This window comes from Dama dama, chromosome 10, assembly GCF_033118175.1.
Source record: "Dama dama isolate Ldn47 chromosome 10, ASM3311817v1, whole genome shotgun sequence".
Lineage (NCBI taxonomy): Eukaryota > Metazoa > Chordata > Mammalia > Artiodactyla > Cervidae > Dama > Dama dama.
This window is the reverse complement of record NC_083690.1, coordinates 28,360,378-28,479,460: the sequence shown is the minus strand read 5'-3', so window position 1 is coordinate 28,479,460 and position 119,083 is coordinate 28,360,378. Positions and strand designations below refer to the sequence as shown.

Below are 119,083 nucleotides of genomic sequence, written 5' to 3'. Positions count from 1 at the left end.
GGGTGGAGATCCTGCTGAGCCCAGGGCAGAGTGCTGGTCACAGCACAGCCACCATCAGCCCCACCACTGGGGGCGGTGCTGAGTGTGAGGGATGGAAGCTCTTTTCTTCCCTCCTGGTATTTGTCACGCAGGAAATATTACAAAGGTTTTTTTAAAAAAGGTAACAGTGGAGCCTTAAAAGTACTGACCTTAAAAGAGAGATATTTGAGCTCAGCCCGGTGTCTGTGATGACCTAGAGGGGTGGAAGGGAAGCTCAAGAGGGAAGGATGTACGTATACTGATGTACCCAAACATAGCTGATTCACGTTGTTATACAACAGAAACTAACACAACATTATAAAGCAATTACACTCCAATTTTTTAAAATGGGTATTTGATAATGACATGAATTAAAAGAACTAAAAACAAACCAAAAAGAACTGAAAACAGATTTTATTAATCTCAAATAAAGATCAGCATTTTCCCTTAAATGAATTAAGAAATAACTCATCAGAACTTATACGAACCATTTCTTTCTTTTTTCTGAAATGCTGATTTATTTGGCTGTGCCAGGTCTTTGTTTTGGCACTCAGGATCTTCTAGTTGGGGCCTTTGAACTGTTTATCATGACATGTGGGATCTAGTTCCCTGATCAGGCAGGGACTGAACCCAGGTCCCCTGCATTGAGAGTGAGGAGTCTTAGCCACTGGCCTACCAGGGAAGCCCCTGAACTATTTCTGAACTATTTCACAAATGGTTTGGGAGGATCCGAAAGGCCAGGTTCATGTTTATTCTGAGCAACGGCCTTAAAAGGGACATTTCAGAACATGCTTTGAAAAAGTCTGAGATTTTATACTCTTGCTGGTTTGAAAATTTGAGATTTTATACACTCCCTGATGGGAAACTGGGGGAAGACAAAGACGCACAGGTTTAGGAAGAGACAGGCCTCGAGTGGATACTGTCGGATAATTTAAGTAGCAGAGGCCAGAAGGGTTTAACATCAGAAGAGATTTGAAAAATTTATAATTTAACCAAATAATCAACTTTGGTCAAATAATCAGATCATTATTTAGCCAAATAATCAAATCAGATGAAACAACCTCCTTCCAAATCAGTTTCTGGAGGAGAGCTTATGACATAGGTTTGGCAACATTTAAATGAGACCACAGACAAGAGGGCGGTTGTTTCACCATTGTGAGCTCTTACTGGCAGCTCTCCTCAACGCTGTTTCGCAGCTTTAGTGCCGCAAAGTGGGCAGGACCAAGCAGGCCGGGCTGTGGAGAGCTCTGCAAACCGCCTCAGGCTTGGCCACCACCCTGTGTGTGTAGGAGCTGGAGCAAGCCGGGCAGACGGGTGGAGGACAGGGCTTCCGTCCAAGCCCCCGCCCTCCATTTCTAACCTCCAGGCCTGAGAGCCTGCCCTCCACTGGGGAGTGGCCTGAACAGGAGGTGCTTGCTGAACGTGGCTCAGGGGTATCTGATCTGCCGAGGAATCGTGAGACCCACAGAGAACCTCTTACACCAATCACACGGCCCCTCCTCCCGCCCCCAGGCTGCCCAGAAGCAGCAGGCACAGTCCTGTCTTCGTTGTGTCGGGGGTGAGTCTGACGCATCCTAACAACTGTGCTAACCTCTTCCATGATTTTCTCATTCCGGACTCACTGGAAACAGCCACAGAAAAGCTCTTCCAGGAATTATGTACACAGTGGCACCAGGACAGGGCTCAGAAGGCAGTGACAGTGTTATATGGTTTCCTATCCTTGTGACATCTATCAGTTTTCATTCTGATCATGAGCATTTACTTATGTAAACGGACCAACATTGAGAGTTGGGTTCAAACCAGTCAATCCTGAAGGAAATCAACCCCGAATATTCATTGGAAGGACTGATGCTGAGGTGGAAGCTCCAATACTTTGGCCATCTGATGTGAAGAGCCGACTCTTTAGAAAAGACCTTGAGGCTGGGAAAGATTGGAGGCAAGAGGAGAACAAGGCAAAAGAGGATGAGACGGTTGGATGGTATCACTGACTCAATGGACATGAATTTCAGCAGAGTCCGGGACATAGTGGAGGACAGGGAAGCCTGGTTTGCTGCAGTCCTTGTGATTGCAGAGTTAGACATGACTGAGCAACTGAACAACTCTCTCAGTGGAGACAAGTGTTTCTTCACGACATCTAGGGAGGCCCTCTTGGCTGCCACTCCCAGAGCAGGGCACAGCGCTCTAGACCTGGGGCAGGAGTAGAGCAGGAGATGCCAGAGATGAAGTGGTCGGCCTCAGTCGTGATGGCATAGCGTGGTGGCTCTTGCTTCTGTGACCCTCAGAGTCCTTATGATCAGGTTCAGCAAATTTGGAGAGTCATCTAGTCACAAGTCACACTGCTTTTTTTTTCTTTAAGATTTTTTTTTTTTGACGTGGACTATTTTGAAAGTCTTTATTGAATTTGTTACCATAGTGCTTCTGTTTTATGTTTTGGGTGTTTTGGCCTCAAGGCATGTGGAATCTTAACTCCTCGACCAGGGATCAAACCTGTACCCTCTGCACTGGAATGCAGAGTCTTAACCACTGGCCCACCAGGGAAGTCCCAGTCACACTGCTTATTTTCACATTTTCCAAGATGTGTTCAACTGTTTCCTCCTGTGATTCTCACAACCCTGAGGTCAGCAGTATAGAGGTCGCTGTCCTATTTCGGACAGATAGGAAACAAGCTCACAAGTTAGTGACTACTATGAGCTCTCATTCAGAGCTGGAACCCAGGCCAGCGATTTGCACAGCATCCTTTATCTTATGCATGACTAGAGCATTAACTATTTACTGGGGCCGAGACAGTCCACCCTTAGCTGTGATCACAGGTGTTAACATAATACACAGATGAAACTTTACCTCTTAGGATTGAGGACCGTTTTGCAAAAAAGTCAAGCGGTTTCTTTTTAAAAAAAAATTGTTTGTGGTTGAACTGGGTCTTCGTTGCTGTGTGAGGGCTTTCTCTAGTTGGCGGTGAGTGGGGACTGCTCTTCATTGCCGTGCGTGGGCTTCTCATTGTGGTGGCTTCTCGTTGCAGTGTGCTGCCTTAGGGCAGACTGGCTTCAGTAGTTGCCGTGTGCAGGCTCAGTAGTTGTGGCACATGGGCTTAGTTGCTCTGCAGCATGTGGAATCTTCCTGGACCGGGGATCAAACCTGTGTCCCCTGCTTTGGCAGTTGGATTCTTAACCACTGTACCACCAGGGAAGTGGTTTCATTTTTAATGGTTACTGAACTCTGGAAAAAGGACTAGTTTTAGTACTAGTTTGACCACAGTTTCCAACTCAGAACATACATAGATGTGTGTATATATATACATATGTATGTATATATATGTATATTTTTGGCCGTGCCATGAAGCATGTAGGGGATCTTAGCTCCCTGACCAGGGATTAGAGCCACACCTCCTGCATTGGAAGCATGGAGTCTTAACCACTAGACCACTAGGGAAGTTCCTATAGATGTTTATTGTCTCCCTTTTATCAATACATTGTTTTTATGGAGCTTGTCTAAGCAGATCATATTTCTAAGGATTTATAGAACATGAAAAATAGGAATAAAGTCACTGCCCTTCTCTCTGAGAGCTCTGTGTATTTTCCAGTTAGAACTGAGTCTCTTTTCTTTCCTTTTCCCTTCCTTCCCTTTCTCCCTGTTTCTTCTATTGACTCATCAAGCATCTTATTGAACATCTACTATGTCTCAGCCAGAAACTGAAAGTATCAATTTAATAAGAAATGTGAAAGTTTAATGTAGAATTGAAGAAAAAGAATCTTTCACAGGCAGTTGTGAGGATAAGGGAAAAGAGGCAAATTCTATCAAGTCCCGAGTTGGGAGGAGAGCAAAGTGAGGTTCCAAGAGGGCTTGTAAAAAATAATAGGGATGATGTCACATGAACTATAATTAAAAATAAATTGGCTTGTATAAATAATAATCACCAGGCTTATACCCAGTGAGTGGAAGATGAGTTTGGAAGTTTTGAATATTGCCAGGGAAAATTAATAGTTGGACAAATAAATAAGATTTGTTCTACTCCAGGGGTTTAATAAAAGAATTTGACAAATTGGGTAGGAATTGCTAAAATGAAGTGTTAATTTGATAAATTGGCTTATTTATAGACCACTCCTGTCAAAGGTCACCAAGTGACCACCATGTTACTAAACTAATGATCTGTTTTCAGCCTTCATCCAACCCAACCTTGCACTAGTGTTTGACACCGGTAATCTCATCCTTGATGGACCTTCTTCACTTGTCTTTCATGAAATCCCATTGCCTTGAGTTTCTTCCTGTTTCCTTGGAGGTTTCTCACTCCCCCTTCCTGGTTTGTCTTCGCCTTGGTCCTCCTCTCTGTCTACACTCACTCCTCGTTGATTTAAAAATATATGTATATTTTTGGCTGCACTGTGTCTTCATTGCTACACACGCAGGCTTTCTTTAGTTGCGAGCAGGGGCCACTCTCCAGCTGCAGTCCTCAGGCTTCTCATTGCAGTGGTTCTTATTGTGGAGCACAGGCTCTAGGCACACAGGCTTCAGTAACTATATTGCACAGACTCAGTTGCTCCACAGCATGTGGAAGCTTCCCCGACCAGGAACTGAACCCATGCCCCCTGCCTTGGGAGGCTGATTCTCAACAACTGGACCACCAGGGAAGGCTTCTCCATTGACTTTCAGTTCTATATGCCGACAGTTCTAACTCCAGGCCGGATGTGCCCTGCATTTGAGACTCATATACCCAACTGCCTACCTGACACCTCCACCTGGGTATCTGCATAGACATCTCAGACTCAAACGAAGCAAAATTCCCATTCTTCACAACTCAGATCTTTTCCGCCTTCAGCCTTCCCCATCCTTTCAGTTGCCAAGGCCAAATTAAGTCATTAAAATTTTTTTCCCTCTCATCCACATTCCAAAATCAGTTGTTCACCAAATCATCTTGGCTGTGCTGTCAGAGTATACTTAGAATCTGACCATTCTCCCTACTTCCACTGCTACTCCTAGTCTGGGCCACCACTTACAATGTTAAGTCAGACCATATGCCCTTCCTCTGCTCAGAACCTTCCAGTGGACCCTGTCTCAGAGTAAAAGTCCTTCCAATGGCCTCCAACCCCCTATGGATCCAGCTTCGTGACCTCTTCTTCCACCAGCCACAGTGGTCTCCACTGCACACCAGGCAGGAGCCTGCCTTAAGGCCTATGCTGTAGCCATCCCCTCAGCAAGAAGGGATTTCTCCCCAAACACTGGCTAACTTCCTCACCTCCTTCAAGTTTAAGCTTAAATCTCAGCTTTTCAGTGAGGCCAACTCCGATCAAACAGTTTTAATATTACGTACTGCCCCTCCCAGCCCAGCCCCAGATTCGTGATCCCCGTTACCCATTCTACCTTCTTCCGCTATGGCATTTATCAACTTCTGCCATAGCATGTAGCTTACAAAGTTTTGTATTTAATTGCCAGTCTCCTTTCACTGGACTGCAAGCTTCACAAGGACAGGGATCATGATTTATATTATTCCAAGTGCCTGGTGTTGGGCACATAATAGCAGCTCAATGTTTGTTGAATTGAATGAAGGGCAAAACCCAGTTTTTACTGCCTCAAGTTGTGAAACCTAATGACTTAATTAGAACAGAAATCGCTCCAGACTCTAGAGGAGGGTGTACTCTGACAGAATCCATTTTAGACTTGCTTTATTGCTGTGCTTTTTTGAACAGAAAGGTTGTTTAAGAAAGCAAAACAAAAAGAGAGTAGCAAACTATTTCTAAAAGATCCTTTTTTCATAGTCTATTGATATTTAGCACCTAGACATCCAGGTTCTCACTAAGAATGGCCCATGGACGAGCAGTCAGGTAGATGAGGCAGTTTAGGGAGGCTCTCAAGCCCAGTTAGTTTTATGTATCAACTTGTCTGGCCTAAGGGATGCCCAGACAAGTGGTAAAACTTTATTTCTAGGTGTGTCTGTCAGGGTTTTCTTGGAAGGGATTAGCAGGAGATCCCACTGCCCTCCCCAGTGTGGGTGGATATCACCCCATCCATTGGGGGCCCAAATGGAACAAAAAGGTGAAAGGAGGGTGAATTCACTCTCTTTATAAGCTGGATTCTCACCTTCTGCTCTGATACTAGAGCTTCTGGTTCTTGGGCCTTTGACCTCGGACTGGGACTTACATCATCTGCTCCCCCTGATTCTCAGGCCTTTGGACTTGGACAGAATCCTACCACTGGGGCTCTTGGTTTGCCAGCTGGCACACGGCAAACTATTGAACTTCTTGATTTCCATAATGGCACAAGCCAATTCCTATAATAAGTCTCCTCTTAAATATATCTTTCAAAACAATTTTTATTGAAGTACAGTTGATTTAGAATGTTAATTTCTGCTGTATAGCAAAGTGACTCAGTTACACACACACACACACACACACACATTCTTTTTCATATTCTTTTCCATTATGGTTTTTCATAGGACATTGAATATAGTTCCCTGTGCTATACAGTAAGACCTTGATATTTGTCCATCCTATACATAATAGTTTGCGTCTACTAATCCCAAACTCCCCATCCTTCTCTCCCCCAAATACATCTATATTTAGATAGCCTATTGGTTCTCTTTCTCTGGAGAACTCTAATACACCAGTGAATGACAGGAGATTCTTAACTTCTACAGGGTTTGTTTCATTTACAAGTCCACATAATTTTGTAAGTGAAAATTCCCTCTGTCCAGAGCAACTTTTTTTTTTTCAGTTCTGAATAGCTAGATTACCTTTACTAGTAATAGTCATTCTGCCAGTTTTCATTAAGTAGTTTAGAAAGTAGCTCCTGATCAATGATTCTTTCATTCACATCCTGCAAACATGCTCTGAGCATCTAATCAGTAGAGCAGCTGCTGCTGAACTGCAGGTTTGCCATGGCAGAGTTCACGACACCCGCTCTCCCCATCTGTTTCCTGTGCCAGCAAGAAGAGCCAGTTACAGAAATTCAGAGCTGAAGGGACCTTAGACGCTACTGAATTCAACCTCCACATTTTATAGGCTAAGGACCCAACACCAAAGAGGGCAGGGACCCCATCAACGAGCAGAGCCTGATCTTCCATTGGCGGCCCCGACTCCCAAACACCAGACCACTATGTGCTGGTATATAGACACCCACTCCCCATAACACCTACCATGTGGCCATAAGAACCAGCTGATGAGCTTATTTTATTCTGTAGACTCACACATGCCCGCTGAACTGGGACAAGCCATCTTTCAAGAGTGATGGGCTCACTCTCAGCATCAGTTCATTAAAAAAGATCACATACATATAATATGTGAAAATTAAGAGGATTTTTATTAACTTTTATATGTTCTTGGAGAAAACCATTCACATGTAAAAGCTTGACATTTGATATGAGATTTATTCACACTTTAACATAAATTCTTTGATCTGGGGGTCAGACATAATTTTTCATTTCAACAGGACTTTCACATGATTACAGTCACAAAATTGGCACTATTAAAAAACGAAATCAGAGCTAGACAAAGTATGCAGTTTAATGTCAATTTAAATCTCAACATGCACACCCCCCTCCCCCCATTCATGATCTTGGAAGAATCTGCTGTGAGCTTACTAAAATGCAGGTCACAGATGACTGTTTACAAAATAAAACCTCTTTTCCTAGTGCTACTCGTTTTGTTGTAGAAAAATATTACAAATAAAAATTAGTGCTATCCAAGGTGTTCATTTCAAAGTCACATATGATACACAGGTTCAAGCCATCTTTTCCTCGTGTATAAAGACATCACAATACATAAAGTGGAGACTGAATTACTGATCAACCACTTCCCCCTCAGTAATGACACATTTTACTATGCTGACATTAAAAATGAGAGTTAAGTAAAACATTTCCAGGTATTGAGTACACTTATAATTTGTTCCTAGTCTGAAACTCAGAAAAAAATGCTACAGAAACATGATGAAATTTATATTTCTTCCTGATACAAGAAATCTGTCTAAAAAATCTGTAATTATAAAACAGATTTGCTCTTTATAAAGAAATGGCTAACTTTTTTTTTCCCATGGTTAGATTCTTACTTGGAGATGACTCCAATTTTCAATTGGGCTCTCTTTTCCTGGGGGGGTGGGGGGAGGTGGCTTGGTGTTAATATTATACGGTACATTCGACAAACCTAGGGCTATTTCAGAGGACTACAGCGCACTTGTACAATCAGCCAAACTGTAACAGTTTCCTGTCTTGTGATTATGTAAATTTTAAAGAAAAGAGGTCTCTTACAAGCTATATACAGCAGTTTACATTTCAGTGTTTCTCTCTCACTGTAACACAGTTCAAGTTGATTGATGACAAGCACACCTCACATAAACTTCTGTAGGCACATCTCCATTCTGTCGCTTCACTGGAGGGGCGAGGTCTTCTGTGGGATCATGATTCTGGATTCCATTTCCTGAATAAGTGGGACTGAAAACAAGGGCCATAATCACTGGGGCTCACTGTTTTCTAAACAGATGGCAATAAATACACACTAACAAGTAGGCTGCGAGGATATTCATTCAGAAGACATGCTGCCTGAAATCAGAGTACTGGAATACTTAGGACTGGTCTCGGGCAGAAATAGACAAGCTAATGACAGATCAGCTGACATCCTATAATGTGTCATTAAAATATTCTGTCAGGAGATGTATTTCATGTGTTGGAAATCAGGACAGTCTATATTGTGAGTAAAATGGTGCTTTCTTAAAAGGTTCTTTGAATTGAATTAAAATGTATATAGAATCAAATAATCTGTATCCTGTATATAGCAACAATACACTGTACCTGTAACACCGTCAGTGCTGAGGAAACATGTCTTTGGGACCTGATGAAAGTGTAAGAATAAGCAGCAAAGCCACATACAGTTAGAGGATTTATGATATATGAACTAACAGACAAGATAATAGTTATTTTCCAGAACAAATTACTCTTTGGTCTTCCTGGTAGGGTACAGGCTTAAGTGTACCTGACGTGCATCATGAGTGTACTTATTACCTGCATTGGTAATAATGTCACTGGGTGGCATTCGGTCTGGCTGTTTTATTCTAAAAATCAAGCAACTAAGATTTCATAGTGTATGTATTATATATACACATATGAGTATACACAGATGTATAGGCTTACATGTATGTACACAGGCATACACACGTACATATGGAAAGTTTAAATATCAAAGTAATTTTCAAAATTACTTTTTAATTGCTGTATTAAATTGTAATGCTTTAGAGAATAAACAATTTTGATGAGAAAGCTTAGGAAAAATTTATTGGTATGATAAATTTTCAGAGAATACAGAAATGTACCAAAAAAAATGTAATGACGTAAAATCTACAACACAAAATTTACAACACAAAGATCTGAAAACTGTACTAGACAACATGTATACTTGAAAGAATGAATATTCTCTATTGAAAAAGTCATGTAACTATCAAAGAAAAATATGACTATTTCTCTATTCCCTCAACCTTACAATTCACCATCTGACAGCAACACATTATTTTTTTTTCAAATACACCATGAGCTTCAGGGTGAAAGAACATTAAAACAATGAGATGAGAAGAATGAAATGCTTTATGCCTATTAAGATATTACCTGTATAATATACTAGTTCTTCCCAGCCATGTTTATGCCATGCTGCATTCCGTATATCTTCCCTGGTCTGAAGATCCTTGTAAGCTTAAAAACAGCCACACAGAAGAATTAACCAAACATAATGCCCTACATTCCACTCGTACAGTGGGGGAATGACTCCACGACCCGCCATGAACACCAAAACCTGCAGGTGCTCAAGTCCCACTACTGGCCCTGTGTATCCATGGCTCTGCACCCTCGGATTCAACCAGCTGTGGGTTGCATAGGACTGTGTGTATCAACTGAAAAAGATCCATGCGGTCGAACCCTGTGTTGTTCAAGGGTCAACTGGATGTCCAGTAAGTGCTGATTCAGCTGCTCATCTTGTTTTCTCAAACAGCCTACATATCTTCCTCAACCTATGATGGGGTTACGTCCCAATAAACCCATCATAAGCTGAAAATATTGTAAATCGAAAATGCATTCAATACATCTAATCCACTAGAACATCCCAGCTGAGTCTCCCTTACCTTGTGTGTGTTATGTGTTACTCATTCAATCATGTCTGACTCTTTGTGACCCCATGGACTGTAGCCTGCCAGGCTTCTTTGTCCATGGGATTCTCCAGGCAAGAAGACTGGAGTGATTGCCATTCCCTTTTCCAGAGGATGTTCCTGACCCAAGGATCAAACCCTGGTCTCTTGTATTGCCAGCAGATTCTTTCCGTTTGAACTACAGGGAAGTCCTTCCCTACCTTAAAATGTGCTCAGAACACTCATGTTACCCTACAGCTGGGCAAAATCATCTGATGCCAAGTCTATTTCATATCAAGTGTTTAGTATCTCATGTAACTGAATACTGCACAAGAAGTGAAAACCACAGTAGTTGTGAGTGTACCGGCTCTTTACCCTTGTGACTGCGCTGCTGACTGCTGCCACCGCCCAGCATCATGAGAGAGTACCAAAAGCCTGGGGCAAAAGCACAATTCACACTTCAAGGTTTCTACTGAGCATGGATCACTTTGGCACTGTCATAAAGTTGAACAATTTAAGTTGAACCATCGTAAGTCAGGGACCATCTATATTCCATGAACTTAGTACTAAGCTGGGCTAACTGTGAGCTGGTTATTCTGAGTAGAACTGTCAGGCCATGTGGGAGAGGCAAAACAATCTGCTCTCAAGGCTTACAGTCTAGTAGATTCAAGATGTGCCTTTACCAACCACGTGAACTTCCTCATTAATTTGTTAAATCCATAACCAGAAACTGTCAGGCCACAGATAAGCAACAGGAGGTTCAATTTTACTCAGTATTTATAAGGCCCTGCAATGACCTGGGAGACTGTGTTCACGACAGTGGAGAACAAGGCGACTCCACAGGGCGAACACAGCTGACCAGGGAAAGCTCCCTGGAAGGGACAATGTGACCAAGTGGGGCTTCCAGGTTGAAACCGACATTTCATTGCCCACATGCAGGAACCGGAGAGAAAAGCCCTCCAGTGGAGGGAAGGGCTGAGGGTCAGGGTCCTGGGGGTACAATCCAGATACCTCACTGGGTGCTTTGGTTTCTGCTTCCTAATCAGGCAAGATCCTTCCAACCACTGAGCCGGGAGGGCTCCTCACTCAGTTCTAGTCCTGTTTTGGGTCTTCCTTCTCCCTGTGAGAAGACCTAACCTTGCAGGCCGAGTAATTTGACCAAAAGTTCCCCACTAGTAAGGGAGTGTAAATTGATTACATAACATTTTGAAGACACTGAAGAATAGAAGGAAAAGGAAATCCTCTACCTCTCATGACCTGGGTAAAAATGGCTAAGATCCAGGTGACAAGCAGCAGTCTTCTTCTAGGGGTCAGGTGCACCCCGCGTGCACTGTGTGGGGACTCCCCCTTGCAGTGAACACAGGTGGGAGGGGCCTGTGTTCTTTAAAAATTTTTCTTAATTAAAACAAATTTGGGCGGATAAAATATACATAAGAAAATTTACTATTTTCTTTAAAAAAAAAAAAAAATTTTTTTGCCACAGCATGCGGCATGCAAGATATTAGTTCCCTGATCAGGGATCAAACACATTCCCTTTGCAGTGGAAGTGCAGAGTCTTAATCACTGGACCACCAGGGAAGTCCCTATTGTAACTATTTTTAAATGTATAATTCAGAGGCAATAAGTACATTACATTGTGTCACTACCATTATCATCCAGGTCCAAAACTTTTTTATCAGCCCCAATTAAAACTTTATCCATTATAAACCATCTCTTCCCATTTCCCCTCTCCCCTCAACCCCTGGTACCTCCATTCTACGTTCAGTCTCTACGAATTTGCACAAACCACATTTTGTTCATCTGTTAATGGACTTTTGGGTTTGGGGAAGCTTTTAAAGATGGGAGGCACTGAGACTGTTCACATACTGAGGGAAGGAGCCCACAGATGGGGTGATGGAGCAGCTGTGGCCGCAGCAAGGCCTCGAGGGAGGAGGGGTGCTGGTGGTGGGGGTGGAAGGCCGGCATCACGTGCGAGGGTAACAGGAAGGGGAGCTCTGCCAGGGGAAGACCTGCTTTGAAGCCAGACCGGCTGACGTCTGAGGCTGGCCCAGCTCCTGCACAGCTGCGGCTGGGGTGATTTCTTTACCACGTCTGAGTCATGGTATCTCATTTCTGGTGTGTGGCTGTCAGGGCTAAAGGGAATGGTGCATAAATAACCAACACATGGAGGTGCCTGGTAAGTGTTGGTTCTCTTTCTCTAAAACAGATGGATAAGTGAGGTTAAGTTGTGGCCACCTGAGAATGCATCTCTGCACATCTCAATACTTTTTCCTATGAGGTAGGAAGTGGGCAGTGGACTTTTGGGACACTGGCTGGAGACACAAAGGAAGGTGGAGATGGGCGCTGCCTGAGAGTAGACACGAGTCTGACCTTGGCCTGGGCCAGAGTACGGGGTCCAGACCCTCCGGTCCCCGTGCTCACTCGTAGGCCGCTCTCACAGGCCCCTCCAGGCTGGGGAAGGGGAGGGGTCTGTCTCTTCAGTTTAAATCCTCTGGACAGATCATACACTAAAAAATCACAATAAAAACGACCTCATCCCTACCTCAAGCCTGTAAAGGTTAAGTTATACTTAACTGGTCTGCTTGGCAGACGTCACCTTGTCCCTGAGCCTCCAGCTGCCCCAGCAGACGCACGCCCCTGCAGCATTCGGCGGGACCAGAGAAGGCAAACCCACACCTCAGCAAATTAATACAGTTTAGGGTTTGGAAATGAGTCAGGCTTTTCATCTTTTTAACGTTAATAACCATTTACAAGTGTTCCCTGGTAGCTCAGATGGTAAAGGATCCGCCTCCAATGCCAGAGACCTGGGTTTGATCCCTGGGTCGGGAAGGTCCCCTGGAGAAGGGAATGGCTACCCACTCCAGTATTTCTTGCCCAGAGAATTCCATGGATGGAGGAGCCTGGTGGACTCCAGTCCACGGGGTCGCAAAGAGCCAGACATGACTGAGTGACACATAACTACTCACAAATGCGCCCAGAATGAGCCAAGCTGCCGCTGTGACCTGCTTCCTGCTCAGCAAGAGAGACGGACACACACAGCCACGACCATGACCACGCATGTGGTAGCAGGCTCTGGGAGCTCGGGGACAGCGACATTCAGTGGGGGATGAGGAACGTCCGAGTCAGGCCCAGAAAGGCACCAAAGAAGGTGTCAAACCAAAGGGCGTGTGGACGGGAAAGGTGTGAGAAGACGCCTCAGAGGACGACAGATCCAGACCCGAGGCAGTCAGTGGGCCCTCTTGGAGGACATCTTTCTGTGTGGAGTGTGGGACTGTCCCTGAGAGAGCTGGGGCATGTTCCGAAAGGGAGGCTCGGACACCCTGTGAAAGGCCAGCAGCACCTCTCTCAGCCCTGCCCTCACTCTCACCAGCTCACGAGCAGCTGCGCGTCTGGGGACCCTTCACTGTGGACCTCTTGTGCTGGGGGGCCTAACACCTACCTTCCATCTGCGGCATCTGGGTCAGCTGCAGTGTTCCAGGTTCCTGACCTGAGGTATGATTTACAGGCTAGGACAACTGATTCAGTAATGAATACTGAAATCCCAGGAATGTAAAAATGAAAGGGAAAAAAACATACCCCAAAGATGGTGCACCATATAGAGCTGCCCAATCTGGGAGAAGAACCCTCCAACTGCTTCATTACCATCCTGTCTGAAGCGAATGGCACGAGCCCTACGAGAAAAAACACAACGTTCAGATACCGCATTAGGTATGTTAAAAAAGTGAGTTTCCTCCATTCTCAGTGCAAGTTGTTCAGAACAAAGAATACTTTAAAAATTATTGAATGTATTCAAAAGTTATTTTAATGTACATCAGATGTCAATCTACCTTTCTGTAGCAATATTAGTCATTTTTGTAAAACATGTAGAGTAATTCGTAACTATTAAAATAAAAACAGCATGAGCTACGTGGTTGCAGTCCTGATTTTTTAAAAAATGGAGATGTCTTTATTTTATTTTGCGTGGCATGTTGGATCTTGGTTCCCTGACCAGGGATCAAACCTGCACCCCGTGCCTTGGGAGCTCAGAGTCTTTAATCATGGACCACCAGGGAAATCCCTGATGCTAACTTCTTTAACCTTACATTAGGTGTTACATGATCATAATCATCACCCAAAATTACAAACCTGATTAGTAAATTATTAAAATTAGGCAAATTACTATAGTGTGCATTTTAACCCAAAGAGGGGAAAGCCCTCCATATTCATCCATAGTGATAAATGTTTAGGATTGTTCACTTCATTCAGAATTTGTCTCATCCACTTTCTCAGTAGGCAAAGAAAACATACTTGCCTTAGCCTGGAAATAATCAGAAGCATGTACTGAAGAGAAGATCACCATCTTAAATAGTTACCTATGTGCCAAAATATAAATTGCATGCTGAACTGGGCTTTGTAAATAATTTTTTAAAATAACTGAAGAATAAACTAAGTACTTCTCTGTAGATTCCACACTGGACATGTCTCAGTAACATGGAAAAATAGAAATGAGTGATTCTATCCTGTGGGCAACTAAATTACTACATCTCAGGGGACCACCCACCAACTCCTTAATAAAATGATGTCTATAATCAAAGTGTTAGGTAGTTAGAACAGGAAAAAGAAATCCAAAATGGCGGTGGCTGAAGGACAAAGAAAGGAAAAGCCCATGAAAATGGAACAAAAGAAAATCCGAAGACTGGAGTGAGAACGTCAGGTCAAACAAACAGCCCTCTTGGCTAGCCCAATTTGCATAGGACAGGCTCAGGGGGGAAGAGACAAAATGTATAAAAGGAGGATGCCAAGACAGACTGGGACCTCTCCTTTGGGGTGGGCAGATACCTATTCTAATGAACACCCCCCAAATTAAGTTTCTGGGGATAAGTTTTCTCAGGATAGCTCTGAAGAGCCAACACAGCTTGTCAGGAATTATACTCCAAATAGATAGGAGACAGATCGCCTGATCCCTGAGCAAGGAGGGACTTGAGCCATTATGAATGAGGCGTGTTGTTTCTGGGTAAATACCTCCAGCTAAGTTGAAGAAAGTTTCACAGTTCTCAAGAAAAATATTCAGATCCTATAGGATCTCAAAGAACGAGCTGGAGAGTTCTCAGGGTGGCTACAATCTCCCTCTGGGGGATCCTTCTCCTGGCGAGGGGGAATTTGGTTGGCTAATGCCCCTACTAATCCGTTATCACCACATTGATGCTGCTTTTGATTGCTCCATGTATTATCAATTGTCTAACCCATTTTGTCTCTGCCCAGGTCAACAAGCTACAACATGCAGTGCCAGTTCAACAAAGATATATAAAACTACACCCAACCAGAGAAAATATCACTCACCCTTAGATGGACACCGCTATAAGGACTCTGAGGCTTAGATTACCAAGAGGGGGAGACCCAATGCCCCTCACCATCCCAGCTCAGCAGGAAGTAGCCAGAGAAACCTCGATGCCCCTATTCCCAAAGAATTGGGCCTCCTATCTCTTGAGGGGGGAATGTTAGGTAGTTAGAATAGGGAAAAGGAGTACAAAACAGTGGTGGCTAAAAGACAAAGAAAGGAAAAGCCCACAAAAACAGAACAAAAGAAAACCTGCAGACTTCTGGTGAAAGAAAACTTCAGGTGAAACAAACACACCCCCTTCTTAGCTAGCTCAATTTGCAAAGGGCAGGCTCAGCAGGGAGGAGACAAAAGGAGGTAAAAAATAGGAGGAAGCCAAGAGGAAGCCAAAGGAGGAAGGCCTCTCCTTTGGGGGTGGCCTGCCCTCACACCTTGAGGGTGTACTATCCTTTGTTTGCCAAATAAAACTGAGTTGTAACCAAGCTGTAACACTGGCCCACCGTTTCAAATCTTTTTTTTTTTTTCCGTTTCATATCTTTGCTGCGGCGAGACAGAACCGAGGAAATTACACACTCCCCCAACAATAGCATATAATCAAGTATGTATTTCTTAGTTTTCAAATGAAAGGGAAGGCTATCTTGTATTAGTTAGCCTTGATGATCTAAGAAGAAAAGAGTTATTAGAAAGAAAGGTTCCAGAACTGTTTTTGGAGGTAAAAAGATCTTAGAAATTATCAAGCCCAAAGCAATAAATTTCATAACTGAAGAAAAGAGAACATATATAAACTGAAAATAAAAAGTCATAGCTCTCCTGTTCCAAAGTGGCTGTGCCATTTTACATTCTCACCAGCAATGTATAAAGGCATCAATTCATTGACAACCTCATCAACACTTGTCATTCTTTTTAATTACAGCCATCCTGCGGGGTATGAACCGCTATCAATGTGGTTTACTTCGCATTTCCACAGTGACTAAGGACATCGAGCAGCTTTTCACATGTTTATCAGGCATTCATAGAGCTCCTTTGAGGAAATGTCTATTTAAATGCTTTGCCTATTAACTTTTTTTTCAAATTTATTTTACAATTTTATTTTTTATTGTGGTAGAAGGCACCTGACATTAAATTTACGTCAACTATTTCCTACTGTACAGGCCAGTGGGGCCAAGTCTATTCACACATTGTTGTGCAACACCTCTCTCCAACATTTCACCTGTAAAACTAAAACCACCCACTAGGCACCAACTCCCTTCAGCCAACCCAGGCCCTGGCAGCCACCATTCTGTTTTCTGTTTCTTTGGTTTTGACTACTTTAGAAACTTTGTATTAGTACGTGTCATTTTGTAATGGGCTCAATTTGCTTAGCACAATGTTCTCAAGGGTAACTGCATGTGGCAGGATTTCCTTCTTTGTAAAGGCTGCATAAAATTCCACTATATGTGCATGCCACATTTGTATCCATTCATCTGTTGATGGAAATTTACCTTCCTTCCACCTCTTACCTCTGTGAATGCTGTGATGAACAGTGCTGTGCAAATCTCTCTCAGAGATGCTGCTTTGAATTCTTTTGAAGTAGGATTGTTGCATCAGATGTAATGCTATTTTTAATGTTTTTAAGAAGTGCTGTATGAAAAAACATTTTCCATAATGGCTGCCCCATTTTATATTCCTACCTACATTATGCAAGGGTCCCAACTTCTCTGTATCTTTGCCAACACTTGATATTTTCTGTTCTTTTGATAATGGCCCTTCTAAAGGGTATGAGATGGTTGGCATATATTTGTGGTTTTGAATTGCATTTCTCTTGTGATCAGTGATGCTGACCATCTTTTCATCTCCTTTTTGGCTATTTGTATATCTTGGGAGAACTGCTTTTACAAGTCTTTTGCCCATTTTTAAATTGGGTCATCTTCTCATTATTGAGTTGTACGATTTCCTTACATATTTGGGATATAAGTCCTTTATCAGATATGTGATTTGCAAAATTTTCTCTCAATCTGTGACCTCTCTTTTAATTTTTAAAACTGTATCCTTTGAATCACACAAAAGTTTTTAATTTTGGTGAATTATAATTTATCAGATTTTTTCTTTTGTAGATTGTGATTTTGGTGTTTATCTAAGAACTCTTTGCCTAACTCTACGTTACAAAGATTTTCCCTTATGTTTTCTCCTGAAAATGTTATATTTTAGCTCTTACACCTAGGTCTACAATTCATTTTCAGTTAATTTTTGTATATAATATGAGGTAGGGATCTAAATTCATCTTTCTGCAAGGATATCCAACATTTCAGAACCCTTTGATGAAAGACTATCTGTCCCCATTGAATTGCCTTCGTACATTTGTCAAAAACCAATTGTTCACATAGGTGAAAATTTGTTTCTTATCTTTCAACTCTATTCCATTGACCTAAATGCTGTCTGTAGGTCAGTACCACACTGTCTTGATTACTCTAGCTTTGTAGTCAGGTTTGAAGTTGAGCAGTGAGTCCCCCAATTTTGTTCCTCTTTTTCAAGGCTGTTTTAGCTATTTTGGGGTCCTTTGCATTTTTAGAGTCTGCTGAGATTTTGACTGGGATTCTGTTGAATCTGTAGATCTACAAGATAGAAAAACTGGTATTTTGCTAATTAAACAATGAAGAAAAAATGGAAGCAGTTATATCATTGTGGTGTCCTGTTTATGTGACAAAAGCAACATTTCAGAAAAGATAATATCCAAGAAGAATATGAAATAACCTCATGTACCACTGGGGTTTTGTTTTTATAAAAAGTCCTTATCTCTTGGGAGATATATACTCACTCAAATACCCAGAGATGTAATGTTATGTTGTTTGGGATTTACTTTCAAATACTCTGGGTGGGGCATTTAGACTTGAGCAAGACTGGCCATGTGTTGATAATTACTGAAGTTAAGCAATGGGGGGAAGGAAGGGGGACTGGTGGTATTATTCTCTCTAGTTTTGTACTTGTTTGAAAAATCTCATAATACAAATATGTCAAACAAAACAACAGTCTAATATAAAATTGTGGCATGGACCCCAGATTTTATTTCTAGAATTAACACTATGGTGTAAAAGACTCTAAGACTTACAAATCTAAGACTTACAAACTCATCATTTGGTAATATACTCACCAGTAATTGCCCCATTCAATCATAGTTCCTGGCTGAAAAGAGATTTGGATTTGGTTTGTTAGTTCTATGAAGAAATATGGAAACAGCAGCATGAAAAATATCAGATAACAAGACTAACTAAGAAATTAACTTTTAATAATGTGAGATCTAACAAGTAAAAAAATGTAACAAAGCAACATTATGCACTCTGTTCATACCTATCCTACGGTGGGAGTAATAATTCTATGGCTTCATCTAAGGAGACAACCTATACATAAGGTTAAGAGTTAAGGTCATCCAGTTATAGCTATGAAAATCACAGTTAGGCCAATCATGATTAAATTGTTGGTACCTATCACACTTTATTGAGAAATTTTAGTTTTTTATTTATTAATTTTTTTGCTGTGAAGCATGTGGGATCTTGCTTCCCCGACCAGGCACTGAACCCATGCCCTGTGTAGTGGAAACACAGAGTCCTAACCAGGGAAGTCCCTACTGTGAAATTTTAAAATAATTCAATTTAATTAAACCTAACAAAGACATTCCTTGATTTTCTCCCCCCCAGTATAATACTGAATGTTAGACCACTGAGATCTACTGACATGTTTTCACTTTAACTATGCTGTTATCTGGACATTTTTTTTCAGTCATGTCCTAGCAGGGAAACATCTAGAAAGTTGTAGAAATGTTATTCCCCTTTTCTCTTACAGTGCTGTATAATGTATTCGTAATCACACGCTTATTAGTTGCTCTAGTTCAATGACAATAGATGCTATATAATGTACCTGGTGCTGCATTTTAGGTATTTTCTCTTATGTCTAAGGCTATAAAAAACAAATGTGCTTAGCAGAAGAGAAAGAATGAGAAAGAAGATTAAAAAAAAAAAGAAACAAGGGACTTCCCTGGTGGTCCAGTGGTTAAGACTCTGCTTCCAATGAAGAGGGGCATGGGTTTGATCCCTGGTCAGGGAACTAAGATCCCACATACTGCACAGCAAAAAAAAAAAAAAAGACCAAACAAACCAAAAAAGGAAATGAGGAGAAGAACTGGACAGGGGAGAAAATGAGCCAAGCACACATCACAGAACACATGCCCAGCGACTGCTCTCAACATTGGGGTGTGCGTCCTGCTGCACAAAAGAACGAGGGGACATGGTGAACTCCTACTCCAGGACTTACTCGGAGCTGGTAGGATCTGAGTTCATATATGTTCGGTCCTGACCGTGGGATGGGTTCATTCCAGAAACTGAACTCCAACAGCAGCTGATTCTTTCTCGAGAGAAGCATGTTGCTTCTTGCCTTACGGAATTCTGAAAATTCCTTTGAGTGAACAAAGGTGCTCATGAGATTTGCTAATATTTATATACAATATAAACCTACCTGAGTAACATGTATGTTCCTCCTCTAGTAGAATACTATTATAAACAGGGTCCCTTGGCTTGAGACAGTCCCAGTTCACATCTTGTTGAGTCAGCATAATGGCTCTTAGCATTCCCTTTCACTTTCAAAAGTGTCCAGGTTTAGACAAACTTCACAGTCATCTTGATTATTTAAATGACAATGGAAACAAATTTAATTTCCTATGTTTTTAGGTCATCCTGACAGTGTTTGACAGCATTTTAAGGCAGATGACATGGATACCTCAAAACATCAGATAAACTAAAAGCCATTTATATAGGGACAGGGAATCGACACACATTTTCTTCTCTAATAATGTTAAGCTGGTAGAATTTTTCCATGAACACTTTTCTATTAGTGAAGGGAGGGAAGAACAGCAAAGTCAGCCCAAGGTGAAGAATATGGGTTGGCAGTTCCTAAAGCAGGTATGTGTTAGGTAACTCAGGCTGACTGTGATGACTAGGTTAACTTACTGGCTTCAAAGGACCAGCTTATCAGTTCCAAAGTACAACTGACTTTTACAATAAGAACTGTTATTCTAATAGTATTACAACTGATGACTCTGTTCAAATACAACTGCAAGAAACCAAATAATAAAATCTTTGCTACCGAAAACTAACAGTTTGCTTACAAAAACTGATGCTAGGAAAGAGTCATTTAATTCTGTACTAACATCTACTATATCAATAGTCTGAATAAGCAAACATTTTTCAAAATCATTACCTGATTTTCTTTGAGTTTACTCATCACCTCTGTGAGGGCTGGATAGCCTCCTTCATACCTCCAAAGGTGAACTGAAATATATTTTAAAAGATAACATTTAGACTTGTATGATACTCTGATCTTGAAAATATTCCAGATATGCTTAGTGTTAATACAGTACAAAACTGTAATGTGTGTTGGCCTGAGTTATACCGTAAAGTTTCCATCATAGATTGAAATGTGAAAAATGATCAAAAAGGAGTTTTTGCGGTGATTTACTGAGAAACTACTTCAACCATGACACTAGATCAAGACTTGGAAAGCTTTGATTATAAAAACAAGCACTAAGTTGAAAGTCATTTAAGTGATGACTTAAAGGCTTAAGGAGCAAGTGTTTATCCCAAAGACGGCTGCTTCCTACCAGCTTGATCCTGCTCTCCGTACCACGTGTTCCAGGTCCCCACCAAGGTACAAGGGTAATGCTTGTCTTCATGAATCTTTGGCAACACCTCTTGACTTCAAGAGAAGAAAGAGCAACACTAATTAAACAAGCAACAAAATTACATCAGGTGGATAACACACGGTCAATAATAGGAAAAGGTCATCTACTCTGTCTTCTGACAACTGACCTCAGGATATGTTTATGATGCAACAAACTACAGAATTACGTTTTTAGCTGAATTCTGTTATAAAACTCTAATGGCCCAGTTATCAAATGCTTAGGTGACTGATAACCCAGCTATCTAGAACAGTGGTAAGTAACTCAAGTAGATTGATAAAAATGATAAAGAAGAGCCAAAGGTCCCCGAATCCCACAACTATGAGACTATTATTCACCATTTCAGGAGAAAAAAGCACTTAGGAATGGTGATATGTATAAAAGCTAAGTTCTGGTGGTTCCAAAGACAGGACGGATGAGAGTAATGGGAAAAGAACGTGCGAGAAAGAGACAAAAGTAATGTTGAGGATGGGGGAGATGACAGAAGCGGCCTGAGAGGCAGAGGAAGCAGGGGCAGAGATGGGCGGGCTTTAAGGAAGAAGATGAAGCTGAAACACAACAGAGTCTGGAAGCACCTCCACCCCACCGATCCCAAAGGGCATCCATGGTGCAGGAGAATCCAAACAAAAGACACAACATGAAGTACAAATTGGTTTCTACCCAATTCAACCAGCTAAGGGGATGTGAAAGGATGTGAAAGGTATCGCAGAATCCCACACTGGAAACAGCGCCCAGGCTGTTGCTGTCCATCACACGTGGTCATGGCAGGGTGTTACGCGAGCAGAGGTGGCAGGGCCTCACCCCACAGAAACCCTCCCACAGGACAGACTTTAATGGGCAGGGAAAGACAAAGGGAAGAGGCATAGCTGAATCATACCAAGAGGAAAGCTAAAACCTGCATGCCTTATTGAGTAGAAAAATTAAGACGAAAAAGTACAATACAGATCCAACAATGGGTGCAAAAAGATACCAAGGGTCAGAAATGGAACCTGTTCAGATTATTTGCTGACATCAGGTGATGTTAAGCTAGTGATCATCACTCGATGTTGGGGCCCTAAGATGGGGTGGATGTGACTAGTTAATGGAGAGAAGCTCTGGTCTTATGTCTAACTAACTGAAAACTCAAATGTCTTTCTGACCAAGTACAATGACCAAACCATGTATTATTTTTTGAAGGGTAGCATTTACTTTTAAAATTAAGACCAGATATTAAATCTATTTGATATGTGACCCATGAATGTTCAGAAGTAACATGGGATTGATGGAAATTGGGAAAGATGGATTATGTTAGGGAAACGGAAGTGGGTTTTCTTTTTGCCATAAGACATAAGCAGGAAGTAAAGAACCCAGCACTGAAGCAAGTGTGGCTGACGGAAGCCTGCACAGATGACCGACGTGAATCGAGGCTGTTAGGTAGGTAACCCTAGCACCCAGAACTGGATGGGCTGGGCAGAACCTCATTACTGGAGCCCCTAAAAACCAGGCAGGTGTTAAGTCTTTATGTACTGGAAACAGGTTGCTGCTGAAAGTTCCAGAGAAAAGGAAAACAGGATGAAGGAGAAAACAGAACTCAAGCAGACCAATTTGACAAACTTTTGGGTAATGGATTGCAGTGGGCTGGGGGGAGGGGAGGTTTGAGGTACTGGTGCAGCTTCAAGCCCAGGAAGGCAGTCAGAAAGGGCTACTTGGAAATGGGCCTCAACCGGCCTGGAGAGGGAAACAAGCAAAGAGAAGCAAAATGCATGTCAAATGAAGATGCCCAGCCCTTAGTGATGGACTGGTCACAGAAAACTAAGGCAAGAGTCAAATAAAACCACAGTTGAGTGTCACACATGGGGAAGCAGGAGGAGCAGAGTGATTCTACATTTTGAGTTTGAAGTGAGAACAAGACTTTCAAATAGAAACATGAGTAGATGGGCAGGAATCTGAGACAGGAGATGAACTGATAAAAAAAATAGAACAGGAAAGATAATCCGGGGAAATATAAGCATACAGAAAATTTTCATCTTATGAAAAGAGGTTTAGAGAAAAACCATCTGCTTTGTTTTAGGTTATTTTTTAAATAAAGAGAACAGTGCCGAGGTGAGCAAGAAACTACCCTAATGTTACCTTTTGAGACCCACCTCCAAAAACAAAACAACAAAAGATTTTTTTGCTTCTGAAAGTTAGGCTGATTCTGGTAACAAAATCATTTTCTTTCTCATGAAAGCAGTAGATATGAATGGTTTTTAAAAAGCACTTTTAAATCATGTTTGCAGACAACTGATCATTGAACTGCTATTTCTATTAACTTAAGAGCTGGTACACTTAATTCTCTTTGGCCTTAAAGTTTACAAATTCTATAAGAGTATATGGATTTCACATCACTCTAAGAATCTGCTGAATGGATTTGAACCCAGGCAGATGGAAGACTGAAAGAAATGGCAGCTCTACTGAAATCATACAGGGCTCTTACATTGCAGGGGTACTTAGGCGTAAAACTGGAAATAGGGGCAGTCCCAGGGATGTGCAATCTAACTCTTAATGTTCAGAGCTGTCCAGAGATGGAGCATATGAATGTATTTAAGAACAGTGTCAGGAAGGGCTCCAGAAAGGACTCAAGCACTGGATGAGTAGCTGGACTGGACAGACTAGCAAGGTTCCTTCCAACCTGAAAGTCTAGTAACATTCCAAAGTCTGACAGTCTATGCAGACTTCGGTGAACCAGTGCTTAAAATCAGAATGCCCTTGGTAACCCCACACAGAGCTCAACTTAAGAGCCTCTCAATGTTCGGCTTTAAGAAGAGGCATGAAAGATCTCGTTCTGCTATCAAGGGTTAGTGCAACCAACAAATATTAAAATCATTACTTTTCCCCAAGTAAAGGATAGTTTGGTATACACACCAAATTTTGTTGTATGCTTCTAGGCATTCCGGTTTAACATTGTGAACTGAAACAAAAGAAAATTCAACGATAAACTTATGAACCAAGGGAAAAACGTTAACTATGAAGATAGCAAACCTAGGACTCACACTGTAATTTGTACAGACTGCTGGTTTCCTTTTTGGCTAGGAGATTAGAGTGAGCATCTTTCCTTGGGTCAACTTTCCGGACAAACAAGGATTTTAACCAGCTGTCCTCTCGAGGTCTGTTATTGGAAGATGTCAATTTCCTACGGAATCACAAATGCAAAAATCTGAGTTTAATCAGAGGTACAAAGATGTCAGGGTCTTTGGGTGGCAGTGCGTGGCACACTGTTTTCATAAACTCATCAATCTGTCAGCAAACACGCCCTGGGCACACATTTGAAGCCCTGTTCTAGAACTTGAGATATCATGTGTCCACTTTCCGCGCCAACAGCGTGCACTCTGAACGCAGGAGCAAAGTGTGAGAAAAGGAACTTCAGCAATCCTCGGAGAATCCTCACGTGCATCTCCATGAGTCCCGCTGTGTTCTTCCCTCCTCCGAGGAAAATTTTCAACATAGGAAAAACATACATGGAAACGGAGAACAGTCAAATTCACAGAGAAAGAAAGTAGACCAGTAGGCTCCAGGGGCAGAGGAGAGAATGGGGAGGTATTAATGGGTGAGGAAGATGACAAGGTTCTGCAGGTAGGTAACAGTGATGATTATACAACAATGCGAATATACTTAATGCCACTGAACTGTACTCTTAAAAATGGCAAATGTTTTATGTAATTTACCACAATAAAAATGGTGAAAAGGAATATATGGAGAAAGTGACATGAATTCCTTCCTTAAAAAAATTATTTTACCCCTAGAGTCAATTTTAACTTACAAAAACCTAAGAATATAAACCTCATTAACATATAAATGACTTGCTAATTTTCATCTTATAACTGAACTTCTACTGTACACACTGTTGGAGTGATGATTAATCTGACTGAACTAACAAGCAACATTTTACCAGTGAAATTTGGGCTGAGTGTTTAACTCCCATATGCTTGCAAGTGGGATCACAAATTTGTGTGACTTCCCTAGAGGGCAGTGTGACATTTATCTACAGCAAAATGCAAACTGTGTAGGCCTTTTGGCCTAAGGGCTGCACTTGCAGTTATGTCCGAAGGGCAGCTATATTTAGACAAGTGCACACAGTTGAATGCAGGAGAACATTCCTTACTGCCTTCCAGTTTGTTCCTGGTAAAGGCAATCTGGACTCCATTAATGGGGACTGGTCAGATCAAACAAGGCAGATCCAAAATCAGGATAGAATGCAGTCATTAAAAAGAATGAGGCACACACCCACACACACTGACATGTTGGTATCTGAGTTCCGTGGAGAAAGCAGGCCCAGAACAGTGCCATAAATACACACACAAAGTGAAATGCTAATAGTGAGGACATCCAGGCTATGTGACTGGGCTTGGGGTGTGAGGAGTGAGTTTTCCTTTTCACTGTCTAACCTTCTGCACTCTGTGAATTTTCCACATACATATATTATTTTTATACTTAACATTAGCTAAAATATCTAAAAGTGCATGTTTACAAACTCCTTTATGGGTAAGCTAGATAGGTATATATAACCTGAGAAAAGATTTTAAAAATTAAAGCCTGGTAGGGACTTCCCTTGTGGTCCAGTGGCTAAGACTCTGCTGCACCTCAAATGCAGGGGCTGCAGGTTCAGTCCCTGGTCGGGGAACTAAGACCCCACATGTTGCATGGCGTGGCAAAAAAAAAAAAAAAAAATGAATGAATGAATTACAATTCACATATCACATAGAATTCTACTCTTCCATTGAGTGGAAGAGCCAGACACGTAAGTTCAAAACCAGACAAAATTAACCCAAGATGTTAGAAGTCAGGGTAGTGTTACCCTTGATGGAGCTCACTGAAAGGGACACAAGAAGGGCGTTGAGGGCTTGTAATGTCCTGTATCTTGACGTGGGTGCTAGTTACACAGTTGTGTTTATATTGAGGGAAATTCATCAAGCTATAAATCTAGAATTTGTGTACTTTCTTGACTGTATGCTATACTTCAGTAACAATTTTTAAGTTAAAAGGGCAAGTATTTTAAATAAAATAACACATATAGGATCTTAGTTCCCTCACCAGGAATTGAACCCACACCCCCTGTGCTGGAAGAGAAAGTCTCAACCACTGAGCCAGGGAAGTACCTCTCTTGTATATTTTTAAGTACACATTTAACCCCTAGTAAACACACTTAAAACATGTAGGACAGTACCTGATTAATGGTCAGAGATTTAAAAATTATTTTTAAAACTACTTTAAAAAACTAAAAAAAGTTATATATAAAAACTATTAGATCTTTGAAAGTTGCTCAGTTGTGTGACTCCTTGCAACCCATGGACTACAGTCCATGGAGTTCTCCAGGCCAGAATACTGGAGTGGGCAGCCTTTCCCTTCTCCAGAGGATCTTCCCAACCCAGGGATCGAACCCAGGTCTCCCGCATTGTGGGTGGATTCTTTACCAGCTGAACCACAAGGGAAGCCCAAGAATATTGGAGTGGGTAGCCTATCCCTTCTCCAGCAGATCTTCCTGACCTAGGAATTGAACCCGGGTCTCCCGCACTGCGGATTCTTTACCAATTGAGCTATCAGGGAAGCCCTTAAGTATTAGCCCTTTAGCAAAAATCAAAATCATATGGTATTTATCTCTGTTTTCAATTCATTCTTTAATTACATAAACTAATTCTGAAGATGGCAGTTCTCCAATGAATCATGGTAAAATTCATTTCAATAACAATAAAAACATTTTGTCAGTTTGTTTGAAGTATTTTCCTTTTTTTTTTTTGGCCCTACCCCATGGCTTGTGGGATCTTAATTCCCCAACCAGGGACTGAATCCAGGTCCTCTGCAGTGAAAGCACTGAGTCCTAACCACTGTTCTATCAGGGAAGTCCCGTGTTTAAAGTATTTTAAACACACCACATTTTAGGATACTGGGTTAAATAATATCACGAAGCAAAATGGCAGGCATATAAAATTAGTGATATGCAAAGTAGAAAGTTTTAAGATTTGTGAGCAGGACTTTGTATAGTTCCTTGAGTTTTAGTTTTAGATTTCAAATTTACTAAACAGAAACTGTGTTTAAAAATATGTTTTGGTTAAATAAATTTTAAGACTTTAGGAATAACAATTATGAAAAACTAGGAAAGAGATACAATGGAAGTTTCTGAAAACATCGGTACTAAGGAACTTCATTAAGAAGTAACTCACCAAGGTAAGCACTACTCACAGTTCTTAATGAATCCTTCCAGAAGTACATAGACAAGCATAAGCCACATGCACACATATCGCTATTTAACTCCTAGTGTATTTAATGCTTTGTAAAATAAGAGCATAATAAAGAATTATTGACAGGCTAAATCTGGAGGGGAAAAAAATTCTGAAGTAATTCTTCCCTTCCTCTTTAGAATTTAAGGGGATTACAAGTTAATAAGCACATACTTCCTGTCAAGCTCTGGACAATTTGTCTATGTCTTCTCATTTAATCCCCAGAACAATCTAGCAAGGTAGGTTACTATTGCATTTGAAGGACTGGACCCCAGAAGTTACTATTACTCAACCTGAGCTAAGAAGCAACAAGATAAAAAAATATGAACCCAGATCTAACTATAAAGTTCAAAATATTTTCACTGATAAGGGACACCTCACCCACATGGATCTCCCCAAGTAAGCATTTGTTCCAGATTTTTAACACCAAAGGGATTTACTTTAGGATGGGTAAGATGAAGTAAGGGTTATGACAACACTTTGTAAACTAAGATTAACGTAAGAAACAGTCAACATCACGGGACACACATAAGAACCCACATGCTGTTTACTTGTCAAAGTTGGGTAGCAATTGTCTTGACAAATGAAAGGCAGTGTGACTCAGCGTTAGTGCCAAATGACTCTTGACCTCTGAAATCTTTCGAGTGGCAGGTGACTGAAGCTGCCCCGGGTGCCCAGTCCACCTCACTGAACCATGGCAATGGGCTGAAGGAGCCATGCCAACAGCCATTGGCACTGCAAGGCCTGGGCTGGGCTGGCTCTTTACTGAGAGCAACAAACAGTGATCAGCTGTTTTTACACCATCATATACGTGTTGGGTGGTACTTTACGTGGGGTAGGGGGCAGCATATCCAACAAAACATCTTCTTTTATTAATTTACTATTACTATTTCTTTTGACTAAGCTACAGGGCTTGTGGGATTTTTTTTTAGACCCTGGACCAGAGATTGGAACCTGGGCCCTTGGCAGTGAGAGATCAGAGTCCTAACCACTGGATTTCCAGGGAATTCCCCCAAACACTAGATTTTAAACCGAATAAGCATTGAGGGCCTGGCTCAGTGGATACAGAGATGAACAGATGCTGAGTCTGCCCAGTCTCAGGGGAAAAGCCTATCAGTAAACAGACAGAGCGGTCATGGACACCGTGGACTCACAGGCACTGCGGGAACTCGAGGGAGTGACCTGTCTTGGCCTTGGCCGGCAAGGAGCCGGAGGGACTTCGGGTCAGAGACTCCGGCTCCGTCTTGGAGGACAGGCAAGACAGGTGCATGAAGCTGCTGATAATTCCAGTCATAGGAACAACGTGTCCAGGGGTATGGAGTCGTGAAGCCATGTGGCGTATTTCTGGAACAGCAAAGTGTTCAGGAAGGCAAGAGAACACGGTGGGAGGACACCGAGGGGGACAATGGGAGGGCAAGGTGGGGCGGTGACGGGGAGGGCTGGGCTCCCACGCACCAGCCTGGCAGCTGGACTCTATCCTATACGTGGGGCAATGCCAGCAAGTTTTCAGAAAAGATCTAGGAGTAAAAAGCAGCCTGGCAGTGGTGAGGCGGGTGGGCGGCAGGAAGAAAGGCATGGAGCATGGCTCCTGGCAGGGTATGCGCCCAGCAGGACCGGGCATTCAATACTCGCTGGACAGACCGAAGGATGATCCTGGGTTCAGATGATGACAAGGGATGAAGCGCAATGAATACATTCAACAGATACTCCTGGGAATTCCCTGGCAGTCCGGTGGTTTGGACTCTGTTCACTGCTAAGGGCCTGGGTTCAATCCCTGTTCAGGAACTAAGATCCCACAAGCTGCATGGCATGGCAAAAAATTTAAAAAAACAAAAACAAAAACCCAACCAAACAAAAACCCAACAAAACAAAAGAAAAAACTCCTGAGGAGAAGAGGAGGAGACTCGGGTCCTGATTAGGTGTGGAAGACAGTTTTGGGTTCAGTTGGAGCAAATCACAGAAGGGAAATACATTTAACGTGGAGACCATGGGATGAGGCAGCAGTGGTGCAAAGGGCTTTGGTCACCTCATCACCAGGCGTTTACTGATGGCGCACTGCACGTGCCAGGCTGAGGAACAAACCCGGCCCCGACTTCACAGAGCTTGCTGTGCCATGGAAGCAGGCAGACAGAAGTAATCACGGTGCAAAGCAGCAGGAAGGAGCCCCTCCGTGGAGATGGAGGTGGTGGGTGTAGCAGCGGTGGCGGAAGGTCGGCCTCACGGAGACGTGGACCAACTCTCTGGGGAGACACTTGTTGAGGTCCGGACTTGGAAGACGGGGAGCAGTCTGTCAGGTTGCTGCCGGTGGGAGGAAGGACATTCTCGGAAGCAGAACTCTACCTGCTGCCAAAGCCAGGAGTGTGTGAATATGGCAGGGGTGAGGGGGAGAGGGGAGGCCGAAGGACCGGATCCAGAGAAGAGTTCTGCCTTAAAGGGGGAGCTATCGGAATCCCTCCCCACCACCCAACGCCCCCCCCGCCCCCCGGAATCCCAGTGAATCTGTCTTCACTGTGGCTGCTAGAGAGAGCTGTCCCCAACATTTCATTCTGAAAAACTTCAAACACAGAAATGAAAGAACAGTACAATAAAGACCTCTATGCCCTTCATCTAGATGGAAAAATGACGACTATTTTATCCTTCTGAGTCTTTATGTGTATTTTGTTTATTTTTACCAAACCATATGAAACCAGAGTGCAGACATTATACTACTCCATCCTTCAATACTTCGGCACACAGCTCCTAAGATCAAGGACAAACTGAATCTCTAATAATATCACATCTAAGGAAAACAGTAATCCTATAATATCTAATACCTACTTCATATTAAAATATCCCCAATGGTTCCTAAAATGTTGTTTACAACTTTTCTTGGTGGAGGTGGGATGGAAGGGAAGAGGAATGAGGACCCGGGCAAGGTTGACATCATAGAGATCTTTCTAGCAAGAGACGGTCCTGCCCAGAGTTCTCCAGCTGCCCCCTCACCAATGGCTTCACGTCCACACTCTTCACAGGAACCTAGCCAAGAGCTGCGCAGAGTTGAGCTAGGGGCATGTTCCTGCAGAGGCAGAGTCAAGACATGCCGGAGGCAGAATTAACAGGTCTGGCACCTGACTAGATGGGCGGGAGCAGCGGGGGAAGGGCATGGGGAAGATCTTCTGGTTTCTGGCCTGGGGCACTCCGTGGAAGATGTTCCCTTAGTGGGGAAAGTGAGCCCAGAAGGAGCAAGCAGGATTAGCAGGAGGAAGATGAGTTAAGTTTCTGCGCCTGGTCATTTCCAGGGCCTGGGGGAAAGTTCAGTAAGCAGCTGAGCAGGGGACCTGGCACTGAGCAGCGCTAAGATGTGTGTGGCAAACAGGCCTCCCAGGAACATTTCCGCCGTCCCCCTGAAACCACTCTTGCAAGGTCATCCACAACACCCCTGCTGGTAAGCGGTTTTCTTCTGTCATCCTAACCTTTTACCAGCATCTGGCACAGCTGACCCACTCTCTCTTTGCAATACCTCCTGCCCGGGCACTGACCCATAACAATGACCTCACAGCTGCCCCCTCTGGCCCTCTTGCTGCCTCTCCTTCCAGCGTCCGGCCTGTAAATGACCAGATGTCCCAGGGTCTGTTTCTCAGCTCTTTTCTATCCACACTCCTCAAGCAATTGCACCCATTCCTATAGTTTAAAAGAGCATTTTATTATGAAAAATGTCAATCAAAGAGTACACTGAAACCCATGGATCTATTAACGTTTTGGATTCCTATATGCTCACGACTCTCAAATATGGTTCAGACATCTCGCGGAGGAGTCAGACAGCTCCAGAAGGCCAACTGCCTACTGGGCCTTTTTGTCTGAATAGCTCACAGCCATCTCTAGCGTCACCAGGTTCAGAACTGCCCTGGACCCCCCCTCCCCTCCCTGTATCTGGGTCCTTCCTTCTCTGAATGACCAGCAGTCTCCCAGATGGCAAGTACCTGTGTGCCTTATTCACTGATGTCTCCCTGGCATGCAGTGGGCACGCTCACCATGGGAACAGCTGGCTCTCGGTGAACGGCACCAGGATCTGCCCAGTTGACCATCATCCTGATGTGGTCCCCTTTTCAAAGTCTGACTGATCTTTTAAAAATATAGATCAGATGACGTCATACTCGAGTGTATACCTTTAAATGTTTCCCATGGCTCTCAGGATAAAAATCCAAGCTCTCAAAATGGCTTGTAAGGCCTGGAATTATCCATCCCTGAGCCTGGCCACCTGTTCCCTGTCTTCACTGCTGCTCCTAAATTTTTCTGGGGTTTCCCAGCATGCTCTACTATTCCCATTTGGGGCCTTCAAGGCCACTGATCCTTCAGGTCTCAGTCTAATGTCACCTTCTTAAAGAGGCCTTCCATGACTTTGGCTGGGAGGTTCCCTGAGTTTCCCCCAGGGCACCTACCTCATTCTGTACATCTACAAGGGTTTTCACCACGGCTTCCTGGGGAAAGCAACCTGCGCTATTATGCTCAAGTCAACAGAGCCTCAATGACATTGTATACATTCAGTATTTGATAGAATCAATGAATTCACTGGGTCTGGACTGAGTCCTTTCCAGTGGAGGAAAAAGTCCTGACGCTGGGAAAGACTAAAGGCAAAAAGAGAAGGGGCAGCAAAAGATGAGATGATTATATAGCATCACTGGCTCAATGGACGTGAATCTGAGCAAACCCCAGGAGACAGTGAAGGACTGGTGCGTGGTGTGCTGCGTCCATGGGCTTGCAAAGAGCTGGATGGGACTGAATGACAATACTGAGTCCTGAAGATCAGAACACCAACAGTTAAGGCAGACTAGAGCCCAGGAAAGAGTCAGAAGGTACTGGGGACCCTGGATAAAGACACAGACTGCAGTGTCAAGGGCACTGGTCCCACCAGGAAGTGGGGGTACCAGGTCCACTTCTCCAGTTTACGAGCTTAAAGGGATCTTGGGCACTTTAGGTGAACACTGTCAGTGTCAGCTGTCTTTTTAGTCAAGAATAAAATATCAATTTCACGGGCTTTTATCACTTGTGTGAAAAAAGCAACAGGAGATACTAAATAACAGAATAAAGATAAAAGGAGGCCGACTTGGTGGTCAACTTGGAAACAATATCAAACTGTGAAACATAACTTGAGCATGAGCCCCAGGAAGGGTACTGGGCCTGAAGCCTGACAAACTTGGGGTCAAATGCCTTTTCCAGCCACGTGTCTCAAGTTCTCTGAGGTTCCTTCTCCTCTCTAAAATGCAAATCCTATTACTTCTTAAGATTGTTACAGGATTACGTTAAGTAAACCATATCAGAATCAAGCTGGCCCGCATTAACAACAGGTAGCTAGCTCCTTCCCTCTTTCATTTTTAAGTGTCAATTGTATTTTCTACGGGCTCATTGTTTAATCAAAAAACAAAAACATAAACGTTCAAAGTACCTAACAGAAAGACACCGAGTCAGCAAATTGACGTGCAACTTCGTAAGGGCTTTGCTTTTTCAATTTGGGAAGATGGGGAATGGCGATGTCAGGGATGGATTCAGAAAACGGAACACTGAATCTAATGAGGTTAGAAAAAAAAGTTTAAACATGAACCCCACGCCGACTCAGTGCTGATAACTGTCCATACTTTTCGGTCCGCTACCTACTTTTAAATACCCGTCTTCACTACCACTCCCTTGACCTGCACTGAGGGCTCACCCCGGACGATGCGTTATTTTATTTTCTTCCTCCCAACAACCCAGGACGTGAGGGTGTCTCTACTGCCATGTGCGATGCTGACACTGAGGCTTCGCGCGGGCGAGCAGCAGTCTCGGGCGGTCCGGCCGGAGCCCCGCGGGCCAAGTTCAAGGCCTGCAGCCTCAGCCACGCGCCCGCCGCTCGGCCACCGCTCCGGGTCGCGCCGGGTCAAGGTCCCCCAGGCCGGGCCGGCTCGGCGCGCGGACGTGGCTTCGGCGCCGAGCGTCGTTCTCGCTATGACCTTGAGCCCGGCCGGCCGGACAGGCGCTCGGACCCCGCCGAGGCTCCGGCTCGCCCCGCTGCGCCGACCGCGGCCCCGGTCCCGCCGCCCCGCAGCCCGGGCGGCCCGGCCCCGTGGGGAACGCGGCCGGGGCGGAGACCCGCGCCGGGGACCCCGCGCCCTCCGCCCCGCAGCGGCCCCTCCCCGGCCGCTCCCGGAAAGGGCGGCGCTGCTCACCGGAGCCCGGGCAGGAGGCTGCCGGGGCTGGCCTGCCGCAGGAAGCCGCTGGCTGAGGCCGCTCCGCTGGCGCGCAGCACTCGCGCCGCCATCTTGCTCCGGCGCCTCGGCTCCCACCGCCCGGGCCGCCGCTGACGCCGCCGCCGCCTCCGCCGCCACGGCCGCCGCGACCCCTCCCCCGGCCGGGCCCGCCGAGGCGGGGGCGGGGCAGGGCGGGGCGGGGCGCGCGACCGCTGCCGTGCGGGGGCGCGGCCGCCAGGGGGCGCTGTGCGGCCACAGTGGGTCCCAGCGCCGAGGTCCCGCGACTGCGAGAAAGGAGCGGGAAACCGGAGGAACAGATTTTGACTTTAAGCGCCAGCGAAAGGAGTTTGGTGCGCAGCACAGGTTGTGCCAAAGGAACAAGGGCCAGGCTTGTACGTACGTGGAGAGATCCACAAGGAGAGAGTAACACGATTCCTGGAGGAATCCAGGGCCTGGGGGGCGAAGCTGGGAGGCAGGCTTCTCCCCGGATAACTTGTTTTGGACTTCGCACCATGTAAATATATTGACTTTCAAAAATAAAATACGCTTTATTTTTATTTATTTATTCTATTTAAATTATTTATTTTACTTTACAACATTGTATTGGTTTTGCCATGCATTGACTTGAATCCGCCATGGGTGTACATGTGTTCCCCATCCTGAACGCCCCTCCCAACTCACTCCCCATCCCATCCCTCTGGGTCATCCCAGTGCATCAGCCCCGAGCATCCTGTATCATGCATTGAACCTGGACAGGCGATTCGTTTCACATATAATTTACATGTTTCAATGCCCTTAGCCAGGACATGGAAGCAACCTAGATGCCCATCAGGAGACGAATGGATAAGAAAGCTGTGGTACATATACACAATGGAATATTACCTAGCCATTAAAAAGAATACATTTGAATCAGTTCTAATGAGGAGGATGAAACTGGAGCCTATTATACAGAGTGAAGTAAGCCAGAAAGAAAAACACCAATAGAGTATACTAACGCATATATATGGAATTTAGAAAGATGGTAATGATAACCCTGTATGCGAGCTAGCAGGAGGGACACAGATGTATAGAACAGTCTTTCGGACTCTGTGGGAGAGGGCGAGGGCTGGATGATATGGGAGAATGGCATTGAAACATGTAAAATACACTTTAATAGAAACATCCTGGGTGGAAGCATAATGAGGTTCTCTCATGGTCTCAGAACTCCGATGTTCCTGTTGATCTCAGCACCGGTGGCCCCATCCTCGCCTGCAAGCAGTCCCAGTCAAGTGAGGCAGGGTGTGAAATGATGGAGTGTCAAGTGTTGAGATGGAGAGAAGGGAACTGGGACGGGAAAGCATGTAACCTGCTCTGGTGCCTGGGGAGGGGAACATAGACCCTGGTGTGCTGGCAGGATAGCTCAGTCCCAAGGGAAGGAGGTGACCTGTGCAAGGAGGTAGGACAACTCCGCCTGGCCAAGGACACAACTTAAAGGCACGGGCCAGTATGGCACTGTATGAGGAAAATGTATCCTGCGGAAAGATAAGAGCCACAGCTATACTCATGAAACTGCAACCAAGACAAGGTGGGCGGAGAGCGAGCTAGATGGTAGTTCTCTGGGAGCTCCCCAGCCGCCAGGGGGAGCATTTTGAGGCCAGCTGGAGTCTCAGAAGAGGAAAGTGCCCTCAGGACTGGGTGGGGCTGGGAGTTCTCTGCTACCTTCTGTCTCTGCTACCTAACTGCCCCAGTCAGAGCTCCTCCTCTGCCTTCACCTCCCAAGCCCAGTTATTGCTCCCATCACTCCTAGGCAATGTTCTAATATGTTAAGGCAAGGAGCTGCCAGGGACAGAAATGGGTCCTGTGGACAGAGAAGTGACGGCAGGATCTGCCCCACACCAGGGAGAGGCGAAGGTGGGAAGGAGGCCCAGGCACTCAGGGACAGGAGGCTGGAGGCTGAGTTCCGGATTTGGCTGACACTTCATGAGCCTGTAGAGGATGCAGAGACCCAACAGGGAGGCTGGGGTGAGCTCGCCCCAGGGTGGAAAGGACACGTCCCCAGTCAGCACTGTGGGAGGCAGGGCCTCTTCAAGCCAGTGGTGTCCGTGTGACTTTCTCTCACCTTCCCCTGATTTCTCAGTGCTATTTCTGGAGACAAAGTCTTTCAAATCTATTTTCCTGACATGTAAACTTGGTAGGCACGTCCTTACAGACCTGGATTTTGTGTTTAGTGTTAGGTCCCTCATTCTGCACCTTTTTTCCCACCATCATTTTGCTTTGAAGTTTCATTAATCTGATGCTTTCTCCTGAGGGGAGAGAGGTACTCTTATTTCACAGGTGTGTGGCTTAGGTTAAAATATCATCGGTCAACAGAGGGCATCTTCCTGGAGCAGGATTTTATATCGAGATTGTCAGGAAAAATATCTATGTTAAGATAAAAATGACATATGTCAGTACATGTAAACATTTGAAATATTTGAGCTTTTCGAGATAACTTGGACAGGTGTCCTGTTCCCTCCACGGTAACTGGTACCACAGAGCCCCACTTAGATAAAACACTGAGGTGCCTCCTTTCGGTTCACCCTCCCTGGTGCCAAGCCCTGGGAGCCTGGCACATCATCTACCCAATCTCTAATAACTTCCCTGACCAACTTAGTTCAGGTCTTAGGACCAGGTCACTGCCTCCCTTTCATCTTTCTCATTCCAGTCTCTTCCTGACACTGATGCTGTTTTTCTTATTGACTCTTATTTACTCTTTAAAACTGTTTCATGGGACTTCCCTGTGGTCCAGTAGCTAGGACTCTGCGCTAGCAATGCAGGGGGCCCGGGTTCGACCCCTAGTCAGGGAACTAGATTCCCACATACCCCAACTGAGAGTTCACAAGATGCAACTAAGGATCCCTAATGCTGCAATGAAGATGGAAGATCCTGAGAGCTGCAACTAAGACCTGGCACAGTCAAATAAATACATATTTTTTAAAAAGTTACATAACCTAGACTTCCCTGGTAGTCCAGGAGTTGAGTTTCCACTTCCACTTCAGGGGGCGTGGGTTTGATTCCTGGTCAAGGAACCAAGACCCCACATGCCTGCAAGCTGTGCAGCATGACCACTTAGAGTATGAAAGTGAAAACGTGAGTTGCTCAGTCATGTCTGACTCTTTGCAACCCCATGGACTGGAGCACACCAGGCTCCTCTGCCCATGGATTTCTTCAGGCAAGAATACTAGAGTGGGTTGCTATTCCCTTCTTCAGGGAATCTCCCCAACTTAGGGATTGAAGTCAGGTCGCCTGCATTCCGGGCAGATTCTTTACTGTCTGAGCCACGTATAACTCATGCCTACTTCTCCACCTGAAGTGCTCACCACTTCCAGAACCCCATGGTTACACTCTTCTCTCATCCTTTGAGGACTGTATACTCCCTTCCCCCTGCCTGGAATGTTCTTTCCCCATGCCTCACACACTAACCTGGAGACTCTTCCTTTAAGACTCAATTCTAGCATTCTGTCACTTTTTCTGGAAAGTCACCTAACTTCTCCCATACCCATGTGCTTCTGAGTTTGCCATGAAGGCACCTGTGCATACCTGTCCAGATTATAAGCCTGGGGCAGGGTGGGAGAGGGAAGGGGGTGGGAGGAGGGCAGAGCCTGAGGTTATTACTGGTACCCAGTGCTTGCACAATACACTTATTAGCTGAAGTTGAAATATAATCCAAGTCCCTCCTGGGAGCCAGAACACTGAAATGTGTAACTCAGTGTTACATCAGGTCAAAATCTAAATTATCAGGGTTTATCAATGAACAGCAGTAAAACTCTGAAACTCTCCCACTTCAATGCATGTGTGAAGGACTTCCCTGGCAGTCCAGTGGTTAAGACTCCACGTTCCTGGGAATTTGGGGGAGAATGGATACATGTATATGTATGGCTGAGTTCCTTTACTGTTCAACTGAAACTGTCACATGGTTCATCAGCTATACATCAATACAAAAGTTTAAAAAAAAAAAAACAACTCCAGGCTCCCAGGAATTAGGGGGAGAATGGATACGTGTATCTGTATGGCTGAGTCCTTCTGCTGCTCACCTGAAACTGTCACAACATTGTTAATTTGTATAGCTGTATACACCAATACAAAAGGAAACCTCTAAAAAAAAAACAAAACTCTGAGCTCCCAGTGCAGCAGGCATGGGTTCAATCACTGGTCGGGGAAATAAGATCCCAGTGCTGAAAGAAGCAGCTGAGGGGAAGAAAAAAGATGCATGGATGAGAAATTCCACTACTTCATCAATGTATTGGATTTTAAGAACTCAGTCCTATTTAACCGAGCCTAGGATCCAGGATAAAAGAGAAATGATAGAATTTTAGTTTTGCTTTCTACATGCCAACATTCTAATTAATACAGACTTTAATCAGATCAAGTCTGACCCAAGCATATTAACTGTTTCTGTCTGTGGTTAAATCAGAGAAAAACTTGAATTAATTTTGAATATATATGATCAAAACTAAATATTCAGGAAATCAGTCCAGAATGTTCATTGGAAGGACTGATGCTGAAGCTGAAACTCCAATACTTTGGCCATCTGTTGCAAAGAACTGACTCACTGGAAAAGACCCTGATGCTGAGAAAGATTGAAGGTGGGAGTAGAAGGGGATGACAGGGTAAGATGGTTGGATGGCATCACTGACTCAATGGACATGAGTCTGAGTAGGCTCCGGGAGTTGGTGATGGACAGGGAGGCCTGGCGTGCTGCGGTCCATGGGGTTGCAAAGAGTAGGACATGAATGAGCAACTGAACTGAACTGAAAGATTCACTTAACGTGGTCTTATCTGTTTATGATCTCAAAAGGTTTTCTTCTCCCAAAATAAAAGTTTTAAGATAAATTCAAGATTCCTCTGAATGAGAAAAATATATATACCTTCTAAAACAGTGAGCTTACAAAACAACGTAGTGGATTGCTAGGCATACTCTGTGTAACAGAAAAGTACGTCCACCAAGAAGGAAATCTGAAACATGACCATAAACCTTTATGAAAAATTATAACAAAGACTTTACTTCATTTATTTTTAGTGATTTCATAAATACCAGACGAGAAACTGGACGGTTTGTGAGGAAACTGAGAAAAACTCTTCCATAGAGTAAACTTAGAAATTCCCTTTTGGCTCTGTTTTCCGATCCTCCTTCACTGTGTTGTGGAGAGATTGAGTTCTCCCAGGTTTTTGGCTAGGGGGGTGGTCTCCAGATCAACTGGGCTCTCCAGGTAGGTGGTTCCTGCACAGCGCTTTCCGGTCACTGGATCTACGACTTGTCCAACTTTGAAAACGATCTCAGCCAGTTCATGCTTCACGTGCTTTGTTCTCGGGACAGGGAGCGCTTTGAGAAGCACAATATCCCCAACGGTGCACTGCTGGAGAGCATCATGGGCAAAGTAGGTTTTTCGCTTATTAAAATACTGTTAAGAGAAGGAGGAAACACATCAGTAGTTCCCATTCATGACCTGGCAAGGTAATAGACAGTCTGAAAAAGGAATGTCCAGAAAACAAGCTGGGACTTGGGGAAAAGAAACAGGAAACTTATGGAATCCACCTTCCAAATCCACCCTGATGCTGGGAAAGATTGAAGGCAAAAGGAGAAGAGGGCAGCAGAGGAAGAGGTGGTTAGACGGCATCACTGACTCAATGGACATGAATTTGAGCAAATTCCGCAAGAGAGTGGAGGACAGGGAAGACAGGTGGGCTGCAGTCCATGGGATCGCAAAGAGTTGGACATGACTTAGAGTCTGAACAAAATATATTTATGGAGGCTTCCAAAGCAAAAATTAGCTGCTTAGTTTCTGGAAAACAACAATGACTTTTCCAGAGCTGATCTTGTCTCCGAGTTCTCCAGTCCACTGCCTGCAGTATCCTTGCTCTAAATTATCATCCTTTTCTACACTATTTAAACTTCCTGGGACTTCCCTGGTGATCCACCTTCCAATGTAGTGGATGGGGGTTCATTCCCTGGTCAGGGAACTAGGATTCCACATAGTTGCCTCGGGGCAACTATGCCTGAGTATCACAACTATTGAGCTCCAGTGTTGCAACAAGAGAAGCTGGAGAGCCTCAACAAAGACCCAAAATAAAAATAAATAAACAAACTCTTCCTTCCTGGTAGAGTCTTCTTTCCAGCCAAAAAACACCCAAAGTTATCAAGAGAACAAAACGTTATAATGTATGTAAAGCACTTAGCTCCATGCCTCGCTCAAAGTACTGCAAACAAGCCACAGACGAGAACCAGAACCATCTCTTCCTCCAGACAACCCGGCTACAGCAGGTAGTTCCATTTAACAGGTAAGAAGAACAAGCTCGGGGAGGTTAAGTAAGGTGCAGAGCCAGCAAACAACAGCCAAGGGACTTCTCTGGTGGTCCAGTGGTTAAGAATCCGCCTTAAAACGCAGAGGGCATGGGTTTGATTCCTGGTTGGGGAAACTAAGACCCCATGTGCCGTGGGGCAATTAAGCCCGCATGTCCCAACTCCAGAGCCGACCTGGTCTGGAGCCCGAGTGCCACAACTAGCAAGAAACCCACGTAATGCAACTATTAGTAAGACTCGATACAGCCAAAAATAAACAAACATACATTAAAAAATAACAACAAAAAACAGCCAGTACACAAACTAAGGTCTTCTGATTCTAAGACCAATGAACATGTTGTCACTCTTCAGCTTGCTCCTGTGGTTTTATTTTTGTTTTTGCTTTGGGATCAAGCCATTTTATGGAGCAGCTTTGAGGCAGTCAACAGGCTGGGAGGATGATGAGACTGGCTGTTCTTCTCCTGACTGGGATCTATCCAGCTTCACAAGATCCTCTAAGGGCCCTGAAAGGGCCCCTGTATTTTTAATCCTAGATAACAAACAGCACTTGGGCCTACCAGGGTGCCTAACCTTGCATGCAGAAACATCCCTGGCATTTGCCCCTCCCTAGCACAACTACGTAATCAAGGACTCTGTCCCTTTCTGCCTGAAATCTACCTTTTCTACTCCATCCTCACTGCTCCACAGACTGTTCGGTCCTTTACCATTTCCACCCTAGACTTTGGCAACAGCCTCCTCACCTATTTCCTTACCTCCTGTCTCCTTTTCTCATGAAGTGAAGTGAAATGAAGTCACTCAGTCATGTCTGACTCTTTGCAACCCCATGGACTGTAGCCTATTGGGCTCCTCTGTCCATGGGATTTTTCCAGGCAAGCGTACTGGAGTGGGTTGTTGCTATTGTCTTCTCCAGAGGATCTTCCCGACCCAGGGATCGAACCCGGGTCTCCTGCATTGCAGGCAGACGCTTTACCATCTGAGCCACCAGGGAAGCCTTTTCTCATAGGCTGAAATCAAAACTATGACACAGGAGACTCTTCCCACTCTGATTCCAATCATTCTCACATTCATTCAAAGACAAGGCCTACTTAGTGCCAAGCTCTGAGCTCAACCTTGCCAAAGCATTCGCTGCTCCAGTACAGTGTCATGCCTTTTCATGTGTAAGAAATTAATAAACAGAAACTTCAATTAAACAGAGTCAAGGGACTTCCCCAGTGATCTTGAGGTTAAGAATCCACTTGCCAGGGCAGGGGAGATGGGCTCAATCTCTGGTTGGGGAACTAAGATTCCACATGCTGCAGGGCAACTAAGCCAGTGCATCACAACTGTTGAGCCCACGCACAGCAATGAAGACACAGCGCAGTCAAAAATAAATGTTACTAAAACACAAAAACAAAAAACTCAGAATTGGGAGACCAGAAGGGGAAGCTCTCATACCCTGTCATGACAGCAGAGCTCAACAGGAAGAAAGATCTCCTTCTCTTCTTTCCCAGCAACAATTCAGCCAACGAAACGCCATGGACTCTTTGTTTACCATCCCCTCCCAACTTTCTGTCCCCTCTGTAAAAGCACGCTCCTCTCTGGTCACCTCCACTTTTGTGGGAGACCTGCACATCGCTCATCATGGTTGCAGACCTTGATCTGCAATTCTCTGCTGATTCCAAATAAACCTATTTTTGCTGTGTAAATAACTGGCAGTGTATTTGTTTTAGGTGAATACATGGCTAAAGGAACTTTCACAAACTATTCACCATGGCTGGAATGACTTCCCCCACTCCTCCTGCCCTCAACCTGGTCTTCTGGATAAAATCTTTTTTTTTTGGCTGCACTGCATGGCATGTAGGGTCTTAATTCCTGATTGAACCCCTATTGGAAGGCGGAGTCTTGACACTGGACCGCCAAGGAAGTTCCTGGATAAAATCCTTTTGGAGATTCAGCTTGATCTTATATAACCAAGAACGCTCTTGGGACTTCCCTGGTGGTCTAGTGATGAGGACTTTGTGCTTCCACTGCAGGGGGCATGGGTTCAGTCCCTATTTGGGGAATGAAGACCCCACATGTGGCCTGGAATGGCCAGGAAAAAAAAAAGAAAGCTCTCCTTCAGCAGGCAGGGAAGGAAGAATGAGTCTTACCTTCTGCTTCTGCAGTACTCTGCACATAGAATGTCTATAGCAGTGTCATCAGACTGAAGTGAAATGAACTCTGTGCAGTCTCTAAAACCTGAGTGTGAACCAGGAATCATCCATTGTGTTACACCCACCGACCAGCACAATGCCTGATGTTCAGCACTGGCTCAGCCCACCTTCCCTGACAGTGTTTCTGCTCAGAACCCTGAACCTGTTGGTGATTCATCAATGCCATCTGCAAAAAGAGATATTCCTTACCTTTAATAAATAGGGATCCAGAACAAGTCTGGTCACTCTCACTTTAGCAGTTTTTTGCATGGCTGTCCCAATCACCTTGCCCACGACCCATTTGGCATGGACGGATGAACGAACTACGGACATGATGTGGCTTTGGTTACCTGAAAATAAATTCCAAAGTTTAGTCTGACGATTGTGACTCACCAAAAGAATTGTCACTAGAACCGCCCAAGTGCAGAAACAGTTTTTGTTGGCCTTCTGGAATCATCACTTCATAGAGGTCCTTACACATTTCACTATTGTAGTTTTAACCTCAAGCCTCAGTTTCCCCCTCTATCAAATGGGAATAACAACGGGGCTTACTCACTGAAGTGCTTCGAGGATTTAACCCATAAGGCGCTCAACAGCGCGAATAAACACGCATTCGCTGGCGTCCCTATTTCTTTCCATCCCGCTGGGCTGCCTCTCCCTAAAGGCTCAGAGCCCGGCTACTTGGGGCGTGCGAGGCTGAGGCGGGCGGCCCGGGAGTTCACCCCACCGGAGACCTTGACTTGGCATTCCTTTCGAGATCAATTAATACTGAGTCTATGTCGCCCAGCCAGGGGACAGTTTGCGGTGATTGCTCCCTTCGCCCCTAAAACCCGAGGTCCTGTAACTCGACTCGACTCGCCTAAAGGGCTCCCACGCTGCAGCAACTCGGGACCCGAAAACAACCCACTTCCGCGACGGCGCGCGGCCGGCGGTCACCTCAGAGCTCCACAGTTTCGGCGTACGCCCGGCAGAGCGCCGAGCGGAGCGTGATGGCGTCACGTCGTACGCAGGTCGCTCCGCCCCAGACCGCCCATTCATTGGCTGCGAGTCCTCTCAGTCGTGGGCGGGGTTAAAGACAGGGCTCCACCCACTCCCGTTTAATTGCAGCCGCGGGCTGTGGCTCCGCTGAAGACCTTGATGTCTGCTTTTTGCACCCGTACCTGGTCCGGTGCGTGGGGGACTTGGCCTTTACTTTACCTATTCCACTTAGTTTCTCTCTGCTTTTGTTGAGCTCCCAGACATCGGACAAGGCCTTCCAAATAAAAGGAGCTTCATTCATCAAACATTGAAACATTAGAGGCTGCCAAACGCTGAGACTGAAATGCTTAAGCATTTCCACCCCCAGCAGTTGCATTTAAGATAAACTTCTGTAGATCTTTATGTCTGGTATGACTTTAGATGTTAATTCTCAATATTGTGAGATGGAGAGAAGTCTGATATGGGTACATATATATGTGTGCCAGTTAGGAACATCTTAGATGGGCCATGAGCAGGCTACTGCTGCTGCCTTCTCAGATAGAAGAAAGTCTGGGAATATACCAGGCTCTTGTTAGGCAATTGCTAGACTAGGAGAGACCTAATGGATAGTTAAAAAAAAAAAAAAATAGCGATCGTGGCCTTAGATTGAAGTGTGTTTTCAGATAAAGAATTAAGGCCAAGGGCACACTTAGCACATAGATTTAAAAGGAGGGATGGTGATGGGGAGAATGTGAGATGTTTGAAATTTCAGAAATGGGAGCTGATTTTCAATAAAAGTGGTAATTATTTTATATGCAGCATTGCAGGAGGATTCTTTACCCACTGAACCATCAGGGAAACCCTATAACTTTATGTACCTTATTTCATATAAACAAAAACTTTTCCAAGATATTTCCCTCGAGCTATGAACTTAAATCCCTTTCTTTTACAAGCAAGCTTAAAACCTCTCTTGCTAATGACACCAATAACATGCCCAAAGTGATTTTTTTAAATGCAAATCAAACCATTTCACACCATCAAAGGTAGAATAAACATCTGTTGATTTTTTTCCAACCCTCTACTTTCCCTCAACTTTCCCTGTTCTAATTTAGGTTTGTGTTGGTGGTGGGACTGTGAATGAACCGATAATAGCTCACCGGGCAAAAAGACCAGGTTTATTCACAAATGCACTCAAGAGCAAAAGGAGAGACTTGAAAAACTAGATGTAGGGGATATATACCAAAACTAGAAATGGGGGATTGAGATCAGGAGAAGGGGGTGACAGAGGATGAGATGGTTGGATGGCATCACCAACTCAATGGACATGAATTTGAGCAAGCAAACCCCGGGAGACAGTGAAAGACACAAAGTTTGGCATGCTGCAGTCCATGGGGTCGCAAAGAGTTGGACATGACTTAGCGACTGAACAACATATACTAACTTAACAGGGGAAAGGAAGGAGGGAGAAAGGGCCTCTGGGAAAACAAATGGACTTTTAGACAAGGCAGATGGGCTTTTATGAGAACCACAGAAAGTTCAACATTTTATGATAGTGTTTGTTTAGGCAATTTCTCATCCTGGTGTCAGTGGTTGGTTGATCTCCTTCCTAGCTGGAATCTCCCCTGAGCGGAGATTAACAACAGCTTCACTCTTAGAAAGCTCTGCCTGTAGTCAGATAAGCAACACTCTGAAAAGGTTTTTTGTTTCTATTTCCCTGCATCTGCTGTATCTTCAATGTCCTCAGTTTAAGAGAATCTTTGTACCATTTTGGTGGATTTGATAGGGTCCCATCACCCCTTAGTGTCCTGTCTTCTGGGGTGAGAGCAGTTTGTGAATTCCTGTGTCTGCACCTGTTAGGATTCACAAGGGGCTCATAGCGTATAGTTAAAATATGGCCCATCGTGGTGACCTGATAAATAAGGGATGAAGTCACAGTGGCCACATTGCCCTGGTGGGCATCCTGTTTTTTCCTTAAGGTGATACCCTGTTTTTCCCTGCTGGTGCCAGTTTCTCAAGACTACGTGACCACCCAACCATGAGACCCCCTTCACTACATAAGCACAAGATCCCAGCTGTGGGCTAAAGATAAACTCAGGTCCCCCCAACCAAGGGCACAATTTCCCATCGATAGGGTATAAGAAGGGTTGGCTCTAAGGGGAGAGCGCTGGCTTCTCTCTAAAGCCAGTCTCTTTCTTCCTATAATAAATCTTCCTCTGCCTGAATGCCCAGCTTGCTATCTTTTTCTCCATGCTCGCCTTACATTTCTGGTGCGGAAACCTGGGAGGGAAGACCCAACGCGGCTAGGTGTGCTCCTCTCCAGAGGTTCCCTCCCTTGGACCTCCCCGAGAAACTGGGACGAGCCCCCCGGACAGGACTCTTCACTTACCTTGCTGGACTGACATCCACACACCGGCTCTCATTTCATCGCCTGCAGGGGTGAGTGAATTCCTTCTAGCTCGGATCCTTTTTCTCTTGTCTGGTTTTTGAAACCCTAGCGCTAGGTGGAGGATCCCATGGCCCTTGGGCCCTGGTCTCACTTTGAAATAGGGGACACCCATTTCATGGGAGACCCTGTCGCTGTCTGAGAAGGCCGTGAGAACAGGGACGCCTTTTCTTTCGGACCTTTCTCCTCCTTTTTTTCATTCGCCCTTGTTTGCCCTCCCTCCCTATTCGACTATAATGGGAAATTCTCAGTCCCAACCTACCCCTTTTAGCCTGCCTTCTCCAAAATATAAAGAATCTTGGGTTTCAAGGAGAAAGAAGGCCAAAACGGCTCACTTATTACTCTCACACTGTATGGCGACTGGATAATAGGGCCCAGTGGCGAGAATACAGAACTCTGGATCACACTGCTCTACGGGACCTCGATAACTTCTGCTGCCCCACTGGCAGTGGTCAGAGGTCCCTTACGTTCAGGCTTTCTTTGCTCTCTACTCTCGGCCCTCTCTCTGTACATCCTCTCCTACTTCCCAAATACTTTTAGCCCATTCTGGGCCACATCCCCCCAGTACTATGTCTCCTGATCCCTGTTTGGATTTTTCCTCTTTTTTCGACCCTTCTGACCACAGTGCACCTTCAGTTGCCTCTAATCCTATCTTAGCAGACCCAGTCCCACAACCTCCACCTTACATTCCCCTGGCTCCTCTCCCCTGTCAGGCGCAGGCCGCTGCCGCTTCCCACCCTCCCCCCAGGGCTGTTTCCGAAAGGGGCTCTGGGGCTTCGGCTCAACCCCCTACTCCAGAGTCTCAAGGTCAAGTCCCTATCCCGACCTTCCTAAATCCCCTTCTTTTACCCGGCTGCGAACGGCCTTAAAGAGACAGGACCCCGAATCCCTCCCCACTCCCCTCCTTCCCTTAAGAGAGGTGGGTGGCACAGAAGGCATTGTTTGGGTGCAAGTCCCATTCTCCCTCTCCAATTTGTCTCAAATCGAAAAACGTTTTGGCTCTTTTTCCTCTGACCCTGACACTTATTTAAAAGAATTTAAATATCTCACTCAGTCTTATGACTTGACCAGACATGATATTTACATTATACTCTTCTCTACCCTCCTCCCAGAAGAAAAAGAACAAGTCTGGCAAGTCACTCAGGCTCATGCCGATGAAATACATCAGACTGATGATTCTAAGCCTGTAGGCTCAGCTGCTGTTCCCAGGGATGACCCTAATTGGGATTACCAGGCAGGTGTCCTGGGCGAACAGCCCGTAATCACATGGTGACTTGCCTTATTGCAGGCCTCCAAAAAGCAGGACATAAAGCTGTTAACTTTGATAAACTCAGAGAAATAATTCAAGGGCCAGATGAAAATCCAGCACAATTTCTAGCTAGATTAACAGAAGCCCTACAAAAATATACAAAATTAGATCCAATTTCAATAGAAGGTACTATTGTCCTTAATACTCGTTTTATTTCCCAGTAGTCCTCAGACATTTGAAAGAAGCTAAAAAAGGCAGAGGAAGGTCCTCATACCTCTCAATGAGATCTTTTAAATTTGGCTTTAAAAAATTTTTCAATAACCAGGAAGAACAGGCAAAACCAGAAAAGGCCCAGAGAGATCAGGCTAAATATCATCTCTTAGCCACTGCCCTACATGGCTCCAAACCTCAATCTTCTGACAGAGAAAAGAAATCATCTAGGTCCTGTTACAAGTGCAATAAAGAAGGGCACTAGGCTGGCTCATGCCTAAAGCCCAGGCCCTCTCTGGGTCCATGTCCTAATTGCGGCATGAAGGGACATTGGAAGGTAGACTGACCTAATCCCCCTCTAGGGATCTAGACATTTCCTCCCGGTCCTGAGCAGGAGTCCTCGGACCCATCTCTGCCCAGACTCCTGGGACTCGCTGTTGAGGACTGAAGGTGCCCAGGGCCCCAGGCTCCAAGCTCTATCCTTCAATACGTAGATGATCTTTTCTAGTAGCCCCTCACTCATAAACTCTCAGCGACATACAATACAACACCTCAACTTCCTAGCTGATTGGGGGCTATCAAGCATCTCCTATTAAGGCTCAAATTTCCCTTCCTGAGGTCACCCATCTTGGAGTTCTCCTGACATCACCAAAGAGACATATAACTACTGATAGAAAGTCCTTTATATCTGCCCTACCACTTCGTACATCAAAAACAGAAATTCTGTCCTTTTTGGGCTTGGCTGGGTATCCACGATCCCCAAATTTGCCCTCCTAGCACAACGTTTATACCAAGCTACCCCGGGGGGTGGGGGTGGGGCAGATCTTTTGGAGCCTCTTGAGCCTATGTCAAATGTCTGTTCAGGCGTTAATGCTCTAAAACAAGCTATTCTCTCGGCCCCAGCTTTAACACTGCCTGATCTTTCTCGCCCTTTTATATTCCATATACTGAGAGATGTAAAATTGCCCTAGGAGCCTTAGGACAGATACAGGGCCCTTTCTTTGCCGCCAGTGCTCCTCTGTCAAAACAACTGGATACCACCACACAGGGATGGCCAGGCTGCCTGTGTGTTCTGGCTGCAGCTACACTTCTCGCTCAAGAAAGCAAGGAAACTTACTTTTGGGACACCCACGGTCATTCGCTCATAACATGACCTTAAGGACTTACTCTCACACAGGGCCAGGGCTCTTCTATCACCTTCTTGTATCCAACTAATTCACATCACCCTCCTAGAATCTCCCGAGTTCTCTTTTGAACGCTGCCCTACTCTTAACCCCGCCACCCTCATCCTTAATTTTCCTGAGCCTCCAATTCACACCTGCAATGAGACATTAGAAGACTTGATACCTCAATTCTCCCATATCTCCTCAGCCCCTTTAAATAACCCTGATCTTGCCAGTCCAGGTTTGATGTATGAGACAGGGTGCTCAGGGCTGGTGCACTGGGATGACTCTGAGGGATGGGATGGGGAGGGAGGTGGGTGGGGGTTCAGGATGGGGAACACATGTATACCAATGGCTGATTCATGTCAATGTATGGCAAAACCCACTACAATATTGTAAAGTAATTAGCCTCCGATTAAAATAATTTAAAAAAAAATCCAGGGCTGGCAAAGGTATAAGGAAGTGTGCATTTCCAAATACAGTCATGTGACTTGTTTACAAACTTGAAAATAATTAAATAAATAACCCTGATCTTACTTGGTATATCTTTATTGCTCCTAACAATCAAACCCTCCCTATCCCACTAATCCACAATGGACTCAAAGAAGCAATTCAATTCATTCCCTTATTGATAAGCTTAGGAATAGCAGCAGGGATTGGAACAGGGACTGCAGGGCTCATGACCTCTTTAAACTACTATCAAGTCTCTCTAAGGATCATACTGAAAGCCTAGAAGAAGTAGCTGCTGGCCTTATCACTCTCCAGGGCCAACTAGATTCCCTGGCAGCTGTGGTCCTTCAAAACAGAAGAGGATTAGACCTTCTCACTGCAGGAAAAGGAGGCCTGTGTTTTTTTCTAGACGAAGCCTGCTGTTTCTATGCCAATAAATCTGGTGTTGTAAAGGAGGCAGCAAGGAATCTGAAAAGTAGGGCCTCAAGAATAAGTCAACGTCTCAGTAATTCATGGGAAAACTGGTTAAGCAGTTGGGATTGGATGCCATGGGTTCTACCTTTACTGAGCCCCCTTCTCATATTAACCCTCATTCTAACTTTCAGCCCCTGTCTAATGACTTTTTTTCAAAGTTTCTCCAGGATCCCCTATGAGCCTTCACCAACCAGACTGTTCATGAACTACTTCTAACTCGCTCCAGTTATCAAAAGCTTCAAGCCCACTCAGACTTCCCTTAACCCACATTCCAGTCTTTTCTAATCTTATCCCGTGATGTCGCCCCAAACCAGCGCAAAGCAGATATAGAAGACTGACTTCGACCCTTATCCTGTATCAAAAAGGCTAGAATGTTAGGGTTCACAAGGGGCTCATAATGTATAGTTAAAATATGGCCCATTGTGGTGATCTGACAAACAAGGGATGAAGTCACAGTGGCCACATTGCCCTGGTGGGCATCCTGTTTCTTCCTTAAGGTGATACCCTGTTTTTCCCTGCTGGTGCCAGTTTCTCAAGACTACGTGACCACCTGACCGTGAGACCCCTTCAACTACATGACCATCCAACCATGAGATCCCTTCACTACATGACCACAAGACCCCAGTTGCAGGCTACAGATCAACTGAGGCCCCCTCCCTGTGGCGCACAATTCCCCATTGATCGGGTATAACAAGGGTTGGCTGTAAAGGGAGGGCACTGGTTTCTCTCTAAAGCCAGTCACTTTCTTTCTTCCTATAATAAATCTTTCTCTGCCTGAATGCCCGGCTCACTTTTTCTCTGCTCGCCTTACAGCACCCTCAGTGGGTCTGCCAATCAATATGCTCTGTGTTCGTTTAGCACAAGGCCCAAGCTGGACCGATCAGATTACCTTCCAGGAATATGAATCTTGAGTGCTCTGACGGGAGAATGGGAGGTGACTGGGATAATGGATCCTGGGGGAGGTGTTCTGAAGAGTCAATTCTGCTGCTTGCACCAACAGAAAATTAACCTATAAAGAAGTTGGCCCTCGGAAAATAAAAAACAACATGCAATCATTCATGGTGTAAGACACAAATTAGATGCTTATTTCGAAAAGACTAAAAGGTCCCCATATTTGATAAACTTCTTTCTCAGCCATCAGCCTCCAACCCATCATTCATTCTCATATTCAATCTTCTTCACTCTTCCCTCTGCCCTCCCCCAACCCATCCTTCTTGCTATTTCTCTTCATGGTCACTGTTATGTTTGTATCCTTCCAGGATTCTTATTTTGGATCCTGACCCCCATGGTGAAGATATTAGGAGATGGGGCTTTGAGGAAGTGATTAGGTTTTACCCTCATGAATGGGATTCAATCTCTTTTATAAAAGGACTCCAAGAAAACTTCCTTCTACTGGGTGAGGGCACCAGGAAGTGGGTCCCAACTAACACAGATCTTTTGGCACCTTGATCTTGGATTTCCCAGCCTCCAGAAGTGTATGCAACTAATTTCTGCTTTTATAAATCACTCAGTCTATGGTCCCAGGTGGCACTAGTGGTAAATAACCCACCTGCCAATGCAGGAGACCTAAGAGACACGGGTTTGATCCCTGGGTCAGGAAGATCCCTTCGAAAAGGGCATGGCAACCCACTCCAGTATTCTTGCCTGAAGAATCCCATGGACAGAGGAGCCTGGTAGGCTACAGTCCATGGGGCCATAAGGAGTTGGACACGACTGAAGCAACTTAGCAGTCTATGGTATTTTGTATATGTTGTTGATGTTGTTCAGTTGCTAAGTTGTGTCCAGCTCTGTGCGACCCCATGGACTGTAGACCACCAGGCTCCTCTGTCCATGGGATTTCCCAGGCAAGAATACTGGAGTGGCTTGCCATTTCCTTCTCCAGGGTTATCTTCCCAGATCAGGGATCAAACCCGTGTCTCCTGTGTTGGCAGGCAGATTCTTTACCACTGAACCACTAGGGAAGCCTCATTTTGTATATATAAAGAGAAGGAATTTGTATTTACATATATACACACATACATCTATAATGTAAAAAATATATATATAGTATTTTGTGTATATATATATATATGATTTTTCCTTTTCCATTCATCAGATACTCCTCAGGTTGTTTCCCTTTTTAAAAATCTTTATGATTTTTAAAAATATTATTTAGCATTGCTGGGTCTTAGCTGTGGGATGTGAACTCTTTAGTTGTGGCATATGGGATCTAGTTTCCTGACCAGGGATGGAACCTGGGTTCCCTGCATTGGGAGCTTGGAGTCTTAACCACTGAACTGTCAGGGAAGTCTGACATTTTTATAACTAGTTTCGTTATAATTATTTTGATATTCTGGGTACCTCTTACCTGTTTCTTAATGTGTTTAAGGCACTTAAATAACATTTGAAATCTTAGGTCTGCAACTTTAATGAAATGTTTAGATGTGTTTAAATCTGATCAGGGTTTACAAGAGTAAGGATATCTCATTTTAGAAATTCTTAAGTATTTATTATTTGCACATCTATGAATAATTAGAGGAATGTTGGCTACTTAAGGAATGTCATTTGGTTTCTTAAATTAATAAATTGAAAAGTAATCAAAATCCAAATGAATATTTTTCTCTCAGCCCATAAGCCCTTTGGATATAAGAGAATCTATCAACATGATAATCCTTTTCACTCTGAGATTCTGAGAAAGAGAATCATATGAATTTTGGTATTGAGCAGCAATCTCTCATTTTATTAAATTTAATACATTTATCAAATGTTTTCAGAGTGCTATAAAACAGTGTTCCAGGCACTGTTTTTATTCACTGGACTAGGAGTAAGACGATCCACGTTCTAGTGACATTCCAGTCTGAGAAACTCTGAATAATTATCACTTATCATCATATCTAAGCTTAAGTATCTCTTTTCATTAAAAAAAAAAGGCAACATCACCTGGTTGGATGGAACAAATGAATGAATATATGTAAAAGGGTAATATCTTGCCCTCCTAGACAGAGGTAAGTCATTATGTTAGGTTTCTGAATGAGTAAACCACTCCTATGACTCCCTAGAATTTTGATGTAATAAATATATTTAGGATTCACTTAAATTAGAACATGTTGAAGATAACAAAGGACATGAGAATGAATTCACACCAGAATGACATAGTTCACTATACAGTTAACATAGCATAATCATTTATGACCCTAAGCATAGATAATAGATTCTAATATTATGAAGAATTGGTAAAAATCCATGGCCAACTGGTCTCCTTCAGTTCAGACTCCTCTTTTCTGAAATTGTCCAAATTCTGCTTATCTTCTTCTGAAAATCCTGTACTGCTCTCCTTCTTCCCCTGTGTGAGATACATTGCCTTCTGTTGAAGCCTTTAGCACTCTTTGTGGATTCAGATTTTTTTTCTTGGTTGCATACTTTGATCAAAGGCTTCACCAACTGTAATTAATCATTACTTCCTTTAACCTATACCTCTGCTGTCTGAGACTTTATCTTGCCTCACTCTCTCTTCCTGAAACCTGAGAGCTGTACACTCTGCCTCTTTAGGGCAAATAAATCTTGCAAGTCACTCCCTTTGGTGAAGAGACACTTTCAGAACTTATCTGTCTTGAAATTTGATCTCCATTACACAGGTATTTAAACATATTACTAGAAATCCTCCCTCACTCCAGTATCTCAGGGTTTTATTAACTATTTCATCCACTGATGTATGGGACAAAAATATACTTGAAAAGTTTAACTTCCATGATGAAATGAAATAATTTCATTACTTTCTTGGTTTTTAGTGTCTTAATTTTTTATTAAAAATTTAAATCATTCCAGCTTTGGCATAAGGCCTATGATATCTAGTCCTTCACAGGAATAAAGAAATGGGGAAGTCTTGAGCTAGGAGATATGTTAGAAGAAAGGTGAGAAAGCAAGGGGACTGGGGAAGGAAAAAAAAAAAAAGCAAGGGGACTGGGTTGCAACTTGGTCTCATGGCTTCTTCAGCCAAGACTGAGAAGGCCAAGAGAAAAACAGAAAGCCCAGAAACAAGCAGCTCCCTAGATGTAGCTATTCATGGTTTATGACGGTTTATATTTACAATGCTTTGTAACATCAAACTGTGATTTCTGTCAAACAAGGCAATGATTATAAAATTTAACCACCTTAAGTTCCTTTTGGGAAAAGGTGGTACATAAATATACTTCAATAAATAAAGTGAATTATTAAGCAAACTAGTAACACTTGCATGTGTGCTCAATCAGCTCCGACTCTTTGCAACCCTATGGACTGTAGCCCACCAGGCTCCTCTCTCCATGGAATTCTCCAGGCAAGAACACTGGAGTAGGTAGCCATTCCGTTCTCCAGGGGATCTTCCCAACCCAGGGGTTGAATGCACAGCTCCTGCATTGGCAGGCAGATTCTTTCCCACTGAGCCACCTGGGAAGGCCCTACACTTCCCTAGTTGTTCACATAAACCAATAAGGCTGTTTCCTGGTTCTTTGCCTCAATGTGGCACCACTGCTCACCCTCTGGTACAGCCCCTACTTCTGACTTCCACAGTGATGCAGGGAGGTGAAGGGATTCTTATAAAGTCCCTGTCAGTATAAAATAAAACCTCCTCTCTATTCAAACCTGCAAATGTAACAGAAATAACAATTTTGATTCAAAAATCTGTTTGCCATAGGGAAATTTAAAACTAGAACAGGATAGAAAAGTAGATTTCTCTGAATCACTTTTCAAAGTTCATCAATATGATCCTCAGTCTCCTCTAAGACTCATCTTAGAGATCCCAGGACCTGTTTGATGAAAATAATGCAAGGATTCCTAAAAAATATTACTATTGCCATATCCTATCACATGGCTTCTCAAATGATGGTACAGAAGACTTAGATGATACACCAATGAATATTTTCAACTTCAAAATTATATATTTATTTTTATGGAAATTAGAATATAATTAGCATATAAAACTCACAATCTCCATAAATATTTCCTAGGACAAGGCTAAAAATCCCGAGTCTTATTAAAGAAAAATATTAAGTAAACATTAAGTATGATAAAATTGGTAAAGGATACACACAAATGACTTAAGTTTGAGAAATATTGCTTTCTCTTTATTTCAAGTTTATGTGACTGGTTATACTACACAATAGCCTTAATTAATTAATATTTATATAATTTAAAAACTGTATGCTATAAAAATCACAAGGGAATAATGATAGGTCATTGCCTACAGGATTTCTGGTCATTAAAAAAAGTTTGGAACATGACTACTAATATAATCTTGTTTATAAAATAAATTATTTTCACTATGTATAACTTCTCCTGGGAATATAATATGCTAAATTTAAGGTCTAAATTTATTTGGCTTCTATGCATTAAAAGTTTATTTATAAGCTTTCTCCCTACTATGAATAATCTGATATTGAACAGGATGAAAAGGTCTGACCCAAATTTTCCTATATTTATATATTCATACATTTCCCTTACCACCCCCAACACCCTCATTAGGACAAAGCTAAAAATTCTGAGATATGTGCTGTGGAGTAAGGGAAGGACTGTGGCTTAAGGTTTTCTCACATTTATTATATTCACACAATTTCTCCCGAGTGTGGATTTTCCTATGTTGATTAAGGTGTGCACTCTGACTGAAGGCTTTTTCACATTCATTACATTTATAGGGTTTCTCTCCTGTGTGAGTTCGCTCATGCTGATTAAGATGTGTCCTCTGGCTGAAGGCTTTCCCACAAAAACTACATTCATAAGGTTTTTCTCCAGTGTGAAGTCTATGATGTTCAGTAAGGGATGTGATCCGGCTAAAGGCTTTACCACACTGATTACATTTATAGGGTTTCTCTCCAGTATGAATTCTCAGATGCTGAGTAAAGGATGAATGTTGACGGAAGGCTTTCCCACATTCGTTGCATATAAAAGGTTTTTCTCCTGTGTGAATTCTCTGATGTTGAATAAGGTGTATTCTCTGGCTGAATCTTTTCCCACATTCATCACACTTATAGGGTTTCTCTCCTGTGAGGATCATCTGAGGTTGAGTAAGAGATGAGTTCTGGCTGAAGGCCTTCCTGCATTCACTGTGTTTCCCTTCAGCATGTATATGACTGGTAAGAAGAAGATGTTGATTGAAGATTTTTCCACACTCATTATATTCATAAGGATTCTCTCTTACGTAGTTTCCCTGATAGTAAATCAGGTCTGAATTATGTTTGATGCTATTTCCTTGTGTGTCAGAATTAAGGGGTATTTTCATTGAAGGAATTCTCTGTTGCATAAGAAGGTTTGAGTTCAGATTATAGTTTTCCCTAAATCTACTACATTCAAGGCCTCTCTCTTGTGTGATCTTTCTGTGGGTAAAAGATACTTGTCCTAAGTATCTCTGCTGGTTTTCTTGGTTGAATTCTAACTGGTAATCAAAATCCCAGAGTCCACCTAAGATGGAGTACCAGAAACTGTCTCCTGTTAGTCTCTCCATTATCATGTCATGGGTTTGATTTTCATCAGAAATATTATGGTTTGATTTTTTAACTTCTGGTCTATTCTCCCCATCTAAAAGAAATTCAGAACATATAAACACTTCAGTATTCTCTGTTTGAAAAAGAAATTGCTGCATAGTAAATCACCAAACGAAATTGACAGAAGTGCAGACAGTGAAAATGGGGCATTGAAAGTTTTGAAATAAAGCCATGCAACAAAGGGGAAAGGCTATAAGAGGATGACAAAGAAGCAGTGAGCAGGGAGAAATTTTAAAATATGAGGGGTAATCATAAAAAGAAGAGATCAATCAGGAATATACAAAATTGGGAGAAAACGGAAAGGAGAATAAGAAATATCAGAAGCAAGTCTGTGCTCAGAGGTGGAAGACAGAAAAGACTGTGCTTAGAGAACACAGGGCCAAGTCCAGGACCTTCTCAATCTCACCTGTGGATTATTCTATTGTAGTGCCCAGTATCTGTTTATTTCAAAAGTATTTCTTCCTATCTTAATCTTTTGTTTAAAATGATAAAACTAATACTTAATTTTCAGCTGTGCTGGGTCTTCATTGCTGCATGTGGGCTTTTTCTAGTTGTGGCAAGTTTTGTATTAGTTGCTGAGTTGTGGCCAACTCCTTTCGACCCCACAAACTGTAGCCCATGCAGCAAGTGGAGGCTACCCTAATCTCCTTGTTGTTAATCCTACTCCCATCTCTTTTAGAACCTAGCCCCATTTTTTCTATTTTCTACTTATACTCTCCCTGACCCCTTCCATTCAGCACTTTAAACAAGCTGGAATCATTCCTGCTTAGAATAATCCTGTTTTGACACTGCCTTCTGGTCTAGCTACATGGTTCATCTGGTAAATAATCTGCCTGCAATGTGGGAGACCTGGGTTCAATCCCTGGGTTGGGAAGATCCCCTGGAGAAGGGAATGGCTACCCACTCCAGTATTCAGGCTTGGAGAATTTCATGGACTGTATAGTCTATGGGGTCACAAAGAGCTGGATACAATTGAGCCACTTTCACTTTCTTTCTAGTTTAGCAGTCACCCTCTTTTTTTGCTTCACCTTCTCATTTGAGTTTCTTGTAAGAAGTACCATATATGTACTAGCTGCACTGTTTTTTAGTTCTTGGCTGTACCAGCAGCATGTGGGACCTTAGTTCCCTGACAAAGGATCAAACCCACACCCCCTAGAGTGGAAGTATGGAGTCTTAACCACTAGACTGATAGGGAAGTCCAATTACTAGCTCTTTTCTTTTTTTAAACCTCCTGTTAACTCAGCAACATACAAACTTGACTGTTTTGCTAATTATTCCCCTGTCACTTCTCTCATTAATATCATTCCTAACCTTTTCATTGCTAGATCCATCAGACATTTTCCATGTCTCGCCTTAGCTAGGAAGATAATTTCTAGATATTAAACAGACATCAGCTAAAGTCAAAGACAAGCAATACCCCAGAGGGCACACCAGAATGAGGCTGCACAAACCAGATCATTCTATCTCAGTTCCTCCATCAACAGAAACATTTTACCACATCCTTGTAAGAGAAACAATTGATTGTGTCTCACAGGAAAATGCAAAAATGCAAGCAGTCTCCTTGGAGGACACTGCTAGGCTGCCTGCCCTGACAAGGAGGATACAAAGAAACCACTTATTCAACCTCATCTGTGGACCAAAAGCCTTGACCACTTAGGTACAGCTGATAATGAAGTCTAGAAATTTCTTTTCTATTCTGGCCATGCTGCACAGCTTGCAGGATCTTAAATTCCAAACCAGGGACTGAACCTGGGCCCTGTCAGTGAAAGCACTGAGTCATAACCACTGAACTGCCAGGGAATTACCTGGAAATTTCCTTGAGTGTAGTAATTATTTTCTCTAGTTGAGAGTCTTTGGGTAGGGACATAATGGGAGACAGTATGGCTCCTTCACATGGCAGCATATGTACCTGTGGGAAAGAACAGCTCAGGTTTCTGCATGGGCACCTACACTGGCAATTTGCCTGAAAAGGGAGTTTTTCATTTTCCTTTTTTAGTTTCCTATTCTCCAGGTTCCAGGATAGGAAGGTTTGTGGAAATAATGTTACTCATCATTGTCAGGAAAAGTGCTAGGGGTTCTTGACAAACTTTTTTAATTATCAGCCTCTAAACAGGGTTTAGAGCACTGCAGTGCAGCACCTGTCAGGCTAAAAATTTAGGTCCAATGAGGCTGAAAAAGGAGTAAGTTTTCCTACCTAAGATAACAGAGAGCACTAAAAGCAAGAAAGACAAGTGAGTCAGAGTCAGCTTCAGAAAGCTCAAGTTTGAATGACAGAAAACCAAGCCCAAATGATGAAACAAGGTGTCTGAGCAAAGAATTAAGATGGAGTACATTAACCTGGCTTAATGACTCGGTATCTGGCACATACCCATTAGTTCACTGTTTCCTAATATAACCAGGCAGAGCACTATAGGTGGTATGCCCACAAAAAGGAGCTAAGATTTTGGGGTTTTGGGTTTTTTTTTTTTTTTTTTGGTCAAGAAGTCTCATATTTAGTGGGATGGTTTAAAGGAGTAGAGAGTCAATAGGTCCCGGGTTTGAAATACTTGATTAAAATGACAGTATGACAGTCATAAACAAAAATATAATCTAAACTCTGGGAAGAGAATGTATGATGAAATACTGAGGCTAGAGATATATAAATGAAAAAATGACATAGAGAAGCTACTTAAAAGCACAGTACTGCAGAATGAACACCAAGTCCATAAGAAATATGTGCCTTTAGGAGAATAAGGAGCGAGAAGGTATTCAAAAGAGCAGGTAGGATACCTATGATAGATTCATGTTGATGTATGGCAGAAACCAACACAATGTTGTAAAGCAATTACCCTTGAATTAAAAATAAATTAATTAAAGAAAAGAACAGGTAGGGAGACAGGAGAGAGGCTACAGGAGGCAAGAATGGTGTGAAAGCCAAGGTGCGAGACAATTTCAAGGGTCAAGTCAACACAGTCAAATGCAACCTGATCATAAAACATGATAATGGTGGTTTGTTTTAGCCACTGGACTTCACTGGAAGGAAGTCAGTGGTAATCTCCAAGAAAAAAATTGTAGTAACATAGGTATGACAGGGATCCTATCACAAAGGTGAATAAGACTGAGAACCAAGGCTGTGGGTTTTAGACAAGTTTAACATGTTTGATAATAAAAAGAAAAAAAATAATGAAAAACAGGTAAAAATGGTAGAGGGGTTTTGGTATGGAAAAGAAAAAGATTTAATAGCCAGGACATGGAAGCAACCTAGATGTCCATCAGCAGACGAATGGATAAGAAAGCTGTGGTACATGTACACAATGGAATATTACTTAGCCAATTAAAAAGAATTCATTTGAATCAGTTCTAATGAGGTGGATGAAACTGGAGCCTATTATACAGAGTGAAGTAAGCCAGAAAGAAAAACACCAATAGAGTATACTAACGCATATATATGGAATTTAGAAAGATGGTAACAATAACCCTATATGTGAGACAGCAAAAGAGACACAGATGTATAGAACAGTCTTTCGGACTCTGTGGGAGAGGGCGAGGGTGGGATGATTTGGGAGAATGGCATTGAAACATGTATATTATCGTATATGAAATGAATCACCAGTCCAGGTTCGATGCATGAGACAGGGTGCTCTGCGCTGGTGCACTGGGATGACCCAGGGGGATGGGATGGGGAGGGAGGTGGGAGGGGGGTTCAGGATGGGGAACACATGTACACCCGTGGCGGATTCATGTCAATGTATGGCAAAACCACTACAGTATTGTAAAGTAATTAGCCTCCAAGTAAAATAAATGAATTTATATTAAAAAAAAAAAGATTTAAAGAATCCTGAAAGGATGTATGAACAAAAAAATAGTTAAGAAAGTGCTTTGTGGAGATTTGCAATATCAAGGTATTTATGAACAAACTAGAACTTTCAAAATAATTTTTGTGTTGTGCAAATTTTTAAAATTGTAAGTATATATATATATATATATATATTTTATCTGTTTAATCAGAAAAAAAATAGTCATTTCTACTTTAGAAAAATGTCAAATATGAACTGAAATTTTTAAAAGGCCTCTGCTGTGGCTTCTGTTTAGTCGCTAAGTCGTGTCCAACTCTTTTGGACCCCATGGACTGTAGCCTGCCAGGCTCCTCTGTCCATGAGATTTCCCAAACAAGAATACTAGAGTGGGTTTCCATTTCCCTCTCCAGAGGATAGTCCCAACCCAGGGACCAAACCCATTAAAAATGCCTTGATATCCTTTAAATCCCAGAGGGATTTAAGATGTTCAGAGCACACTCCATTAAGTATTTCAAAAGTGCCTATTTTCCTTCACTGAGTCACAAATACTCAAATGCTCTCTTCTCACCTGGATGAGTGTCTGGTGGGCTGACTCTTCCCATCATCCACCGCTCCTCCTGCTCCAACTGAGTGATCACCTCTGGCTTATACAGTTGATGCCCTGTTCAAGAGGAAAATGTGTATCTTAGAATTTTACACAGGGAACAAAAATCTCAGAACTCTTTTCCAAACTTTTTTATCTTTAGGGTATTTGGATTTGGAAAGGGGAGGCTTCCAAGGCAGCAAAATAAAGCTATCCATCTCAAAGTCAACACATTTCACCAGAGGAGAAAGCAGGAAACAGAGGTCTCTTGTGTCCACAACTGATTGGCTTTCTTCCATTCTGGCCTCATGCTTTCTAACTGTGGTGCTGAAGAAGACTCTTGAGAATCTCTTGGACTGCAAGGAGTTCAAACCAGTCAATCCTAAAGGAAATCAACCCAGAATATTCATTGGAAGGACTGCTACTGCTGAAGCTGAAGCTCCAATACTATGGGCACCTGATGAGAAGAGCTGATTCACTGGAAAAGACCCTGATGTTGGGAAAGACTGAAAAGAAAGGGAGAAGCAGGCAACAGAGGATGAGATGTTTAGGTAGCATCACCGACTCAATGGACATGAATTTGAGAAAACTCTGGAAGATAGTAAAGGACAGAGGAGCCTGGCGTGCCGAAGTCCATGGGGTCCCAAAGAATCGGACATGACTCACAGAGATGCCCTCCTTACCCAGTGCAACCAGATTCCTGTAGTTTTCCAGCATCACATCTCGGTAGAGGTTCTTCTGAGCAGGGTACAGCTGGTCCCACTCTTCTCTGGTGAAGTCCACAGCCACGTCCTGGAATGTCAGTGATTCCTGAAACATCAAGTATATCCCTGCTCAGCCAGAAACCTTTTTTTTTTTTTTTCCCCTTTACAGGGGCCCTTAGGGGAAGAGTCAAAGGTGGTGCAGTAGACAAAGGATCCCTGATTCCTTCTAGTGGTTAAATACTGAGCTGCTCTGCTTCCCCAGCTGATACAGGGAGGCAGTCTGCCATGTTCTGCCCTGCTGGTCAAATCCTTAAGTGCTATGCCTGGTTCCTTTTAATGAAAAATGGCACTAAGACCCCAAGATCTGGGTACTAGCTGCATCCAGTGCTACTGGAGTACCATTTCTTCTAGGCCCTCTCAGGGGTCGTATCTAGGAAAGAGGGGAACATATACAATGATGTACGTATACACACACAACTCCATATCCAACCCTGTATTTACTGATATTTATTAAAACCCATAGGTCAAGAGAGTGACTGGTTAAAAAAAAAAAAAACCACCATGGGTCCATATTGATATCTCTAAATCTAATCCAACATAGCAGGGTTCATTCTATCCTCTCTTCTCATATCTGTAATTCCCTTCTCTGACCATGAGACACCTGGTCTCCAGCATTGCAGGCAGATTCTTCACAGTCTGAGCCACCAGGGAAGCCCAAGAATACTGGAGTGGTAGCCTATCCCTTTTCCAGGAGATCTTCCTGACCCAGGAATCAAACTGGCGTCTCCTGCATTGCTGGGAGATTCTTCACCAGCTGAGCTACCAGGGAACATACCTCTGCACAGAACAAGCCTACAAATGAGAGTCCAGTATTGAGAACTGTTTTTGTTTTTAGCCTGAGGACATAGAGTACAAGTAATGATTTAGTTTCAAAAGTTAACTCCTTTTCAGCGTGGTTATATCAGTAATTTGAAATACAGTTTGGCTCACTTATTTCTGTTTATTTTCAATTTTAAGCCCTCGTATACTGCCCACCTCCATTCCCTCTTTTCACCCCGTTTCCATCTAAGTCCTACAAGTAGCCAATCTCAATAGATGCAAGTTTATCCTTCCAATGTCTCTTTTCCCTCAAACAAGTATTTGATGCATTTATATATTTTTGTTTCCTCTTCTTTCTCACACAAAGTAGCAGAAGTCTTTTGCTTCTGATTTTTTTCACTGACCAGTTTATACTGAAAATCCCTCCACATCAGTTCATAGATTTTTTCCTCCTCCTTTTTTTTTTATAGCTGTGTGGTATTGTGTGAATGTCCCACAATTTATGTAACTAGTCTACTAACAGGCATTTTAGCTATTTTCTACTCTCTTGTTACTATAAATTGTGCTGCAATGAATTATCTTGAATGTATATTATTTCGCTATTGCATATAAGTCTATCTCTAGAATCCATTTCCCAGGAGGTGTCTGGCAAAAGAGTATATGAATCTGCAATTTTGATACACATTGTAAAGCTCACCTCTGTAGGGGTGGTATCAACTGCTGTATAACAAACCACCTCCAAATTTAGTGTCTCAATACAACAATCATCTATTTTATTCACAGAATCTGGAACATGGGCAGAATTCAGCAGGAGTAGCTCATCTTTGTTCCATTTTGTTTCAGCTGGGAGGCTCAACTTGGGGCTGTAGGATTCACTTTTAAGAGGCTCATTCATGTGGCTGGCAAGTCAGTGCTGGCTGAAAGCTGGGAACTTGGCCAGGTGTCTTCAGTCCTCTCCATACAAGCCTGTCCACACGCTGCCCGAGCTTCCTCATGGCATGGTCGCTGGATGCCAAATGCAAAATTCCCAAGAGAACCACCTTTCTTCATCCAGCCTCAAGAGTCACGTGGCTTCAGTTCCACCACAGTCACAAGCCAGATCCAAGGGGAAGGAACATAATCATACCTCTCCTGACAGAGTAGTTAAATCAGTATAAGAGGAGCATATGGAATGGGAGAAATTGTGCCATTTTCAGAAAATACAACCTGCTACTGTTTACCCTCTGAAGGTAAATATTCACATCCCTTCCTCATGCAAATTTCACTCATCTTCCCCAAGACCCCTACGTTTCATCCCATTATGGCATCAATTTGAAGTCTGGGATCTTATCATCTATGCCAGGTCCACAGGCAGATGAGGCTCTTGGAGCATAGTTCCTCAGGTATGGTTCCTTGAAAGCTTTCTATTTTTCTTTCTGTGAGCTGAAGAAATAGGTATTTGGCCCCACCCTCTATCCTTCACAAACTCAAAGTGGTGGGAAACTCATAGAAATAACTGCCATAGCCACTCCCATTTAAGTAAACAGCAATTTAGAGCAATTCTATAATGTAGCTGAGCTGGGCACATGTTGAGAGGTGTGAATAAGAAAGTTTTATTTTCAAACTCAGTAATTTCTAGCTCCTTTATATTTATTTTTTTTGACATTTTAAAAAATTGAAATACTGTTGATGTACAATATTGTGTAAGTTACAGGTGTACAATATAGTGATTCATGAATTTTAAAGGTTATACTCCATTTATAGTTATTATAAAATATTGGTTATATTCCCTGTGTTGTAGATTCTTGTAGCTTATTTTATACATAATAGTTTGAACCTCTTAATCCCCTATTTCTTGTATTGCTCCTCCCCCATTCTCTCTCCCCACTGGTTCTCACTAGTTTTCTCTCTATATCTACAAGTCAGCTTCTTTTCTGTTTTATTCACTAGTTTGTTGTATTTTTCAGATTTCACATAAAAGTGATATCATACAGTATTTGTTTTCTCTGACTTATATCACTTAGCATAAGGCCCTCCGAGTTCATCCATATTGCTGCAAATAGCAAAATTTCATTCTTTTTTTTATGACTGAGGAGTAATTTCATTGTATACATACACCACATCCTTATCCTTTCATCTCTTCATGGACATGGAGGTTGCTTCCATGTCCTGGCAATTGTAAATAATGTCTCTTTGAACACTGGGGTTTATGTTTCTTTCTGAATTAGTGTTTTATTTTTTTTGGGGGGTGGGGTGGGGTATATACCCAGGAGTAGAACTGCTGGGTCATGTGATAGTTCTACTCTTAGTTTTTTGAGAAACCTCCATACTGTTTACCATAGTGGCTTCACCAATTTACATTGCTACGAATAGCGTATGAGGGTTCTCTTTTCTCTACATCCTCGCCAAAATTTGTTATTTCTGTTCTTTTTGATGATGACAGCCATTCTGACAGGTGTGAGGAGACAGCGCACTGTGGTTTCGATTTGCATTTCCCTGATGATTAAAGATGTTGAGCATATTTTCATGTCTGCTTCCTTTATATGTAACAGTTCTTTATTTAGTTTACCTTTTCCTCTCACATTTTACTTTAACCAGCCAGAAGCTGACAGCTGGCACTTTCAATCTTCTACCTGAAAATCTCCTTAAATATATCATTGAGTCCATTAAGTATAGTTCCTATTTTTCTTGTTACTGAAGATGACACTGTTAACCAAAATTCCTTCTTCAAGTGTCCCCTTTCTTCAGCTCATAACAAGATTTTCCTTATTATCCTTTATGTCCTGTGAAAGGTCCTTTAGGGCCCCACTAACTCTCCTGGCTGCCCTTTATGGTTCCAAAAATAATCTTTTCCTTTCTGTCTTCTGCCCTTTGCTTAGCTGGCTCTCTCTCTCTCTCTCTCTCCTGTCTCTCTCTCTCTCATCAATCTTTTCTTTTATGGCTTCTGGATTCTCAATTGTAAGTTATAAAGGAATTCTCCCATTTTTTTCTTGTGTAACTTCTGTGGCTTAGTTTTTCACAAAAATTAAATCAAAAATATTTAAATTTAAATATTTGATCAATTTGAAGATAGTTCTAATGTAAAGTGTGAGGTATGGATTCAACTTCATCTTTTTCCACATGGCTCCACAGAAATATCATCGATTATTGAGTAAACCATCTTTTCACCACTGATTTGAGATGTGACATTTATCATATGCAAAATTCCTATTTGTTCAACAAATATTTATTCAGTGCTTCCTATATGCCACCTATAGGGCTTGAGATATACTAGTGAATAAGAGACACTAAAATTCTCTTCCTTTCGGAAACTTCAGTAGGGGAAAGTAGACAATAAGGATGATGACTGGGTAAATTATATGTTATTAAAAGACGCTTGTTCTTTGGAAGAAAATCTGTGACAAATCTAGACACCATACTAAAAAGCAGAGACATCACTTCACTGACACAGGTCCACAGAATCAAAGCTATGGTTTTTCCAATAGTCATGTACAGATGTGAGAGTTGGACCATAAAGAAGCGCTGAAGAACTGATGCCTTCTAACTGTGGTGTTTGAGAAGACTTTCCTGAGAGTCCCTTGGATAGCAAGGAGATCAAATCAGTCAATCCTAAAGGAAATCAGTTCTGAATATTCACTGGAAGGACTGCTGAAGGATGCTGAAGTTGGCTTAATTTGTCACATTAATTTGTGGCAGCAGAGGTCCTCAGGTATATTAATTTCATTACCTCCAAGTGGCCAGTGACATGGGCATCATTCATTGTTTGAAGACTGAATGGCAAGTGTTTAAATTCTAGTGAGCTGTTTAAGGGAAGGGTGATTTAAAGAATCCGCCTGCCAATACAGAAAATGCAGGAGATGTGGGTTTGATCTCTGGGTCGCGAAGATCCCCTGGAGTAGGAAATGGCAACCCACTCCAGTATTCTTGCCATGGACAGAGGAGCCTGGTGGACTACAGTTCATGGGGTCACAAAGAGTTAGACACAATTGAGCACACACATGCACTATTAAAAGATAGTCTATGGCTTCTTGTGTTGCCTTTACAACATCCAGCACAGACATGAATCTACAAGCTGATAAAAATGCTGAAGGAGAGAAGAGCTATAAAGAGGTATGGAAGGTGAGTGGGAAACACCACATACAGATATGTCACATCTGTCACAAGAATCTCAGAGGCTCTGGACTTGGGGGCCTTAGTTCTGAAAATTAAAAAATAAAAGTACCTACATTCTGCGAACCACCATGGCATTTCAGAGGAGAGGAAAACAACTTACCTGGGGCTTCCCTGGTGGCTCTGTGGTAAAGAACCTGCTTGCCAATGCTGGAGACATGGGTTTGATTCCTGATCTGGGAAGATCCCACATGCCTCAGAGCAATTAAGTCTGTGCACCACAACTATTGAGTCTGTGCTCTAGAGCCTGGGAGCTGCAACTATGGAGCCCATGTTCCCTAGAGCCCCTGCTCTGTGACAAGAGAAGCCATTGCAATGAGCAGCCTCCACACCACAACTAGAGAGTAGCTCCCACTTGCCACAACTGGAGAAGAGCCCCCACAGCAACAAAGACCTAACACAGCCAAAAAAAAAAAAAACCCAAAAAAATAAGAAATAAAATTATTAAAAAAAAAACAAAAACAAAACTGAACTTACCTGAGACATGACTGTCTGTGATCCAACATTCATTTCCTTCTCTGTGTTTCCTTCCTGGGAAAATATGGCATCCTGAGAGGGCATTCCTATGAAAAGAAGAGAAGAATCTTGTCAAGGAATGATATTAAGGCTGCACCTAAACTGTGTACCTTTTGTCTTGTAGCAGGATGGCAGACGGTTTAGAGAAGCCCTCCTAAGACATAAGGCTAAAGGCTGCGTGACGTAACTGTGACATTCTTGTTCCTCTATTACACTGAGGAATTTAAAGTATGGCTGTCTCTCTTCTGTGGTACAACTCCATTTATTGTGACATATGGGAAGCTCAGGGGTGCTCACTGAGCTACTAGCTACTAGCTAGTAGCTACTCACTTGGGGGGATTTTAGCACTAGCTACTCACTTGGGGGGATTTTAAAAAGATGCCAGTGCTCAGCCCCTCTTCCCTGAGATTTGGATTTAACAATCTCAGGTGAGCCTGGGCAACAGCATTTTAAATTCTGAAGTCTCCAAATGATTCCAAGTGGCAGATGAGAACCACTGAGAAGATGTGATGCAGAGAACATATGTTGAGGAGTTATTCTTACTCTTTAGGGGAATAAACTCATCCCTAAACTCAAAGTCCAGGCATCTCCTCTACTCTCTTTAAGATGATCCTTCTACTCCACTCCTAGGCATATACCATGAGGAAACAAATATTGAAAAAGACATATACATGTACAATGAACATGTACCCCAATGTTCATTGCAGCACTATTTACAATAGCTAGAACATGGAAGCAACCTAGATGTCCATCAACAGATGAATGGATAAAGAAGTATATGTGGTGCATATACAAATGGAATATTACTCAGCCATAAAAAGGAATGCTTTTGAGTCAGTTCTAATGAGGTGGATGAACCTAGAGCATATTATACAGAGTGAAGTAAGTCAGAAAGAGAAAGATAAATATCGTATACCAACACATATATATGGAATCTAGAAAGATGGTACTGATGAATTTCTTTGCAAGGTAGCAGTGGAGAAACAGACATAGAGAACAGATTTACGGACATGGGGAGAGGGGAGGAGAGGGTGAGATGTATGGAGAGAGTACCATGGAAACTTATATTACCATATGTAAAATAGATAGCCAATGGGAATTTGCTGTCTGTCTCAGGGAACTCAAACAACGGCTCTGTATCAACCTAGAGGGGTGGGATGGGGAGGGGATGGGAGGGAGGTCCAAGAGGGAAGAGACATTTATGGCTGATTCATGTTGATGTCTGACAGAAAACAACAAAATTCTGTAAAGCAATTATCCTTCAATTAAAAGATAAATTAATTAAAAAAAGATTAAAAAAAAAAAAGATGATCCTTCTACGGCTTCCCTGCTGGCTCACTAGTAAAGAATCCCCCTGTTAATGCAAGAGACACAGGTTCAATCCCCGATCCAGGAAGAGCTCACATGCCGTGGGGCAGCTAAGCCCGTGCACCACAATTACTGAGTCTATGCTCTAGAGCCCATGAGCTGCAACTGCTGAGCCCACGTGCCACAACTACTGAGGCCTGTGCACTGTAGAGCCTCTGCTCCGCAAAAAGAAGCCACCGCAATGAGAAGCCCACGCACCGCAACTAGAGAGTAGCCCCTGCTCGCTGCAACTAGAGAAAGCCTGCACACAGCAAAGGAAGACCCAGCACAGCCAAAAATAAATAAATAAATAAAAATAAACATTACAAATGATTAAAAAGATGACCCTTCCAATACAGAAAGGAGATTTCACTCTTTTCATTCTTCAGAATGTTCACCTTCCTTTTTGAGTACCTGGATTCAGTCCTCCCCGAGGATGACTGCACCTCGTTGCAGTCCTTCAGTTGTAATGTCACCAAAGCCTTCTCTTCGGGCACGACAGTCAGGAGACATACCAGTTCTAACAGCTTCAGCAGCCGTGTCAGTCCCTGAAGGCTGATTTTCCAGTGCCTTAAAGGCAACAGCAAGTCCTAGGTATTAAAGGTGCCTGATCTCATGAGAGGGTCAGGAGCCAGTGGATACCCATGAGAGTGATTTCTGCTTCCCAGGGCAGCCACTCTCAGGATCTTGCCTTGTTCATGTAGAGCTGAGATGTGGAGGTTCCTGAAGTTGGCTATTACACTGTCGTTGTTGTTGTTTTTCACTAAAGGCATCAATCCTACATGTACATACCTCACTATGATACTTGAATCTGCCTCCCGGCAGAGATCTTGAGAGATACAATTTCAGGTTGAGCACCGGTAATGAGATGCATCAGAGTCAGCAGAAGAACTCCAGCAGTGTTGGTCCCCTAGAGACCTATGGAGTCTAAAAAGGGACAGACACACTATTCATTGATAGAGACAGAGCACCGTAGGAGATGGAATTCATTAAAACGATCCAAAGAGAGGTTTTAGAATTTCTCAAAGAGCAGAGAGATACAGAAGCAGCAACTACAACAAATTTAGCCTTAGTCCTCTCCCACCCTCTTCTTGGAACAGAAAACATGTGGTCCTTTCCCCCAGAAAGACTTTCTTCTTTCTCCTCAGAAAGAAGAAAAAACCAGGCATTTCACCAGTACCAATAACAGAAAGAAATGTATTGATCTGTTAATAATCATGAGAATACATTTGTTCTATGTTCACAAAAGCTGACCTCAAAAACTCCTCTCAAAAACTACTGATAGAAACAAAGAATAAAACCATTTCTGAGAAGTAATAAGAAGAAAGAAAGGAAACTGTGGTTCCAATGGAATGGCCCTGTTAAAGAAGCCACTCAAGCCAAGACATGCCAGGAATCTAACATTTTACAACCAGTTTTCACTAATAGGAAGATCTTTCAAGAATAATTTAAAAGCACTTTAAGGATCAGGTCCTTATTTTACCAAGCAAAAACTCTAAAAAGGTCCCATGGTCTGAAAAGCCAGACTGAATTTACAAGAATGTCTTGGGGTTTCAAACCCAATCACCTGAAAACCATATATTCACAACAACAAAAACTGCACTAACCATGTTAGGAAGACAGGTTTCTCCTCCTATGAACCCAAGGGAATGAGGAATATTTCAAGTATATTATACATTGTATACAAATATAGCTAGTTTGAGATTACTTTTTATGGCATCTGATGGGAATAGGATTCCATAAAACACAGCTTTGGAAATGCTGATCTTAGAGATCTTTCTTTTTATTAACTTCATAATAAACTACCTTATTCTACTTTTATAGCAGCACAATATTACACTGTACAGATCTATCACAATACATTTAACCATAGTTAGCATTTAAGTGGTATCCATTTCTCAAATTACAAACAATATTGTAATGAACATCTTTGTACACACATCCCTATGCACCTGTGCAAGTATTTCAGCAGGACAGATCTTAGAATAGAATTTCTGAGCCACAGAGTGAACTCACTTAACATTTTACTAAGTGTAGTCATACCGCCACTCAAAATACTTCCTCAATTGCACAACCCAGGCCCTGCCCCTCTGCGTTTGCCTCAACACTTTGTTAGCACCAATATTGATATACTTTCCCAGTCTAAAGGGTGAAAAGTATCTTTGTCTTCATTTGCATTCTATAGTTACTTATGAGGTTAAGCACTTTTTTTGTTTATTAGTTACCTGTATTTCGTCTATAAATTGCCTGTGCATATCCTTTGTCCACCTTTTTTTTAAAGTTAGGATTTTCACCTTTATTATTATTATTTATTTGGCTGTGCTGTGTCTTAGTTGCAGCATGTGGGGTCTTTAGCTGTGGCATGTGGGATCTAACTCCCTGATCAGGGGCTGAACTAGGGCCCCCTGCATTGGGAGAGCAGACTCAGCCACTGGATCACCAGAGAAGTCCGACACTTTTCTTTTTTCAACAAGTCTCTTTACATATTATGGATACTTTCTCTAACACATGTTGCAAGTATTTTATGTCTCTAATTTTAAGCACTTTGCTCTTTTCAAATACAGCAAATATTTTTCAAAATATTTGGCACATGGGCTTTTCTGATGTAATTTTGATATAATTTAATTAATGCATTTTCCCCAGAGGGTTTTGGGTCCTGTCCTGGCAGTTTGGTACGCCTATAACATAAAGTGCAAGGACAGAAGGCAAAGCAGTATGCAATATTAAGGTCATAAAGGGCTTTGTTGTTGTTGTTCAGTCACTCAATCATGGCCAACTCTCCAACCCCATGGACTGTAGCATGCCAGGTTTCCCTGTCCTTCACCAACTCCCGGAGTTTGCTCAAACTCAAGTCCATCAAATTGGGGATGCCATCTAACCATTCTGTCCTCTACAGTCTCCTTCTCCTCCTGCCTTCAATCTTTCCCAGCATCAGGGTATTTTCCAATGAGTTGGCTGTTTGTATCAGGTGGCCAAAATATTGCAGCTTCAGCATCAGTCCTTCCAATGAATATTCAGGGTTGATATCCTTTAGGATGGACTGGTTGGATCTCCTTGCATTCCAAGGGACTCTCAAGAGTCTTCCCCAACACCACAGTTCAAAAGCATCAACTCTTCAGCGCTCAGCTTTCTTTATAGTCCACCTCTTACATCCATACACAACTACTGGAAAACCATAGCTTTGACTACACCAACCTTTGTTGGCAAAGTAATGTTTCTGCTTTTTAATACGCTGTAGAGGTTTGTCATAGTTTTTCTTCCAAAGAGCAAGCAAAATCACTGCAGATGGTGATTGCAGCCATGAATTTAAAATATGCTTGCCCCTTGGAAGAAAAGGGCTTTGACGTCACTGTTAAGAAACTAAAACATTATCCTGATGGCATCAGGGAAGTATACAAAAGTTTTCAGCAACAGAGTGACTTTCAATATTCTCCATTTAATAAGAGCACCTACTGTGCCATGATCAATCCTGTCTCTTAGAAAATGGTAATTTTTGTACCTTTAATATTTCCCACAATTCAAAGTAAGTAAAAGAAACAGAAAACTCATTAAATCAAAAGACACAATTATGGGGATCTGCTCTGCCACATATTAAAACTTATTTTATATTAAAACAAAATGGTATCAGTGCAGAAACTGTGAGAGCAGTGTAACAGGCTAGAAACAGATGTGAGTATACAAACGTCTGTAGAATAGATGATAAGTGTCATTTCAATTCAGTGGGAGATGACGGCAAGATCACCGGGGAAAAAGGCATTTTTCTATCTTACAGGTTATCACAAAATTAATATCCTATAGGTTAAAATGTAAAAACAAAAAACAACAAAACAAAAAACCCCACTATTTTAAAAATCCTTTAAAGGTATTAGACGAAAATAAAGGTGAATCTTTTAATACTCTTGAGATGGGAAAAACTTTCCAAAAATGATACCCACCCACGCCTACACAAAAATAAATTGCAGAAAATATTAGAGGAAAATAGGTTTGTAATCTTGGGAATGGGGAAGCCTTCCCATGACAGGGGAACAGAGGGTCCGAGAAGCCGGAGGGCGCCGCTTCGGGGGCTCGGAGTCGAGGGCTCCGCGCCCCGTGACCCCCGCCCGCCCAGCCCCCTCGCCCGCCTCCCGCCCGCGGGCGCCGCACTCACCCGCCTGCACAAAGGGCGCCGCGGGCGGCTCCGCCCCTTGACGCCGCAGCCGCCGCCGCCGCCCGTCCGGACCGAGGCGGGAGAAGGTGATGAGGGCCCTGATGCCTGAGCCAATGACGCCCAGTGACGGGGCCCCTGGGGCTGGACCAGCCGCCGGGGCCAGCCAGGCTCTGACGAAAGCCTCCCAGCAATGGCGGCCGCGCCGCGCTGGCTCCGGCTCGGCGATACGCATGCGCCGGCGGTGCCGGGGCCCGACCTCTTCCCACAGGCCGGGCTAGGAACTCCCACCCGCTTCCCGCGGTCGGCCGCTCACCGGGGCCGCGGTGACCACCCGGTCCCCGGCCCCCGCTCCCGGCCTCGCAGACCTGCTTCTTCAGAGAGGACCCAGGACCCTCCCAGAACCCCTGACGATCAGAAGCTCCAGCGGGGGGCGCCGCGCGGTCCCTAGGTGACCACGCAAGTCGTCGCTCTCCTCAGTCCTGAAATACCACCCCTTCCCCAATTTTATATCGACGAAACTAAAGATATAGTAATAACGATTGAATATATAATACAAGTATACTGATGAGAACAATGGAATTCTTTTAACGGAGATAAAATTGGAATTCACCAAAATCGATTGCAAATGCTTATCTGTTAATGCAGGAATTCAGTGAGGAAGGGAGAGGCTTTTCAGCAGTGCTGGGAAAACTGGATGTGCACTTGCAAAAGAATAAAATTGGACCTTAGACTTAACAGCACATGCATAAATTAATTCAGAAGGGATCAAAAAACCTAAATGTGAGAGGTAAAATGATAAAACTCTTAGAAGAAAACATAGGAGTGAAAAGCTTCATGACGTTCTTTTGGCAGTTATTAATATTTATTGTAGATGGCATCGAAAGCACAGGCAACAAAAGAGAAAAAAAGTGGGTAAATTGGACTTCAATATTTAACACTTCTGTCCATCAAAGAACAGTAATAATAGAGTGAAAAGACAATCCGCAAAATATTTGCAAATCATATATCTGATAAGGGATTAAGGTCCAGAATGAATAAAAAATTCCTGTAAGTTAACAACAAATAAACAGGCATCCAGATTTTAAAATGAGCAAAGGGGTACTTCCCTGGTGGTCCAGTGGCTAAGATTCCATGCTCCCATTGCAGGGAGCCTGGGTTTGACTGGTGGTGCAGGGAACTGGATCCCGCATGCTACAGCTAAAGATTCACCATGTCCCAACTGAGATCTGACACAGCCAAATAAATAAAAATGAATATTAAAAAAAATTAGGCAAAGTAATTTAATAGGGATTTCTTCAAGCAAGGTATACAAATGACCAATAAGCACATGACAAGATGTTCAGTATCACTTATCATTAAGGAAATGCAAGTTAAACTGCAGTGAGGTACCAAGTCACAGACACTAGGATGACTGCTATTCAAAAAACAGAGTACAAGTGTTGGCAATGATGTGGAGTAATTGGAACTCCTGTGTGTTACTGATGGGAATGTAAAATGATACAGTTGCTGTGGAAAACAGTTTGGCGATTTTTCAAAACATTAAACATAGCCTTATAATATGACTCAGCAATTCCATTTTGGGGTAGATAACCAAAAGTATTGAAAGCAGGATCTCAAAAGAGATATTTGCATCTCCATGTTTGTTGCAGTATTATTCACAATAGCCAAGAAGTGAAAGAAATACAGTGTTCATTCACAGATGAATGAATTCGCAAAATGTGGTATTTATATGTGTACTATGGAATATCATTCAACCTTAAAAAGGAAGGAAATTCTGAAACATACTACAACATGGATTAATACCCTGAAGGCATTATTCAAAGTGAGATAATTCAGTCACAAAAGGACAAATACTGTTTGATTCCACTTACAAGTGATACCTAGTTAAACACAGACACTGACAGAAATTATAATTGTTGCCAGGGGCAGGAAGTGGGGTGGAGGTGGCTGGTTACTGTTTAATGAGTACAAACTGTCAACTTGAGAATATGAAAGGAGTTCTGGAGATGGAGGAAGCTGATGGTTGCACAGAAATGTGAATTACCGAATGCCACTGAACTTAAAATGGTAAATTTTATATTATGTATTTTTAAAACCATAAAATGAGAAAAAAAGACAGCTGGATCCTTGTATCTGTTTCTATCTTGAATCTTCTGAAATATGTTGTTTTGGTTGATGTTTCGGAAGAAAATCTGGCTTCATGTAGATACTTAGTTGGAAAAAAAAATCCTTTAATAAGTCTTCTCACATAATTGTGACTATTTTTCTTTGATACTCTACCAAAACTCGATGAGATTAGTTGCAATGTAGAATCTGAAACCATATTCATACACTTTTTGTTTTTACATAAAAATATGTTGAAAAAGTAGAATTGTTACTTGCTCAGTCGTGTCCAACTCTATGTGACTCTATACTGCAGCCTGCCAGGCTCCATTGTCCATGGGATTCCCCAGGCAAGAATACTGGAGTGGGTAGGCCATTCCCTTCTCCAGGGGATCATTTCAACCCAGGGATCAAACCCAGGTCTGATGCATCGCAGGCAGATTCTTTACAGTCTGAGTCACCAAAATCTATTTGTCTGTCTCATTCTCCAAATGGATCTTGAACTCATGTATGACTTTGTAATGTCACACATTGGCTATTTGGAAAATAGCTATTTACTGAGTTACCTTACTCAGTAGGTCTTAGCTGGGTATGATTTTATCCTCCAGGAAATTTTTGGCAATGTTTAGAGATTTGGTTGTCAAACTCTGGGACTGCTGCTGACATCTACTGGATAGAAGCTAGAGATACCGTGAAACATTTTACAGTGCACAACAAAGGATTATAGAGCTCCAAATGTCTACAGTGCTGAGGTTGGAAAACCCTAGTTTATTTAGGGCTGACATATTTCACTATAAAGTATAAAAACGTATATTTGTTAATGTCACCACTAATCTTTTTGGGAAAATTTGTTAAGTATTTGGAAGCTGTCAAGATGGCAGATACAAGTTCTCCAAAAACTTAAAGCTCAAATGTTATCATTTACAACATGTATTTTCAGTTCTTTTCCTTTCTGTTACAAAGCACACTTCATTTATTTTCAAGAACCTGTCTTAGAAATGACCAAGCCTAAAAAACTAGTATTTGTCAGTTGTTTTTACAGTTGAAATTGACATTCCATAAAATAAGGAGTTACTATTTCTCATAGCCACATAACTTGTTTTACCCAAGAATGCCATCACACATGGTATAAATGTTTTATGGATACTCACTACCTTGATTGAGCTTCCCTGGTGACTCAGTCATTAAAGAATCTCCCTGCAATGCATGAGACCCGAGTTTGATCCCTGGGTCAGGAAGATCCCCTGGAGAAGGAAATGGCAACCCACTCCAGTATTCTTGCCTGGAAAATCCCATGGACAAAGGAGCCAGGTGGGTTACAGTCCATGGGGTAGCAAGAGTTGGACATAACTGAGTGACTAAACCACCACCACTTCTACCTTGATTAAAGTAGCAGCAGATTTATCTACTGTTGCTTTAGAACCATCAATGCAAATGCTGACACAGTGGAAAAAGCAAATTAACCTTAGTATTATTAGAAAAAAGTTGACCTTATGGGCCCCCTGAAAAAGAGTCAGCATCCTCAGGGGCCCAGGGACTATACCTTGTAAACTTCAGCTCTAGATTTATGTGAGAGAAGTAAACCCCTGCTTGTTTAAGTTACCATTAATTGGGTTTTAAAAAACAAGTTAACTTGTACTTCTAGTTTTCAATTTTCCTTCTGCAGACTTGCCAGAGTCGGCAGTAACACAGAGATATTCTTATTTTTAAAAAATCCTCTCTTTCTTCCAGAGTTATTGAGATATAATTGAAAATGATAAAACTTTAAATATAGATAAAATTGAAAATATAGATAGAAATTGTATATATCTAAGGTGTATGATGTGGTGTTTTGATACACACACACACACACACACACACACACACAGCGCTAAAATATCCATCACCTCACGTAGTTACCGTTTTGTGTGTGTGTGTGTGCCTTGGGGGGAGAAGAACACTTAAGACCTATTCTGTGAGCAAATTTCAAGTATACGATACAGTATCATTAATTATACTCACCATGCTGTACATTAGATCTCTAGAATTTTTTCATTTCCTTCCTTTTTCGCCATTTCCTTCTCCAGGGGATCTTCCTGACCCAGGGATTGAACCTGGGTCTCATGCATTGCAGGTGGTATCCTACATTGCAGGGGGATTCTTTACTGACTGTAACATGGGAATCTTAAATTTATACTGCTTGACTTCAAATTCTGAGATACAATGGCACCCCACTCCAGTACTCTTGCCTGGAAAATCCCATGGATGGAGGAGCCTGGTAGGCTGCGGTCCATGGGGTCGCTAAGAGTCGGACACAACTGAGCGACTTCACTTTCACTTTCACACCTTGGAGAAGGAAATGGCAACCCACTCCAGTGTTCTTGCCTGGAGAATCCCAGGAACGGGGGAGCCTGGTGGGCTGCTGTCTATGGGATCACACGGAGTCGGACGATAAGTATAAGAAGTTAAGAAACAATTACTTTTCCGTGGCTTAAGTGTTTACTGTTAATTAAAACCCAGAAATCACTGCGATACCCATCATTGTTGCTCTGTTAAATAATACAGAACCTTTATATATACTAGACTAGAGTAAACCATGGGCTTCCCCAGTGGCTCTGTGGTAAAGAATCTGCCTGCAATGCAGGAGCTGCAGGAGATGCAGGTTTGATCCCTGGGTCAGGAAGATCCCCTGGAGAAGGGCATGGCAACCCATGCCAAGATTCTTGCCTGGAGAATCCCATGGACAGAGGAGCCTGGCGGGCTACAGTCCACAGGGTCGCAGAGTTTTACACGACTGAGAACACATGCACAGAGTAAACCATATCATAGAACACAGCATCATCTGTAATAGAAACCCCTATTTACCATTAGGAGGAAAAAACGAGGTAAATTTATGTATTAAAGTGGAATAATCCTCAGGATATATCAAGTGAAAAGACCATGGTACAGAGCCATTCTTTAATTCTGTTTGCGTTTCTCTTTGCTATCAGTTCAGTTCAGTTCAGTAGCTCAGTAGTGTCCGACTCTTTGCGACCCCATGAACTGCAGCACGCCAGGCCTCTGTGTCCATCACCAACTCCCGGAGTTCACCCAAACCCATGTCCATTGAGTCGGTGATGCCATCCAACTATCTCATCCTCTGTCGTCCCCTTCTCCTCCTGCCCTCAATCTTTCCCAGCATCAGGGTCTTTTCCAATGAGTCAGCTCTTTGCATCAGGTGGCCAAAGTATTGAAGTTTCAGCTTCAACATCAGTCCTTCCAATGAACACCCAGGACTGATCTCCTTTAGGATGGACTGGTTGGATCTCCTTGCAGTCCAAGGGACTCTCAAGAGTGTTCTCCAACACCACAGTTCAAAAGCATCAATTCTTATGCACTCATATTCTTTATATAGCAAAGCTTTCTTTATATAGCTCATCAGCTTTCTTTATATAGCAAAGTTTCTCTTTGCTATACCCATATAAAATATTTCCTTTTAAAAGGTGCCTCATAGTCTCAATATCTTTGTGTTGTGCTTAAAAACAGGTTAGCATGTCCTTCTCAGGCAATGTTGCTTAGAAATAAGCACAGTGTGCTCTCCTGTACCTCTCCTCCCTCATTCCAAATTGTTGCAAAGACAGAGAATATTAAGTCCACAAGTGGGGACAGTGGAAAGAACACCAGCTTCAGAGTCAGTTCAGACCTGCGTCTGCGACAGAGCTGACATCTTGAGCAAGTAAGTCCCTTAATTTTTCTGATTCTGAATTTTCTCTTTTGGCATATGGTGATGAAAATATGTGTATCTCATATATACTCTGGGGATTAAAATAAAAGCGCATACGCACTCAGCACAATGCTAGGTGCATATTAAGTGCTTCATAAATGAGAACTATCATTAATTTAATTCCATATTTGTGGGAGTCATTTAGATTTTTAGAAGCTCTGCTTTCCCAGTTTTCCTTCAGTAAGTACATGCTTAACACCTCAGCCTATGCTGCTAAGATACTCTGGAAAGTTAAGTAATTATGAGTGTCTTTCTGCTTCTTTTAGCACTTTTTAAGAGGAATGGGAGGGTGGGTAAGGTAGGGATATAGGCTTAAGAGACACAACCTAGTATGTATAAGTCGCTCAGTCATGTCCGAGTCTTTGCAACTCCGTGAACTATACAGTCCATGGAATTTTCCAGGCCAGAATACTGGAATGGGTGGCCTTTTCCTTCTCCAGGGGTTCTTCCCAACCCAGTATGTATAAAATAAATGAGCATCAAGGATATATTGTACAGCACAGGGAAATATAGCCATTATTTTGTAGTGAGTTTAAATGGAGTAGAGTCTATAAAAATATTGAATCACTATTGTACACTTGAAATTATATAATATTGTAAATTAACTATGGGCTTCCCTGATAGCCCAGATAGTAAAGAATCTGCCTGCAATGTAGGAGTCCCAGGTTCAACCCCTGAGTTGGGAAGATCCCATGGAGAAGAGAATGGCTACCCACTCCAGTATTCTTGCCTGGAGAAGCCCATGGACAGAGGAGGCTGGTGGGTTACAGTCCATGGTGACTACACTAAAAAAAAAAAAGGGAGAAAGAAAAGCAAAATTCCCTATTTCCATTTCTTATGACCAGAGAGTCATTTAAAGAAGAGTGAACTGTGTCCTTTTGACTTCAAAATGGAGTTTACCTTTCTTTAGATGCTTTTTGTGTGTTTATGATTAAATGTATTACTGTATGTTACAAGTTGAATGTTATATATAATATTCTTATATAGAAGCCTAACTAGAAAAATAACCATAATTTAAAACAGGTCAATAGTATGGACTGAAAGCCAAAATCTGGGATAATGTCTATATTGGATTCTCTTATTGATATAAATTATATTGTAGGAATGTAGCCTTTTCACCTTTTTAAGGTTTTTGTTTCTTCGTTTTCAGCTCCTTCAGTCTGACATGGCAGAAGAACCAGTGTGTCCCTCCACACAAATACCCGATGATGAAGATAGAGTTGAGTATATCTTTCAAAGAGAACTCTTCATTTTGTACTTCAACAAGATTGTGTATTTTCAAAATATTGATTCAGTAAACTGATATAGACCTAGCTGATAAAGGATTATCTTTATTACCTTTGGGCGTGAATTAAGTTTTATGCTGATTGGACTTAATCATTCCTCTGTCAATGGACATTTAGGTTGCTTCCATGTCCTGGCTATTGTAAATAGTGCAATGAACATTGGGGTGCCTATACCCTTTCAGATCATGTTTTTCTCTTCATAGAGGCCCAGAAATGGGATTGCCGGGTCATATGGTGTTCTGTTTTTAGCTTTTTTAAGGAACCTCCATACTGTTTTCCATAGTAGCCATACTGATGTACATTCCCACCAGCAGTGGTGGAAGGTTCCCTTCTCTCCACACCCTCTCCAGCATTTATCGTTTGTGGATTTTTTGATGATAGTCATCCTGGCTGGCATGAGGTGATATCTCATTGTATTTTTGATTTGCATTTCTCTAATAATTAGCGCTGTTGAACATCTTTTCATGTGCCTCTTGGCCATCTGTATGTCTTCCTTGGAGAAATGTCTGTTTAGATCTATCTGTTTTTGAATTGGGTTGTTTGTTTTGATTCTGTTAAACACCACAAGCTCTTTGTAAATTTTGGAGACTAATCCATTGTCAGTCACATCATTTGCAAATATTTTCTCCCAATCTTTGAGTTGTCTTTTTGTTTTGTTTATTGTTTCCTTTGCTGTGCAAAAGTCCTTGAGTTTAGGTAGGTCCCATTTATTTTTGCTTTTATTTCCATTGTTCTGGGAGAGCAATCAAAAAAGATATTGCTGTGATTTATGTCAGAGAATGTTCTGCCTATGTTTTTCTCTAGGAGTTTTATAGTGTCCAGTCTCACATTTAAAGTCTTTAATCCCTTTTGAGCTTACTTTTGTGTATGGTGTTAAAGAATGATAAAAATTCATTTTTTTCCATGTAGCTGTCCAGTTTTCCCAGCACCATTTATTGAAGAGACTGTCTTTCCTATGTGTAGTCTTGCCTCTTTCGTCATAGATTGTGAAGCTGCGAAAGTCACTGAGCCATGTCCGACTCTTTGGGACCCAGGAATTATCCAGGCCAGAATACTGAAGTGGGTGCCCTTTCCCTTCTCTAGGGGATCTTCCCAACCCAGGGATTTAATCTAGGTCTCCCACATTGCAGGAGGATTCTTTACCAGCTGAGCCACAAGGAAAGCCCAAGAATATTGGAGTGGGTAGCCTATCCTTTCTCCAGAGGATCTTCTCAACCCAGGAATCAAACCAGGGTTTCCTGCATTGCAGGCGGATTCTTAACCAACTGAGCTATCAGGGAAGCCTTGTCACAGATTAATTGACCATTAATCTATGACTAGGTGCATGGTTTATTTCTGGGTTCTGATTGGAGTTAAATATCAATGATAGCTTAAATAATTGTTGTATATCTCTTGCATCTGCAGACATTTTAACATATTTATTTTATTTATTTATTTAGCTGCACTGGGTCTTAGCTGCAGCACGTGGGATCTTTAGTTGTAGCATGTGGGATCTAGTTCCCCAACCAGGGATCAAACCCAGGCCCCCTGCATTGGGAGCATGTAGTCTTAGCCCCCAGACCCCCAGGGAAGTTTTTTTTTTCCCCAGGGAAGTTTTGCAGATATTTTTAGTAGTGCAAAAGACTATTTCAGTTTTTTGGGGGGGAAGGGCTCTTTTTAAAAATTTATTTTTAATTGGAGGTTAATTGCTTTATAATGTGTTGGTTTCTGCTGTACAACAGCATGAGTCAGCCACAAGTATACTTATATCCCTTTCCTCAAGACTATTCTAATTTAACTCCAACGAATAAAAAATGAAAACTCCAGAACCTCCTAGTACGGGGGAGGAACAGTACTACTTTGATGCATATGCTTGTGAAACTTTAGGCACTTATAATAAATGATTTTTAAATGAAGTTATTTTAGAAAATGGCAGGGTGGCTGCTTTTTAATTACTTTTACTGAGTGAGAAATTGAACCAAGTTTGATTTTAAGATGAGCCTCTCTACTAGGGAAAACATAGTACCTCACATAAAATTTCACACTAATAGAGTAGCATGTCTGAATGAGTGAAAACTGGGTTTTAGAACTGTCTTTGGTCAAAACATCAAATAGATCCATGGGTACTGAGCTACGTTAAGTAGTGGTTGCTTATGTCTTTTTTTTTTTTCTTATGTCTTAATAATGGTTCTCTTGATGTTTTCCTCCAAACATGCATGTTTTTTCTAGATCTTAGTTTAAATCAAACTAGCATATTTTTTTACACTGTCGTCATCTTGGATTGAGGTATGGTGCACAGTGCTTCTCCATATGGTATACCAGATTGGGGTGTTGGGTGCAGTGGTCTGAACCAGGAACTCTAATCCTTTGCATTTGGCCCTCTTAGGAAGCAAAACTAGACTAAGCACAAAAGAAGAGGTTACATCTTATTTGATCACCTAGATTCCATCTTACTGTTCCTGGGGACCCTAGTGGGCTTTGCTGGTGTCAAAACTACTGTTAGAGTCCTATCTCAGTGACTAAACCACTAGCTTATGCCCATTTTATTTTAGCTTTGGCCTCTCTGATGCATTAAATCATGGTGAGTGCTATTTTGTTAACATGACATTAAAATAACATTTTAGAATGGGCAGATCCCCAAGGTCAATTAGTCAAACTTTAATCTGATATATAAATGTTTGCTACAAACGCTTTAACAACTAACCTTCCAACCTTTTTTTGAACCCCTTATGATTGGCAACTTAGTTTATTCTCCCTTTTGAAATTAAAAATACCATTCTCACATTATTAAAAGAAAAATTCAAACAATAGAAAGGAGAAAATTCTCTTCTCAATCTAGTTCTTTACAGGCAATAACTAGTCTAATCTTTGGACAACTTTTTGTGTCAGTACATACAGATCAGTCTTATTCTTTTTAATAGCTCTATTCTTTTACTGTTGTAAATACTTTTCATCAATAACCAGTCCCCTATTGGTAGCTATAAGGTAATTTCTGGCTTTGTTTTTGTTTTCTGTTATTCTATACAATACTGCTTTGAATATGCTCCTACATACTTTTTGATGTACATGTTGAAATATTTTCCTAGAAATGAAATTGTTGGGCCAGATAGTATATGCCATTTAAATTGATAGTAATTATCAAAACATTCTATAAAGTTACATTTACACTCCAGCCACCAACATATGAAGATGCCTGGTATCTCTCTCTTAAATTGGAATTCAAGGCTTAAGTAGATCCATTTAATTTTTGTGTAACTTTAATTATGACAAAATCCTGCTCATGTATAGTATAAAATTAGTCCTTTGGAATTTGTCCCCTTTTGCCATTCCCTTGAATGCCACAAAATAATGTAATCCTTTTTCCATAGGACAGTCTTCATGTGTTTTCAGATTTGTCCCTCTAAAATGCTTCTTTTGCTCACCTTCAAATTTTCAGTTTATCACATAGTTTTTTAGAAATTGAGGTATCATTGACATATAACATTGGATTAGTTTTGAGTATGCAACATAATGATTTGATGTTGTATATGTTAATATGCGGTAGTCCCTCAATCGTATCTGACTCTTTGCGACCGCATGGACTGTAGCCCACCAGGATCCTATGTCCATGGGATTCTCCAGGCAAGAATACTGGAGTGGATTGCCGTTCCCTTCTCCAGAGGATCTTCCTGATCCAGGAACTGAACCCTGATCTCCTTCATTGCAGGCAGATTCTTGATCCTTTGAGCTACAGGGAAGTCCTTATTGCAAGATGACTACCATAATAGGTTAGTTAGCATCCATTACCACATGCTGTTCCATCTATTCTTTTCTCATGACATGTTTTAAATTCTGTTATTAGCCTCGTCAATCTCCTTTGGATTCCTGTCTTCATTTCTCCCTCTCTCCTCTCTTTTCCCTTTTCTTCCTCTCATTCTCCCTTCCTCTTTTCCTTCTTTCTTCTCTCGCCCCTTTCCTTCCAGGCTTTTTATAATGAGCACCAACAATATACCAGAAACTATGCCAAGTGTGAGATGATGTAGTGTTCTAGTGTCCTTCTTAGAGCAGAAGATGAATTTCCAAGGAAAGTTCCCACAGAGATAAGTTCAGACTGCCCATCCTTTATCTGGATACACTGACCAACCTAGGGTTTTTTTTCTCTACAGTTATATTACAATGTTAAATTTTTACCTTTTTAATCATCTGAGTTTCTTGCTTCTTCTTCCTCTTTATGCCTTTATCAAGCTTCACTTGCTATTAAGCCATGGATTGTAAATGCAATATGGTGTGTTTAATTCTTTTGGAGTTTTCCATAGTTTTCTCATCTGTCATAATATTTTTATAGTTGACACTATTTTGATTCTTTTTTCTGTCTTCCTGTCTGGTTATTCTTCATCTTCTTTTTAGGCTTCTTTTTTCACCTTCTGAGAGTGGGCATTTTCCCATGTGTCATTCTTGTTCTTTTTTATATTTCTTCAAACCTCCACTGTGCTCAAATATATATAATCGCTTTCAGGGTATTTCTATACTTTAGAAATTAGAATTTCAAAATTCAAACTTATCTTGTTCTCACACAAGAATGTACTAACTTCCTTTTCTGATTTTCCTATTACTGGCCATGGTATCTATACCTGATTAGGGGTCAAGTTCTTTTAATTTTTTTTCCCCAGAAAGCCTCCTCATTCTCTATATTTTTCATTCACACTAGTAATTTTATCACCATTCACTTTAGAAAATGTTATTTATTTCTGGCTGCATTGCTATCTTCATTGCTACATGTGGGCTTTCTCTAGTGGCGGGAGCTGGGGCTACTCTCTAGTTGTAGTGCATGGGCTTCTCATTGTGGTGGTTTCTCTTGTTGTGGAGTGTGGGCTTTAGGCACAAGGGCTTCGGTAGTTGCAACACACAATCTCAGTAGTTTAAAAGCATAAAGAGGAAGAAATAGTTTAAAAACATAAAGAGGAAGAAGCAAGTGGCATATGGGCTTAGTTGCCCCAAGGCATGTGGGATATTCCTTGACCAGGGATTGATCATGTGTTCCCTGCATTGGTAGGTGGATTCTTAACCACTAGACCACAAGGGAAGCCCTATCACTTATTTTTATAAGGGAAGGTCTTCCCAACTCACGGCTCTAGTTTCCTCTCCAGGCCACTTTGCATGCTAGTGCCTCATTCATCTTTTTGAAATGTTTCTTCCTTATATTATTCTCTGACTCAAATCTCCAGCCACTGCCCATTACTAATTCGATAAACATCCATATTCCTTAGCCTCATATCCAAAAACTCTCTCTTGTTAGGGTCCTTTTTATCTTTTAAGTCTTCCCAATTTAAGTCTTTTCCTTCAGGTAGGCAAGTTCTTTACAACACAAGGGCAAATAGTACATTGTTCATTTGCCATATTTCCCTCTTGCTCATAATATCTGCTTCCTCCATACAAATCTTATCCTATTTTCAAGAGCCAATCTGTCATCTTTTAAAATTATTTTTAACTACTCCATGTTAACAGTCATCTAGCCTTCTTCCAAATTCCTATATTTTTTTAATTGACTTTTCTAAAATTTTGATACTTAGTATGATATTAATAAATATTTTAACTTTTTCTGCATGGCTTTTATTCTCCTTGAAATTATATGCTCTTCATAAAGAAAACTCTCTGACTTATAGGACATTAGGGTGTGAAAGAATTTTAAGCTCACCTGGTCAAATGTTCTCATTTTAGAGAAGAGAAAACAGGCATCAGTGACTGTTTCAAAGGCTCACAATGACTAATGACTTTTCTTATTCGGCTACCTTTCCCCATATGACTGGGAAAAAAGCTCATTGATTACAGGGTAAACATCAGGGCTTCTCAGAGCTTGAAGAGTCCTTTATAATTTACAGACTTTGCATGCAGTAACCCATTTTCTAGATATAGTCTGTATGTCCTTGTTATCATGAGAGATTAAAATAATGTATGGTTAGCATTTCAGTTTCATTTGAATGCATGTGAAATAATGCTTTTCATGGTAGGTTAAACCTTATATTTTTATATACTTACCTTATGTATACCTTATACACCTTCTTAATTTGCTTTACTGTGGATGATGCAAAGGTGAAATCAAAAAAGAGATTTGCATGATCATAAATGCCAAATTAGTAGAACGTGAAATATTGAAGTTTTCTACATAAATTATATAGTAATTTTATAAAAATATATATTATAAAAAAGAACTTTCAGCCCAATGGAAGACATTTGTTAAGTAATTGTGATGATTCAAAACTTTGCTTGTTCTATTTGTTCTGTGGGTAAAAACTCAGTGCTAATGAGGCCAAGGTTTCTGGTATTTTCCTGATAATAAAATGGGCTATATTTTGTTCTATGGACACTTTGATCTGGTACCTCCCTGAGTTGAAGTTTTTAAAATGAGTGAAGCCTATCACAGGGGAGTCTAGGACAGAGAGAACAATAGAGCATCCAAATCTGTTATTGTTTCATATCACCTTCAGATTTTATGGGTCAGAATGTTCTCTTTGAATAGAGAACTCAGAATTTGCCACATATATTAAACCCCACTAAGAGCACAAATAGTAACAAATTAAAATTTTTTCTTATTTGATTGTATTTTCAGTTTAGTATTGCTCAATATGCTGTCTTTAAATATAAAATCCCCATGGAATTTTTATTAATTAATCCTTGGTTGATGCTTGGATTCCTGATTGGGACCAAATAGGACCCTGGTAGAGTCCTATCCCTACCCTTCATTGTTCATTTAGCATATACTAATTCAACTAAAGCTGAGTGCCGAAGAATTGATGCTTTTGAACTGTGGTTTTGGAGAACACTCTTGAGAGTCGCTTGGACTGCAAGGAGTTCCAACCAGTCCATCCTAAAGGAGATCAGTCCTGAAGATCCATTGGAAGGACTGATGCTGAAGCTGAAACTCCAATATTTTGGCGACCTGGTGTGAAGAACTGACTCACTGCAACAGACCCTGATGCTGGGAAAGATTGAAAGCAGGAGGAGAAGGGGACGACGGAGGATGAGATGGTTGGATGGCATCACCAACATGATGGACATGAGTTTGAGTAGGCTCCGGGTGTTGGTTTTGGACAGGGAAGCCTGGTGTGCTGCAGTCCATGGGGATCACAAAGAGTAGGACATGACTGAGCAACTGAACTGAACTGAACTAAATTCAACTAACAACTATATCATCATCTTTTATATATCTAAAATTACCTATTGGGATTTCCCTGGTGGCCCAGTAGTTAAGACTCCATACTTCCAATGCAAGGGGTTATGGGTTCAATCCCTGGTCAGGGAACAAGATCCCACATTCCAAGTGATGTGGCAAAAAATAAAATAACCTATCACTTAATCCATTAAACTCATCTTTTTCTGTAGATTTTTAAACATGTTCATAATAGTTACAGTGTTTATCTGCCAATTCCTCTTTGTGTGGGTGTTTCTTTTGATTGTGTTTGTCCTTGGCTGTGAGAGAGATTCTTTTCTGCTTCTTCCTATCTAGGAATTTTGATTATACATTGTAGAAAGTCTAAGTTCTATTATTATATTTCTCTAAACAGTAGTGAATTTGTTTCAGCAGTTAGATTACTGGCAAGTCATTTGGACCCTGTTGAGTCACGATATTCTTTGTAAAGGTGGATTTGCCTTCGTTGTACCCTTCGACTTGGGAGTAACTCTTTAACTTAGAACATAATCCTTGATCCTATAGTAAGTCTTTTTACAAATTTAAATAAAAAGTTCAAAGTGTTTATTTAATGTGTTGATGAAACTCATCTAACTGGGAAGAAGCTTAAACTCCAAACTGTCTCCTTGGGTCTTCCCAGTACCACTGCTAAAATACCAGCTCAGCGTTCTTAGAATGCCAATTCTTCTCTGAGTTTCCACTGAGCTCTTTACAGTCATACCTACACATACAGAGTTAGACTCAGCCAGGTATTCTAAAGTTTGCACATTTGGGTCTCCCCATGCTGTGGCTTGCTCTTCCAATATTTCTTTCTCTGTATCCTTGTATTTTGGCAGCCCCAAATTCTAACCTTAGATTTCCCAGCTCAAGATTGTCGCTCTTTGCTTGAGCTCTATGTTTCAAGTTTCTTATTTACTAGGGAGTCGCTTCATGGGAGTATGTGGATAAATCTAGTTTTACCTATTATGCTAACTTGTTTCCAGAATTTGATTTATTCTTGTTTCTGCCTCCTTTTCTTTTGCTTCCAATGCCTTCAAACAGTTGTTCTCGTTGTTAACGTAAGGAAAGGTAAAATGCTATTAAGTTACTCTATCATCAAAAGTTAGGCCTATACACAATTTTATATCTTACTCTTTAAAGAGTTTCATGTATTTTTCAATTTATTAAAGCATTTTTTGTAAATATCTCTAATGACTGAAGAAGGCCCCAGTGTGTATGTGAATAAATATATTATCATTTACTTGGATATTCTATTACAAGGAATCATATATTTGGATGTTAGAGAGCTACAGCAAACACTTTTCTGCACAAAGCATTTGTGAAAATTTCTAGTTGTTTGGGAGAGATTTCCAGAGCTGAGACTAGTATAGATTAATAAGCCTTCTTCGAATTATTTTCCACTTTTAAAAATAATCAACTGGTAAATTTATGTATAATAAATTATAATAAATAAATAAAATAAAAATAATAAAGTATAATAAATATATTATTAATGGATTTCTGGGCTTCTAGGTTGGTGTTATTAGCAATGGATTCCTTTAGCAACTTGATACGACACAAGTTCTCAGAGGCATATCACAAATATGAAGTCAAAGTTTTTAGTTACTTTTTAAAAAATTCAAATAAACTTTTATTTCTTGCATGTATTAACATATACTGGATCTCCTGAATGTATTACCAAACTGAAATGGAATGAAACAATGTTGTTTTCTTTTTTCCATAAAAATAATTCATTATTGTAGACAACATATTGGGCTTTCTTGCGGTATGTCTTTAATTTCCTACTTTTAAACTTAGAAACATAGTCTATTTGAGTGTGAACCAAGATAGGGTCACTATTTATAAAAATGATGACAAAAATCTATATTTCTGGTTCCGGTCTCTCTTCTTACAAATTTACTTCATTTGCATCTTGTCTGAAGTATGATAATCAAAAGATATTTGATCATTTGAATGATCATATGAAATGATGTCATTTCTCAAATAATCATTTCCATTTCTTTGACATATTAATATAGTCATTGTCAAGTGATATCTTCTAGCTAATCAAAATATTGTTTTTTTCTTTAAGCAAAAAGAAGATAATATCCGTTGCTTAAATATGCTTGGCCATTTTGGTTTCGATTGTTTGGCTCATCAGCTGGTGGACAAATCTGTTCAACAAGGATTCTTTTTTAATATTCTCTGTGTGGGTAAGTGCCAAACCCCTTCCATGAATTATTTCTTAATTGTTCATTTCAACTTACTTTAAGCAGCATAACACTGGGACTGTTACTTTAAGACTAGGTCTTTGTATTGGTTCGCATCTTCTTAGCTGTGTTACTTTGACATTTTTTTTTTAAGTGTTTCAGTGCTCTTCAAAATCTGACACACCTTTCTGTATATTATCTTTCCATATTTTGTTAATGATGGATGGAGTCAGAAGTATCATATGTATTTCAAGGACATTCCAGTCTTTGAAATATTTGGGACCCTTTGTAAACCATTCTAGGGAGGGGACAGGGTGTTACTTCACAGCTATCTTATGCCCCTATGATGTATCTGTTTCTGTACAGGGGAAACTGGAATTGGAAAATCAACCTTGATTGACACACTGTTCAATACTAATTTGAAAGACAAAAAATCTTCACATTTTTACTCAAGTGTTGGACTTAAAATTCAGACATATGAACTCCAGGAAAACAATGTTCAGTTGAAATTAACTGTTGTGAAAACGGTGGGCTATGGTGATCAAATAAACAAGGAAGCCAGGTGAGTGTTTTCTTAATTTGAAAAGTTACTGTTATTTCAAGGAATTTGCTTTTTTTCTCCATATGTTAAAAAGTAATGTTCTTCTAGAATATATCTAAAATTTAATCACTTCGCTGTACAGCAGATATTAGCACAACACTGTAAATCAACTATACTTCACTTAAAAAATGATAAAGTGGGTCTATTGTAGATGGCATGTAGTTGAATTGTTTTTTAAATCCATTCAGCCACTCTATGTCTTTTCATTGGGGAGTTTACTCCTTTCAAATGGGCTTCCCTGGTAGCTCAGCTGGTAAAGAATCCGCCTACAATACAGGAGACCTCGGTTTGATTCCTGGGTTGGAAAGATCCCCTGGAGAAGGGAAAGGCAACCCACTCCAGTATTCTGGTCTGGAGAATTCAGGGTTGCAGAGTCAGATGTGACTTCCACTTTCCACTCTTTTCAGATAATTATATATAATATATGCTCTATAGTATATAGTGATACATTTGAGTAATTATTCACAAGGAATGACTTACTACTATTATTTTGCTATATGTTTTCTGTCTATCTTGTAGTTCCCTTGTTCCTCGTTTCCTCTTTTTAGTTTCTTTGTATTTTGTTGATCTTTGTAGTGATGTGTTTTCTTTCTTTTTTTCTTTTATGTATCTTTTATAGGTATTTTTTGTGGTTATCATGAGGCTTATATAAAGCATTTTATAACAGTTTATTTTAAGCTTATAAAAACTTCAATCACATGCACAATTTTACAGTTTTACCTGTTCTTCACTTTTAATATCAAACTTCATATTTTTATGTTGTTCATCCATTTGAAGATTTTTGTATTTAGTTATTTATACTTTTTTCTTTTTACTTCTCTGGTACAGGTAAAAGTGATTAACTTACCTTTTTCATTATAGTGTTACAATATTCTCTATTTGTCTATATTTACCTTTATTTACCTTTACCATTGAGTTTTATACTCCTGTTTGCTTTTGTGTTACTATAATGAGTCCACTTGTTTCAACTTGAATAACTCCCTTTAGCATTTCTTTTCAGGTAGATCTAGTGGCATTTCTTCTAAGGCAAATTTAGTGGTGATGAACTTCCTCAGTATTTATTTGTCTGGGAAGTATTTTTTTCCTTTCATTTCTAAAAGGCAGTTGGTAGGTTTTTTCTTTTTATCACTTTGACTATATTATCCTGTTCTTTTCTAGCCTGCAAATTTTATGCTGAGAAATTGGTTCATGGTCTTATGGGGGCTCCCTTATATGTGATGAGTTGCTTTTCTGTTGCTGCTTGCAAACTTTACTTTTTGTCCTTGACTTTTTAAAAAGAAATTTTATTGGAGTATAGTTGTGCTACAATGATGCATTTTTGTCTATTTTGCAGCAAAGTGAGTCAGCCATACACATACATGTGCTGTGTGCTCATTTGCTCAGACATGTCTGACTCTTTCTGACCCATGGACTGCAGCCCACCAGGTTCCTCTGTTCATGGAATTTTCCAGGCAAGAATACTGGAATGGGTTGCCGTTTCCTACTCCAACACATACATACAACCCCTCTTTTTTGTATTTCCTTCCTGTTTAGGTCACCACAGAGCACTGAGTAGGGTTCCCTGTGCTATACGGTAGATGCTCATTAGTTACCCATTTTATACATAGTAGTATGTCTATGTCAATCTCCCAGTTCATCCCACCCCTCCATTTCCCCCCTTGGTGTCCATATATTTGTTCTCTACGTCTGTGTCTCTATTTCTGATTTGCAAATAAATTCATCTGTACCATTTTTCTAGATTCCACATATATGTGTTAATATACAATATTTGTTTTTCTCTTGCTGACTTACTTCACTGTATGTCTCTAGGTCCATCCACACCTCTGCAAATGGCACAATTTGTTTCTTTTTATGGCTGAGTAATATTCCATTATATATATATGCCACACCTTCTTTATGCATTCCTCTGTTGATGGTCATTTAGGTTGCTTCCACATCTTGGCTATTGTAAATAGTGCTGCAGTGATCACTGGGGTGCATTTATCTTTTGGAATTATGATTTTCTTGGGTATATGCCCAGGAGTGGGATTGCTGGGTCATATGGTAGTTCTATTTTTAGATTTTTAAAGGAACCTCCGTACTATTCTTCATACTGGCTGTATTAATTTACATTCCCTCCAACAGTGTAAGAGGATTCCCTTTCCTCCAGACCCTATCCAGCATTCATTGCTTGTAGATTTTTTGATGATGGCCATTCTGACCAGTGTAAGGTGCTACCTCATTGATTTGCATTTCTCTAATAATTAGTGATATTGAGCATCTTTTCATGTGTTTTTGGTCATCTGTATGTCTTCTTTGGAGAAATGTCTACTTAGTTCTTCTACCCATTTATTGATTGGGTTGTTTGTTGTTTTGATATTGAGCTACATGAGCTGTTTACATATTTTGGAGATTGATTCTTTGTCAGTTGCTTCGCTTGCAAATATTTTCTCTCATTCTGAGAGTTGTCTTTTTTTTGTCTTGTTTATGGTTTCCTTGGCTATGCAAACGTTTTTAAGTGTAATTAGGTCCTCTTTGTTTATTTTTGTGTTTATTTTCATTACTTTAGGAGATGGGTCTAAAAAGATCTTGCTGTGATTTCTGTCAAAGAGTGTTCTGCCTATGTTTTCCTCTGAGAGTTTTATAGTGTCTGACTTACATTTAAGAATGCATTGAGCTGTATATCCACCTCCTCAGCTGGGACCTAGAACAGTTGTATCACATCCAAAAATTCTCTTGTGCTTTAGTCAATTTATCCTTGTGCTGATACCATGCTCTATTAATTATTTTAGCTTCACAGTAAGTCCTAATATAGGAAGAATATATCTTCTTCATTTTTTTGCAGTATGTCTTGAGTGTTCTTGGTTCTTTGCACTTATATATATATACATATACATACAAAAAACTTGGATTCTACTTGAGACTGCATTGAACTGAGAGAGCATTTTGCCTTTGCTGTAAACAGTGGGTCCTTAAAAAAAATTATTCATTTTGACTGTGCTGTATATCCCTTGCTGCTCACGGGCTTTCACTCATTGTAGCAAGTGGGAGCTACTCTTCCTTGTGGTTCACAGGCTTGTAGTGGTGGCTTCTCTTGTGGTGGAGCATGGGCTCTAGGCATGTGGGCTCAGTAGTCACAGCACTCAGACTCAATAGTTGCAGAACACCGGCCCTAGAGTGTGGGCTCAGCAGTACACTGCACAAGTTTAGCTGACCCTCAGCACGTGGAATCTTTCTGGACCAGGGATCTAACCCATGTCTCCTGCATTGGCAGGCAGATTCTTAACCACTGTACCACCAGGAAAGTCCAATGATGGGCCTTTTTATTGGTTTATGATTGTTATCTTTGTAAGGACATGTTATGAACATTTTAATTGCTGGGCCAAGCTAGTGAGTGCACATATTCACTATATAGTAAATGATAAAATCACAGACATCAGATGATATTAATCTGTTATGTTAAATGTTTGAATAATCTTTTTTTTTTTTTTTCAGCTACCAGCCAATTGTTGACTACCTAGATGCTCAATTTGAGTCCTATCTTCAAGAAGAGTTGAAAATTAAACGTTCCTTAGGTGACTACCATGATTCCCGCGTCCATGTGTGCCTTTACTTCATTTCACCTACAGGACATTCTCTGAAGTCTCTTGATATATTAACCATGAAGAACATTGACAGCAAGGTGCGTTTGGTAAATTCATCAGTCTGTCAAGATTTGATACTTATTTTGAAACAATACAAATCTTGAACTTCCCTAGTGGTCCAGTAGTCAAGTATCCATCTGTGGGTGCAGAGGACATGGATTTGATTTCTAGTCCGGGAAGATCCCATATAACGCGGGGCAACTAAGCCCATGTGCCATAACTACTGAACCTAAGAAACAGTGCAAATCTTGAAAGCATTTACACACAAGAACTTGGCTTCCCTGGTGTCTCAGATGGTAAAGAGTCTGCCTGCAGTGCAGGAGACCAGGTTTGATTCCTGGGTTGGGAAGATCCCCTGGAGAAGGAAACGGCAACCCACTCCAGTATCCTTGCCTGGAAAATTCCATGGACAGAGGAGGCTAGCAGGCTACAGTCCGTGGGATCACAAAGAATCGGACATGACTGGGTGACTTTACATATATATCATTTTTTCTGTTAATCTTTAAAGCATTTGTGTTAGTTTTCTAGAGATACCATTACAAAATGCTGCTTAGTGATTTAACAATAGAAAGTGCTTTAAACAACAGACATTTTTTTTCTTACAGTTCCAGAAAGTGTCACCAAGTTTTGTTTTTTCTGAAACCTCTCAGTTCAGGAAGTAGATGGCCACTTTCTCACTGTCACCTCACATGATCTTTTGTTTGTACACACATGTGATGTCTCTGTGTGTCCAAGTTTCCTGTTTTTATGAGGACACTAGTGAACTGGGTTAATGCTATTTCAATGGCCTTAGATGGTGCAAATGAATGATAAGTAGAAGGACAAAGTTGATCTATTCTACAATGTTGATGAAAAGTCTCTTCTGACATTTTAATACTCAACTGAATAAGAAATCAAATTGATCATACTTCATTTTGCTACTTACATTTTACCAAACCCAGATGCATTGGAAGCTAAGAAAACTTAAGAAGAGAAAAACCTGAGCCTTCTAAACCTGGTCTCTGATTAAAGTTTAATCTTCAAAAATACTGATGATTTTGGAAAGCAATTTTCTGAAGAAGTCATGAAAGCTAGGGATTATTTGGTTACGAAAATGTGTTGTCAGATATTGTGAGGTTTTGACTGTAAAAATGCCATTTAATAATTAATTCTCAAAGGTGAGTTTTTCTTTGCTTCTTTCTTAATAGGTGAACATTATACCAGTGATTGCCAAAGCAGATGCAATTTCTAAAAGTGATTTACAGACATTTAAGTGTGAGATAATGAATGAATTGATTAATAATGGCATCCAGATATATCAGTTCCCAACAGATGATGAAACTACCACTCACACGAACTCCTCAATGAATGTAAGCCTCTAACTATTGAATCTAAATTCTATTTGACAGGGGGGATGAAAATATAATTTATAAGTAACCTTATTAGTAATACAGAAAAAATTGGAAAACACCCTGATGCTGGGAAAGATTGAGGGCAGGAGGAGAAGGGGGCAAAAGAGGATGAGATGATTGCATGGCATCACTGACTCAATGGACATGAGTTTGAGCAAACTCCAGGAGATAGTGAAGGGAAGCCTAGCGTGCTGCAGTCCACGGGGTCCCAAAGAGTCGGACACGACTTAGCGACTGAACAACTATGTTAGTAATATAGTGTCACTTGTATCTGACAAAGAGACTATAAATAAGGTATTTTCCCCCAAAATCCAGTGTGGGAAAATGTTTCTTTTTCTTTTTGATTTTGAAAAATATTTCCTGAGAATCAATTATTTTAAGAAGCATTTTATTCTTTTAAAAATCCTTTTAGAAAGATATGGTTCACGTACCGAATGACTCACCCACGAAAGTACACAATTTAATGATTTTTAGTCTGTTCACGGTGTGCGCAACCCTCCACAGCCAAACTGACATTGTTATTATATAGTAGACATAGAAATATTATCTCAAAAAGAAACCCCATACTCTCTAGCTTTTCTCCCCTACCGCCTGTCAGACTTCCTCTCCCCCAGCCCTGCTGCTGCCCTAGGAAACCACTAATCAACATCTTTCTCTTTCGATTCCTCTGTTCTGGATATCACATGAATGGAATTACATAGTATTTGGTCTTTTCATGTTTTAATTGGCGATCAGTGTGTCTTCCCAGGGGAAAAATTTACTCAGATCATTTGTGCATTTTTAACTGAGCTTTTTAAAAAAATTATTATTGAGTTGTTAGAGTTCTTTATGTTTTCTGGATACCAGGTGCTTATGAGATACATGATTTGCAATTATTTTCTCCTAATCTATTAGTCATTTTTCCATTTTATTTCTGGTGTCCTTGGAAACACAAGCTTTTTAAAAGTATTGATGAAGTCCAATTTATTTATTTTTGTTGTTACTTGTGCTTTTGATGTCATATCTAAGAATGTTTTGTCAAATCCAAGGTAATAAAGATTTTCTTATGTTTCCTTCTAAGAAGTTTTAAAATTGTGGTAAAATATACATAGAATGAATTTACCATCTTAAACTTTTAATTTTTTTATTTTAAAAAATTAAAAAATGTTTTTGATGTGGACCATTTTAAAAGTCTTTACTGAATTTGTTACAGTTTTATGAAGTCATTACTGAATTTGTTATGGTTCTTTTTTATGCTTTTATTTTTTTGGCTGCGAGGCATGTGGGATCTTAGCTCCCTGACCTGGGATCAAACTCGCAACTCCTGTATTCGAAGGCAGAGTCTTAACCACTGGAATGCCAGGGAAGTCCCCAACTTAAATCTTTGGAAGTTCACAGTTGAGTGGCATTATCTGTTCATAGTTGTTGTGCTACCAACTATATCCACAGAACGTTTTTCATCTTGAAAAACTGAAGCTCTGCAATAAATAATAATTTCCTATTATTCCTTCCATCAACTTTATGAATTTGACTACTCAATGTACTTCTAGTAGATTGAATTATAATATTTGTCCTTTCCTACCTGTACAAATATTTCTTTGAGTCTCTGCTTTCAATTCCCTTGGGCCAATTCTTGTATGTGCCAAAAAGAGGAGTTGCTGGATTGTATGATAATTGTAGGTTTAATTTCTTGAGGAACCGCCATACTTTTTTCCATGGTGGCTTCACTGTTTTTGCATTCCCAGAAAAAGTGCACAAGGTTTCCAATTTACCACATTCATACCAACACTCGTTATTTTCTTTTTTTTTTTAAATGGTAGCTTATCTTAATGGATATGAGTTGCTATCGCACTGTGGGTTTTGTGTGTGTGTGTGTGTGTGTGTGTGTGTGTGTATAGTCATCTTTATTATAGTTCACGAGTACAGTAGAAACTGACATGGATTTCTTTATGAAGACATGTAGATTGTTATGGGCAGCTGCTTTCCACTTTCACTTGAGAATGGTAAAGAAGCCAATATCAGTGTCATTATATCAAGTTTTCACCTGATAGGAATCCTGAACAGGTCTCTTGGGGTCTTCTAGGTCACTGTTATATTGTCTGCAGACCTCCCTGCACCCAAGTGTCTCTGTAATTCCTTATACATTTCAAAAGGCACTTGGGCAAAAGAACACTATTACTCTGCTTGTTTTTAAGGTGCAATTCCTGGGTTAAATATTGTGCATATACATCTCCAAATTGCCCAGGCTTATCTTCCAAATAAGGCATTACTCATTTTACTGATCTCCCTGCCAAACAAAGGACCCCAAAGCATTCTGTTAATCTCAAAGAAGTCAGGTGAGGCTCTTCTCTCCTCAAATCAAGTTATTTGAAATCCCAAATGAAATGCTAGTGCCAAAGGGCAAAACAGTAGCCTTTCCTGAAAAGCTGCATTGTGATTTTTTAAAAAAAATTTATTTGTATATTTATCTGTTGGCCGTGCTGGATCTTCATGTTGCAGCACACGGGCTCTAGGTGCGTAGGTTCCGTAGTTGTGGCACAAGCAGCTTTGTTGCTCCGCGGCATGTGGGATCTTCCCTGACCAGGAATCAACCCATATCCCTTGCATTGGCAGGAAGATTCTTTACCACTGGACCACCAGGGAAGACCTGCCCTTTTTAAAAAATGGGTTGTTTGCTTTGATATTGAGTTGTATGAGCTGTTCATATATTTTAGGTATTAACTCCTTAGTAGATATGTCATTTCCAAATATTTTCTTCCATTCCATAGGTTGTCTTTTCATTTTTTGACAGTTTCTTTTGCTGTGCAAAAGGTTTTGAGTTAAATTAGGTCCCATTTGCTTAGCTTTGCTTTTGTATCCTTTGCCTGAGAAGGAAGATCTAAAAAATATTGTGACCACTTATGTCAGTGTTCTGCCTAGAGTTTTCTTTTAGGAGTTTCATGGTTTCTGGTCTTACATTTAGATCTTTAATTCATTTTGTATTTATCTTTGTATATCTTATGAGAAAAGTTCAAATTTCATTCCTTTACATATTAACTGTGTAGTTATCATGGATTTATCCAGCACCACTTATTGAAGAGACTGTCTTTTCCCGTCATATATTTTTCTCTCCTTTGTCATAGATTAATTGGCCATATGTGTATAATTTATTTCTGAGTTCTCTGTTCTGTTCCACTGATATGTGTGTCTGTTTGTGCTAGTACCATACTATTTTGATACTGTAGTTTTATAGTATAGTCTGAAGTCAAAGAATGTCATACTTACAGTTTTGTTCTTTTTTCCTCAAGATTGCTTTGGCTGTCTGAGCTCTTTTGCAGTACCATACAATTTTATTATGTATTATGTAACTAATTCCATTAGTTCTGTGGAAAATGTCGTGTGTGTTTTGATAGGGATTACATTAAATCTGTAGATTACTCTGAGTAGTATGAACATTTTAACATTATTAATTCTTCCAATCCATGAACATGTTATATTTTTTCACTAATTTGTGTCATCTTCATATTCTTTCATCAGTGTCTGATATTTTTCAGAATATTGGTCTTTCACTTCCTCTTTTAAGCCAATTTCTAGGTATTTTATTCATTTTGATGCAATTTTAAATGGATTGTTTTCTTGATTTCTCTTTTTGACGGTTCATTATTAGTAAATAGAAAAGCAACATGTAGAAATTTGTATGTTAACCTTTATTCTTCAACTTTATTGAATTGATTTATTATTTCTAGTGAATTTTTGGTAGAGACTTAAAGTTTTCTGTATATAGTATCATATCATCTGCAAATAATGACAGTTTCACTTTTTCCCTTCCAACTTGGATACCTTTTATTTATTTTTGTTGTCTGACTGCTGTGGCTGAGACTTCTAATATTATGTTAAGTAGAAGTGGGATCTCACAAATGCTTACAGAAATTAATCTGCACATTTTTAATGCTAAGTCATAAAATCTGAGGCAGGATAAATCACTTGTTTGAATAAACTTATTATGTATTCTTGTCTCTGTTATTTCCATAACAGAAATAAGAGTAACAGAGTAAGTCATATTGGTATAAGAAAATATGATGAAATTCGTTCTTACTTTCTAGGGCCTCTTACCTTTTGCTGTAGTAGGAAGTACGGATGAAGTGAAAGTTGGAAAAAGGACAGTCAGAGGACGTCAGTACCCCTGGGGAATTTTACAAGGTAAACATAACAAACGTCCATGAGAAGTCTTGTTCTGGATTGATTATACTTAAATATATATAATTATAAAATTATGTAAACTATAACTGTAAATATATAAAACAAAATATTTTAACCAGTCAATATTGGTAACTCTCATTAAACAGCAAATTAACAGTTACTGATAAGGAGCACAGATTCTGTTTCATTTGAGATAGTGATTATTTTGACTATAATTTATTCTCATGGGAATTTTCTGGAATTTTTTTGTACTTTAGGCAAAAACTCAGAAACTGAGCAGAACCTTCTCATTTACCCTAGTCTGCCATATACAGATTATCTCTGTGGTGCTAATCCATTGTATTCAGACTGCTGAAAAGTTCTTTGAACAAAAGAACTTTGAACAACATGGAAGCATAAATATTGGTACTTGAAACATATTATATAAGTTAATTGCTACCCAATTTATAAAGCACTATTAAGTGGTTACTAGTAAAAGGGATGATAAACTATTTCAAAAATAAAGTAATATAATTTATTTTTGGATAAATTATACCTAGACATTTATATTAGTTATTTAGCATCATGATGAGTTAGAATATTGTCATAACAGTCGTTAATTGTCTGATTCATATACTTATGATAATAATTATTGGGGACTGGATTATCTCTATCTGTAGAGATAATGTTCCAAATATTATTTTCAATTAATATGTTATAAATTTTTAAATTTATTAAATGTACTTAAAGACAACATATTTTAATGAATATTATATTTGGTTACAATATCATACCCAATACCCAAAATATTGTGATCAGTCTTTTGGATATGACAGGCACAAGAGAGAGCCATGTGAATTTATTGAGTGATTTTGAAAAGTGACTAATTCATTCTCATACATATGGTATAGAAATATAATTTAATAACTACATCATGTACAATTGTTAAGGCCTTTACATTAGTAGGATTTAATTAAATTATTTAGTTAAGTGAATCTTAGTTTAGTTTATCTTCTTTAAAAGAAGATAATTTATAGTTTATTTATAGACCAGGAAATTTGCTTTAAATTTATTAGCCAGAAACTAAATAGGAAGCAGTGAAATAATATGTTACATTATATTAGTATATAGCATCAGTTCATCAATTCATCAGTTTACTGCTCTGTAAAATACCCTGAGAATATTCATTTGAAAAATACTAAATTATTAAAGAAAACTTATGCTATATAAGTTTCAAAACCACAAAATTAAAAGACTCTTGCTCCTTGGAAGAAAAGCTATGACCAACCTAGACAGTATATTAAAAAGCAGAGACATCACTTTGCTGAAAGAAGTCCATATAGTCAAAGCTATGGTTTTTTCAGTAGTCATGTATGGATGTGAGACTTGGGCCATAAAGAAGGCTGAGTGCTGAAGAATTGATGCTTTCAAATTGTGGTGTTGGAGAGGACTCTCGAGAGTTCCTTGGACTACAAGGAGATCAAATCAGTCAATTCATATATTGAATTTCTATATTCAGGAAATCAGTCCTGAATATTCATTGGAAGGACTGATGCTGAAGCTGAAGCTCCAATATTTTGGCTACCTGATGAGAAGAGCCAATTCATTGAGAAGAGTCTTTTCCTCATTGGAAAAGACCCTGATGTTGGGAAAGATTGAAAGCAGCAAGACAGGGGACAACAGAGGATGAGATGGTTGTATGGCATCACTGATTCAATGGACATGAGTTTGAGCAAGTTCCGGGAGATGGTGAAGGACAGGGAGGCCTGGTATGCTGCAATCCATGGGGTCGCAGAGTCAGACACAACTGAGCGACTGAACTGAACTGATGCCATATACTAATATAATGTAACATATTATTTCACTGTTTCCTATTTAGTCTCTGGCTAATAAATTTAAAGCAAATTTCCTGGTCTATAAATAAATTATACCTATAATTGACATGTACCATAGAAACATAGTTACATGGTTAAAAGATTTATAGCTATTAATCAGAATGCTCTAAGCTCATTCAAGAATACTTATTGAGTGATAGGGATTGATAATAAGCTTTGTGGTTTTATTATTTTTCTGCCTAGTGGAAAATGAAAACCACTGTGACTTTGTTAAGCTCCGGGATATGCTTCTTTGTACAAATATGGAAGACTTGAAAGAACAGACTCATACTCGGCACTATGAACGTTACAGGCGCAACAGACTTCACATAATGGGATTTACTGATATGGGTCCAAACAACCAGCCAGTTAGGTGAGTGGAGATCTCACTTGAACAAGATGATAGGTGACTTGGAAATCCCCTACAACTGTAAAATATGATTATTTTGGAATGAGAATAGCTCTGCTTCTCATATTCTGGGCCATCTGAATCTTGTGGCTTTTCATTATCTTCAGACCTCGATGGAGGGTTAGTAGGAGCAACATAATTCAAGGGCTCATTTATATGCCTCCAGTATGTACATGTCCCTGGAGGAGGGCATGGCAACCCACTCCAGTACTCTTGCCTGGAGAGTCCCATGGATGGAGGAGCCCGGCGGATTACAGTCCATGGGATTGCAGAGTTGGACACGACTGAGCGACTAAGCACACACAATATGTACTTGTGCTGAAACCCTCCATGTCACTCCCAAAGAGAGAAGTTTTTATAGGCAAAATTTGGGAGGGAGGGTGTAAGGTATGTAACCCTCCCCTTATCGGTTGGTGGTGAGGTAACAAGATGGTGTTCAATCATCAGCCTTCTGGTTTCAGCCAGTCTGGGGTCCATATGCTTGTGCTCAGCCTGAAGTTATCATCCTCCACCTGGGTAGGAGCCTTGGTTCCTGCAGAACTCAGAGATCTTTTCTGTGTCTTGGCTGTTGTGAACAGTGCTGCCATGAGCACAGGGGTCCAGGTATCTTTTTGAATTATAGTTTTGTTCTGGCATATGCCCAAGAGAGGGATTGCTGGATCATATAGCAACATTATTTTCAGTTTTGGGGGGAATGTCTATACTGTTTTCCATAGTGGCTCTTCCACTTTACATTTCCACCAGCAGTGAAGTTTTGTTTTGTTTTTTTCTCACACCCTCTCCAGCATTTGTTATTTGTAGATTTTTTCATAATGGCCTTTCTGACTGGTATGACGTGGCACCCCATTATAGTTTTGATTTGCATTTCTCTAATAATTAGGAATGCTGAGCATCTTTTCATGCGCCTGATGGCCATCTGTATATCTTTTTTGGAGAAATGTTTATTTAGGTCTTCTGCTTGTTTTTCATTTGGGTTGTTTGGTATTTTGTTTTCAAGTTATATGAGTTGTTTCTATTGGGTTGGCCAAAAAGTTCATTTGGGTTTTTCCATACAATGTTACATATTATTAATATACAATACATATTTTTATATGTTTATTTATATTAACATTTTAATATAAGAGCACACACATTTCTTTTTAGTTTTCAAGAGATCTATGAAGCCAAAAGGCAGGAGCTCTTGGAGCAATGTCAGAGCGAAGAAGAAGAGTTGAAACAGAAGTTTATGCAGCGAGTAAAGGAGAAAGAAACAGCATTTAAAGAAGCTGAAAAAGAGGCAAGTCCTGCTAGTTGATATAATCCATATTCAAGTTTAGGTGTCCTATTAAATTGGGAGTTTTCATCTCAAGAGTTTAGATGATTTTGTTGAAGGATACTTTCTATTCTTCAAAAAGTAGTGATTTACCATGTAAGTTTTGGATTCAGCCTTTAAAAAAATGATTGCCTCTAATCTTATTTTTTCCTAGAGCCTTTGGAGAATCAGCTTTTTTGAATTTTTTTAAACTGAAGTATTAAATTGACTTACAATATTATATCAGTTTTGGGTATACAACGTTGAGTCAATATTTTTATATATTAAATACCTTCTGTCAATGAGGAGGGCATGGCACTCCCACTCCCAATATTCTTGCCTGGAGAATCCCATGGACAGAGGAGCCTGGCAGGCTACAGTTCAGAGGGATGCACAGAGTTAGACATGACTGAAGCGACTTAGCATGCACGCATGCACCATCTGTCAGCACAGAAAGTTATTAAAATATTGTTCACTATATTCTGTATGCTGTACATTACATCCCCATGACTTATTATTTTATAACTGGAAGTTTGTATCCTTTAATCTTCTTCACCTATTTCATTCATCCCTCTCCTCTGGCAACCACCATTTTGTTCTCTGTATCTATGAGTGTGTTTCTGTTTCGTTAAGTTTATTCATTTGAATTGTTTTCTTTAGATTCCCTGTATAAGTGAAATCATATGTTATTTATCTTTCTCTTTCCTATCTATTATCTATCTCTGACTTATTTTACCTAGCATAATACTCTCCAGGTCCTTTCATGTTGTCTCAAAAGGCAAGGTTTTTTTTTTTTTTAAACGGGTAATGTTCCATTGTATATATGTATATGTATACATATAGCACATCTTTAAGTAAAAAGTTTTCTCAATGATTTTGCTATCATTTATAAATACCACAATCTCACATCCCCAGCCTTTCCTGTCATTCTTCTTGCCCTTGTATGTAGATGCTCATTTGCCCTCAGGTTTGAAAATGTATTTACGAGTGATATGACTCCAGCAGAGATACTTTTTGAGACCACTATTAAGATCAAGTGCTATTCTAATGGTTAGGGTAGGTTTGATAATCAGAAGGAAAGAAGCATGTTCTTGGGGATGTGCCCCATAGGGTGCTTTGAGTCACAATTGCGGGTTTGTTTTACAGCTACAGGACAAGTTTGAACATCTTAAGAAGATCCAACAAGAGGAGACAATGAGACTTGAGGAAGAGAGGAGACAACTGGAAGAAGAAATCCTAGCATTTTATAAAATGAAGGCCTCCTCTGGAACCTTGCAGGGTCAGGTGTGCACCAGTATAAAGAAGGACAAAGAGCGTAAGAAATAATCCTTTACCATTCTGTGTGTTGTAGAGCCCTTTCACTCTCTCTCTCATCTTCCTGGGAGATTTTCCTCATAGCACTTAATTCTGATTGAAATTATGCTGTTTTAAAATTTGTTTACTTGCTGTGCATTTTTTCCTGCTAGCGGGTGAGCTCCTTGAGAGCACGTACCTTGATCATTTTGTTAGATGCTCTATCGTCAGGGTTTAGAACAAGAGTAGCACAGAATTGGCACTCAATAAATATTTGCTAAAATGAAAGAAGATCAAAGATTTATGCACCACAGTGTAAAAGTGTTGATTAGCTGTGGAAATTCTTTTACCATAGCCCAACCTATGACTCTGATGACCAAGTATATGTATTATTTCATATCTAAATAGAAGTAGGGGATTTGTTGGCATGCAGTATTGCAAAAAGCTAATCCTTATGCTCATGTTCCTTATAAAATTCTACTGATAATAATTTCTTGATAGTTTCTATTAAGTAAAATGCTGTTTCTGATTGTAACTCTTATACTTTTATGTTAGACCTTGTAAAACTAATATTGGAATAAAACTTCAGAAGTGAAAGAGAGTAGAGAAAAATGGGAAACCATGAGTAACATTTGGATTATAATATTATGCCTTACATACTAACATTTACTTAAAACTAGTTACCAAGGTTTTAGAAAATAAAGTAGATTTTTTTTTAACTATTTCAAAAGTTTCCTTCTGACTATATAGCCTGAATTTTCTGCATTTACAATGTCAGTTCACCTGTTTGGCTGAACTTTACCAGGACTTATTCAGTAAAAGTACTACCCTTGAGGGTCTGTGTATATTTACTCCAAAATTTTTCTCATGTTCCTAAATAAAAAAATTTTCTGTTGTAGTTTTTTTTTTTACTGCTTTCATTTCAAAGGCAGCATTTTTTCAGGGCATCAGGATATTGTGATTTAGGCTGGAAAGGGAAAACCCGAAATATTGAAAAAGTTGAGAAACAATGAAGAAAGAAATATCAATACATCAAAGCAATGTAAAAAAAAAAAGCAATGTTAGAAAATAAACAAAACATGTGGTATCATTGATTTAAGGGACATAGGGTAAAGAAAAAAAAAGACATCTGAAGACATCAAAAATATCAGGCTTTTTGGATGCCAATCTTGTTCTTGGCTATTTATGAGAACTTCTCCAGCCCCAAGGAAAACACTCCTGTCACTCATTGAAAGTGACAGTGCTGACAAGACTTTTCAGAGCCCCTTTTATGTCCTTGTTCCTTAGAGAGTAAATAAATGGATTCAGCATTGGTGTGACCACAGTGTACATCACAGAGGCTATTGCGCTGGTTCTGGAATTTTGGGTAGTGGCAGAGCTGAGGTACACTCCAAGACCTGTGCCATAAAACAAGCAAACAACTGAAAGATGAGACCCACAGGTGGAAAATGCCTTGTACTTCCCCCTTGCTGATGTAATCCTCAGTACGGAGGAGACAATCCGAGAATAAGAAACAACAATGCCAGAGAAGGGAATAATGCCCATGAGCACAGTGGCAAAATACATCTCTGTGATATTGAGAAGATTGTCAGACCAGGCAAGTTGGATAACCTGATTGATTTCACAGAAGAAATGGGGGATCTCCACGTCAGTGCAAAAGGACAGCTGCAACACCAGCAAACCACGTAGCAAAGAGTCCAGGACACTCAATATCCAAGATGCCAGCAACAGCAAGACACAGAGCTGGGGGTTCATCTTGGTTGTGTAGTGCAGTGGATGGCAGATGGCTACGAACCGGTCATAGGCCATTGCAGAAAGGAGGAAAATGTCCAGTTCTGCAAAAAGGATGAAAAAATACAGCTGAGTGAGGCAGCCTTCATAGGTGATGCCTTTGTTCTGGATGTAGAGGTTCAGCAGCATCTTTGGGATGGTGGTAGAGGTGAAACAGATGTCTGAAAAAGACAGATTGGAGAGGAAGAAGTACATGGGTGTGTGGAGGTGGGAGTCATAGATGGTGGTCAGAATGATGAGCAGGTTTCCAGAAATAGTTATCAGGTACATGGAGAGGAAAAGCCAAAAGAGGAGAGGCTGCAACTCTGCCTCATCTGACAGTCCAAGGAGAAGAAATCCTGAAAACTGTGTGTGATTTTCCTGTTGCATATAGCTGGTGTGACTGTCTTGAAAGAGGCAATAAAAAAATACAAACAAGTAAATATTATCAACCAACTGAACTACCACTGATTATATTTCTCATATTATTTAAATGCAGTTCATATTACAATTTACACATAAAATAAGTAATCCCTATATTTTGTTAATGGATCAGGGTTATTATAGCCCAAAAGTTCAGAGGATTAAAAATATAGCCAATCTCTTTCTGCCACTGTCTCCACTTCAGTATGCAAACTAGCCGTTTGTCATATCTTATTCCTCAAAGCCAGCATTATTTCTGCCATTTCTCTGAGATAGAATTATGCAGCTCCTTGCCCTTCGTTGTCACTCACGGACTCACAGCATTAACATCATCTGGAAAGCTTGTTAGAAATGCAGAATTATATAAGAAAACTTAGGGATTTCCCTGGAGGACCAGTGGCTAAGACTCTGTGTTCTCAGGGAAGGAAGCCCAGGTTTGATCCCTAGTCAAGCAACTAGGTTCCACAACTAAGACCACATGCCGCAACTAACATGGCCAAATAAATAAATTTCTTTTTTTAAAAAAGAAAACTTTTATGAAGCTCATGGCTAATTAGAATGGAGCCGTGGTTCTAACCAGCTTGTCAATTCATTTGATCCTCATAGTGCTACGAGGTAGGCAAATTGCCACTTACTGGCTGCTTAAAGCAACAGTGGCCCAGCAGCAAAGAATCTGCCTGTGAAGCAAGAGACCCGGGTTCAACCCCTGGGTTGGGAAGAGCCCCCGGAGGAGGGCATGGCAACCCACTCCAGTATTCTTGCCTGGAGAATTCCATGGACAGAGGAGCCCGGTGGGCTACAGTCCGTGGGATCGCAAAGAGTCAGACACGACTGAGGTGACTAACACAAAGCAACACCAGTGTATTTTCTTACAGTTCCAGAGTTGATACTTTTGAAATCAGTTCCACTGAGCTAAAGTCAAGGTGTTGGCATGGTTGGCTCCTTCTGGAGGCGCTAGAGTGGAGTCTGTCTTTCCCAGTTTCTTGAGGCTGTCTGGATTCTTTGGTCCCTTTGTTCACATTACCCCAACCTCTTGTTTCTGTCATCTCATGGTCTTCTGCCTCTTTGATCTTCTGCCTCCTTTATAAGGAACGCTATGACTAAAATAAGGACTTCCCTGGTGGCTCAGATGGTAAAGCCTCTGCCTACAATGCAGGAGACACGGGTTCAATCCCTGGGTCAGGAAGATCCTCTGGAGAAGGAAATGGCAACCCACTCCAGTACTCTTGCCTGGAAAATCCCATGGATGGAGGAGTGTGGTAGGCTATAGTACATGGGATCCCAAAGAGTCGGACACGACTGAGCGAGTTCCCTTCCCTTCATGATCAAAATAAGCCCACCCAGACAAGCCTAACCCTAACCCTCCCTCTTGGACCTCCCTCCCACCCTTATCCCACCCCTCTAGGTCATCACAGAGAAGCCAACTGAGCTTCCTGTGCTTTATACCAGGTTCCCACTAGCTATCTATTTTACACATGATAGTGTATATATGTCAATCCTAATCTCCCAGGTCGTCCCACCCTCCCCTTCTGCCCCTGTGTCCACATGTCTGTTCTCTACATCTGTGTCTCTATTCCTGCCTTGGAAATAAATTCTTCTGTACCATTTTTCTAGATTCCACATATATGCATTGATACACTATGTTTGTTTCTCTCTTTATCACTTACTTCACTCTGTATGAGACTCTAGGTCCATTCACGTCTCTACAGATGATCCTATTTCATTCCTTTTAGGGGCTAAGTAATATTTCATTGTATATATGTACCACATCTTCTTTATCCATTCATCTGTCGATGGACATTTAGGCTGTTTCTGTGTCCTGGCTATTGTAAATAGTGATGCAATGAAACAGCAAGACATGGAAACACCCCTGGTTCTAAATTCTGGTTTCCCCACCAAGAACAAATATTCAGTAAGTACTGGCTTATTGTTATGCACTGTGTCTCTCAGATATTTCAATTATTTCCCCACTATTTCTGTCCCATCTCTGTGGTCCCTCATCGTGTCTTCCTCTGAAATGACAGGAGACTAGCATGTCTCCAGCACAATCATTGCATTGGCCCCAGAGAGATCTTTCTACAATGTAAACCTACTCACGTATCATAGTTTCCTTTCTTCAGATATTGGACTGGTTTTGTATTAAATTTAGAAATACCCTAATTGTATAACAGGGCACTTACTGATTTTTGTCTTGCCAAGTCAATTTCATCTTTTACTGTTCTTCATCTCCCCCACATTGTTTTCCAGGCATTTAGGATTATTTTCCATACTGTAAGTATGCAATGCACTTCTTAAAAATTGTGATAAAACTCACATAACATAAAATTCACAACTGTGATCATATGAAAGTATACAGTTTCATGGCACTTAGTATAGTCACAGTGTTGTATGAACATCACCAGTATTTACTTCCAGAAATTTTTTGCTATCCTAAAAGAAAACCTCGTACCCATCAAGCAGTCATTCACCATTTACCTTTCCTCTAATCTCTGGCAACCACTAATCTACCTTCTGTCTCTACATATTTGCCTATCCTGGATATTTCATGTAAATAAAACCATACGCTATGTAGCCTTTTGTGTCTGGCTTCTTTCGGTTATTATTACTCCACATTTTTACACCCCAATTTCTTCTACCAGGAGAACTCATACCTTGAAAATTCCAATTTCTTCATCAAGACTCATTCCAACATTTATCTCAGGGTGCATACTCTAATTTACCACAGGTCTTTATTGCCCCCTGCTCCCTGAAAGAGCTGAACAGTTTTTATTGCACTCTGTCGACACTGTTTTGCCTACTGTGAGATTTTTAAAAAATATTTATTTAACTGGCTGTACCGGGTATTAGGGGCAGGATCTTTTCTTTTCCTTTTTTTTTTAGTTGCAGCATCTGAACTCTTAGTGGTGACATGTGGGATCTAGTTTCCTGACCAGGGATTGAACCCAGGCCCCCTGCATTAAGAGCGTGGAGTCTTAACCACTGGACCACCAGGGAAGTCCCCATATGTCCCTTTTAAAGAGATGGTAGCTGTCTGGCTCCAGCTACTTTTTGTTCAGTGGGAATATGGTCCTCAAGCTGTCTAATCTTTCAAATTGTCAAGAGAAACCATAACTCTAGACTGTATATGAACCTTCCCCCAATTTGGTAGGGAAGTCCCTATCATGGGATATTACTTTTAGTTTTTTGGCCCTAGTCCCCTCTTTGGTGGAAAGAGTAACATCTTATCCCTTCCTTTATTCCAGAACACAGTTAAATGTTCAGTTTAGAGTAATCCTTGCTAATTATTTCCTGAATGAAAGAGTTTGAATAGAAATTGTTGATAGTGAAAGATAAGAGAAACAGAAATGAAAGGAAAAGCTGAAGTGGGTATGGAAGATAAACAGGAGAAAATGGGGGAGAGGAAGGAAGGGGAAGCCCATGCTACTGAACTGAAAGCCAAAGCAGATAAACCATATTAAGAAACAATAGGCCACAGTTGATGCTAAAACTGTTTCCAAGTTCTTAAAACTGGAAAGTCTTGGTTTTGCTGAACTTTGATTTCTTTATCTCTGTTAGGAACCTTGAAAGTTGATACCATTAATAGGGATCCTCCCTCCATAGCTCATTTATCTCATTTTTTTCTGCACTTACAAGGATTCTCTGGCTTCCCAAGTTGTATCACTGAAGAGTCAGTGTAAGTTCCATTTCTCCTGTGAACAATTGTTAAAAGATGGGAGCTCTGCCCCCAGGAAGGGCAGGGAGACAAAATCACTCATGAGATCTCTGGAAGATACAGTTGTGCTTCCTCTATTACTGATTAAGCCAAATTGCCAAAGATGTACAAAAAAAGAAAACCATTACAGCTTTAGAAGTTTCCAGGATCAAAGTCTCATTGTGCCTCATTAAATAAATTGTTACATTGTTACTCTGTTCTCTGAGGACTAGAATTCTCTAGAAGCTAAGGAGCTAAATAAAAGTTGACTTTGTTTTGGCAATCATGCCTCTTGGGAGTAGCTATGGATCTCAATGTATGTCTTCTAATCAAGGTCAAGATTATTCCCTTAGATGTGGTCTATAGGGAGCAGGGTATAAGGATGGTCCCTTTTATATCTAAGTGTAGTTAACTCATTATAGACCTGAAGCAAAGGGTTGGAGAAAGTTTGCTGAGCTTCCTCGGCTTTGACCAAGAAATTTGAAAATGATATAAAAATATAAAAATTAGAAAGCTTCATTGTTTCTCTGTGTTATTTCTAAACATTAGTTATCTGGACTTTCGCTGCTCCTTCAACTAAAATATTTTATAACCATTGTTATTGGTAATCACTGTTTATACTTCATTTATCTTATTATTTTACTTATATAAATTTAATAAAAATGGAATTTCTTATTACAGAGTCTAAATATGGACTCTCTTCAGTGTCTAATGTACATTTTTCATGTAAATGTCTAATGTATTAATACATTTTCCAACATCAAACATTCTCAGCAAATCAAAATAGTCCACCAAATGGAAATGGTCTTTAAATACTTACCCATTTTTGGACATTTATTTGCTCTTTTTTTTATATTTGCTTTCTAAGTTTTCTTTATGATGATATCACATTGATTTTATGTATATCATTTTAGAACTATGTAAACTATATCTTTAGAGCTATATCTTGCTCAGTTTTTAAAGATATTTCCTTGATCACATTCTTATAAATGATTATCTATTCTACAATTTTCAGTTCAGTTCAGTTCAGTCGCTCAGTTGTGTCTGACTTTTTGCAACCCCATGGACTGCAGAACGCCAGGCCTCTCTGTCCGTCACCAACTTCCGGAGTTTACCCAAACTCATGTCCATTGAGTCGGTGATGCCATCCAACCATCTCATCCTCTGTCATCTCCTTCTCCTCCCACCTTCAATCTTTCCCAGCATCAGGGTCTTTTCCAATGAAATCTTTCCAATGAAATCTTTCTTCACATCAGGTGGCCAAAGTATTGGAGTTTCAGCTTCAGCATCAGTCCTTCCAATGAATATTCAGGACTGATTTCCTTTAGGAGGGACTGGTTGGATCTCCTTGCAGTCTAAGGGACTCTTAAGAGTCTTCTCCAACACCACAGCTCAAAAGCTCAAATTTTTTATGCTGTCAAATTTTTATTTTTTGTGCCATATTTTTATTTATCTATCTGCATAAAATGCTTAAATAATGAGTAGGAAAAATGTTATTTCTGTCTACAATACTTTTACGTCAGCTGCCAGGTTACTCTTTCAAACAAACTTCAGAATCATGTAGCCTTGTTGCAAGAAAAATACTAAGGATTTATTGGATACTCCATTAAACTTAAAATTTAATTTGCAAAGAATTGACATATTTATTGTATTCAGAATTCCATTTCCAATAACAAGAATTTGCCTTTAGGTATTTCAGCCTCTTTTGGGATAAGCTTTCCTGTAGTTTGTAGATTATGCTAATTTGCTGATAATAGTATTTTAATATATTTTAAGTTTACTTCCATTAAGGTATTTTCCCTATTATCTGATACATTAGGAAAACTTCTGATATATCTGTATTTATGAAGTATCATGTTAGTTTTCAGGATTTTTTTTCTTAATTTTAAGATTATTTCCAAAATTCAACTTTATCCTAATAGTGTGTGTTAGTAGTTCAGTTTTGTCTGCCTCTTTGCAGCCCCATCGACTGTAGCTTGCGAGACTCCTCTGCCCATGGAATTTTCCAAGCAAGAATACTGGAGTAGGTTGCCATTTCCTTCTCCAGGGGATTTTCCCAACCCAGGGATCAAACCTGAGCCTCCCACATTGCACACAGATTCTTTACCATCTGAACCACCAGAGTTTTATAAAACCTATTTCACTTTTGGGTCTTATTGCATTGATTTGACATTTCAGTGCACTGTGAAAATTTATGGCAGGAGTTGGGAATTCTTGATGGTAAATTGAATATGGTGATGTTTAAAGATCCTGACCTCATCTCCTTCCATGGGTACGCCAAAACTGCAACTATTACAAAGCAACTATCTATGAGAACAATCTCCATGATAACAAGAACAATATCCCTGAGACTAGTAGAAAAGATCTTCTACAGCTAAAGATATAAAGAAGGAACCACAGTGAGTCAGGTAGGCAGAGCAGAGATGGGGCCCCACCCACCAGAGGCCAGCTGCTGTAGGACCCTCCTGAGCCCTGGTCACCCCAAGACCTGGACTCACTCACCAAAAACCCAGGACCAGCCACACCCACCAGCAGGTTGACAGTAGCCCTGGGACCAGAGTGGTCCTACAGCCAGCATGTCAAGACTTGGCTTACCCACTGGCAGGCCAGGAATGAGGCTCCCCTGAGGCGTGCACAGCCCCACCAACCAGTGGCTGGCAGCCTTGGCACAAGACTGCCTGACAACCAACTGGACCTGCCATGCCCACAATAGACAGCTCACCACAATAGAAGGACTCCTGCAGCCACACAGAGGGCATCTCTAAACTATATAGCTCTAGTGACCTGAGGGGAGTGCACTACTGGACCCTGTAGGATATTTCCTACATAAGGCCACGTCTCCAAGATCAGGAAATGTAACTAACCTACCAAATACATAGGAATAAAAACAACAAATTATGCAAAATGAGGTAATAGAGACGTATGCTCCAAATGAAGAAACAAGATTATACCCCAGAAGAACTAAACTAATTGAAGTGGAAACAAGTGATCTACCCAATAAAGAATTCAAGGTAATGATCATAAAGATACTCAAAGAACTTGATGAAGGGATGAATAGAGTGAGAAGTTAGAAGTTTTTAATAAAGAGTTAGAAAATATAAAGAAACAAGGAGAACTGAAGAATACAATAACTGAAACAAAAATACTCTAGAAGGAATCAACAGTAGATTAGATGATATGAAGAACAGACCAGCAAACTGGAAGACAATAGTGGAAATCACTATGGCTAAACAGAAAAAGAAATTTAATGAGAAGAGTTTAAGAGAACTCTGAAACAGCAGTAAGCGTACTAACACATTCTCATCATAGGGATCCCAGAAGAAGAGGGGAGAAAGGGGCAGAAGACATATTTGAAGACATAATAGCAGTAAACTACACTAACCTGGGAAAGGAAACAGATGTCTAGGTCCAGGAAGACCAAAGAGTCCCAAACAGACTCGCCTCAAAGAGAGCCACACTGAGACACCTTGTAATTAAAATAGCAAAAATTAAATGTAAAGGCAAAATATTAAAAGCAGCAAAGGAAAAGCAACAAGGTGCATACAAGACACACTTCAGAGCCAAAGACACACACAGACTGAAAGTGGAATCTGTTCTCCATTGATTTCTGTCTGTCTTCACACTAAACCACAGTGTCTTGATTTCTGCACCTTTAGAGTAAGTTTTTAAGTCAGGTAGTATGAGACCTTCTCTTGTTTTCTTTCAAAACTCTTTCAGCTATTGTAGGTTCTTTGCATTGCTACATAAATATTACATAATGGTCAATTTCTATCAAGCAGTCCTAACAAATTTTAATTTGGATTTTACAGCATCCACAGAGCAGTTTAGACAGAGTTGCTCTGTATCAGGTCATTTCCCATGAGCTCTAAAATATTACTTACTTCTAATATCAGTTCATAATGTAGGTGGAATTTCCTGAGTTTATCGATAAAGAACCAAAGACGGAAATGTTTTACTTCCTGTCATTAAGGAAATATTCAACAGGCAGGTGTAAACTTGAGTTCGCAGAGACTGAGCTACCAAGTCCCATATTTGACCACCTAATGTCAGACCTGAGGTGTGGAACGGCCTTGGTAGAGAAGGTCTCAAAATACCTACATCTGACTCTGACAGTAGACCACAATTTTGATATTCAAAGTGGTTTACAGAACAGGACCAGAAGCATCAATATCAACCCAGAACTAGTTCCGAATGTAGAATCTCTGGGCTTGCTTAACCAGAATCTGCATTTGAACAAGATTCCCAAGTGATTCATATACACATTAATGCTATAGATCTTTTGGTCTAAAATACTGTTTCTCAATGTATTAACTTTTGCGTTGGATAATTCTTTTTTAAAATTAGTTAAGTGTTTTATTCTTTGGCTGTGCTGGGTCTTTGTTGCTGTGCATGGGATTATTGAGATAGCTTCTCTTGTTCCGGAGCACTGGCTTTAGAGCGCAGGCTTGGTAGTTGTAGTGCATGGGCTCAATTGCTCTGTGGCATGTGGGATCTTAGTTCCCCAGCCAGGGATTGAACCCATGTCTCCTGCTTGGCAGGCAGATTCTTAACTGCTGACCACCTGAGAAGTCCCTGGATAATTTTTTGTGGTGGGAATACCTTGTGCAGTATAGGATGTTGAGCAGCATTCCTTGCCTTGATCCAACAAATGGGAGTAGTACTTTCCCACTTGCGGCAAATAAAATTTCTCCCCCAACTGCCAAGTGTGCCTGCAGGCAAAAACACCTCGGTTGAGAAGCACTGGCTTTAAGCATGAGAACTGGAAATAACTTGATGTGGCTCCAATCAAACCTCATCCTTTAGTAACTTAGGGCAGATCACCTCACCCATATAAGCCCAATTTCTGCAAATACAGAATGATATTTGAAACAGTATGGATCTCAGAGAGTGGGCTTTAGTAAAAATTAAATAAGACGATTTGCATGAGAATGTTAAGTTCAGTTCCTGAACTGATCCAAATATATATTATAGATCCAAACATATATTATAAAAAAAACTAATGTTTTTTGAATGGGTGAATTTAACTCAGGTGACCATTATATCTGCTACTGTGGGCAAGAATCCCTTAGAAGAAATGGAGTAGCCCTCACAGTAAACAAAAGAGTCTGAAATGCAGTACTTGGATACAATCTCAAAAACGACAGAATGATCTCTGTTTGTTTCCAAGGCAAACCATTCACTATCACCGTAATCCAAGTCTATGCCCCGACCAGTAATGCTGAAGAAACTGAAGTGGTTCTATGGTTCTATGAAGACCTACAAGACCTTTTAGAAATAACACCCAGAAGAGATGTCCTTTTTCTTATGGGTGACTGGAATGCAAAAGTAGCAAGTCAAGAGATACCTGGAGTAACAGGCAAATTTGGCCTTGGAGTACAAAACGAAACAGGTCAAAGACTAACAGAGTTTTGCCAAGAGGACATACTGGTCATAGCAAACACCCTCTTCCAACAGCACAGGAGACAACTCTACACATGGACGTCATCAGATGGTCAATACTGAAATCAGATTGATTATATTCTTTGCAGCCAAAGATGGAGCTCTATACAGTCAGCAAAAACAAGACCGGGAGTTGACTATGGCTCAGATCATGAACTCCTTATTGCCAAATTCAGACTTAAATTGAAGAAAGTAGGGAAAACCACTAGACCATTCAGGTATGACCTAAATCAAATCCTTTATGATTATACAGTGGAAGTGACAAATAGATTCAAGCGATTAGCTCTGATAGAGTACCTAAAGAACTATGGACGGAGGTTCATGACACTGTACAAGAGGCAGTGATTAAGACCATCCCCAAGAAAAAGAAATGCAAAAAGCCAAAATGGTTGTCTGAGGAGGCCTTACAAATAACTGTGAAAAAAAGAGAAGCTAAAGGTAAAGGAGAAAAGGAAAGATATACCCATTTGATTGCAGAGTTCCAAAGAATAGCAAGGAGAGATAAGAAAGCCTTCCTCAGTGATAAATGCAAAGGAATAGAGGAAAATAACAGAATGGGAAAGGCTAGAGATCTCTTCAAGAAAATTACAGATACCAAGGGAACATTTCATGCAAAGATGGGCACAATAAAGGACAGAAATGGTATGAACCTAACAGAAGCAGAAGATATTAAGAAGAGGTGGCAAGAATACACAGAAGAACTATACAGAAAAGATCTTCATGACCCAGATAATCACAATGGTGTGATCACTGACCTAGAGCCAGACATCCTGGAATATGAAGTCAAGTGGGCCTTAGGAAGCATCACTACGAACAAAGCTAGTGGAGGTGATGGAATTCCAGCTGAGTTATTTCAAATCCTAAAAGACGATGCTGTGAAACTGCTGCACTCAATATGCCAGCAAATTTGGAAAACTCAGCAGTGTCCACAGGACTGGAAAAGGTCAGTTTTCATTCCAATCCCAAAGAAAGGCAATGCCAAAGAATGTTCAAATTACTGCACAATTGCACTCATCTCACATGCTAGCAAAGTAATGCTCAAAATTCTCCAAGCCAGGCTCCAACAGTACATGAACCATGAACTTCCAGATGTTCAAGCTGGTTTTAGAAAAGGCAGAGGAACCCTAGATCAAATTGCCAACATCCGTAGGATCATGGAAAAAGCAAGAGAGTTCCAGAAAAAAACATCTCCTTCTGCTTTATTGACTATACCAAAGCCTTTGACTGTGTGGATCACAATAAATTGTGGAAAATTCTGAAAGAGATGGGAATACCAGACCACCTGACCTGCCTCCTGAGAAATCTGTGTGCAGGTCAAGAAGCAATAGCTAGAACTGGACATGGAGCAACAGACTGGTTCCAAATCAGGAAAGGAGTACATCAAGGCTGTATATCGTCACCCTGCTTATTTAACTTATATGCAGAGTACATCATGTGAAATGCTGGGCTGGATGAAGCACAAGCTGGAATCAAGATGGCGGGAGAAATATCAATAACCTCAGATATGCAGATGACACCATCCTTATGGGAGAAAGTGAAGAACTAAAGAGCCTCTTGATGAAAGTGAAAGAGGAGAGTGAAAAAGTTGGCTTAAAACTCAGCATTCAAAAAACAAAGATCATGGCATCCAGTCCTATCACTTCATGGCAAATAGAAGGGGAAACAATGGAAATAGTGAGAGAGTTTATTTTCTTGGGTTCCAAAATCACTGCAGATGGTGACAGCAGCCATGAAATTAAAAGACGCTTACTCCTTGGAAGAAAAGTTATGACCAACCTAGATAGCATATTAAAAAGCAGAGACATTACCTTGCCGACAAACGTCTGTCTAGTCAAAGCTGTGGTTTTTCCAATAGTCATGTACGGATGTGAGAAGTGGACTATAAAGAAAGCTGAGCGCCGAAGTATTGATGCTTTTGAACTGTGGTGTTGGAGAAACTCTTGAGAGTCCCTTGGACTGCAAGGAGACCCAACCAGTCAATCCTAAAAGAAATCAGTCCTGAATATTCATTGGAAGGACTGATGATGAAGCTGAAACTCCAATACTTTGGCCACCTGATGTGAAGAGCTGACTCATTTGAAAAGACCCTGATGCTGGGAAAGATTGAAGGCGGGAGGAGAAGGGGATGGCAGAAGATGAGATGGTTGGATGACATCACCGACTCAATGGACTTGAGTTTGAGTAAGCTCCAAGAGTTGGTGAGGAACAGGGAAGACTGGCGTGCTGCAGTCCATGAGCTTGCAAAGAATTGGACACGACTGGGGGACTGAACTGACTGAGTCTGTGTTAAAAGCATAAAACTCCTAATTGACTTATCAAAGGCATCACAAAGCTCATGACTTTAGTACCTATTATTTTATCTCAAAGGAAAACATCCCTCACCCTTGTGGAGGAGGTGAATAGCAATTTTCTAGTGATTTCAGGAGATGTGCCCTGACAGAAGTCAATAATTTGAAGGCTCATGAGACCTTTGTAACACAGAATCCTCAGTCTTAGAATTGGACAAAACATGAGCTCCAGATTGAAAGACAGTACAAAGAGGTGAGACCTTTGAAAGACAAGAGAATTCATGGAAAAAGTAGTAAAAACTGGAGTCATCTGAGGGCCAATCTGGTCTATTAGGAATAGACAATCAGCCGGGGGTTTTCCCCTTGTGTCCAGATCGGTGTCCCACAGGAAAATGGTATGCTCAGAGGTACAGGTAATAATAAAAAACAGTGCCTAATGAGCAGACCCCAGAAACTGTGAATATCTTCTCTGCTATTATTCCTGAGCATGGGCACCCTTAAGCTGGAGAGGGCATGGTTGTTGATTTTAGATTCCTAAGTCTGGCTCGGAAACTGATGTTTCACTTCTTTCTGCTGTCCCCTGTGGTAATAGACCCTCCGTCTCCTTCACTAACCATCCAGAGAAGAATTAAGACTTCCACACAGAGCCCTTCCTCTCAGATAACCCATTCAGGTGAGTCTGGGAGTTTGGTAGGTACTTCAGGAAAGATTCAAAGAGGAGGGAAGTGGAGAATTTCCACCCGAGGTCACCTGAGAGAAAAACTAAACTAGCCCAGAGCCTAGAGATTATTTGCTAGGTAGACTGATTAATGGATCATTAATTTATTCAGTACGTTAGAAGGAGAAGTGTCCTTTGAACTCAGAAATACAAGAATCATTGCAACAATTAAATGATGGGGATGCAAATCCTTTCAGAGGAGAATAAAGAAGGGAACAAAGGTGTAAAATGGTTCCAATAAATTAATATCTGAAGCATTTTGCATTGAAGAGGAGTAGCAAATAGAATATTAGGTGCAGAGGCCTATGCAGTGAACTGAAAACATTTAAAAATATTTACTGTGGGGTGTATTTGAGCCTGTTCTGTATTTATTAGAAATCCCAGACCACAAGAAGTCAATATAACTTTGCAGCAGCAGTTCTTAAGATGAACATTTTGCATTGGTAGCATGTTGAATATTCACATGAAAAAAATTGTATTTAATATGAAAAGGGAGTATGCTAAAGAGCCTTACTTTACAATCATTTTATTACCTAGTTGTGGAAGTGATGGATGCATTTGAGAGGTAGAATAAAAAGTTTGGCCTCATTGCATCATCATCTTCATCCACAGGAAGGAACTACACTAAACTTTTCACATATGTTGACTAAATCAGTTGACCACCTCAGACATAGATACCGCTATCCCCATCATTTGAGTAAAGATTCGTGGGTCAGGAAGATCCCCTGGAAAAGGGAAAAGCTACCCACTCCAGTATTCTGGCCTGGAGAATTCCATGAACTATATAGTCCATGAGGTCACAAAGAGTCAGACACGACTGAGTGACTTTCACTTCACTTTCACTAACATTTTAAATGATTTGTTTGGCCCTCCATAGACCAACAGCTAATACATGGTCGATCCGATATTCTATAGGTGGTTTCCTGATTCTGAAAGTTTTGCATTTAATACCACTTAGACAGTCTCTTGCCATTTCATCTTTTACAATCCCTAATATTCTAAGTTGTAATTTTCTGCTGTAAATTGAGGGTTGATTCCCTTTGCTCATTTTTCTAGGGGCATGTTCAATCAATAAGGTGTCTCAACATTGTGAGGTATCATTCCTTTCCCTGGAGGATAAATTTTTTTTTTTTTTTTTTTTTTTTGCTGCTTTAGTAGTTATTCTGTGTGTCAAGGGGCTATACTGGGATGGGAATGCTGCGAGAACCAAAGAAGCTTTCTCCCTGTCACAATCTCTCAGAAATCTCCTGAGAATCTTGGATCTCTTTCCTTTCATATGTCTTTGTCTTTTCCCTCTCTCTGTTTTTGAAATGCTTTTTTGGTTTCCTTAAATATGAGACACAAGCTGGTCATATAAATAGGGAACCCCATGTCCATGTTAGCTTTCCAACTGGAATTGGGTTACTGTTTTTATGTTCTTTAGGGGGAAAATAGTCAGATGTCCACAGTTTCCCTTGTATCATTTATTTCCTAATCATTGTGACACTGGTGAGAAGATCCTGGTAGTAACATGACCCCAGGAAATCATAAAATGGTAATGCACTCGGTGTGTGTATGTGTTGTATGTTGGTTGTGTGTGTGCCCTTGTATTTTGAGGGGCATGAGCAGTTCTCAGGGCAGTGGTCCCCAGGCCATAAGCTCCAAAATCTGACCTTTAGTACAGATGCCAGAATGTTAACCAACAGATGAAAATAAGAGCATCATCATTACCCACAGGATTCCTTGGAAACAAAATTGATGAAATATGAGGGATGGCCTGTGAATGAGGACTCCCTGTGTCTTGAAGTTTCACTGCAGCAGAAAAGTCACCTGGTTTCTCCACATCCTCTGATAATATCTTCCGTCACATTCCCTCTTGTTTCCTCTCAGCACACTGGCCCCATTTTGAGTTTTGGATGTCTGAAACAAGCCCCTTTTTCAGAGTCTTTGCTAAGTCTCTTCCCCTTGTGAAAGCGTTAGTAGCTTAGTCATGTCTGACTTTTTAACCCCATGGACTGTAGCCCTCTGTCCATGGGATTCTCCAAGCAAGAATAATGGAGCGGGTTGCCATTTCCTCCTCCAGGAGGAACCCCAGGGACTGAACCCCAGCTCTCCCGCATTGCAGGCAGGGTCTTTAACATCTGAGCCACCGGGGAA

General features: G+C 41.0%; 5 protein-coding genes across 15 annotated transcripts; 1 reads left to right on the top strand and 4 right to left on the bottom strand.

Annotated features, from left to right (window-relative positions):
- Nucleotides 1–7,289: 7,289 nt before the first annotated feature.
- Nucleotides 7,290–33,703, bottom strand: NIPSNAP2 (nipsnap homolog 2). Of its 2 annotated transcripts, XM_061153324.1 has the most exons (10): nt 33,544–33,702; nt 24,143–24,282; nt 24,015–24,060; nt 21,054–21,148; nt 20,654–20,724; nt 19,712–19,852; nt 18,555–18,586; nt 13,687–13,781; nt 9,599–9,682; nt 7,290–8,434 (listed from the first exon to the last, which is right to left on the bottom strand). In XM_061153324.1, exons 1-10 carry the CDS (start codon nt 33,633–33,635, stop codon nt 8,370–8,372), a joined length of 861 nt encoding a protein of 286 aa, XP_061009307.1. In that variant the 5' UTR covers nt 33,636–33,702; the 3' UTR covers nt 7,290–8,369. The 2 variants fall into 2 exon arrangements, with proteins under 2 accessions (XP_061009307.1, XP_061009309.1); XM_061153326.1 differs by lacking the exons at nt 20,654–20,724; nt 24,015–24,060 and having other exon boundaries at nt 33,544–33,703.
- Nucleotides 33,704–38,554: 4,851 nt separating this feature from the next.
- Nucleotides 38,555–49,913, bottom strand: MRPS17 (mitochondrial ribosomal protein S17). Of its 5 annotated transcripts, none has more exons than XM_061153323.1 (3): nt 49,890–49,913; nt 42,265–42,404; nt 38,555–38,984 (listed from the first exon to the last, which is right to left on the bottom strand). In XM_061153323.1, the coding sequence occupies exons 2-3, from the start codon at nt 42,385–42,387 to the stop codon at nt 38,715–38,717; spliced, it is 393 nt and encodes a 130-aa protein (XP_061009306.1). In that variant the 5' UTR covers nt 42,388–42,404; nt 49,890–49,913; the 3' UTR covers nt 38,555–38,714. The 5 variants fall into 5 exon arrangements, with proteins under 5 accessions (XP_061009306.1, XP_061009305.1, XP_061009303.1 ...); XM_061153322.1 differs by lacking the exon at nt 49,890–49,913 and adding an exon at nt 42,991–43,611; XM_061153320.1 differs by lacking the exon at nt 49,890–49,913 and adding an exon at nt 42,962–43,610.
- A 1,172-nt stretch (nt 49,914–51,085) lies between these two features.
- On the bottom strand, nt 51,086–71,782 carry ZNF713 (zinc finger protein 713). 3 transcript variants are annotated; one of them, XM_061153317.1, is made up of 6 exons: nt 71,536–71,636; nt 68,181–68,315; nt 66,003–66,088; nt 60,537–60,663; nt 59,839–59,931; nt 51,086–55,528 (listed from the first exon to the last, which is right to left on the bottom strand). In XM_061153317.1, exons 3-6 carry the CDS (start codon nt 66,084–66,086, stop codon nt 54,486–54,488), a joined length of 1,347 nt encoding a protein of 448 aa, XP_061009300.1. In that variant the 5' UTR covers nt 66,087–66,088; nt 68,181–68,315; nt 71,536–71,636; the 3' UTR covers nt 51,086–54,485. The 3 variants fall into 3 exon arrangements, with proteins under 3 accessions (XP_061009300.1, XP_061009299.1, XP_061009301.1); XM_061153316.1 differs by lacking the exon at nt 68,181–68,315 and having other exon boundaries at nt 71,536–71,782; XM_061153318.1 differs by lacking the exons at nt 68,181–68,315; nt 71,536–71,636 and adding an exon at nt 67,803–68,156.
- A 1,696-nt stretch (nt 71,783–73,478) lies between these two features.
- SEPTIN14 (septin 14) lies at nt 73,479–103,364 on the top strand. Of its 4 annotated transcripts, XM_061154019.1 has the most exons (12): nt 73,505–73,602; nt 74,247–74,390; nt 77,234–77,332; nt 78,531–78,599; nt 87,882–88,002; nt 88,366–88,561; nt 92,075–92,261; nt 93,411–93,572; nt 97,676–97,772; nt 99,830–99,998; nt 101,178–101,310; nt 102,472–103,364. In XM_061154019.1, exons 4-12 carry the CDS (start codon nt 78,546–78,548, stop codon nt 102,649–102,651), a joined length of 1,299 nt encoding a protein of 432 aa, XP_061010002.1. In that variant the 5' UTR covers nt 73,505–73,602; nt 74,247–74,390; nt 77,234–77,332; nt 78,531–78,545; the 3' UTR covers nt 102,652–103,364. The 4 variants fall into 4 exon arrangements, with proteins under 4 accessions (XP_061010001.1, XP_061010002.1, XP_061010000.1 ...); XM_061154018.1 differs by lacking the exon at nt 74,247–74,390 and having other exon boundaries at nt 73,479–73,602; nt 77,143–77,332; XM_061154017.1 differs by lacking the exon at nt 74,247–74,390 and having other exon boundaries at nt 73,527–73,602.
- A 475-nt stretch (nt 103,365–103,839) lies between these two features.
- On the bottom strand, nt 103,840–104,778 carry LOC133063232 (olfactory receptor 7A10-like). The gene has a single exon (XM_061152354.1). It carries the CDS (start codon nt 104,776–104,778, stop codon nt 103,840–103,842), a length of 939 nt encoding a protein of 312 aa, XP_061008337.1.
- Nucleotides 104,779–119,083: the final 14,305 nt, after the last annotated feature.

What these genes read in the sequence shown, in the direction of transcription:
- NIPSNAP2 (XM_061153324.1), bottom strand. Translation starts at nt 33,635, where the DNA reads ATGGCGGCGCGAGTGCTGCGCGCCAGCGGAGCGGCCTCAGCCAGCGGC. An exon ending in AGCCTCCTGCCCGGGCTCCG is followed by an intron (nt 24,283 to 33,543) that starts GTGAGCAGCGCC and finishes GTGATTCCGTAG; the next exon opens with GAAATTGACATCTTCCAATA. An exon ending in GTAAACTCAAAGAAAATCAG is followed by an intron (nt 19,853 to 20,653) that starts GTAATGATTTTG and finishes GTTCACTCAAAG; the next exon opens with GAATTTTCAGAATTCCGTAA.
- MRPS17 (XM_061153323.1), bottom strand. Translation starts at nt 42,387, where the DNA reads ATGTCCGTAGTTCGTTCATCCGTCCATGCCAAATGGGTCGTGGGCAAG. An exon ending in TGGATCCCTATTTATTAAAG is followed by an intron (nt 38,985 to 42,264) that starts GTAAGGAATATC and finishes TTCTCTTAACAG; the next exon opens with TATTTTAATAAGCGAAAAAC.
- ZNF713 (XM_061153316.1), bottom strand. Translation starts at nt 71,767, where the DNA reads ATGCGTATCGCCGAGCCGGAGCCAGCGCGGCGCGGCCGCCATTGCTGG. An exon ending in CAGGAATCTGGTTGCACTGG is followed by an intron (nt 59,932 to 60,536) that starts GTAAGGAGGGCA and finishes CCTCTTGAACAG; the next exon opens with GGCATCAACTGTATAAGCCA. An exon ending in CCCACCAGACACTCATCCAG is followed by an intron (nt 55,529 to 59,838) that starts GTGAGAAGAGAG and finishes AATTTCTTTTAG; the next exon opens with ATGGGGAGAATAGACCAGAA.
- SEPTIN14 (XM_061154018.1), top strand. Translation starts at nt 78,546, where the DNA reads ATGGCAGAAGAACCAGTGTGTCCCTCCACACAAATACCCGATGATGAA. An exon ending in TTTTAATATTCTCTGTGTGG is followed by an intron (nt 88,003 to 88,365) that starts GTAAGTGCCAAA and finishes GTTTCTGTACAG; the next exon opens with GGGAAACTGGAATTGGAAAA. An exon ending in CAAATAAACAAGGAAGCCAG is followed by an intron (nt 88,562 to 92,074) that starts GTGAGTGTTTTC and finishes TTTTTTTTTCAG; the next exon opens with CTACCAGCCAATTGTTGACT.
- LOC133063232 (XM_061152354.1), bottom strand. Translation starts at nt 104,778, where the DNA reads ATGCAACAGGAAAATCACACACAGTTTTCAGGATTTCTTCTCCTTGGA.